Below are 144,179 nucleotides of genomic sequence, written 5' to 3'. Positions count from 1 at the left end.
CGGGGGAAACCATTAGACTATCAGAACACCGTAAGGCCGTCTGAGTCGATTAGAAGGTGTCCACCCTGGGGATCCCAATAGGAAGAGAGAGTAGAGCCCTTGCTCCTTCCTAGTGCTCTATGTCAAAGGAAGGAAGCTTAAAAGATGCTGGATCAGGACCCCTGTGTCCTCATTCACACTCGTGTTCCAATTCATTGCAAGACTCTTGGCGAGTCACTTTTTGTGAGGCTTCATTTCCTCATCTGGACAGATGCTAGGAGCTGTTCACGCTGTGGGGTCCTGTGCCATAATGTTACTGATAGCGCCAGACCTAGCATCTGATCACCCAACTTCAAAACCCTGCTCCCAACACTTGTTGGAAAGGTTAAGTTGGACAAAAGATCTAACTTCTCTGTGTTTCATTGTTCTTATAAATACAGTGGGGATCCTAATAACATCACCATCCTTAGACTTATTGTGAGGATTAAATGACATGATGCCCTTGATAAATGTTATTATTGTAGCCGATTAGTGATTCTCAAAGTGTACTCCCTGAACCAGCAACATCGGCCTCATCTGGGAACTTGTTAGAAATGCACATTTTCAGTCCCATCCCAGACCTTGTGAACCAGAAACTCGGGGGAGGGGGGAGCTGGGGCACAGCAATCTGTGTTTGAAGAAACACTCCAGAGGATTCTAACGCTCCATGTCAAAGCTTGAGAACCACTGGTGCAGATGGTTCTAAGATCCCTTCCAATTCTGGAATTCTATTTTTTCCTGCCAATGTATGCATTTCTCCACGGCCCCAGGAAATCATTAGTATTTACCCACATCATTCCACAAACCCTTCTTAACTTCTTTTCATATTGGAATCTAGGGATGAAAAACAAAACAAGAAATAGCCTATGGGCTCAAGAAGTTGACAGTTCAGTTTAATTTGCAGCTTCAAAAATATGATTTGGTAAATGTTTCTGCATTCGTTCATGATCCCTTTCATATGAGTTTCACTATATGAAAACGGTATCTTTAAAAAAAAAACAAAGATTTTCTTTAGATCACAGTTAGAGCAAGATATTGGCTAGGTGACCTTGAGTCTCCGTGTCTTCATTTTCAGAACAGGATTAATAATACCTGTCTTGCTAATTTGTTGTGAAGATTAACATCATTAAATGTGATGACATGTATGAAATGACAGTTTGTTCTAGATGTCCAGTACTGCTTAGTCAGATCTCAGCTTAAAACCAGTTCATAATTAACTATTGTTGACTAGTATTGATTTGGCTTTATAGTATATCATACTGATAGGCAAAAATTTTTTAAAAATAGATCAATCCATCACATGCAGAAATCAGGAATGCTATAAGGTGTGTTCATCACTTTCACATTCTCTTTTCTAGAGTTCAAGCAATGAAGACCCACAACAGGCTCTTTGTACTTTCGGGGTAAATCTGGTGTTTATCCAAAGGCAACCCTGAATGCCAGGAGTCAAAGCAAAATCTTTGATATCACCTCAGAAATTTCCCTTTTAATTCTACCTCAGAAGATTCTATCTGATTAACCAGGCAGTCCACAGATTCCAGAAGAGTTTTACTCCTCTTTGTGTAAAAGCCAGTACCTTCCCAGAGCTTAGACTGGAAATGGAGCTTTTTGTGGTTCTCCAAATTTAATTCAACAAATATTGAATTGCTGAAAAACCACAGGGGGCTGCTTTCGAAGTTTGTGATTTCTTCAAGCAAAAGGGCTTACTCGGGGCTCAAAAACCTTCCACACATGGAGAGAAGGAGAGCAGCAATCCAATCTGGTGATGTGAAGTATTTTCTGCTATTTCTTTATTCACTAGGGCTAAGGAGAGAGTGTTTTCCTTGAAACCCTTTGGGCTGAGATTTGAAATGCAAACCAAGATTTTAGGGCTCTGACAAGTCCCAAACAGGAAAGAAGGCCAACCGGTCACTGTGAGCCTTATCAACAGATAGGGATGTTCCTTCTATTTAGTGACTCATCACTCCTGAGGCCCTCACCCTTCTCTACTGCTCCTCACCCTTCTCTACTCTCCTTTTGACCAAGTCTAAGTGGGCTTCTCACTTGACAATGAATTCACGTAGGCCTTGGAGGTCTAACAGCAATGACAGCTCTGGGTCCTGCAACGTGAGATAAATCAAAGTGAGAGGTGTCATGAGTCTTCTATGTTGAAAGTATAGCTCTTGATAAGTGCAGTAAGGGACAGTCTAAGAATGTCTTTTATTTATTTGGGGAGATGTTTTGTCCACAGAGCTAATCTTCAGGGGCTTGGGATTCAGCATATTCAAACCCTACACCACCCACAGCACGGTACTCCAATGAGTGACCGCCATGTGTGTGGCAGACACTACTAGAGGCACATTTCTCACTTGACTTCAGTTCAACCCTCACGACTCTGCAAGCTTCATTTCATCATTCCCATTTTCTAGGAGGAGACATCAACAAACCTCAGTATGGCCACATAACAGCTGGGATTTCATGATCATTCAGTAAAAGAGAGACTCCCCCGGGGCACCGGGTGGCTCAGTCGGTTAAGCATCTGACTTTGGCTCAGGTCATGATCTCATGGTTTGTGAATTCATGCACTGCATCAAGTTCTGTGTGGACAGCTCAGAGCCTGGAGCCTTCTTCGGATTCTGTCTCTGTCTCTCTTGCCCCTCTCCCACTTGTGGTCTGTCTCTCTGTCTCTCTCAAAAATAGATAAACATTAAAAAAATTTATTTTAAAAAGGGAGATGCTCCCCTTCCTGGGTTCAACGGACTCCAAAGCCCATGCTTCCCCTATTTCGGTTAGTGGCATAAATAGAAATCCAAGTGTTCATATTAGAACACTGAGTATTAACTCCTCATTCTCCTTCACTCTCACACTTCCCATCTGAAGGGCTATCAGATCTTACAAGGCCTCCTTAATTTATTTTATATCTGCTCCCTCCTTCATCTGCATTCTTCACTGCTAAATTACTACAAGTTCCTTTTCTTTTCCTGACTCCAGTTTTCTACATCCCTCTTAGAGTCATCTTTCTTTTTTATTTTTCTTTATTTAAAAAACATCTTTTTAAGTTTATTTATTTATTTTGAGAGAAAGAGAGCATAAATTGTGGAGGAACAGAGAGAGAGGAAGAGAAAGAGAATCCCAAGCAGGCTCCACACTGTCAGCGCAGGGTTCCATGTGGGGCTCAAACTCACAAACCTTAAGATCATGACCTGAGCCAAAAGCAAGAGTCAGATGCTCAACCAACTGAGCTATCCAGGCGCCTCCCTCTTTTAATGTTTATTTATTTTTATCGAGAGAGAGAGAGAGCATTAGCAGGAGGAGGGGCAGAGAGAGAGGGAGAGAGAATCCCAAGCAGGCTCCACACTCAGTGCAGAGCCCAACACAGGGCTCGATCTCACCACCATGGGATCATGACCTGAGCCAAAATCAATGGACAGGCACTCAACCAACTGAGCCACCCAGGAGCCCCTAAAAGTCATCTTTCTATGACTCAAACCTGACCATGTTTCCTCTCTCATTTGGGTTCTTCAGTGATCCTTTCATAACTAATAACAATCATTTTGTAGAAGTTACCATGTGCTAAACATTATTTTAGGCACTTTACGTACAGTAAGTGGTATGAGATAAATCTATAATTACTGATATTATCCCCATGTTAAAGGTAAAACTCAAATCTAAAAAATTCTGTTCCTTACCCAATACCATCTACGTAGCTTAAGTAGGATGTCAACTCTGTAAATATGGTCCTAGAATCTGTACTTTTAACCTCATCTTGTTTGTAAAGTCTGGGTATTTAATACAACTTATAAAACTCTTCATGGTTCAACACTGCCTTATGCTCTAGACATTGATAACTACTTAGAAGAGTTTTCTGAATACAGTGAGGCCACAAACCTTAGTGTCTTCCAATCTCATAACCTGTTCCCTCTGCCCAAATCCTACCCTCCGTGCCTATTCAGTTGATTCCTGTTTGTTCTCTGAACCTGAATGTGAGCCTCACCATTCTGGTAGGACTTCCATGATCACAGTCATTCTCTGAGATTTATGCCAGAGGCACCATCGATAGTGTAGTGTTCAGTCTGCCCGTGTGTCTCTACCTTCTAAAATAGTCTATGGGCTCCTTGAGAGAGGCCTGGGTCTTTATCATTTTGTATTCCCAGTGACTGGCACGTAGCAAGTGCTCAGTAATTTTCTTGGAATGAAGAAGAGTGAAGGTGGTATATGACAAAGGTGTTAAAACCACAGGCGCAAAATGGTGTCACTAAGGCCAAGTAACCAGATTAGGGCGCAATATCTAACCTAACTGCAGTTTCAGCCATACCCAGAAATGTAATCGTAACTGGTCAACATTGTTTTAAGCACTTTACGTACAGTAAGTGGTATGAGATAAATCTATAATTACTGATATTATCCCCCTGTTAAAGGTAAAACTTAAATCTAGAAAATTCTGTTCCTTACCCAATGGGCCCTCTCCATCTCCCAAAGAAAGAAAGATGAGATAATCCACCTAATCAGACCCCTTATTTTCCCCCTAAAGGAAGGTAACCTTGCTTGGAACATCCTTTCATTATTTTTTCATTTTCGTTTTTATTTTTGGCTAATAACTTCTTTGCCCCACCTTTCTACCTATAAAAACCTTCCATTCTGTACAACTCGTAGGCACTTCCTCTACTTGCTGCCTGACTCACAAATCACTTAATAAAGCCAATTAGATCTTCAAGTTTTCTTTGTTGGATTTTTGTGCTTTAATAAGGGACAAATAAGTTGTTCAGAAGACAGGATAGAAAGAGTCACTAAAAAGTTTGAAAGGAGGAGGACATGATAGAGGGCTGGAGCACCCAGCATTTTCACTTTATGTAAGAGAAAACTGAGGCACAGAAATGGTAAGTGAGGTATCCAAGGTCACACAGCTAGGAGATAAGATTTAACTCAAGTTGTCAGGTGCTGGATCCCATGCTCTACCTGTATAAACATTTTGTATTTTAAGTTCTATATTTAATTTACAGCATATAAAAATGTGAGTATGAACTAGTGATTTCACAGATATCACTTTTTAGAATGAGGATAAGAAAACAATGAGTCCTTTTAAAGAAAAATAATAGGAGGATGGCTCTCCAAGAACAAAAATCAGGAAGGTGGAATGCTAATGACCCAACAATCATCTTTATGAAACATGTAATTAACTATGTTAAAAGTTAACAGACTCATTTTTTACATACCTGGGCAGATAGCTGATGAGATGCACTATGATGTCAGGTTGACTTGACTCAATGGAAATATGACTGGTTAAACCTTGCTACTCTAACCTTGGGAACGCTCATTCCATTGTCAATAAATTCCTTTACACTTGGGACCTTTGCCCTCAACGCTTTCATCTTTTCCTCCTTCTTCCACTTCCTTCCATTACAGAAAAACTTTCTCTTTAATCTGGCTTTTCAACCTCTCAAGTGGAATTTACTTTCTTCCTCATTTCTCCTTTATCTCAAAGTCAAGAAGAGGCACATTCTCACTGCCCTCTATCCTCCTGTTGCCTCTGGATCATCTTTGCTTTTCACATTCTAAACTCAACTATCTCTCCTTTCTTGAAATCCATATCAGATTATCACCTTCTCTCCATCATTGTTCTGCTATCTGTCAACTTTCAAGTTATTTTCTACATTCTGAAGATTCTGATCGCAACCATATTTGAGTGTGACTACCTTCTACTTTTTGAAAAACTCATCCTTTGTTCTTTGCTGGCTTTCTATCCCTTCACCAAAAAGGTGGGATTTCTTCAAGGTCCCACCCACAGCCCTTAATGCTTTTCCTTTTGTCCTCTCTCTCTGGGGAACTTCACAGCTTCAACCTTTTCAATCTTTTCAAATGTCTCTCCAATCCAGATCTCTTGTTCAAACCGTCTCTGAGCTACAGGCTGGAATTTCCAAACATCTCTGCACTATCTCCTTAACATACTGCCGGGTTCAACAAACTATATCAAAAAATGAACGCACTCTTCTTTCTTCTAGCTCTCCTTCTGCATGCCTTCTCTCAGTGAAAAGTACTCACGTAGAAGAGAATGCTCAGACCGACTTCCAATGCCTTTCTCTCTTTCATCATCCCAATATATCTTTGGCCACCATGCCTCATCAATAAATCACTATCTTTCTGTTCTTACAGTTGCTCAACCAGATTCTCCTGTATGCCTCACCTTGTGGGTCACACTACACCAGCAAACAAAACAGACTACTAGGCTAATGCTAGAACATGTCATTTGCAGGCTCCAGGCCCTTGTAAATGTCAATTTCACCGATAGAATGGAGTTAAAACGTTTTTGTTTGAAGTCCAGGATTCTCTCCCAACCTATTTTTTCCTCATCTCTTCCTATACACACCCTATTTTAACCAACCCAGATTTCTTGATGGCCCCTGAGTAAACCATTTATTCACTCAATAAGTATTTACTAAGCACTTGGTATTAGCCCAATACTGTCCTAAGTGTTGGAAATACAACAGGGGACATGACTTCTGTGTTCAGACTTAGATGATGCAATCAATAGAAACACAATGTTGTAAGTACTGATCTAGGATGACAGCTCAGTACTATGAGCCATCATTTGGAGGTTCCTAACTGTATCGAGGCAAGATCTAGAGAATGGAGAAATAAGAAAGGTATTTTCTGAGATAGGTAATAACTGAGTTGAGAACTGAAGCTAAATAAGAATTATTCAGATATAATGTGGGGGGAGGGTTGTTATTAATACAGAAGGCAATGTATGCACAGGGACTTGGGGCAAGAAAGGATGGCCAGAGAAAAGAGAAATGAGAATAGGGATCAGAGGAAAAAGAAGAAAAACCAAGCATTGTAGATGCCAAGGGATGGGTGAGAAAGCAAGAGTGGACTACAGGGCCTATGCTTCCAAGAGGTCAAATAAGATGAAGACTAGAGTGTCCATTGGCTCTAGAATAGAAAAATCACTAATGACTTTAGTGACCAGGAGCCCTTCAAGCAACTGATGCAGGCAAGGTTAGATTACAGGAGAGAGAAATGTATGGAAGGTAAGACACTGATGACTAGAATTCTAGAAAATCTTTATGGAAATTCAAAACTCTATATCTTTATGCCATTTGCTCATTCTGTACCAGTTTCCTCCTGTCCCACTTCTTTCCCTCCTTAGCCTACACTGTTATTCCCAACTTTCTTTCACTAAAATGCTGGCTATTTTTCTTTTTTTTCTTTTTTTTTTTTTTTAGCCTTGTCATTTTTTCTTTTATTGTTTTTAACTATGTTTTAGGTCCCTTCCATGCTTTGCTTTTCTTTTCTTTCTTTTTTTTTTTTTTTTACAAATAGTTTATTGTCAAATTAGTTTCCACATAACACTCAGTGCTCATCACCAAAGTGCCCTCCTCCATGCCCACCCCCCCTCCCCCCCACATCATCAGTCCTCAGTTTTTGTCAGCATTCAAGAGTCTCTCATGGTTTGCCTCTCTCCCTTTCCCCCACCATTTCTGCCCTTCTTCTCCCCCTTGTTCCTCCGTCAAGTTCCTCCTAATCCTCCTATACGTGCAAACATATATTTGTCCTTCTCTGCCTGACTTATTTCGCTCAGCATAACACCCTCAAGGTCCATCCATGTTGCTACACATGAATGCTAGCTATTTTTCAAGACCCAAATCAAATACCATCATATCTTGAGCTTCCCTGCACTCCTGGCAGTTAGAACGGATTACTCAGTATTTGCCACATCAATCTTTGCTGAATTAGCAAAGTGTGTTCACTGATCACATGGAATTTCCCTTGTACATCGGTCATAGCACTTGTTTCGTCCTAACTCTGTGGTTTGTTTAGTTGCACACACTTGTTTCCCTGACTCCATAATTTGATGATGAGCTAGCTGTGTGTTAGTCATCTTTGAACTTCTCAGAGTTCCCAACTAAGTGCATTCGGGCACTGCTGTCATTCATATTAACTCAACTGCCTGTTCTCTCTCACTTGCATTGAGGTAAACACATGCTATGTATGATATGATCACTTAGCGACAGTGATTTTTAATAGTATCTATAAGAAAAATGGAAAACCTTAGGATTTGCTAGGGTCATCTTTAATCTTTCAAAATATTTCCACTATTACTCATATGTTTTGCATATTCCAAATGCTATAAATCACTATCAGATTGGCTTTCTATATGAATGAATACAAAACAACTTTCTAATTCAAGTGAAATAAGCCCAAGCCACTCAAGCTTTTAAGCTCATGGTACTTATTAATGAGGTTGGGTTAATATTCACATGCATCTCTCTTTTCAAAGAACAATCTAGGAAATTGTTAAACCAAGCCCAAGTGAAGAAGTGACATTGAACTTCTGGGTTTCCAAGAACTGAAACCAAATGAATAAGTCATATTCTTAAATTCCAAGTGCCTGATGATCACTCAGACATGCTAATTTGAAGAAGGCAAAGGACAATAGCTAGAATGATAGATGAATTTATTTATTATGCTGTAGATAGAAAGATTTTCAAAGTCTTTCAAACATTTTAGTGATTAGGGAAATTAAGATCCACTTAAACTCTGTTTAATGAATACAATTGACAAACCACATTGAAAATTATTTTAGAATTTCTATTAAGCACACTTTATAATTCTTCTGCAACAGAATCTGGAACTTTAGTCCCCTCTCCCCTCTCAAAGCCCAACCTTCCACTGCATTTTTAAAACAAAGCACAGAGACAACCAACCTATTCCTAGGTCACATCATAGAATCAGGATTAAGCACAAAACTCCATTTCTTTGAAAAGCAACGATGGCAAAATGTTAATACCTAACAGAATGGGATAGTGGCTATCCAGGTTATTGCAGGGTTACTCTCCATTCTTTTTTCTTGGTGTGAAATGTTCCATACCTTTAAGATAAGAGAAAAAATATCTATGTAGCCCAAAATTACTGGAGAATTCAATAATGAAAGAATTTCTTGTACTGATTTGTAAATATCCCAGTTTTCTACTGCCCCATGAATACTTAGGTCAGAGATATTTCTTCAGTTTCTAGAGGAAGAAACATATTTAGTTAAAAGAAACCAAGTGATTCTGAAGCAAGGACAAGTCCAAGTTCAAGTCAGAGTTAGAAGTTCTGAGATATCAAAGGACAGAAGGCTGCCTCCAGATAGTGACTGGCATAATAGACATTCAATTAGTACTTATTAGATTAATTGATTGCTTGTTTAACAGGAGAAAGAGCTCAGCTCCTTGAGAAGGATGGCATATGTCACCCTCCATTCATCACTGACCATGGCAGTGCTGGCCCAAACTCAGGAGATCCTTGCATGACTTCAGTAGCAGTGACAGTTTATTGTAGAAACAATCATACTCTCAAGGGTCACTGCATGTTTAAGGTGGTTGGCCCAGGGTTATGGGTACTGGTGATAGCCTTGGTGTGAAGTCCAAATCCGAGACTAGGAAGAACTACGGAACCTAATGACAAGAAAGAGCAAAGCTCCCTCCAAAGACATTGGCTTCCAAACTGCTCCCTCATTTTGCCTGCATTTCTGTTGCCATGGGCATGACTGCATGGTGCTGACTTGGTGGGTGAAAGAGTCCACCGAACAGGAGTGGGAATGTATGGTGATCCCAGTACAGATCGCTAATTCTGGTGTTTTCTTGAGTTCAACATGGTGGCATTTATTAAGCACTAACCTTTACTGAGTATCAACAGTAAGACACTACATTGTCTTTTCTCTCCTCCCTTCCTAACCTCAACGTGCTATCTCTCTATACCCCCCACCTCTCTCTCTCTCTCTCTCTCTCTCACATATACACACATGCACACACACAAGATATTGCTAGCAATTTGTCCTGCACATAGGAAACTCATTTTCAAGTCTATGAGGCATCACTTTAAGCAACTGTAGGGAGTGGAATGAACAAAGGAAGGCCAGTCTCACTCCAAGGAAACACATTGGCTGCAAAAGCAAACTGCCTTCTTATTAATGTTCATTGCCTCAAAGCTGTCTTCGAATTTCGTAGCAGCACTAACTCATAACCAAGTCTTTATGATCTACCTACTATCCCATGAGAACCTTAATGGGTACACACTCACCTTTCTCATTGTAGGCTGGCTGTTTAGCCCATCCCATGTCCTTGATATAAGCCCCTTCTCTCCCCAACATCATCTCTCACTACCCATGAAACTACCCTAAATAGCAAGTCCAGGCTTGTCATGGAGCTCCTCTTTCTTTTTAAAAAAACTTTTATAGTTTATTTATTTTTGAGACAGAGAGAGACAAAGCATGAGTGGCAGAGGGGCAGAGAGAGAGGGAAACACAGAATCTGAAACAGGCTCCAGGCTCTTAGTTGTCTGCACAGAACTTGATGCGGGGCTTGAACCCACAAACTGTGAGATCATGACCTGAGCCGAAGTCGGACACTTAACCGACTGAGCCACCCAAGCGCCCCTCTGTTTTAAAAAAATTTTTTAAATGTTTCTTCATTTTTGAGAGACAGAGAGAGACAGAGTGTTAGTGGGGAGGAGCAGAGAGAGTGGGAGACACAGAATCTGAAGCAGGCTCCAGGCTCTGAATTGTCAACACAGAGCCTGATGCACAGCTTGAACCCCCAGACCACAAGATCATGACCTGAGCTGAAGCCAGACACTTAACCAACTGAGCCTCCCAGGTGCCCCCAGAGCTCCTCTTTCTGACATGAGCCCTGGCTCACGTTCTTCTGGGAAATCTGGTGAATACTTCACTTACTAAATCTTCCCAACCCGTCATATCTTCACTGCAGTTGCATCCTCTGGAAACCTTCCCTGTGCCTATCAGTTCCTCAACTGAAAGGAGGACTCTTATGCCCTCTCTCCTTCCTGGGGATTCACCACATAAACCTCTCTGCACAGTTGAGGGTTGGTACCCATCTCCCTGAACGAGACTTTAATCTTCCTTCCAGCTGAAAACCTGGCCTGCACACATCCAAGGCAGCATGTGGGTATTCATCTCCTGTTGACTAATGCTGCTGTGGGGTAAGATCAACAGAGAAGCGAGTCTGACAATTCAAGGGAACAGGGCAGAGCAGTGGGACCAGGCGGTGGTGTGACTTAGGGAGCACCCAGCCATACTCAGCCTAGAATTGTCCTTCGCTCTGTCTCAACCAAGGGTCTTAACACACTCAGGAGGATTAGTGACAAAGGCCAGGTAGTTTGTTCACTAAAGCTTCTTGGGGAAAATATAATTCAAACTCATCCTTCCTGGAGAGAGGGGAGTCAGAGTCACAGGAGCAAAGTTTGTATGTGCGTCTGTGAGTGTGAGCACCTATATGACTGTTGCGTGTAGGAGAGGTTTCTACATTGTGGTCACTTTTATGTACCCACACTGGGCAGCCCCAGCCCCAGGGGAACCCCGACTTTACAGGGCCAACATGCTGAGAATGGGAAGATGCTCAGTGAATCCTGCTGGGGATCCTGAAGCCCCCGCCCCCCCTCACCCCATTGTACCAGTGGAGAAGTGGGACCTGGAGATGGTGCCGAGCTTGGACCAGGCTAAGGCAGAGCAAGAGGTGTAACTCAGGCCCACTCCCGACCTGCCTAGGGGTGGGGCACAATTGCCGGCGGGAGCCTTCTCTGTCGCCCATAAAACACTGCCAGCTGGGAGAATAGGAGTAGTGAGACTCACCTCTCATTAAGCCCCCATCCTAGGCTTGGCAGTACACAGTGTCTTCCCAAACCTTGCCGCTGGAGCTGGCATCGGAATTTCTCCTCCGAGTCTCCGCTCCAAGAAGCCAGAGGGGTTAGAGAAGGTTTCAACCAGTGCAATGAGTGAACAGGTGGGAGAAGGGGCCACACAAGAGACGACGGGGATGAGAGGTGAGCCAAAGAGAAGCCCAGGTCAGCTGTGGATGCATGGTTACAAAGGCCCCTGGTCAAGTGGGGCAATGTGTTCTCTCCTCTCTGCAGGGAGTAACGCCAGACCAGGCACGTTTGGGGAGAAACTTCAAAAACCCCAGCGTGCTGAGTCCTTGGCTTGGCATTAGCTAGAAATGTAAGGTGAGAGGATAGCAGGGAAGCAAGCTGGTGGTGGGAGGTCCACTAGATAATTGAAGCCTTTGTATGAAGATTATGATTACAACTGGGAGACCCGAGTGGGGCCAAATCTCAGAAGATGGCTGTTCCTTCGGGCCTTCTTATCAACCCTTGGTCTGAACCTGTGTTAAGACCAAGTCATCTTCTGCCTCGGCCAGCCTAATCCTCCCAAAAATGCTTTCATCTGACCCCTCCCTGGATCAGAGCACTCCCTTGGCTCCCTACTGCATCCGGCTTCAAGTCTAGACTGCTCTCCCCCAGCCCAGCTCTGCCTCCCCCAGCAACCCTTTCACCTGCACACCCACTTTCGTTAGAAGGCCCTTTATTCCGCCCTGTGCTCTCTGTACTCACTTCTTTCTCGCCTTTTCTCATCGTCTCTTAGCTGGGAAATCCTGTCTTCACCGCTGTCTAAAACTGATCTGCCTATCCATCAAAATGTGGCTTGGGCTCACTTCTTCCATGAATGCTTCTCTAGCAATCCACATTGATCTCTCCCTTCTCTATATGTCATCGTAAAGTCCATTGTACCCTAGGGAATGTCGAATCTGTGCTTTGTAGAAAGTTCAGACTTATTCCAGGGGGGAGATCAAGACTCAAAGGTCCGAATCCCAGGTCGGCGGGGCCCGAGTTCACACAGGCCCACACTAAGCTGCATGGCCCCTGTGTGCCCATGAGAAAGATCTGCACAAAGGTACCCAGCAGCCCTGGTACAAATCCCTCCTCTGCTGCCCGCTAGCTGCTTGGCCCGAGGCAAGTCCTTAACTTCTGTCAGTTTCAGTCCCTCATCTATAAAATGGAGCCCATTGTGCCTATCCTACTGGGTTGTTCTAAGAGCTAAGCAGGAAGCTAACACAAAGTGCTGGGCATTAGAATCCACTGAGTGGTCACTAAATGTTTGCTGCTACTATCATTAGCCTTTGCTACCTCTTCATTGAGCTGTCTCTAGGAAGAGGAAAGGAGTGTCAGTAATTTCTTAAGACAGCACCTGGCATCTCCTTCCTTCTCCTCTTTGTCCTTGGCCATCATAGCACCCTATCTCATAACTGGCAGTTTCAAAGGCCCCAGTACCAAAAATAATTTAGACATGTTGAAAAATTGTATCTGAGAGTTAGTGTAGGCATATTTAGCCTAAGGTAATCTAGGGATCAGGTGAGAGAGAGAGGGAGAGAAAAAGAGGGAAAGCTATCCTTCAAAACGGGGGAAAGGGAGTGAGAAAGTTTTCCCTAAGGCCAGTATTCGAGAGTGGGAAGGTATGAGACCACATGAAGTGGATATGGAAACCAGTGCATATAAGCCAACTTGGGCATTTCTTAGTGATTAAGTGAATTGGCCTTGGGGTCTGAGACCCTAAAGTTCCAATCCTCTATCTGTCCCTTACTTTCTGTGTGACATTGAACAAGTTACTTAACCTCTCTCTGCCTTAGTTTCCTTATCTAAGAATAGTGGATGAAGGAAACCACATGAGAGATAGAGCAGGGCTAGGGCTAAGTCTCCCCATATTTTGTGGATATTTACCATGTAGGAGGCCCTCAGTGTCATCCAACGACAAAAGAAAGCTATGCCCATTACTCAGTCATGAGGCCATCGATAACCCTCACCATCTGAACTGAGGGTCCAGGAAAACCAGGAGGATTCAGGTTGAGGAGGGGGTAGGGAACATAGGTTTATTTGCATGTATCACAGTAAATATCTTATACCTCATCGAGGATCTTGATAAGAGATACACATTTCATGTGTGCATTAAATTTTGTTGAAGGCGTGTATAAACATCCAATCAGTATTTCATTTAGCCTGGTAAATTATTCAATGAGGGCAGACATCCTGGTTCCTGAGGAGAATCTGTTTTGTATCTTTTATTATGATTAATTTACACGAAAGTAGAAAAGCTTAACAGGTCCCAGTGTACCCATCTTCCAGCTTCAAGAATAGTCCACTCATAGCCAGGCATGTTTCTTATATCCCACTCTCTCCCTGCCCAAACCCAAATTAATTTGAAGGCAATCCCAAACACTTGATCACTTAATAATAATAAGATTTTTAAAAGAAAGGAAAGGGAGAAGGGACACATAATTTTTACATATATTTTACATTTCCGGGACATCCAGTTGCCAGGATGGGCAGTGACTAATTCTACACCATGTTAATTGCTTCTCCACGATGTATTTATTCCATCTGTGCTTTCTCATTGTAGTTATATATGTTTCCCTGTAATTTGTAATTTAATAGTCTTACATGGCTTTGCCTCACCAGCTGCAATTGAATTGGAAACACCTGGTTAGCAAGAGCCACATTTTCTTCGCAATGAATTTAATGTTCTATGTTCTAGTGCTCATGACATCTGGCCTGCCTTCCTCCTTTTCTTCTTAATGTTCTCTCTTCCTCCCTAACCAATCTCCTAACCTTCTGATGGCTCTGAAACTTCCTTTTATAAATTCCATCAACATGGACGCGGCGCGGCTCCTGCCATACAGCTGACAAAACAAAGCTGGGAACACTTAGCAGACGACCGGGGGCTGAGAGGTAGCGGGAAGTTGGTGAGTGCAGCTGAGGCTTGTGGGCTGAGGATGCGTTAGCAACAGAGGAGGAGGTGGGAGGGCGCCCGCGTGGCTCAGTGGGTTGAGGGTCCTACTCTTGATTTCAGCTCAGCTCGTGATCTCACCGGAACCCCTGTGGGGCTTCCCGCTAGGCGTGGAATCTGCCTGGGATTGCCTCTCTCTTCCTGTCCCTATGCCTCTGCCTCTTCACGCTCTTTCTCTCTCAAAAAAAGAAAAGAGGGGCGCCTGGGTGGCTTAGTCGGTTAAGCGTCCGACTTTCGCTTAGGTCATGATCTCGCTGTTCGTGGGTTCGGGCCCCGCGTCGGGCTCTGTGCTGACTGCCAGCTCAGAGCCTGGAGCCTGTTTCAGTCTGTTGACTCCCTCTCTCTCTGACCCTCCCCTGCTCACGCTGTCTTTCTCTCTCTCTCTCCTAGAAATAAATAAAAATATTAAAAAAAAAAAAGAAATTTTCAACGTAAATTAAAAAAAGAGGTGGGACTCTGTTGCGTGTTCAGGAAGGACATTCAAGGCAGAGGAAGCAGCCCTGACAAGGATCNCTTTTGGGGGGGGGGGGGGAGGAACTGCAAAATATATCATTTGGCTGGACCAGAGAATTTGAGTGGATAGGTGGGGAGAATAATGAGAGTTGAAAATGTAGAGTTAAGCACTGTCTAGTCGTTGGAGGACAGTGCTGATTGGATTGGAATGGGAGCTGGTTGGTGGAGGGCTGGAAGGAGGGAGGAGTCCTGAGTGATGGAGACACAGCTAGGAAGCATCCTAAGCCCAGGGATTCAGCAAGGCACTTTTCACCTCCTGCAGTGTTTCCTGTGAGAACATGACCTTGTCAGGGGCGCCTGGGTGGCTCAGTTGGTTAAGCGTCTGACTCTTGATTTTGGCTCAGGTCATGGTCTCATGGTTCCTGGAATCTAGTCCCCTATCAGGCTCTGCACTAACAGCACAGAGCCTGCTTGCGATTCTCTCTCTCCCTCTCTCTCTCTGCTCCTTCCCACTCTCTTGTGGGCACATATGTGCTCTCTCTCAAACAAACATTAAAAAAAAACAACTTCAAAGAACATGCCATCCTGGGACTAGCATACCTCTTGAATAGTTTACTAAAGTCTGATGCCTCCCTCCAAGAGGTTTCCTTGATATAGAACCTACCTGCCAGACTAGGCATATTATTCAAGCATGTGGGTTTATTTAGTGTGCAAATATTTGTTTTCTCTAAAAATGTTTTCAAAACGGAAAGCAGACCAGACTTTATTATTTTTCTATATTTGTTTCACTTGGTGCAATGAAACAAATGCTAATTGGAGTGAAAGGGAGGTAATGTCCATAAATTGTTTTATTGTGCTTGTTATCAGGTTGACGATATCTGCAATTGCACCTGTGCAAATATATTTGGAAATATATTTGGAAATATGCACTTCGTAGTGCAAGAGCCGCTTAATCACGGAGCTGAGACTTTGAGCTGGAGTTGCAGAACTCAAAATGCAATCCAGAGTCGCCATTTGGCAGCTGAATTGGAGGGTGTGGACAATCACTGGCGTGGAACTATCTACCCTGGCTATCGCCACTGCCCCAATTTGCTTGGCAGTTGAAAGTCCCACACTTTGCACTTGAGCTGTTGCACTTGACTGGTTTCAGAGCTCAAAGACTGGGGGGGATGTTGGTAGGTTCTAGGGGTCATGCATTTGAATTGCAATGAAGTATGCAATGAAGAGTTTGGGAGTGAGAAGTGTGATTAAGTGACCTCTAATGTTCCTTCCATTTACATAACTCCCCTGTCCTTGGGCCACAGATATCTGGAGCTACTACACTGATAAGCATTTTATTGTAAAATAAAGTTAACCAAACTTTGGAAGGATGAATCAGTGACCAGTTTGAATGGTGAAGGGGAGAGTATGACCATGCTGAGATCTAGTTTCCTACTTTATGAGATTTAGAGCCTCATTCCAGGCAATGCCAGGTCCCCTGCGTCCAGACAGGACTTCACTTCCACTCATTTGTTCCCCACGTGAGTCAAGGGCTCACTCACCTATTTTCCTCATTTCTGGCCCATGGTTTTCTATGCCCTGACTAGATTGTCTTGCTTGGCTTCCGTTCACCTACCTCTCACCCTCATCTGCTAGCTCAATTGTGCCTCCAACCCCCAGGGATAGATCTAGTCTTAGGGGAGAAGGGCTATTTGGGGGGTACTTGGAGACTAAAATCCTCCTGAATCACCACTAGACCACCAGACCATCACTAGCTGTGGATTTTAGCCCTATTTCCAATCTTTGGAGGGCTGCTGACTTGACCCATGTTACTAGCCTTCTAGAAGCTGACGTCCTGCTCTCTGAACCTTGGCTGATCTCCCACTCTACTCCTGCTTGAAGCCACCACTGGATTTTAAACCATGAGGCCTTGAAAATTGTCCTTGTGACCTACAATTTCTAGATTCCTAGGACACATCCTACCTAGAACCATGCCCCCATCCGTCTCGCAACTGGGCTCCCATGTGGACCTTCAGGCCGGACCTGACATTTCAGCATAGGCTCATAACCCTGCATAATTCCCGTGTCTGTCCCAGCCCCTGCCAGGCCAGAGGCCCCATGTATGATCCCAGACTTGGCTTCTGACCAAAAAGAAAGTGAAATAAAATCTCTGACTCTACCAAACCTTTTCTTCGGTTATCGGCACCACATTATCACTTTCTAATTGCCTTTGCCTGGTATCAATTTTCTTGCTTACATGTCGAAATGCTGGTCTTGGACCCAGAGCTTGACCTGACCATGGTCACAGTGACTGTTTTATGCCCCTTGCTTCTCTAGAATTCTCGGGGCCTCTTCAGCCATGGGGTTATTACCTGACTCCAACAGCTGGCTCAGGTGTGCTCAGATCTTCCCAGCTTTAACCAACAGCAGCAATGAGCACAGATCTTCTGTTGCTAAACCCATGTTCTTTCCAGGATGCCACAATGTTATGATCTATCTCAGGATTTTCTACACTGTGCAGAAAATTACTACTCCACAAGACAATAAGCATTTGTAAAACAAGCAAACAAATTCACTAAATAAGTCTACATATGTATATCTCATAATCGTGTGAATTTGGAAAATGCCGTGTTAAACAACGCTAAATGTGTTACTTCATTACAAGAATTTTCAGGCCTTTCAATATGCTACTAATGGCCATTGTAACATCAGGGATTGGGGGAGTGGGGGAGAAAAACAGACCATGTAGCTTTTTCAAGTGTATTGACCTATAGAGGTTTTTTCTTTTTTTCTGTGGAACACTCTAAGCATGTCACCAGAAGTTCCTCAGAACTTCGTGTGGGAAATGCTAAGTCATTTAAGCTCCATTCTTTGACCTGGAGCCACCTGAACAAAATTCTCTCTGACAGATTGTAAATGGAGCAAGGAAGTCAAGACTTGCCTCAAAATTAGACTAAAACTTGATTCTTATCATATACCATTCACAAAACCCAATTCAAAATGGAGTTAAGACTTATATACATGACCTGAAACTATGAAACTCCCAGGGAACAGCCTGACGTTGGTCTTGACAATGATTCCCTGGGTATGACAACAAAATCACAGATAACAAAAGCAAAAGATAGACAAGTGGAACTGTATCAAACTAAAAACCTGCACAGCAAAGGAAACAGTCAGTGGAGTTAAAAGGCAACCAATGGGATGGGAGAAAATATTTGCAAACCATGTTTCCAAAATATATAAAGAGTTCCTACGCCCCAATAGCAAAACGAACAAAAACAACAACACCAAAAAAAAAAACAAACCCAAAACAAAACCACACACACGCAAAACAAAAAACACCCTAAAATGGGCTAAAGACATGAATAAACATTTCTCCTGAGAAGGTATACAAATGGCCAAGAGGTGCATAAAAAGATAATCAATGTCGCTATTCATCAGGGAAATGCAAACCAAAATCACGGTGACCTAACACCTCATACCTGTTAAGATGGTTATTATCAAGAAGTCAAAAGAGATGAATGTTAACTAGACTTATTGTGGTGATCTGTTTGCAATATATACACAAATATCAAATCATTATGTTGTATACCTGAAATTAACATAATGTTGTATGTCAATTATACCTCAATAAAAAACAGTCAAGAGATAACATGTTGGTGGAGAAAAAGTAATTCTGGTACAGTATTACAGAGAATGTAAATTGGTTACAGCCCTTATGGAAAACAGTACAGATATTTCTCAAAAATTAAAAAATAGAATGACTACATGATCCAGCAGTCCCACCTCTAGGAATTTATCCAAAATAATTGAAATCAGGATCTCGAAAAGATATTAGCACCTTAATGCTTATTACAGCCCTATTCACAATAGCCAAAATAGGGAAATGGACTAAATTTCTATTGGGACATGAACGGATAAGGAAAATCTGGTATATATATACAATGGAATATTATTAAGACTTTTAAAAAGAAGGAAATTCTGCAATGCATGATAACATGGATGAACCTTGAAGACATGACGCTAACTTAAATAAGCCAGTCTCAGAAAGACAAATATTGTATCATTTCACTTATGTGAGGTATCTGAAATACTCGAATTCATAGAATCAAAGAGTGGAATAGTGGCTGCCAGGGGCTGGGAGTAAAGAGAAAATTAGGAGTTACTAATCGAGAGGCATACATTTTTTTTACTGTTTATTTATTTTTGAAAGAGACACAGAGATACAGCATGAGTGGGGGAGGGGTGGAGAGAAAGAGAGACACAGAATCCGAAGCAGGCTCCAGGCTCTGAGCTGTCACCACAGAGCCCGATGTGGAGTTCAAACCCATGAACTGGGAAATCCTGACCTGAGCTGAAGTCGGATGCTTAACCAACTGAGACACCCAGGTGCCCCAAAGGGCATAGATTTTGATTAAGCAAAATGAATAAATTCTAAAGATCTACTGTATACATTGCACCTGTAGTCAATTATACTGTGCTATACACTTAAAAATGTGTCATGAGAGTCAATCTCATATTAAATAGTCTTACCCCAATAAATGAAATTATAAAAAGAATGAAATATGGCAATTAAATAGAAGTGAGCATCAGAGTAGTAGCACTTTTCACTTTTAAATTCTTACTCATTTGTGTGTTTCCATGATTTTATAAATTCAGGTTTGTACTACTGCATACATGCTAGCATAACTGAGATGAAAATACTGACAATGTTGAGGACCAGCAAGGATGCAGAGCACCTTGGTCTCTTATGCATCATTCTGGGAATTTACAATGGTCCCACCGCTGTGAAAACAGTTGGTCAGTTTACTATAAAGTTGCAAAAGCACTTAGCATATTATCTAACAATCCTATACCTGAGTATTTACCCTAAAGAAATGAAATTTATTTCCACATAAATATCTGTGCACAAATGGTCATAGAAGCTTTACTTGTAATAGCCAAAAACTAGAAATAGCCCAAATGTATTCCAATGCATGAATAGTTAACGAACTGTGGTACATCCCTACCATGGACTACTCAGCAGTGAAAAAGAACAATGCATTTGTATATGCAACGATTTGGTTAGATTGCAATGGAATTATGCTGAATGAAAAGCCAATCTCAGGTTACATCCTGCATAGTGCCATTTATATAACACTTTCTAAATGACTTTCCAGACTAGTGATGGGAGACAGTTGTCAGGGTTTAGGGCAGAGGGGATGGTGTCACTGTAAAGAGGACACAGGAAAGAGTTTCTTTGTGGCGATAAAGCACTTCTGTATTCTGATTATGGTAGTGGGTTCATGAGTCTACATATGTGATAAAATTTCATACTACTACTACATACACACACACACACACACCAAAAAGCAGGGGCATCTGGGTCTGGGTGGCTCAGTCGGTTCAGTGTCTGACTCTTGATTTTGGCTCAGGTTATGGTCTCATGGTACATGGGATCAAACCCTGAGTCAGGCTCTGTGCTGACAGCACAGAATCTGGTTGGAATTCTCTCTCCCTCTCTCTCTACCCCTCCCCTGCTCTCTCTCTCAAAATAAATAAGTAAACATTGTCTAAAGAAGTGCATGTAAACACTGGTGTGAACTGAGTAAGGTCTATAGCTTAGTAATATTGTATGAATGTCCATTTCCTGGTTTTGGTAATACTATGGCAATGTAAGGTGTTATCCTGGGGAAACTGGGCAAAGGGTGGATAGGAACTCTCTATACTACTTTTGAAACTTCTTGTGTATCTTAAATTATTTTAAAGTAAAAAAAAAGTTAACAATGTGAAANTAAAAAAAAACATTAGAAATGTGAAAAAAAAAAAAAAAAAAAAAAACAACAGTTCAACTTTGGTCGATTCCAGATGAGATGCTCTAGAAGGGCAGGAATCCAGTCCACCTAATTTGTCATTTAGGACCATGCCTGGCTCACCCAATTCTACAATAGTTTTCTGGTTCCACCACTTACTAGCGGTGTGAGGAGTTGGGGGAAGTCACTATCTGTGCACCAGTTTCCTCATCAGCAGAAGGGAAATTCTAACAGTTCCTGCATCATAAGAACCTGGTTAAGATTAGAGTGAAAAATACTACATGGTTTGGATACTTTATAGGAGGAGAAGTTCCATGAAGTGACATACACATTCTGTCCTCTGAGTACATGACATATGCAAAGCAGTCACATGACTGGGCCTCCTGTCTCATCATGATGGTCAGCTAATATATAAAACAATATGAACTCCTTGCTTGCATAGTAATGTCTACGGTACTTATGTTTTCCTTTGGGATTGCTTCCCCTTTTCAAACTATCTCACTCCCCAAAGATTTGAAATGCATGGAACTGCATGCAACTATCTGCTTTTTGTTTTTAGTGCAATTTTCCTTGAAATTAGAAGGAAGACTTCCCCTAAAGGATTTTGTGATATTTCTTCCTCGGTTCATATTTCATTTCTAACTCTTCATATTTCATTTCTAACTCTAATACCCTCTTTGTATTTCTATCATTTCATGTAGATACATTTGATTTATAATTGGATTTGATTATAATGTCCACGTGTGTTTCCTTTCCGAGATGTGAGCTTGAGGTCAGGGCCTCCGTGCTTTCATTTAATTAACATATAGTAACCGAGCTCCTACCATGTTCCAGGTATTGTTCTAGATGCTGAGGATATAGCGGTGAACAGACAAACGCCCTGATGTCGATGGTAGTTACTGTCTTATATGGAATTCTTTGTATTCTTAGCTCCTAGCATAGTGCCTGACCCATGGCAGGAGCTCAAATGTTTCATGGATGGATGAGTGAAGTGATAAAATGAGCACTTCTGTTGATGGGTACCCTGTGTTTAAACAAAAGGGGCCAAAACCTAGTGTGAAATTGTTCTAATTTCTAAGAAGAATGAGACACGGTTGTCATAGGACTTTGGGAAATGAGCTGTTGGGCTCTTCTGCCCCTCTCATGAGATTTCTAGTATGGCATCTTGCTATGGACGAAGAGATAGACGAGTGAAAAAAAGACAATGCCAGCACAGAACAGAAGCATCTCCTTTGGAGAGATGAGGAACTACCAAAAGACTCCTAAGAAATCCTTGCCCTTTTTTCTCCTGAAGACCTTACTTACGAGTGACTCCTGTATTGAGAAATATAAAAAAGTGGGCCAGAAAATAGCTGCTATGTTCCACCTCTCTTAATTTCTAGGTTTGAAGGCTCTCCATCTAAATTTTGCATTAATTACGTTTGTTGGGATCCAAGTCCAGGAAAAGAATCTAAAATCACAGAGGTCAGGGGTGGGCGGTGAGCAGAGCAAGACACTGTCTCCCTTTTGTAGATTTTATAAAAATACTCCTCACAGAACTGTTACTAAGAGTTTAAGCCCGGTTCGTGTGACTCTTACCTTGGTCTTCACGGGTGTACATTCCCTGGATGCCTTAGAAATATTCTAAAAATAGTTTTTAGTTATAATTTTTAGAATTCCACATACAGCAATGTACATGGTGCAAAACTCAAAAGCCTCTGAAGAGCAAAGCATGAGAGAATGTGTCCTTCCTTTCTTCTTCCTGTCTCCTGGACAGCCCGTCCCTCTCCCTAGAAGTATCCGCTGCCATGCTTTTTTAGATCCTTGTAAGGTATTTTGTGAATATCCATATTTTGGAAATAGTATGACTCTGGCATCCAACGTGCTTCACAAATTCAGCTGCTTGAAGTCAAATAGGGTAAAAACTGTTTTAGATTTCTAATGCAATTGACTCTTGGTCAAATCGCTAACTTCATTTTCTACCTACTTGCAAGAAAAGAGGCCAAAGTGTCTTGGAATAGTGAATGAGTCCTGGCAGGGACTATGGTAACTGGGCTCAGCCATTAAGTAACAGAAACGACCCCCAACTTCCCACCTGAAAACCGCAAGATTTCTAGATAATGTCCAGGTCTCCTTACAAAGGTAGGGGCCACAATTCTGCTAGACGAGAGACTGATCACACTTTTCTCAAAGTGTAAGATAGGTCCCTGATACATCCACAGGACCGTACAATGAAACTGACGTTCCCATAGCCCAAATGCTACCACAGTCTGATATTCTATGACATAGTCAGGGCAGTTATGACTCATCAGATCTTACTTTATTTTTTGAAAATTGGCAAACCTTCAATCAAATATATAGAGAGACATAAAGCAGAATAACATTACATCCCAAATATTCTTGATTAATCATACCTTATACATTAGGCTCAAAGTCATGAAGAATTGGTCAGTTGCATCAGTTAGCTGTTCATCAATGCAATTAAGCTTTAAGATGTTGCCCACCCATGCTATGTAGTGTATCAATTCTTAACAGTTACATATAATTTTACAGTAAGGTTATGGGTTCTAAAGCAAGTCTGTGGAGTTGAGTGAGATGACATAGCAAACTCACAATTGCAGATTTCCAAGTTAGCTCCCTGTAAGATTTATGTCAGATCTGGGGTGAGGACTGAGAGGCACTCTCTTCACAGACTCTTTTATCAGTGGCTGTCCAAGCTGACTACACATTGGCATCTCCTGGGGAGTTTTAAAAATGCAGATTCCTGGGTCCCAGGCCCTTCGATTCTTACATCACCGGTATGGAGGTTACCCTGGGCACTGGATTTCCCCAAAGCTGCCCTGCTGATTTCGACATGCCGCCAGGATCAAGAGCCATTGCTGTAGATCTTGACCAGGACTGCCTGATTCTGGAAATCTCTTTGGATCATCGGAAATTGTTCACTTCTCTCATTTGGAATTGGTGTAATATCCCATATTTGCACTATTCTTTGCATGAAACTGAAACCCAGTTGCAGGCTATTCAATGTGATCTAGAGACCAGTAGAATCTGCATCACCTAGGTACCTACCCCCTCACCCACTGAAACAGAATCTGCATTTTAACAAGATCCCCAAGTGTTTCATGTGCTCATTAAAGTTTAAGGAGCACAGCAAAGTGGCCTCCCACGGTGCATTCTAACAGCCTCCTGGCTGTGGTGACAGTCCACAGTGGCAAGGATCTCAAGCGCTGAGTCCCACAAGATTTTCTGGGAAAATAAATGCGGGAGACGCTTGTTCTATACATCACGGTAAACCTTCTGAATCGCACACTCTGGGAAGCTGCGTTTAGAACAGACTGCTCATTCCCAGGTGATTATTTACATGAAAGGGTGAGAACCCAATGAGGCACGTCCAACTTTTCCCCAGAGTAGGAGTTAGTTGCTCCTTGGAAAAGCAGCCTGATCTAATTGTTTAAAAGCTCTCCTGCCTTTCACCTAAATTGGCCTAGAAGAAACAGTATTACTCTCTAAAGAAGAATAAATTGTCTCGTCCTTAGCCCTGCAAAAAGCTGAAGATAGTCTTTCCCTACCCAGATGAGCTTCCTAGTCAGGTTTAGATTTCTCAGCAATGGCTCCTGATTCTGTTTCCTACTCTTCTGGTTATCCCTCCAACCCCACATTGGAAACCTAGTTCAGCACAGCCCTCAAAGTAGGGTAATTCAATCCAGAGAAAACCTGCAGAGTGAGCAACATAATCTATAAATCGGATTGTCATCAACTCTGACCAGAACATTATATATATTTTTTAATAATGCAGCTTGGGGTTGCTTTCGGGGGGAGGGGGGCTATGTATTATGTTAATTCAATATTAAGCTTCTGTTTAACCATAACTTCTATGTCCCTTTCCCCTGCATCATCAAAAGATGCTACCCCATTCTTATACTTTCACAATTATTCATTGAATGTATGTATAAGGCTTTATTTATAAGCCAAATACATTTCATCACTGTGATCTCTGCATCCCCAGCCTCAGCCTGACAAAGCATTTCAGGCTATCAGTCCTGAATAAAGAGTTTGGATTCAGATTCAAGTCTGATCACTACAACTCTGTTGTAGAGCCTTAAGCAAGTTCCTTAGCCCTCATAAGCCTATTTTCATCTGTAAAATGGATAAAATAATAGTACCTATCTTTAAAGGTGGTTATGAGGTTTCAATGAGATACTGTAAAAATCTCTTTGTAAAATATAAAGCTGTAAAGGTTAAGAAAATAATAATCTCCAAGCTGTAAGTAATTTGCAAACTTAATAACCATAACACTGATTTGTTTTCAACCCCCCCCAACAAAAAAATAGCAGTCTCAAAATCCTCTGAAAAACCCACCTCTCTCCTGCCCTACCACCACTGACCTATCCTAGTTTGTTTTCCTTTTGTGAAGAGTTTCTGTCTTCTGTTCACAAAAGAGGAAGGGAAACCTGGCCTGAGAATCACAAAACCGAAGAACAGAATTGTTCTCTAGAAACCAGCCACATGGGACTGGATGAAAGCAGAACACCCCTTTAATGTCACCCACCTGGGTGTCGAGTGTTCAGATGGGGCATTGACTTCCGGTTTCTCACCAAAAGAGGAACTCAAAATTGCTGATGTCCTGGCCACTGGAATTCTATAGAGCCAGGGTTCCCAAGCTAAGGAGATGTGATAAAATATAACAAAAAATAAGATATATAATATGATATAATACATCCATCATCCTAAGACTTTACCTCGCCCTATTGCCAAGGAAGCCCCCTTGAAGTTACGCAGGGGCAATGAAGTTTCACATAGAAGCTGGTGAACTTGTATAGACCCCACCCCCACCCCACGAGGGGTAAACTTCCTAGATGGAAATGAGTAAGAATAGACTCCAGGGCCTACGTCATCATTTATACCTCTTTGCCTCAAATTCCTCTTTTCTTAAAATAGAGACAAAATAGTAGCCTAAGATTTACCCCCAAAAGACTAGGGACTGCTTGGTCATTCTTACACTTGGTTATCCTTCTCTATGCATCTCCAAATACTCTTCGAGACACAACGCTTTGCTAATTTGCATGATTTACGGATCAGAAATGCTGAGATTTTTAGAATACACACAATGTTTCCAAGAGGCTAATCAAAGAGTTCTAATTTGAGCACATGTACAAGGCCAGTAGTAAATACACTCGAACTGCTCAAGTAACAAACACCTAATATTTATTAATAAATTAGTACACTTGAAGGCATTTTTCTGCTATCCGTCCCTCCCCATGACCCACAAACCCCACCCACACAAAGGGAGTCCACGCCACCTTTGCATTAGAGTCTGGCAACTGAGCGTTATTAGAGAGCATGTTTATAAATGGGAGCAGAGTTCCAAATATATCAGACAAGAGCTCTTACAGCTGCAGCCACTTTTAATTAAAGTGATTGAATGACAAAGGACACCCACCAAGACCAAGGCCTTGAGGGCAGACTGGACTTACTGACTACGTGTATATAAAAAACAAGACATCTTTTAAAGCAAAGCTGGGTAAATTCCCTATGGAAAAAGGTGCCACGGGCACTCGGTTGTGACTTTCCAAAGTGCAGCAATACGTTCCAGAACAGCTCAATTCCTAAAAGATGAAGTTCAAGTTTTTTGGTGGCTCAGTTGTCAAGCCACTTAAATAGCAAGGTCTGATGGCTTGAGGGTTTCACGTCTCCAGCCCAGAGCATTGTTAGCATAAGAGGAGCACAAGTAATCAAGCATTCTACACGGTGCCCAAGTGAAAACCGTACAATCAGCAACAGTGTGGTCAAGTTTCGGCCATGAATATGAACTATACAACAAGGCATATTAAAACGATAACTCAAAATCTATTGCATTACAGTAACTCAACAGGGTATTACATTTCTTTCACCCTTAAGAAAATTTGTAAATTACAAATCATAATAAAAATAGTTACAATAAAAAAAAAAGCTGATGCAGATGTTGAGACACGAAGACTGCGTATAGAATTCACAAGATGCCATTACACTTTTAAGAAGTTAAGAGCCTCACAATCCAGTGTGCAGGAGAAGCCACACTGCATTTGTGGTACATTAAGTGAATTTAAAGTGCACAGAACAATTTTGAAAATACATTAAGAAGTCAAAACAGAAAATATGGAACCTAAAAAACTTTAGTGGTGGGTATTTTTCAACAGTTACACCTTGAGTAAGGCTTTAACTTTTAACTTCCTAGAAGGGTTAAAAAAAGAAAGGAAGAACTCAAAACACTGGCCATATGCTCTGCTACACACACACACACACATGCACGCGTGCGCACACACACAACTAGAAAAACAAAAATAAAACAAACAAAACAACCACCCTGCCACTAAATTGAGTAATTTCCAGAGTTCAGCGTCCCTCACGGTCTACAATAGATCGGGAAGATGGCTATACACAGAGTCCAAGAGGGTCTGGCTGGCTTCCTGACTCTTGACTCCAATAATCTCAAATAGCCGGTCCAGCTTGTCCTCAGCCTGAGGAATCTCTTCAATCACCCGCAGCTCCTCCGGATTCAGAATGTGGAGCATGTCGTCAAAAATAGGCTGCAAGTCACAGGGGTCTAGGCGTACCTGCCGCAGCACTGTGTCCTTCTTTTCTGCAGAAGGACAAGGAAAGTAAGGGGACAGCAGTCAAGGGACTGGACTGGGGAAACAGAGCAGGACTAGGAGGGATGGCTCCCCTCTCCCAGGCCATCCCCAACTCCACCCCTAGGCGTGTGAGAGAACCCCTGGCACATTCTAAACAATGCAGTAGTTTTTACTCACATTATCCTTAAGGTAACAAACAAGATCTGACTGAGAGCAGCAAAGAACCACTTGAATGGGTTGCTGACTGTCCTTAGCATGACTTTTGTCTAAACCTAAAAGACTTCTGGATTCTTCTAAGACTCAGGAGAATGCTGAAATACTTAAAGAAACTTAAGGAAATTAAAAAAAAAAAGCCCACCTTTCCATCTGTCACGTGTTTACTAAACAAAGATCTGTCTGCCCTTTCCCCCTCAAAGATTCCAAGTCCATGGAATCTGACAATTACATTGCCATATTTCAAAACTAAACTACAAAGAGCAAAAAGCACAGAAATAAGAAAGTACTGCTTCTTGGATCACACCTTACAATGAGGCAAGGGACTGTAATGTATCACTCTTCTAAAAAGTTTTCTCTAAAATATAATATGTGGCACAAATACAAACTAAAATATAAATCTTTCATATAAATATAAAACAGATCAAGGTGAATAGGTAAGGCATATATGAGGGAACGTATCTTATAAACATAAACTACAACATACCATAAAATATAACCCTTTCTTTAACATCTAACTGGAATTACCCAAACTGGGCAATTTTGAACAAAAAACCAGTATCGATATATTGTACATGCTAATTACCTAGCCTGCCCTGAAAATCTGAAGGTGGGACATTATTTACCAAACGTACCAATCCTCGGTGTTTAAAACCTTGTTCTTTGCAATGATTCCTAACAGAGTGAATTTTAATTTGAGGCACTGAGACTTACACTTCTGACCCTCAAGATAGGTTATGCTTTAAATCCTTGGATGCTGCTACCCTGGTCTGGTAAATAATTTTCAAAAAAACCCGCCAGACAACATTTTATCAGACCTTCCCCGAAACACCTTCGATAGCATCATGAGGATAAAGGGCGACCAATGCAGGCTCTTGGCCAGATCAAGAGAGCTGCAAAGACTTTCTGGGTGGGTCCCCACTGTCTGGGGTCAGCCTCATCTTGGGGTGTAGGGTAGGTTTTCCTGGGCGGGTCCCTCACATGAGGCAACTACCACTGGGCTGTGGAACAGGCCAAGGAGAAACCCTGGGGGCTTCTTTGGGAGAAGGTTAAAGAATGAATATGCCCTCTAGGCATTCTGCCACTGTCTGTACCTTTGGTAATAAAGGAGCCCGTCCTGCTCAGCGCCGAGGAGCCACTGGATGTGGAGTCACAGCGAAGAAGGGGTTCCGATTCATCCACGAAGAAGCCCTTGTTCTTGTCCAGCGGGGAAGGCTCCACTGTCAGCAGGGTGGAATTCTCAAGTTTCGTGTTGGGGCTGGGGATGGGGCTTGGGCTAAGTGGGCTGGGGCTCATTGGGAGAGCCAGTTTGTCAGTTTCCAGCTGTGAGGGGAAACAAACAAACAAAAGTGTTTTTAAGTATCTACTTCCAAAATTATAGAGAAAAAAATGAAATCGAAACACCCTCTCAGATGCTATTTTTGTTCCATTTAGTACTTTATAGATAAATTCTGCCATTTTGACAGTCTGTAACTTACATTATTGCTAGACACACACATAGACACACGCCTTTTAAACCCTTCAAGACTATACGTAGGGCTGGCTAAGTGTTAGCATTAATGTGCGCGAAGCTGTTACCTCACAGGAATGGAACTGGACAAGGGAGTGAACAGGAAGATCTCCAACTAAAAAAAAATGTTGATTGAGCTGGTAAAGGTTTTAGATGATATCTAGTACATTCCCCTCTGTATGGGCGGAATTATGTCCTCCCAAATTCATATGTTGAAGGTAAGGAAACCTCAGAATATGACTGTTTTGACCCATTTGGAGATGGGGCCAACTAAATAACTTTAAAAAGAAGTGATTAAAGTATAATTGGGTTCTAATCCAATATGACTGGTATCCTTAGAAGAAGCCTTTGGAAGAGATACACAGCAGACAGACCATGTAAAGACCCAGAGTGATGGCTTCCATCTTCTACAAGCCAAGGCGAGAAGCTTGGGGACACCTTTATCTCAAACTTCTAGCCTCCAGAACTGTGACAAAACAAGTGTGTACTGTTTAAGCTTCCCATGTGTGGTACTTTATTATGGTAGCCCTAGCAAACTAATATACCCTCTCTTTACAAGGAAGGAAACTGAGGTCTAGAGAAATGATATGGATTTTAGTGAGGGGCAAGAAACAAAAGAGAAAGCCCAGTTAGGATGCTGCCACAGTAGCTGGGTGAGGTGGGACTTGTACCTCGGTGTGCAGTGGGGAAATGATAGGTAATATCACCCCATTTTATGGGTGAAATGACTAAGGTCCAGAGAGGGTGCATAGCCACTGGGAGAAGGCCAGGGCTCAACTCAGGTCTGCCTGATACCTCTACTTAGCTTGTCAGTTGACACTTTGCTTTAGAACTCTGGCAGGCATTTGTGGCATCTCTTAGTCCATTGCCTTTAATCTTTTTATTGGCTCTCCCGCCATGGATGAAAATCTGGGGGCCGGGTGGCTAGATCACATAGGGCAGGGTTCAGGGAGTGCTAATCACCACTCATTAGAACCCTCATGACTTCACTCACACGTGACAAGTTCCTCAGTCAGGAAGACATTGACCCTCACTTCGACATATTATATTGAAGAGTTGTAAAAAGCACAAAGCAAACCCAACGGCCTCTTTCACAGCCTGGAGGGCCTGAAAAATTCTTGCAACTGACCGGAGATTCCGAAGACCACCGATTACTGCACCTGCCCACTGTCCCAAAAGCATCCTTCCTCTGCACAACCACCCTGCTTCCGCTTCCCGGTACAAACTGAAGACTCGGATAACACATTCCCAGCTGCCCCCTTTCTGATCCAGAGACACATTTTATGTTTATGCTTTTACAATTTTAATTCAATAAGCCCTGGCATGTGCCCCTCCTCTCTGAAATGCACATGGCCATTCATGCCAATACACATTTTTTATTCACTCAATTAGACAAAGAGCACTTGTCTACACTCTGGTTCTCAGGGACCACATTACATTGGACGACATGGGCAGTCAATATAGTGCACTGTTCTTGCTTAAAAAAAGAAATTCCTGCCCACAAATCACATGCCAACAGACTAAGGAGTCCACCCACCTATTTCCTGAACTTAGCTCAAAACTTTAAATATTTAATTTTTTCCCCACTTTTGCCAAAGGATCCTGTCAGTGGAAATTAAGTACACGATTTCCAACACAATTCAGTGAGGCAGAATGCTAGTGATGCTCTCCTATAATCAACGACGAATCCAGTAAATACGAAAATGTCCCTAAGAATGGTTTTAGTGTCATCACAGTAGGGCAAACAACCACAGTTGAAACCAGAGCTCATGTGACAATCATCTTTCTAGAAAATCTATTCCGCTACTAAGTATAGGTATCTATCCCTTTATGCAGGATACACAGCAGCTGGTTGATTTCCAGATTTCTTTAAAATTATTTGCATTTTTCCTATGAGAAAAATAACCGTGCTCATAGAAAGTTAACCTCTTTTCTCCCTTTACTTACTATTTACAATATCCATCAACATTGGATTGGAACGAAGCAACTCAAGCCTTGTATTATCTACCATAGTTCTAATCAGAAATTAAGTCATCGGGGGGCACCTGGGTGGCTTAGTCAGTTAAGCATTTGATTTTGGCTCAGATAATAATCCAGTGGTTCATGAGTTTGAGCCCTGCATCAGGCTATGTGCCAACAGCTCAGAGCCTGGAGCCTGCTTCAGAATTCTCTCTTTCTCTCTCTCTCTCTCTCTCTCTCTCTTCCCCTCCCCTGCTTACACTCTGTCTGTCTGTCTCTCTCACTCTCAAAAATAAATAAAACCCTTAAAAATTTTTTAAAAAGAAAAATTAAGTCATCAGGATATGTGGAATAGATTAATTCTTTATTAATTCAGAAACTTCATGTTCGTTGTTGAGTTGATAGCAAAAAAGAATACTTATTAACAAGATTTAGATACCAAAAGACAAACACTCTAAACAAGAACGCCAGAACAGGGTCTTATCCTCTTGCTAAATCTTTAAGCATACACTTATCCAAATATTCACAAAATAGATTAGGAGGGACTTAATTTTTTCCTTATGCATCTTTGGGCCTTCCAAATTCTCTACGGGGACATATTAACTTTTATAATTATAAAAACAATACACGTTATTTATAAAAGCAGTTACCACAATGGGGCCCCTGGGTGGCTCAGTCGGTTAAACGACCGACTTTGGCTCAGGTCATGATCTCACGGTTCATGAATTTGAGCCCCATGTCGGGCTCTGTGCTGACAGCTCAGAGCCTGGAGCCTGCTTTGGATTCTGCGGTTCCCCCACTTTCTGCCCCTCTCCTGTACTCTCTCTCTCAAAAATAAATAAAACATTAAAAAAAGTTTTAATAAATAAAATAAAAGCAGTCACCACTGATAAGTATATTCTCCATTTGCTAACTTGGAAATGTTATGGCTGCAGCATCTCTTATTTATTTATATTGGTAGCCAAGGAAGAGGATAGTTGGAAGATCACCTACTTGGCTGAGGGCCTCGCTGTACTTCGGTTAAGTGTCCACAGGCAAAAAATGGTAACATTGCCCTCCAACCTATGGCAGGGAGGTAAATACTAGACTTAAAAGAAAGGCGTCTGGAGAAACTCAGCCAGTGAAGGCAATATATCCACCAGATATTTGAAGTCCCTTCGCAGAAACTTTAAAAACACAACTCTTTTTGCCTTACAGGTATGAGATAATCATGCAAACTTAGGAGACTCACTTGAGAAATGAGGTAGAGACGGAAAGACACACGGAAAGGGGAGGCAGCAGGGGTAATGAGGGAAGAGCTCCCCAGGTAGCCAAAACCAGACAGAGTCTATTGTGCGAGCCTCAAGAGCATGCAAGTTCCTTTGGCCAGATAAGCCCCAAATGTTCTCCTGATTAGTTTCCATGCAAGCACACTTAGCCTTTCCAGATAGTGTATTTATTAGTCCCAAGTGATAGGGGAAGGGAGAGAGATAAATAGTTCACCTACTCAACAGCTGAGTCACACCCAAAGTTCCACTGCTGACCTGACTATTTCCCTTTCTGATTAGCAGAACCACCGAGTACAAGGAACCATCCAAATGGATGAGGTAAACAAGGTATTGATTGAAATATGTGGGCCTGAACATTCCTGGGCTATAGAGGTTAGTAGCAGTGTTTGTGAGAACAGTGATTTAGCTTGTATTTGGGCTGCACTGGATTTTTTCCCAGCGGGGTCTTTGTAACCCTCCGCTTCTACAGCTTCCAAATGAAGCACCCTCTCTGGGTGCTCAGGTAAGTTACAACCTGAAACTGAAGCTCAAAAATAATTCTCTCTTAGTATCAAACCCCAAATCACTTTCCCTGTTGACTAGCCCTGGGGATGGCGCAGCCATGGGTGGTAAAGGTAAATTCTTCCAAGCCTTAGTCATGGCAAAAGTGGTTTATAAATGAGACAATGTTCCAAGACCACTCTTCTTTCCTCCTGTGACCTAGCAGCATTCCTAAGTGGAGTCTGCAAACAGGAATTGGCCAGAGAGCTCCGGCCTCAGAGGCTGTCTTTCCAGCATCCATTTTATGTTCCGCACAGTCAACTCCTCACCATCCAAATCATTAATATCCTGGAATTCCATTGCAAAGGAAGAAAGGAAGTAGACCTCCAACTAGCTGTGTGGCCTTAGAAAAATCACTTCCCTCCTTAGGCCTATTTTCTCATTTCTGAACAAAAAAGATTAGACTAAGTCACCTCTGTTCAACTTACGTCTTATTTATTGTTTGCCATACTATGTCTACTTCATTCTCTCCCCTCCACCCACCCACCCCAACTTCCTTTCTCCTTCCAAGTTACCCCTAACTGATTCACTCAGCTAAGGTTTACCACTGAGTTATTTTCAATTACTGCCCAATTACAATCTTCCTGTGGTTGCACAATCTGTTTTCATAAAACTAATGAACCACTTTGATGCATCAATGACCCCCTGAAATGAAGCATTAATTACCCAGCCTAGATACTCCTTGCCAATCTGCTAAAATGGCTCAACTTAACCCCTTGGCTCCTGGCACTACCCCGATGGGATTCTGCAAGACCCCGTTTTCCAATCCCAACAGACCAGATATGGCTGACAGCCTCAAGAAGAAAAGTCCTTACAGTCAAAGTTTATCCTTTCAGCTGACCATTGCCTCGAGGCCTCATCCAACACTTAGAAAGATGGAAGAATCTTATGTCGCATTTGTGACATTTTCTGTCACTGTAATAATGGTGTTTAAAAGCCCATTTGTGGGGCACCTGGGTGGCTCAGTCAGTTAAGCATCCAATTTCAGCTCAAGTCATGATCTCATGGTTCATGGGTTCAAGCCCCGTGTTGGGCTCTGTGCTGACAATCGGCTCAGAACCTGGAGCCTGTTTCAGATTCTGTGTCTCCCTCTCTCTCTGACCCTCCCCTGTTCACACTGTCTCTCTGTCTCAGAAATACATTTCTAAAAAAAATTTAAAAAATAAATAAAAGCCCATTTGTTAAATTCAATGAGAACTAATTGCTGTTCCATCTGAGTTGACCAGCTTGTTACTCAGATGCAGCAAACAATAGAGACTTTAAGAAATAAACCATTACCAGTACTGTGTTTAAATGATTCAGCATCAAATACACATAATCCACTTGCTGTGAAGGTAGCTCTTAGGGCCTTCATTTTACAGATGAAAAAAACCTGAGGCTCTAAGAGGTTTGAGTAGCCTGCCCAAGGCCATAGAGCCGGGATTCAAGATCAGGTCTGTCCAGTTTCAAAGGGAGCCTCTCTGCTGAGCCGTGTCGCTTCTCTGTCTGGACCCACTGCATTTACAGAAAACTTACAAACCCCGTAAACTCAATACAAACAACCACATGACCACAAGAAACTGCCCTTGGTTGCTGAGCCAGAAGGAAGGGGCAAAAGGCGGGGTCTGTGCGGATCTGTAACTCTATGGTAGAGCTGACTCTCCAGCTTCATGAACGACCCTGAGATAATGATGAGAGATTCTGTAAATATCAAGACACCTCAACGGTGGCCCAATGACTTGCTTTTGTATTCGAAAGTATTTCCGATCTCAACAGACCAGTGACGGTTAAAAAAAAAAAAAAAAAACACGTGCAGTTTCCGCTAAAGTTTTATCTCAAAGGAATTACAGTCACAAATAAATACGTAACTAAAATTATTTAAGGATTATGATATTATCTCGAGCTCGTTTCCCCTGCTCTCCCAGCTGCTCATGTAATCGAAATCAAATTAGATTTCATGACCTCCTATAGGCCTGGTAGATATGTAAGCCGGGGCTCTGATAAAAGCAAGTGCTATCTTCCTTCCCATAAGCATCTAGATAGCTGAATCTTATGTAGCCCCTTTGTTTAGAGAACAGGAATTCAGATAATAAGGAAAGCTTTGTTATCTAAACCTATGTGGTTCCAGGGTTTTATATAAATAAGGCTTCAGATAATGATGGTTACCAGCTGTCTCTCAAAAACATTATCTGAATCTGTTCAATTCCTAAGTTCAGATACTGAAGAAAACCTGAGAAATACAATGATGTCTCTCTTTAAAAATGAAATACAGCGGTGATCCCCGACAACAAAAAAGAGAAAGATGGGTGGAAGGCAATTGCTTTATTCTTTTGAGTGTGAGTTCTTAATAAATTAAACTCAGAGTAAAAGGTGTTGGCAAGATTTACATCCAGTAAAATTACAAAAGTTTTCTTTGCAAACAAAAGAAAAAACAAAAGGAAATGGGAAGATGCTTATTTCTCAGCCTTTAAAAAGAGTGTTATCAGTTGTAAGAAATTTGGAGGGAGGTCTCGGAAATGGGAATATGAGCTGGAAATAGGCATGCACATCTATAGACAAAGCAATGATGTTCAAATGTGAATTAACCGTTAAATCTAGGTGGTAAGAAGCTTAGCGGTGTGTTTATGGTGCTGGGTTTCCAACTCTTCTTTGTTTCATAAGCCTTATTTTTTTTTTTTTTTGATTAGGAAAATATATTTTAAATAAGGGCTGAGAGCCAAATAACTGTAAGACAAAAATTCCCCAAACTTTTCCTAGGCTTCTGATTCTTTAGTCTGTTGTCATTCCAACTCTCTTCTCTTGCCCTGCCTCTGTCACAGGAAAGGGGCTTATGCTTCCGTTGCATAAGCAGAGAACAGGGCTAACACTTAAATCTAAATCATCAGTTGGCAAGTGGACATTGCAGGCCTTATGCTGTCTAGATCCCCCGAGGGCCACTGGAGGCCACGGGATGGAAGCAGGAATAGGTGCACAATGCTAAGAAGCCCAGCTCATCTTCCCCGGAAAGCCCTGGGTCCGACCACAGCAGCAGCAGGGCTGAGTGGACCCTGAGGTGTGCACTGGCCCTGAGAGCTGGGAACCAGTAGCACAGCCTGCGATACTCATCCTCGGGAGGCTCGTAGGATTAACTTGGCCGAAGAATGGCCAAGCCACTGGGAAATTACTTTAAAAGACACCTCCCACCCACGCTAGATCTGTCCAAGCATAGCATAATTTAAGTAGTTTGTATCAATAGCAACCTTAGTTAAGACTATATTTAACGCCAAGCCCAAGTCAAGGTAGTCGCTACCGTCTTGTGTGTATATGTCATTTCTAAGAGTTAATTTCCAAACTGAATCTCAAAGGCTACAAATCCACCCACATTGAAGTGAAGGTGGCTAATCCTTGCCCTAAGCGAGAGAACTGTTCCTCTCCTGGAGCAAGGGGGAAAGCCACAGGAAGCCACAAGTAGTGCTAGAGAGAGCTGCCAGCGCTGGTAAGAACCAGCTGGCTCCGGAAGGAGAAGGAAGGGAGGGTGAGCCCCGCCCAGCTGCTGGCGCATGTGTCTGCAAGCTGTCCAGGCTGCTGACATCAACGGTAATATTGCAGCCCTGAGCTGACTCACCGACTAGCTTTCTCAAAAAAGGAAGTGATGATAGAGAGAATAAGCGGGCTCTCTTGGTTCAGAGCTGGAGCCCACTCACATTCAAACATACTGCTGAGCCTTACAAGACCTCAGCCCCGTGGACACATGAGGAGATCACGCTGTCGGAAGTGACGTGGGTGTCCCTCCATTTCACTCACTGAGAACCCCTTAGGAAGCCTTTCCCACAAAACAGTCTTTGAACAATTCTAACCATGAAAAGGAGTTGTATGAATTTCACAAAGCTTGCCTTAAGGCATTGTGGAAGACAGAAAGCAATTTCATAGGAAACTCATGACCCTGAGGGAAGAAGGCTCAAGCTCATCTCAGTGACTCAAGAGTTTTGAACTTGCTAAATCTGATTGAATTTGGGGCACCTGGGTGGCTCAGTAGGTTAAGCGTCCGACTTCGGCTCAGGTCATGATCTCACAGTTCATGGGTTCAAGCCCCTCATCAGGCTCTGTGCTGTCAGCTAGCTCAGAGCCTGGAGCCTGCTTCAGATCCTGTGTCTCCCTCTCTCTCTGACCCTCCCCTGCTCATGCTGTCTCTCTCTCTCTCTCAGGAATAAATAAAACATTAAAATTTTTTTAAAAATCTGATTGAATTAGTATTATTGAATAAAATCTTTAGTTGGACGCATGCCATTAGAATTAGAATACACCTGGTATGTAATTCCAAAAGTACAAAAGGAGCTACTGTGAAAAATACTTCTCCCTTATTAACCTCTGACTCACAGTTCTCTTCTACTCAGTGCCCCTGCTGATGGTGACTCTTACCAATTCCTCATGGGCTCTTCCTCCCAATTGATACTGATACCAATAAAGGAGTTACTATAGTCTTCACCCCTCCCCACCTCTTCTCCGGTTTTTACCATTTTTTTTCTCTTACTTTTTTCTAAATATACAATATGGTGGCAGAGTCCACCCACTGCTCTGCATCTTGCCTTTTTCTCATTTTAAAACAGTTCTTGATGTTAGCACACAAAAAGAGCTGACTCGCTCCTTCGACAAGGGCATGTTGTTCCACTGCCTGGATGTTCCCATGACTTCTACAGCCAGTTCTCTGTTGAAGGGCATTTATGCTGCTTCCACTCCTTTACTGCAGATGACGTTACAAGGAATACTTGTACTGGGAACATTCTACACACATGGCGGAGGCACGTGGGACTATACGCAGGAGATATTCCTGGAAGTGCAAGGTCAATAGTCAACAGCCGTATACTTTGGCAGATAATACCTGATGGTTCTCCATAAGGGTTGGGCTAATGTACACACACATCTGGCAACAGGTACTATCTCTCTTTCTCTACACTCTCACAACATAAAAATGGCGTCATACCTTCTCCTCCTTACCAATCTAATAAGTTAAAATTGTATCTCCATGCAGGTTTCCAGTTTAATTTTTATTGTTCAGAGCCAGGCTAAAAAACCTAGATACCTTTAACAACCCTCACTATTTCCTTTTCTGTCTTGTTCAGAGGCTGCCCATTTTTCTTCTGGGTCCTTGGTCTCTTAATTAATTTGTAAAGGCTCTTCATTTTTTTTAAGTTTATTAACCCTATACTGCAAACAACTTCCTCCAGTTAATATTCTTTTAATTTACATATGATGTTTTCTGGCTTGTCCATTTATTGTTAAGTAGCTGAATCTTACTTGTATGACTTCAGTGTTTTCTATCCTTCTCAAAAGAGATTGACCTGCTGTTGGGATAATAAAAACAAAGGAAAATTTCCTCATGTTTTCTTCTAGTACTTCTTTGGTGACAAGTCATGTTAATGGTTGGTCACTGCAAACTGTCCCCTGACAAAGCCCAACTGTGGATAAATTCAAAGTTTCTCTGTGAAAAAAAATTTAATGGGAAAGTCGGGAGTAAAAGCTACCTCTCCCAAAGAGTAGGAAGAATTTAAGCATTGAAAATGTTGAATTGAAATTAGCTGGTGTACAATAAAACTGACTGCTGGCCATGATTCAATTCCTCACCAGCAAGAATACCTGCTGCTGGCACGTGTATTTTAACAGATCAAGAGACCGTCTCATAAACATAAAATGGAGAAACTGGGCCCAAATTGGAAGCTACTAAGCTTAATCAAGATATGAGTTTTGGCTTTAAAAATAAATTAAAAAAAATATATCCAGCAATGGTAATTGATGGAGAAAATAAGCTTCTTTTCACTGTATTGATTCTGATTTCATTTTTGTGGATCCTTTGAGAAAGCCAGTGAGGGTGTGGATTAAGGGGTAGAAAATGTCATCAACTAATGGACTCTGGCTTTTCTGAACATGGAGACACTGGGTCTCAGGAAAAAAGTAAAAGCGCACTTCACGTATGTATCTTACAACTATCATTGGCAGTGTTTTAATTGCTACCTTGGTGGTATATACAATAATGATCCATCTTACAATGGACATGGCCTTGAACAAAATACAAAACTATGTCTTAATTCTAATACCTACCTATACCTTGGAGGACCATGAAACTTACTAGATAATCACAGATGTGAAACACCCAGACAGTGTTTGGGACACAACGAACACTCAGCAAATGTTGGCTCCCTTTCTCCTTAATGTTCATTTATCGAAAGCAGAGTGGTATCATTTGCTTTTGAGTGAAAAAAGGAAGAATGTAGAATTTAATTTCAACATAGACGATAGTAGTAAAAAATGTATTGAGCTCCTCCTACTCAATGTCAAGTGCAGGGCTGGGCGTTTACACTCCTGATCTCTAGTATATATACTCTGTCTCTAATCTTCCCCAGATCCTTACAAGACAGCTATGAATTCATGAAGTTCAAAGTCAATTTGTTGGATCCCCCAGTTCTTTGTTCCTAGAGACTCAAAGTTCAAACTTCAGCCCTTCCATGAAGTGGGGCATTGGAAACTTATTTATGTACCTTTATATTGCACAACAGTGAAAGCTTTCTGAAAACCTTGCGACTGAGCAAAACAAAACAAAGTTCTCAGTAAAACAAGTGTTTCTTGCAGAGCCAACGGCTTGAGAAGTGCCTGATGTGATGGAGTAGGTAGGGCTCCCTCAGCAGAAACCAGACAAAAAAGTCTCAGGAAAGAGGGCTGAAACCCATTCTTGAAAGAAACTACAGTCTGTTTTTTTATTTAAGAGAGTCTTATCTGGAGAGTGCCTGGATGGTTCCGTTGGTTAAGCATCCGACTCCTGATATTGGCTCAGGTCATGATCTTGCGGTTCATGGGTTTGAGCCCCACGTCGGGCTCTGTGCTGGCCTCATGGAGCCTGCTTGAGATTTTGTCTCCCTCTCTCTCTGCCCCTCCCTCGCCCATTATCTCTCTCTCTCAAAATAAATAAACATTACCTTTTTTCCTTGTTTATTTAGAGAGAGAAAGAGAGAGCATGAGTGGGGGTGGGACAGAAAGAGAGAGAAAGAGAATCTCAAGCAGGCTTCACACTGTCAGTGCAAAGCCCGACATGGGGCTCAAACCCACGAACCACAAGAACATGACCTGAGCCAAAATCAAAAGTCAGATACTTAACTGACTAAGCCACCCAGGCACCCCTAAAAATGACTTTTTCAACTGGACAAATATATGTCTGCTATTGTTTTCTGTATTTTTTGGTGCGTCCGTACCCCTGCCTTCTGCTACAACCTTATATTATCCTATGTACCCTTCTGTTATAACAGGTGCTTATCACACTGAATTGCACGTTGTTTGCCCAGGAGTCTCCCTCTCAGTGACGGAGCACCCGAAAGGCCTGGAGACCACATTTCTTCTTTACAGAGTACCAGACACACAGCTGGTGCTCCACAAAAGGTTGTTGACTAACTGAATGACACCCTGGAATGTGATGATAAATAGAACGCCCTGAAATGACATTAAAAACCTAAAAGCTTATTCACAGAGTGTGCTGCTTTGTACACGTGGCCACCCTACACACCAGCACCACGAAATGTACCTAAGCCTCCTGTGTGGCAACAATCCCTTGATAAAGTCCCCTTGCCACCACACAGGGGAGTTCCTCAGAGCCCACAGGCACACCCCGAAAGTACCTGCAAATGAAGTAACTTGACCCTAAACGAGCCTCCACGCTGTTGATAACAGGGCCGAGGGATAATAATCCCTATTTTCTCAGAGATGACCAATTAAAGATGAAGACAAGTCTGAATGGCCCAAAAGCCAACCGTTAAACGTATAGCTGCTACTTGCCTCGACTTGCCATCACTGTGTCAAGTTTCTGAAAAGAGCTGGTCTCAGTCAGACGCTAGGTAAGGACAGCTGCATCCTGCAGCTGGTTAACAAAAAACAAAAAACAAACCAAAAAAATCAGCAACTGTGGTTCCCTCCGCCTCAGAAACAGTGAACCGTCCTTGCCAATTAGAAAGCCCAGTGCTGTCCCCACTGCGGAGGCCGACCCAGTTGCTTACACAGGGCAAAGCCGTCCAGTGTCCAAACAGCGCGGACTATAGTTGGGGGCTGCCCGTGGGAGTTGGGGGTGGGGGGAGGACTCTTTCTCTGGGAGGTAGGTCTCCTGCGTGGTTTCTGGAAGGGATGGAGGATGCCTAACAAAGAGTCATTCTACTGCACAGCAGTCCACAACAACAACACTGGCTTCAAGTCCACTAGTTACATTACAGAGTAGTTTTAATCTAGTTTATCTAATGCGAGGAGGGCGGGAGGGGTAAGGTACCCAATCCCCCTGCCTGATTAGCACCAATTCTTTCCATTTGAGGATCGCTGGTCAAAGCAGACAGCAGAAGTAATGCTTTACGTTATTTTCAATTGTTGCAGTTCTTTTTAATATTATCATCCTTTGAAATGTACATAAAATTCTTTTTTCCACCCTTTATCAAAATGAGATGATAAAGGAATACTGAAATTCCAATCACAATGACTGCTGAGCCTAGCCAGGAAGTAGTGCTCTCCTACCTCACTTTCTTATATCCTGCAGTTTGACTAAACAGTACCTCATTTAATTTTGATAGCCACTTGATTTCCCATTTTAAATAGAAAAATCTGAGGTCCTGGGTGGCTCAGTCAATTAAGCGTCTGACTTTGGCTCAGGTCATGACCTCATGGTTCATGGGTTTGAGCCCCGCATCAGGCTCTGTGCTGACAGCTCGGAGCCTGGACCCTGCTTCTGATTCTGTGTGTATGTGTGTGTATGTGTGTGTGTATGTGTATGTGTGTGCGCGTGTGTGCGCGCACGTGCACCTCTCTCTCTCTCTGCACCTCCCCACTCATGCTCTGTTTCTCAAAAACGAATAAATGTTTAAAAATAAAATCTGAGGAGAGGAGAGGAGGGGACAGGGGAGGGAAGGAGAAGGTAGGGGAGGGGTGGTGAGGGGAAGGGAAAGTAAATCTAGAAATTCAGTTGCTCAATTTTGTTTCCCTTTTTCTGACAGCCACTGAGAAAACAGACGGTTATCTTCACACATACCACCACCTTTGTTTCTTGTCTAGAGAAAGAGAAAACATCCCCAGCCTAGGAACATTCGCTCAGGCAGCAAGGAATAAATATTTACCATTAGTGGAATTTCCAGTTCTTGGGCACTGAACCCGAATGGCAGCCCCGATGCTAAAACCATCCACTTTAAGCAGTGTTGGAATTGGAAGTACCTCCCCAACCAACACTACATAACCCCTCGGTGTTCAGGATTTAAAGGATCCATTATGTGCATGAGTTGGAGCTACTTAGGAACATTTCTTCCATCTCTCTTGCCTCTAGAGCCCGGGGAATAATTGCAGCTATGAACACTAACCATTCACCCAGTGCTTACTGTGGGGGGCACACTCACCTAGTTCTCATAACACCTCATAGGCCAGGCACTAATGGTGCTCCCATGTCCTCAGGAGCAAACCGAGGCAGCAAGGCCAGTGTTCCCAGTGATGTGCTGCAGGGCAGGAAGTGCACCTGGCCCACATCTCCACACTGATGCTCCGATTAGGAGCCTTAACGACTGATTAGTTGTACATCTTGCACCCCCCTCCTCTCACCCTCATGGATTGATTCCCTTTAACTTTGTAAGTATATAGAAGTTTCTACCATTCAACCGTAAGCTTCCTTGACAGCCCTGACTCTGTCTTACACTAGTCTTTGCCTTTGGCCTAAATGTCTGGTATAATACTGTCCACCTAGTTTGTTAGGTAATAGAGATTTGAACGTAAAATCACATCATCCCCTTTGCTCTATAGCAGAGGCAACTTAAATACGGACATGAAAGCACTGAAAAGAAATAATGGTCCCACTACATTCTCTTTTCCAGCCATTTTTCAAAGACAAAGGGCAACTAATGCAATTTATTTATTGAATTGGCATTTTCCAGACCCAGAAAAACAGAAATTTATTGCCGGAAACCTACCCTAAGTATTCTTTGGGCCAAAGAAAAATGATCTCAGGTAGAAGCTGAAGCTGCAGAAAAGAATGAAGAATGACAGAAAAGATCAAGATGCAGGTATATCCATGGGAATCCTGGCTTTTGAAAAACCATAATAATTGTGACTTTTGGGGGCTAGGAAATGTGTGGTGTGAAAATTCATGACAACAAAAAACATAATGCAAGAGAAGGATAAATAGAATTAAAGTCTCCTACGGCTGTTGTGCTGTTTAGAAAGAGTAAGGAGTACACACTTATGAAATGTCTCTCATAATGTAAGTTGCGATCTCTATAGTAACCATTAAAAGTACAGTAAAACATGTGTAACTAACAAGCTAAAAGAGGAGGAGAAGTAGAACAATAAAAAATACTTGATTAACCCCAAAGAAGGCAAGAAAGAAGGGCGGGGAGAGAGAAGACAAATACAGAACAAATAATTAGATGGTAGATTTAAACCCAAATATAGGAGTTTACATTAGAAATGTAACCAGACTAAAATTCTCTAATTAAATGACAAAAACTGTCAGACTAAATTTTTTGAAGACTTAAATATATGCTACTTACAAAAGAATTGCTTTAAATAAAGCCACAGGGGGAAACATCAAAGTAAAAGGATGGACAAAAAGAGATAACATACAATTTGGAATGCTGTATTAAGGTTTTTAAATAGCTTTGGCAAAGCCCCAATAACTTCCAACTACGGCCCCACTGCTTTGCTGCTTCTACCGAATGCTGATGCCTGGAAGGGAAAAATAGATATGATTCTAGAAGGCTTTAAACGTTGAACTCAAAAGAAGAGAGGACTGAAAAACAACTCACACCTTAGATAAAGAGTCAGGTAGCCAAATGGACAAATCAACTGGCACAACTCAACAACAGGATATTATTCAGGGTTAAAAACTAAAAGAGCTATCAAGTCATGTAAAGACACGATGGACTCTTCGCTGCATGTTACTAAGCCAAAGAAGCCAATCTGAGAAGGTTACCATACTTCGTGATTCCAACTATATGACATTCTAGAGAAGACAAAACTATGGGGACAGTAAAAAACAAAACAGTGGTTGCAGGGTGGGGTGGGAGGGAGAGATAAACAGGCACAGCACAGAGGACTTTAGGGGTAGTCTAAATATTCCGCATGATGGTATAATGATGGATATGTATCATACACTTGTCCAAACCTGTAGAATACGCACTTAGTGAACTCTAAGGTAAACTATGGACTTTGGGTAACTGTTGTATGTCGATGTAGGTTCATCCTTGGTGAAAAATGGTGTCATTCCGGTAAGTGATCTTGACAATGGGAGAGGCTATATATACATTGGTGCAGAAGGTATATGAGAAATCTCTGTACCTCCCTCTCGATTTTGTTTTAAACCTAAAACTGCTTTTAAGAACTTAAGTCTTAAAAAAAAAAAAAAAAAGGGACAGTACACCAAAAAGTGAATTTTACCATGTAGTGTTTTTTTAGTACATAAAATTTTTTTTAAACAGTCAGACTCTGGATGTGTTTAATTAAAACATGGCTGATAGGCCACCATGGTTAATAATGGCCCAGCTGTTCTTGACAGAGAAAAATAAGAGGTACACCCGGCTAATCCTTTGAGTGGAACATAATGTGGGTGCTCTTAGGTTCATCAATAGGAAAAACTATTCACCATTTTTCAAGATACGCACACATAGTCATTTTTGCACATCAAGCTGCCATTAACTCCTAGGGCAAAATCTCAAGTCGCCAGCAATACCACAATACACCGAGAATACAAATCCACCATAAAGTGGGAAGACTAAGTCTCAATTATGTCCCCTGCACTCTGTGCCTTGTTTGACTCAACTAATCTCAGAGATAAGCTGCAGACAATTACACACTGTGTGATTAATAAAAGCTGGCAGCCAGAAATCCATGCTCATTGGCTATTAAAATTGGAGTCAGAGCTGGGTCCACAATGTTGCTAGACAATGATGGCCATTATGAAAACATGGAACGAGAAGCTTAATATTGGCTTCTCAGGCTCCATCATCACACATAGGCTACACCAGAATTACAGAGAAAGCTATAGAAAGCGTCGATGCCACTGTTCCTTAAAAAATAAATGACAAAATAGGTGCTGGAATCTTATTGGATACAGAGGAGATAAAAGGAAACTACCAAAGGGTACCAGAGTTTGGCACTTTGGGACTACGTATTTTGTTTTGTTTTCTGATTCACTGACTCCGTGATTTTTGTTACGAATCACTCTCCTTGAAATGCAGACACAGTCACCTCCACAGAGACGTTGGGCCTACCTCGCCCAATACCCATGACAGTGCCTGGAATAAAGCAGGTGCTCAAGAAACATTTACGGACCTCAACAGAATCATCAGAGAAACATACAAAGGTAATTTGTTCTAGTCAATACCCTACCACCATCACCACCACCCCCAAAAGAGAATTACCCTGAAGACTGGGACCCAATTCGAAGTGATTGCTGAGCAAACACAGAGAAATGAGATTGACTTGCAGAAACCAAAAGGAGACATAAGCCTCAGCAATTTTTTTGGCAAACCTGACCCAACAGCACGAACCTCAAGTCAGTGCTAACAAGGAAGAATGGGTTGTCCTACAGATATGGTCACAATGTCTAGTCTCCCTAAACTGAAACAGGATGGCCTCCCTCTTGCAATTCAGCACAGTCAAACGAAGCCCTACCTAACCTTTCTCTTGTGCCCTTTCAGCTCAGTCATTTAAAAAATACTTTACTGGGGAATGGGAGACCAGAGAGGTTTAGTAATTTGCCCCAGGTCACACAGTGGGTAAACTGAGGATCCAGAATTTGAACTCTAGACAGATTGATTCCAGAGCTTACTTTCTTAGAGTTCGTGCTATATCTTTGAATTGTATGATTGAGGGGTGGACTGTGGATATCACTTGATTTATGAAAATCTGTATGTTCTGATGACTTGAATATAAATAAGTCGATTTGGGGCTCCTGGGTGGCTCAGACAGTTGAGTGTTCGACTTTGGCTCAGATCATGATCTCACACTCATGAGTTTGAGCCCCGTGTCAGGCTCTGTGCTGACAGCTCAGAGCCTGGAGGCTGCTTCGGATTCTGTGTTTCCCTCTCTCTCTGCCTCTCCCCCACTTGCACTCTGTCTCTCTCTCAAAATAAATAAACATAATAAAAAAATTAAAATAAGTCATATTCTATTTGCCATTTAAATAAATACATAAACTTTAAATCACAAAAGTAATATGTTTTCATTACAGAAAAAAAATTTAAAAAGTCATGTTTAATAACATAACATTAATGCTTTTTCATTTCCCTAGGTTTTATATTTCCTATACTTGTATTTTTTTTTTTTCTAATGAGAAACCTTTTTATTTTTCCTTTAAAATTCATTGTGATCAGAGCACCTGGGTGGCTCAGTCAGGACTTTGGCTCAGGTCATGATCTCACGGTTCATGGGTTTGAGCCCCGCCTCGGGCTCTGTGCTGACAGCTCAGAGCCTGGAGCCTGCTTCAGATTCTGTGTCTCGCTCTCTCTCTTACCCTCCTCTGCTCGCGCTGTCTCTCTCTCAGAAATAAATAAAACATTAAAAAAAAATTCATCGTGATCATTTTTCTACTTTATCAAAGATTCTGCTTAGCCAAATCTTAACGTTGCATCGATCATATTTTACTTTTCTTGTGGGTATCACTGAAAAGACCTAGTGGCTTATTCTCCAACATCTAAATTCTCTTCAAGTCTTCTGCTTGCCCTACCAGCTCTTTCCCTGAAGTCAATATTCCATGGAAGCCCATTCATGTTTGCCTCAACTCCCTTTATTCAAACTGCAGTCATTTTGTTCAATTACAGATTAAACATCTTCCTCCTCTTTTCCCCAGATCCAGCTACCTGAAGCCTAGCTTTAGCTGTGAGCCATACTTTTGGTACCATTCTCAGGAAGCCACAAGACACGAATGTATGCCTTTGAATGTTTACAACGGCATCTATTCATATTTTTTTCTGAGGGCTCCTGGGTGGCTCAGTCAGTTAAGCGTCCGGTTTGATTTCAGCTCAGGTCATGATCTCAAAGTTGGTGGGTTCGAGCCCTGTATCGCCTCTGTGTTGACAGCATAGAGCCTGCTTGGGATTCTCTCACCCCCCTCCCCTTCTCTACCTCTCTTCTGCTTGCTCACTCTCTTTCTCTCAAAATAAATAAATAACAATAAATAAACATATTTTTTTTTCTGAAATTCCACATTTCGAAGAAGTTAAAAACATACCAGGAGTTTAAAGACCACCTTCAGTGCCAATTAGCACCCATAAATTTTTATCCAGTCACTTAGATAAAAGATCTACCTCTTGACTGTTTACTTCAATAGGGAAGAAAGACTCCACTGTTAGTACAAAAAAAATAAAAGCACTTAGACCTCTTAAATATATAAAATCGAGTCCCTTGATATACAAAGTTTGGTACAGAATAGTAGTGAATTAGAGTTGACGGGGAGGGGGGCGGGGGGGGAATATCTCTCTCCAGTTCTTTTGGTAATGAGTTTGGAGCATTGGAAAGTAACACCGACAGAATGGCCTTTTAAATTTTAAGTGGGTTTTATCAGGTTTCGGTGGCAACATTTTCCTTACTTTGGGAATACATTCAGAGACTTTAATCGAAGTTTGGGAGAAATAGAAGTCAATACTCAAATTTGTACTTAATTCATGGCCTTTCAGGGAAGCACATTATGATGAAGGAAAGGCTGAGTAAAATCAGGTTATGATCATAACTACCATTTGTAGAACATCTTCAACGCATCAGCCATTCCATATACTTTATTTCCAATCCTAATTAGCCCTATAAGGCTGGCTTACAAATGAGAAAATAGAAGCAGAGAAAGTTGAAGTAACTTGCCCTTGGTCACCCAGCTAATAGGTGTCAGAGCCAGGATTCAAAGCCAGTGCTGCCTGGCCCCAAAGCCAGAGCTCAGTGACCAGCAACTATAAGTAAGTCACTCCTGGGTCCTCTTAGTTCCCATCTGAGGTACAGACTGAACAAGCCCAAGAAAAAGGATCGGTCAATCCTGTTACCCACTGCTGTCAGCACCATGTGTATCCTCAGAGGGTAAGACTGAGTCCTCCTAAACTACAGCACAAAAAATATCCTGGGGGAGGGATGGGGAAGGGGAGAATGGGGGACAAAAAGTTTTCCTTCTTGGACTTGTTCAAAATGTGTCATGCACAATGAGACCGTAAATGGGATGACGAGGAGATCTGGCTGCATAGTCTGATGCTAAATCATTCCCCAAACACAATGATTCTCAACTTTGCAACTCCAAATTAACATCATTTTAAAATACTGATTTTTGGGGCACCTGGGTGGCTCAGTCGGTTAAGTATCAGACTTCGGCTCAGGTCATGATCTTGGGGCTCGTGGGTTTGAGCCCTGCGTTGGCTCTGTGCTGACAGCTCAGAGCCTGGAGCCTGCTTCGGATTCTGTGTCTCCCTCTATCTCTGCCCCTCCCCTGCTCACGCTCGTCGCTCTCTCTCAAAAATAAACATTAAAAAAAAATTTTTTTAACACTGATCTGTTGTGCTCCACCTATAGATTCTGATTTGACTGTCTACAATGGGGTCCGAGTATCAGAATTTTCTTTATTTCTGATACATCCTTCTCTAGATGATCCTAACGGACAACCACTGAGAGCCACACTGTCCCAGAAGGGGACACCTAATATCCGTATTTTTCCTTATTATGCACACCTGGTAAAAGCTGAACACGGGACCAAAAGGTTAGCTGGAAAGACCAACCACCCAGGGACATTACCTGGGCCGTATCTTCCATCAGTCCCCGAATCTTCTCCACAACATCGTTGCGCCGGTGCTGGCGCAGGGCACTGATGAGCTGGGCGAGGCTGGCCTCAGGCCCCCGGATGGTCCAGTGCTGCAGAGCTGCGTAGGCCCGCTCGTGGTCTGCTGTGTACCCGTTAGAGAAAGCAGCCACTTCCCTCTCACTGGCGTTGCACAGAAACTGATAGATGTCCTTCCACTGGCTTCCCACCTGGGCTGCTACGAGCTTCAGGATGTCGATCCCTAAACCAGAGAGAAAATAAAATGAAACACAGACACAGGCCCGCGAGGGAGGGTCTTTATGTATGGCTACTCTGTTTTAATGAACTAAAAGAAGCATGTTCTTCCCTTGTAAGACATCAAAGGAATGGAGTGTCTTCTGTAAGCGCTTAGCACACACAACCCCTCCTGGGGACTAGCTAGGCACCCTCCTTTCTACAAGTTTCACTTCCTAAATATGGAACCGGAAGAAGGCGCAATCCTGGACGTGCGATAAATAGCCCCCAAAATGATGCTTTGAAAGCCAAATCCAAGCAAAATAACGAGTGACTCCTTTGTGACTATGAAAAACAAGTGCGACCAGGATGCCTGGGTGGCTCAGCCAGTTAAGTGTCCGACTCTTGGTTTTGGCCTAGGGTTTAGGGGTTTGAGGCCCACACTGGGCTCCATGTTGAGAGTGCTGACCCAGCTTGAGATTCTCTCCCCCTCTGCCGCACACACTTTGTCTCTCAAAATAAGTAAATAAACTAAAAAAAAAAAAAGGGTAACCAAATAGAGGCCCCCAGACTAAAAAAGGGGTGAAATTAAGAAGTTAAGAACTTCATGAAATTAAGAAAAAGGTAAGCCCAGGATTAAAATTGCAGTGGAGTTTATCCAGCACCGTCCAGGTAGAGTGTTAAGATTCTGGAAATAATGTCCTTTACATCAATGTAAATGCCCTGGCATTCCAGCCGCATGGAGGCACCCCTTAAGAACCTCTGGCTCCTTGTGCTCTAATCTTATGCTCAACAAGCAATTTTCTCATCTACTATTCAGTCTCCGAAGTTGACTTGCACAGTTATAATGGAGACAACCACCAAAGTGACAGTATAATAACAATAGCTATTATCTTCCCGGATTTAAGTCTAAGGCACTAGCTCTTGGAACGTCTTCATAAAGCATTAACATCTCAATTGCACTGATAAGACAAGAGCACCTAGAAAAGTTAGACAATTTGCCCAACAGCACAAAGGCAGCTGGGTTGGAACTGAATCTAACTCACTGGATCATGTATTATATGGTCACAAAGGCAGACCGGTCACTTGTAAACTCCGTCAGCGTGGGTCTGCAGTACCCAGATTTGATGAACGCAGGCTGAAATGCGGAGTCAAATCCCAGAAGCGTCAAGCTCAAGGTGACTGCCTGACCCTGACCCTCTGTGAGGTGTGGCTTTCCCTTAGCAACACACTTTGGGGTCTTCCTCTACACAGCATCTTCTCTGGCATTTACACATTGGCTTTGCCCAAATTGATACACGGCATCATAAAGACCCTCGCACATAGGCATCTGGTAGTTTACCCAATGGGGAGGGGGGGGTCCTCTCAGCCAATACCATGTCTTTGAATGAGGCCATAATCCCACGCCCAGATACCGGAGTTATTATAGTTAACAGTTACGTCTTTAAAACACTAACTACTCAAAAAGAAAAAAAAAAGGAGTCAAGTTCTCACGTGAAGCTTAGGGGAAAGAAAAAAGACAAGCAGAGAATAGAGAGAAGATTCCTGTGATAGAGAATTGATTTTTTTTAATTAACGAGAGGTTAACCAGAGAAAAAAGTCTTTTTTTTTTTTTTTTTTTTGCTTCAGTCATTTCTTGGGGAAAATAATTGTAAAATTAGCTCTCAATTTTTGCCAAGACCAACACTGATTCCAGAAGTTCCTCTGAAAATGGAGAACTCTGTTGTTCCACAATGTCAATCCTTACCCTGCCATGCAATCTATAGACACAGATGATCTGCAAGATTGCATACATTTCCTGAATCAACCACCTACAGATGGCTTTTGAAAAGTAAGTTCCTAGTAGAAAGCTGCTTTCTTGTCAACTCCAGGCGCAGAATGCCACAAACTGAGGCATTACCGCCCTTTCCACACGATTTTCCCTGGCAGTGTGAAATACACTTGAACTAGTTCCTTTTCAGTTTTCATGGCAACGTTTAGCTAGATACAGACCTTTTGATTTCAAGCAACACACACCTCAACAACAACAAAAATCTATGTTCTACTTAAAACCCTGCAGGTAATTTTAAGGAGACAGCCAGCGCTTTGTGATTGATGTGGTGGGTTCTTCCGAATACCAAGAGGCGTGTTAGTCTCTGAATCTTAATTTAGGTTAATCTGACTAAGGCCCACAGTGTCTTACATGAAAACATGACTGCATTTTCTTGTACATGGGACCTTTGCTTAAATCTTCATAATGCTGGTGACAGTGTGGCCTTGGACAAATACTAACTGTCATGTCCACTTCCTCACGTGTACAATGGAGAGACTGACTAGGGTCCCTGGAGATGGGCTGATTAACATTTTCTATAGAGTTGATTTATTTTTGGAAGCACCCCGTCGTTATAAATGCTCCATATACTAAACACTAAAAGTTAAGACTAAATGCATTTCTGATACGAATACACAGCCTTTATAGAGTAATTACAGAGTTTAAAAGGCTCAAATTTAACAACAGTTCCCTCTTCCAAAACCCAGTATTTATACTTTTTCCGCCACAAAATAAAGAAAAATGAGGAAAACAAGAAAAATACAAAGAATGGTTACAACAAAACATTCTTTCAACTCATGTTGACTGGAAGCTAAATTTAGGGCCCAAAGATCAGGTCTCATCTTATTTTTTTAATGTTTGTTTATTTTTGACAGAGAGAGAGAGAGAGAGAGAGAGAGAGAAGGAGACATAGAATCCAAAGCAGGCTCCAGGCTCTGAGCTGTCAGCACAGAGGCCAACACAGGGTTCAAACTCACAAGTGGTGAGATCATGAAATGTGCCCAAGTCCAACGCCTACTACACTGAGCCATAGGGTTTAACACCAGGGATCATAGGTACTCAACAATGAGGGCAAGCACCGGCATCCTCGCTTCCTGTCCTTTTTGGAGCCTCACTAGTACATATCAGAAGAGGCACCATGACACAGAAGGGCAGCATCCACAGAAAGGCAAATATGAAAGAAAAATGTTTCCGCCCCTGCAATATGTGGGACTTCCCATCAGCGCTCACTGCTGACATTGCCCAGATCCGCCACCAGGGAACTCAAGCACAGAGACATGAATGAGGTCATCAACTGGGTATTGTGGAAGGAATGGCATTTTCTAGTGCATTCTAAAATCCTGAATTAGATATCATCTGGGTGACAACATTAATTTGAGGCTCATTTTGTCAAGCTCGATGTCAGCTCCAGTATGCAAAAAAGAAAAGAGTTCCACCTCTTTTCATAAAAACCTGAATTAACCTTTATAATCAGAGAAGGTATTAAAGCTCTTTCCTTTTCGAGATAAATATCTGAAATGAGTGCCACCATTAAGAGGCCACATAAAAGCCTCCCTGGACAAGGTATGAAGGACAGGGATGACAGAAACAAAGGCCATCTGTAACCCCCAACACAGCACCTAGTTTCAGGCTGTAGACCCGGCTTCAACAGAATGGGTGTGTGGAAAAGATGAGTGGGTTATAAGCTTTGTGATGGTGCCCAGTTCTCATCATTTAAAAGATTCGAGCATTCCCACTGCATCTCCCATACTTGTGAAATGTAATGTCTGTTTTCATTATCCTTAGAAAGAGAGGTAGAGGGATGAATAATGAGAAAATTCCCATAGAGGCAATTAATACCCAACCTCCTCCCTGGACAGACGACTCCATAATTATCTCTATGCTGGTTTCTCTACACAGAGCAGTCTCCTGCGGTATACACAAAAAACCCCAGGAGAAGTGGGCTCAAGATTATCTCCCCTCTACCATCACCCTAATTCTTGCCCCCCAGACATTACTCCTTATCAGTATGTGCTGTGACCTCAAGCTTACGGGGCAAAGATGGATACAGCATGTTTCAACATATGTACAGAGCAATGTATGTCAAGTTCGAAATCTAAATAAAAGCCTGGCTTTAGCATTCCTAGAATTGACGTTCTTCCCTATACACCGGTCATGTCCTCATTGGTGCCTTTTCTGACGACCTTCTGCCTAAGCCCCCCATTGGCTTTGTCTACTATTATATAACCCCAGTACTTGCCAGAACCTAGCACATAACAGGAATTACAACAAACGTCTTGAATGAATGAAAGAATGAATGGGAGCCTTTNATCTCATTAATCTCTCTAACAGCAGCCATTGATAACCTGAGGGGCCACATGCTGATACACCCTTGTCACGTAGCCGTGCCAGATCTCCTGGGGTCAACAATGGGTGGAACCCGGGCTTCCCGGCACAGGAACTCAGTTCCTGTGCAAGAGCCTCTCCCTCTGGCAGCGTCCTCTTCCCAGTGTGGGTGGTCCACCACATCCACGTCAGGCGCCAGGGGAAAAGGTCTCCTGGATTCTGCCTCCGCAGCCAAATCCTCCTGCAGAGAGAAGCTGTCTAGACCAAGGTCTGTCTGGCCGATGACACAGTAAGCGCTCCTAAAAGCAACGTACCCGGGGCACCTGGGTGGTTCACTCGGTAAAGCATCCAACCTTGGATCAGGTCATGATCTCACAGTTCACAAGTTCGAGCCCCACATCCGGCTCTGCACTGACAGCTCAGAGCCTGGAGCCTGCTTCAGATTCTGTGTGTCCCTCTCGCTCTCTCTTTCTGCCCCTCCCCCACTCATACTCTGTCTCAAAAATAAAACAAAAAATAAATATAATAAAAAAAGAAAAATAAAAGCAACACAACAAAAACATGTGCGTGTTTTGTAGTAACTAGTGTATTACAGGGTGGTTTAAAAAATGGGATAGCAACAGGAATCACTCTCAATGCACCACACAGGAAACTACTTTATCAGCAGCTGGGAGCTTAGTACTCCCCGAGTTAAACATACTCCTTCTCTAGTTGAAGTACAAAAGTTGAAGGAATTGCTTAAACTTCATTTTAACTCAAAAAGTGACTTCTGAAGCAGAATTAATCACTACGTTGTTGAAGGTTCAATGGACAATCACCATATGCTCAGATGAATCTCAAAAGCTACGAAAACACCACGGTGCAAAGGTCTCATAAAGCTAATGTCGGACTGTCTACCAATGACACGTTCCATCAAAACAGTAGACAATTGTCCAGATGGAAGAAATAAATGCCACGGATGCTGTAAGGAAAAGTAATGACCTTTTATTTCACTCCGTGGAGGAAAATAAAAAGCAGAAAGCTCAACACGCCTCCTTTCTCCTGGTCTTAGTCTGTGTTTGAAGCTGTTCATTTATTCATTCAACAAATATGTATTGAGCACTTACTCTGCACCTGACACCATCGTAGGCACGGGGAACACTGTGGTGTACAGGGCAGAACAAAAGCCTTTCCTGCATTCTACTGGGAGATATGGAAAGCAGTAAGATATTTAGTGTGATAGACAGTGAGGTGTGCTGGGGGAAAAAATGCAACAAAAAGTCATTGCAGACTTTTGAGCCGAGAAATGGCACCATGAGACTTCCATTTGAGCAGGGCCATTTTGGCTACTGTCAAGAACACACGGAAGGGATACATGTAGAATAGGAGCCACCAGTCAGAGGCCACAACGGTCTCCCAAAGGAGGGGACAGTCATTTGGGCCAAAGGGGCAAAATGATAGGAAATGGTCAATTTCCGAATATATTTTGAAAGGAAGGCTGATGGGATTTGCTACTGGGTTTGCTAAATACGGGGTGAGGTAGAAGGGAAGGAGTCACTCTGTAATGTTTTGGCCTGAACACTGGGAAGGCTAGAGGGGCCTCTTTCTGCAATAGGTAATTGATGTGGACGTGTGGTTTGGGATTCAGTTTAAATGTCTTAGGTGTCGAGCGTCTAGACATCAGGAAATGTAATGTACGTTACATTCAGATACAAGAAGCAGGATGGACCTACGCACTTGGGAATCACCAGCAGACAGTATGTAAAGGTCTGGGTCACCAAGGAAGGGAGTGTGAGGAAGGAGAGAAGAGTTACAAGTCCTGAGCTCTGGGGCTGTCCACTGTTGGTAGGTCAAGTTAAAGAGGAAGAGCCAGCCAAGGAGATGGAGAGGGAATGAATAACCAGAGAGGTGGGGCAAGAACCAGCAGACAACAGTGTCCTGGAGGCCAAGGTGAAGAAACATTTCAAGGAGAAGGGGACCAAGAGTGTTAAATGCTGTCAATAGGCCACACAGATTCAGAGGAAACTGAACTGAACAGTTAGAATCACTGGGTGTTATATGGAAACCAACTTGACAATAAACTATTTAAAAAAATTTTAAAAATTAAAAAAAAAGAATCATGTTGTCAGACTCTACAGAAAAGATGCAAGATTACAGCAAAAATATTGCCATATTTCACCGATTCTAGGACATCTGAATGTGTATTTCAATCAATGCCTTTTCATAGCTTGGTTATGGTGGGTTTTCTTCCCTAGTGGTAATTTTTTTAAATGTTTGTTTATTTTTGAAAGAGAAATAAAGAGAGAGAGAGAGAGAGAGACAGACAGACAGAGAATCTGAAGCAGGCTCCAGGCTCCGATGCGGGGCTCTAGCTCACAAACCATGAGATCATGACCTAGGCCAAAGTCGGCCACTTAACCAACTGAGCCACCCAGGCACCCACCTGAGTAGTATTTTAAAACATGTTATGTCACCATTAGTGGTGTCTTAGATTTAATAACATATTGAGTCATTATCTTTTTAACTTCTAAACTTGAACCCATCTATTTTTTTAAAATACAACATAGCATCAACACACTTAATACGTCAAATTCTGTGCATCCCCTGCAGTGTTAACAACCAATTACTCCTGAAGAATGACCAACGGAAATCTAGAAATTAATTCCTCCTCCTCTGTGAAATCTGCTTACATAACACCTGACCAGGTTGCTTCAAGGGCACTGATTTTTAAGGAAATTTTTAACTTTGGTTTCTATTTGTGTTTCAGCCCTATGGGGGAGAAAACACTAATTTGTTGTTTAATATCCCAAAGAGCTTAAATGCAAAAGCTGTTAGTTAGATAAATTGTAACATAAAATATAATGCCTTCCCAAAGCCCAGAGGAAGGATCACCAGCAGGTGGGCCTGGGGAAGACAGCAGTCTGCGATCCCCAAGGGCAAAAGCCCATCCCCGGCCACTCTGTGCACGAGATAATGCTTTTTAGGCTCCAGCGATAAGAGGCTTTTCTCCTACAACAGTTCTGTCTGCTGTATAATCGTCAGACATCCTCCGAGGTTAAACAGAAAGGTGGTGTCTTCAGGAAATGGCATTAGTGGAAGCAAAGGTGGGAAAGGCAGGGGGGTGAGGGGTGAGGTGGATACAAAGCCTCTTCCTGCCACTGTAAAATAACTGTGGTGGGGCAGCCCCCCAGGGAAGGACACAGCAGCCTCTAAAATGGAACAGTCTGCTCCCCTCAGCCCAGCTTCCCAGTGTTTATGTTTCAAGTTGACTTCCCATAGGAAATTTGGGCCGACCGAGAGGTGACCGTCTGGAATTTTGAGTCAAGGAGGCTTGAGGCAAAGAAGTAAGGTTTCCTTGGTGGCAGCTGTCTGCTGTCTGGGGCTGAGAAAACCACCAATTTCAACAGATGTGACTTCCGATTAGCAGGGCTCCATCACCTCTGACTTATCTGGAACAGCCCTTAATTATTTATTTATTTATTTTTTACCACAGCCCTCCCAGCCTTCAGCCTGTTGGGTATCTGGCTTTAGAATTTTTCCCTTTGGAGCAAGCTTCAGAAAAAAGTGAAAACTAGGAAGCCAGTGTAACTTCTAAAGAGGAGAACTCATTACTGATGACAATTTTGTAGTGTTTTATTTCAGACGAGTTGGGTTTTGCTAAGGGAAATAAAATTTTCTTTATTAATAGAGCATGATTAAAAAAAAATCAGTCATAGAAACGTTAAGAAATTTCCAGCCTCAGGTGATTCATGGGAAATCTCAAAAAATAAAAATTAACATATTTATAAAATTCATAGAACAGGATACGGCACTCAGTAAGCATGAGATAAGTCTTCATTGAAGAAAAGTAAATAATGAAAACTTAATGGTAGCAGAAGGCTTTCTTATAAGGCTAGAAAAAATATATTTACTGGTCACAGCTTATGTCATGGTTGTACCCCAGGATCTTGATGATCTTCACGATCTTGCTGATGTCAGCACTAACAAACATCCCATAATATCACTTTAGGGAAAAAAAAGCGGGGGGGGAATAGAGTCCTTATTGTCAAATTCCTAACACACTTCACTCTCCTTCATTTCTGAATGCCGCATATGGTAGTTTTCATAATTCGACTGGAATCTTTCCAGTCATCCCCAAAACCTGACTGAAGAGTATATTGATATTGTTCAAATATATCCAGGGCACGGCTTCCCAGTTACTCAGCTTCTGTCCCCTACCAACCACTGCAACCTCGGGGAAAGATTTACACCAGAAACCCAATCCCAATTGGACTGCATCTTGCTGCTTCCCTGCAAAGAGGATAAAGGCTATAAGTGCTGGGAATCCAAGAAACAGGTTTCCTTCACAACCTCCATAAAGATGCATTCTCCCATACGTGGCCCATCCTGAAGGAGGACCTCCAATTTGGGAAGAAAGCAAACACATTTCATAGAATTCATTAAGGACCTAGAACCAAGAAAGTCATTCACGAGTAAAACTCAAAGACAGCCCAGATGAGAAGGGACAGGGTTTGCTTGTTTGCTAGGGAGAGCTTTGCTTGAACAGCAGGATGCCGATAGGGGACAGGATGGAAGAAACCAAAAACACATTAGCAGAGACGCAACCCCTAACGCAGAGCTTGGTTCAAGGGCAGTGTCTGAACTTTTTGAGTAAGTACACAAGCAAACTCTGTGCTGGTTCTCAGGCAGCACTGTTTCCCCCAAAGAGCAGTCTTCACAGACAGATTGGGATATCAGTCTTAGACAAATAAAGTTATGCAATCAAGTTATGCAAATAAGAGGCTTAACCGCCAAGCCAGCTGGTCTGTACTTGAACTCTATCTTCGGGTTTGAAGCCTGAGATATGGAAGATGTTTGGTGGTGGGTTGTTCTTAACTTCACCAGTCACGTTTTTGTAGCACTGAAGCATAGGATTTTAGAATGGGAGATGTTAGAGACACTTGGAGCCAAGGGCTTCATCCTACCAGGGAGCAAAACCGGGCCCCACGAGGTCACAAGGTCCCTCCCTCTGCAGAGTCTCCCTCCAAGCCAAAGCTTCCTACTGCACGTGCCCCTGTGCGCGGTGTGTTCCCAACCCCTCACCGCCCCAGGCTGCACTGTCGCCTCCACAGTGCTCCTCACACCACGGGAGCAGGCTGGGTGAGCAAAATTCCTTCCTCTCGCCCTCGAGAATGTGGAGAGTCACACTCCAAGTGCCACACTGCCAGCTCCTTTCCAGCTCTTTTTGTTTGGGTCAGTTACGCTTTGAGGCATGTTATGGCCAATGTTGCCAATGTTCTTGGTATAGATGCTTTCCCTGCAGCCATTTCTCCTGGCCCTTAGGACTCATTAAATCTCACCCTTAATGGAGTTCTACTTGTGTTGAAAATCAGATACAACTGTCCCTCCACCCTGACCTCAGCTCTCCATGAATACAGCTCAACCGCCTGACCTTCCTGTGAGGAAAGAAAGAAAGAAAAGGAAGCCAAGCTGGCAGCTTTATCGATATTTACATACGATCTCACTTAGTTCTTAACAACCCCATGAGATAGGAGCTATGTCCACATTACAGATGAGAACACTAAGGAGACGTTCGGTAGCTTGGCATAGTTGCATCATCAGGGCTGGGAGTCAAACCGCAGGTGAATCCACCCGTGGCCCTCATCTCTCACTGCACCACGATGCCTCCCAGGACCAAACAAAGTGTTACCAACCCTGTCCTTCTTGCATCTTGGTTGCTTCCTTGAACATAAGTCTTTTGACTATGTCTTCCACCAACCCCGACTCCCCCTCATGGGGTCAGAGAAAAGGAGACAAGTGGAAATAAAGGAGAAATCTGTTACAATGATACATTTAAGATAGCCTAGGTTTCAACCTTCTGTCCACACCCCACTCTTCCTCCTCCAAACAATGAAGAGACACGAGTGAGAGGCAGTGTCATACGCTAGCTACCAGCTCAGAATCCAAGGCCAGGTGCATGAGTGCCAGTCCTGGCTCACCACTGGCTTGAAGTGTGGATCTTCGTCAAGCCATATAATCCTTCTGTGCCTCTGTTCTTAATATGATGTGAAATGGGCACGGTCCTGACATTATAAGGTTGTTCTGAAGATTAAATGAGGAAGTACATATAAATGCCACAGAATAGTACCTGGCATACAGTAAGCATATAACCCTGATATATTATTTCTCTCCCTTCCCCCAAACCAGTGTGTCAATGCCAAGGCCTTACACAGAGTCCCTTGGAGCAATCTGCTTATGGAATAATCCTAGACAAGGACACTTTTGAGTAACACTGAGTTAAAGTCAGAGATCGTCAAGAGCAGCCAGAAAGACGCTCAAGTGCCTGAGAAGCAGGCCATGAGGGTGTAAGGAAAGGATAAATGAAAGGAGAATGCCTTTGCCTCTTTAAGGTCAAGGTATATATTGCAAGAGCTTTAAGAACTTCTTTCACCTGCAGCCAAGATCTAATTCATCTCCAGCCATCATCTTCACCTCTCCTAGTCTGAAACCATCCAATTAAGATACTTGGCAAAGACAGCGGGACACCACCACCACCTCCAGCCCCCCAACTGAATGAGCGAGCACCTAGGGACCATCACCATCCCCATGAAGGCAATCCAGCGAGATGTCCCCCCTCTGAAACATGCCTTCGTCTCTGCCTCCCTCATCCACTACTGAGTCCCTGCGGCCAAAGGGCTAAGTTCTTTTGCTCCCCCAACCTCAGCCTTCAGTACCCTCACAGGCAAACAGCCTCTCCGTTTTGTCATTTAAGAAATGGGAGTAATTGCTTTCAAACCACAATAGCCTCTGAACTGAACAGGACTCTGCAGTCCTTTGACCAGAGAAGCAACACGTGATATATAAAAAGCTCTGTCCCAGGAGCCAAGAGACTCAGCCCCAGTCTCTTCTTTAAACCTACTGGCCACGTAACGTTGGGCAAGTCACCGTTCTCTTCTGGGACTCAGTTTCAGCTTCTGTAAAATGGTAGGTTAGACAAATACACAAACCACACACACACACACACACACACACACACACACACACACACTTCTCCACGATCTCCAACTTGAAGCTCTCCCCAAATAAAACTAAAGCAAAATACCTTTTATGTTACTCAAGCCTAGTCCTAGGACAATACCTTAAACTTGGTGTTCACACACATATAATTAAATGAAAAAATAACAGAAGTTAAGCAGTTTAATAATGAGTCATGTTTGAAATTTCCTCATTATTTCCCCCTTGGGATTCCTCAAAGGTGCACCTGGTTACAAACAGGAAAAGTTTCCTTCAGACACTTCAGCCCCTACTTCAGCCGAAGTGCAGCTAATTCAGAATCAGGCAGAATTACCACTGGGTTTCTCTTTAGGCAAATAATTCAACATCTGGACAACGCCTCTGAAACAGGAGATAATACAGCAGAAGACAGAACGAAGAGAGGGAAATGTGTAACTGACATGGAGAATAGCTCCTCTCCGATCTAATGTCTCTCAAAGCACTTTACCCTGAAGAAATTCCCAACTGTCAAGGCTAAAGGCAAAACCTGTAGACAAAAGCTTTGCCCTGGCCTCTGGAGTCTCCGGAAGGGCCCCTCCCGTGCCCACCAGGTGAAACCACACTTGGACATTGCCTTTCTGGAAGCGAGATACATTCTTTCTATAACCCCAGCCTTCCACTCTCCTATGAGTGGCATTTCCCCCTCATCCTCAAGGATTATTTTTGGATTATCTTGTAACATTTTAAGCACAAAGTCCCAACAAATTACAAAGCTACAGGGATCTGTGCTAAACCTGTAATTTAAGAACCCCTTGGCAGGGAGAGTAATGCTCCCTGAGAACTAATCAGAGTGAATAAAAAAATATGAAAGTGCAAGAGAGTTTCAGCAGAAGTCTGAACTTATTTATTGATACTCAGTTAGACGGGGAGGAGGTACTGTCCCAGCACGTGTATTCTGGAAGCTGCCCGCTCTTGACAGGTAGATATGAGCTGCTGGCCGCCCGCCAGCCAGGACAAGAGTCAAGTAACTTTTCCAAGGCACAAAAGCATTTACCAGGTATGCTGTCTGTGTCACCGGGGTAGAGCTCTTCTCGGGAGTTCTGTTGGGACTCGAGCTCCCTGGCCTGTACGAGGGGATCAAGGTCTCCCTCAGCATAATAATTCAGAAACGGATGAGAGCCTGGGACACAGCTTCCCCTTGGCAATCAAGGTGACACATTTGGAGGGACAGAAAGTCTCAAAAGTAGGTCTCCCCCCAGGCTCAACCACACTACCAAAAGCATGCATGGCTGTTGCACGTCCTCCCCAGCCACGTGTCTGGACGGAGATGGAAATTTTCACTGCCCTGACCTTACTCTGTTGTAAGCACAGGGGAAAGCTTTCCCGTGTGGCAATGAGCAAGGGGTCCTTCTTTTGGCATCAGTTTGGGGTTAAGCCTGGCCTCTTATCTCTGCCCCCGTACTCCACTCTACAGCAGGCTGCAAGATCAGTGAGGGCAGTATTTCCCAGGACAGATGTCGGTGTGACCATAGTATCCTCGGTTACAGCAAAATGATCACGCAGATCAAAATCTGATGACCTCACTGTGCTGGGTTCAAGTTTCCTCATTCTACAAAGCCGAGATTCAAAGAGAGCACGTCTTCTTCCCAGGACCATGCAGCCTTTTAGTAGAAGACCCAGATCTGGACTTCAGGTGTCACAGTCCAGTGTCATCTCTGTTGCCGTGGCACCTTCTGGGTACTGCAATCCAGCCTCTGAAGAATAAGCCCATGGCTCTACTCAACCGGCTCATACTTGTTACAAGGACTGCATTTCAGATACGCTTGCCCGGCGTGGCAATCCGGCACGCCTCCTCCTTCCAACTGTCCTCAACAGCACTGATCAGACATCGAACTAAGAAAATAGATGATGCAAACATGCACTCTCTCAGCTTCTGAGGAAAGCAGGGGTGCACTGCAACCTCTAGCTGGTTGTGTGTGTCTACTGGCTTGCTTGGTCCCTCTCTCCACTCAGTGCATTGGTTCCCTGAGCAAACAACCAAAGGCAGGTGAGGAGACTGCACCCCAAACTACTGCCTCCTCCTCTATGGCTCCCGTTTGCCTCAGAGCCAAGTTAGGGCGGGTGCCTGGCAGCGACCCCTGTGCAGTGACCCGCGAGGTAAGACAGAGGCCTCCTGGCAAAAACTACCAATCGGGAGGAGATGGAGGAACTCTGGAGCAATTTTTAGGCAAAATGCAGGGTAACTGCCACCTTTTCCTCACTCCCACACATATCTGATGGCCCTGTTTTATAACTCATCCCTTCTGCAGTCAGACTGGGAAACAGTTACTGCTAAATATAAGGTGGAACGCTAGTGGCTAGAATTCAAGAAGCTGTCCAAGAACCAGACTGCTTCTCCAAGNTGTGCTGACAGCTCAGAGCCCGGAGCCTGTTTCAGATTCTGTGTCTCCCTCTCTCTCTGACCCTCCCCCTCTCACGCTCTGCGTATCTGTCTCAAAAATAAATAAACTTAAAAAAAATTTTTTTAAGCTGCTAAGAGACAATGCTACGGTATACATCAGGGCCTGGAGAACTAGAAGCTACAGGACAAGCCGCCTATTTCTGCAAATAAAGTTTTCCTGGAACACAGCCACGTCCGTCATTTCCATGTTGCCTATGGCTGTTTTCATACCATAAAAGCAGAGCCGAGTATAGCCACATAGACTGTATAACCTTCAAAGTCTAAAATACTTCCCAGCCCGCCGACCCCGGTGGAGTATAGAGAAAATATTACTATGGAAAGTATAAATCCACATCTAAATATAAAGCCACTGAGTCTTGTTTGATTGCCTGTAAGGCTTTCTGCCATTTGAGAGCGCACTGCCGACCGCAGCAGATGAAGCAAACCAGGAAGAAAACCATAACCCACATGGAGGGAAAGCCATGTTTCCAGTAAGCTCTTTCACGGTGGCGGTGACATGATGTAAGTACAGCTGCATGCATTATAAAGGAGACTATTTCTGCCTTTTCTCACGGTCATGATTCCTGCGAGTGAATCAGGAAACAAACCGAGAGATTACCAGTGAGGACAGAGGTGATGACGAGACCACTCACCTCCACCACCCTCATCACCGGCCTGAACATTGCCAGCACTTACAGACCACTGACCACCTGGCCAGCAACGTCCTGGGCACACACTCAGTTCACTCCCATGACAAACTATTATTATGATTCCGATTCTATACACCTGGAAAATGAGGCACAGGCTGATTAAATAACTGGATCTTGATCTTGATCACACAGCCGGTAAAGTGGAACCAGACTCCATAGGTTTTGCTCTGAAGCGCATATTAGAACAATTTCTTTCTAACCTTATAAACAGAGGCCCAGAGAAATAAAAGGTCTTAGCTGAAATGAACAGGGGATGGCAAATCTAGAATTTTCAAACTCAGCTTTATTGCTGTCATTTCTAGTTTATGGTGCTGCTTTCCTCCCCAAGCCCCTGACCTCCACTGCCTCTGCTGCTCTCACCTTTGACCCAACCGTGGGACGCCCTCTGGCCTCCCTGCTTAAGGGCACCCACAAGACGAAGCCATTTCCAAAATAAAATTTTTTTTTAAAAGTGGGGGGGAGGGGTGCCTGGGTGTCTCGGTCAGTTAAGCATCCGACTTCGGCTCAGGTCATGATCTTGTAGTTTGTGAGTCCGGGCCCCGCGTCGGGCTCTTGTGCTGACAGCACACATCTGTGTTTCAGATTCTGTGTCTTCCCCTCTCTCTGCTCCTCCCCTGCTCATGCTTTGTCTGTGTCTCTCAATAATAAGTAAACGTTTAAAAAAATAAAAAAGACGAAGCCATTACCATTCTGTTTAAACACAAGCACCAAAGTTTTCGTCAATTAAGAGAATTTCTCTCTCTCTTCATGTCACCCAGCTCTCCAGTATCCAAGAGCCAAAGTGTCCCACCTTGAAGACGCATATCAGATGGAGAAATATCAGCAAATTTTGTAGCTGTTTTTTGCGTATTTTAATGCACTACTGTTGTGGAGCCTCCTTGACCTCTGAATAAGAATTCTTGGTATCTATGGCAATTTCATGTAAAGAACCTACATTAAGATCTCTGTGTGAAATCCCTACCACCAAATATTATTGGAAGTCAAAAGGGAAAAACTCCAATAGTTGAATGGGCTGAAAACAGTCCAACCTTGAAAAAGATTAAGTAGATTAATTAGTTCATGGTTGCTCTAGACCAGCACTATCCAATAGAACTTTCTGTGATGGAAATATTTTAGATCTGTCCTCTCCAACCTGGTAAGTACTAGCCACATGTGGGGCTACTGAGCCCCTGAACTGTGGCTGGTACAACTGAGGTACTGAATTTTTTCATTTTAGTTACTGTTGCCTTTATATGAAATAGCTCAGGTGGCTACCATATGGACCAGCTGGGCTCCAGACCCCCCCTCCAAGGGCCCTGTGCCATTGACCAGGCCTGGGGACACACAATAAAACCCAGTGTCTGCTCTCTAAGAGCTTAGAAGTAATGTGCGGAGACAAACCACACAGACACAAACAATTAAACAGTAACAGACAATAAGAGCGAAAGGAATTAAGAAATAGCATCTTAGAATCTAGTTCTACAGAATGTGTCCTTTACCCTTTTGCTCTAAGAGTCTGCTTGAGAAAGAGTGCACCAGCTGCTCACACTTATTGCTTTTGCAATTTCTAGGAGGTGCCGCTGTCCTTATCGGTCATGGGCTTGAAGTAGCCACCCCAGAAGGAATAGCTGTCCCTGGCAAATGCTTACCATCTCCCCAAGACACAGAACTCAGAACGTGCTAATCAGGAACTCAGTTCAGTTTAAACAAAATAAATCCACTTCCTTTGTCTCTCACCCTTTTATTCCTCATTTTTCTTCATATCCTGAAGTCTGAGAGAAAAAAGAAATACATTCGAGGAGAAATACTGTCCATTATTTTATTCCTTTTATCACCTTGCAGAGTCTCCTGTCTGTATTTTCCCCTCTTATCTGTACCAGCATTTTTCCGGGTGATTTCCACTCCTCGCCCTGCCTCTCAAACTTCCTCTTCCACTTCCCCTTCCAAATCCATAGGACAATAGGTTGCCTCTTTGCAAATAGCTGAAGAGAAGAGGGAATAAAGGAAGGAAGAAGACAGAGAAGTGGGGATGGAGAGAGAAGAGGAAGAAAGGAAGGAACGGTAAATAGAAATGGCCCATAAAGGGACAGCAATGAGAGCGGTGACAGATTTCCGTCGTCAGCCATCCCCTCAGTGACAGTTCTCTATCTTCCATGGTTACCAGGATGGGAATGGAGAGACTATTTTGAGATCATTTGAGCCTCTCCCATTGCAATGCATGGCCAGTGGGGCACAGGCTGAGCTTCACTATCTTTCCTTTCGTGCTTTTTGTGACAAAGCAGCTCAAACAAAAACTACTGGTTCCCGTGTAACCGCCCAATGAATGTGAACCCACCCCTCTCTTAATTTTAAACTAAATGGAACATTTTGGAATCTACCACTGGACCCATCATGTTGAGGTTATGCTACAGAAAGGACGAAAAGTTTTTAAAAGTGACAAAATGACGATGAATGGGACATTAACAACAGACATCCATCTTGAGGACACTCATGACCCAGTAATAAATAGTGACATAGATTTTTATGTATAAAAATTCCGAGGGCATCTGAGGCACAGTCAGTTAAGCGGCCTACTCTTGATTTTGGCTTGGGTCATGATCTCATGGTTCATGAGACTGCTGATAATGTAGAGCCTGTTTGGGATTCTCTCTCTCTCTCTCTCTCTCTCTCTCTTTCTCTGTCCCTCCCCCACTTACGCTCATGCTCACATGCACATGCTCTCTCTCTCTCTCTCTCTCTAATAAGTAAATTTTAAAAATTCTGAAAGGACTTCTAATTCTGTTGCTGCAGCAGATGTATTACAGGAAACCACAGTCCAGTTCCAATCTACCAGACATAAAATTGCTACAACTTCAAAAAAAAAGTATACATTTACCACAGCACCTTTGGTCTTTGACCATCCTGGCCACAGAATGTCTCATTTGGTGGTTCGAACACTAGGATTCCACGCAAGTAGGATTGCAGTTTGGTGGAATTCAACTTTATGACCCCTAACCTAAGTCCACAATAGGTAAAGAGGGGTAAGTGGGGGCAAATAAAAGAAAAGGCTCCTGTTGTGAAAAAAGATGGCAGCCAACAGCCCAGCTTCAGAGTGCTAATGGTCTATAAGGCACTCAGGGTCAGAGCAAAGTCTGCTAAGGTAGGGAGAGATAAGTGAGGACATACATGGGCACGATCTCTTTATACAGCACACCCCAGGCCTAGGTGATTTTATCCCCACTCTCATCCTCATGAACAATTCAGTGTGAAATGGGTGAGGATCACAAAAAGATCTTATTATACAGAAGTATCTGCTGCCCAGAACTCACTGCAATCAGATCAACAAGGTATTGTTTCTAGAGGCCTCTCTGAGCCCCTGGGATGGTTATTAAACAGAACCTCTCTTTGTAATGGGATTTTACCTGGTTGGACCTTTGAGAATCACAATTTGAAAAGAAGACACTTTCCTCAGAAAAGAAAAAAAAAAAGAACCTTAAATATAAACATTGCAAAGCAAAAACCTAAGGGAAAAGGTTAAGTACGGGAAGAGATCATCGTACCTGAATGAGACTACTGTGATTTAGCTGGAAAAGCATAATCCCAAAGTACTGCTTTTGAATGCAGAAGGTTTGGTTGGGATTTATTTGATTTGGCACTTCCATTCTTCTTACGAAACAGGATATTGTTTCAAAGACACGGGCACGGGAGTTTACAAGGCAGTCATAAGAATGTCTAAGGTCATTGAATTAAGCTGCTTTCTACTGCTGGACCAGTTTTACTTCTACAGCTTATGGTGTTCCCAAGAATTCTGACGGCTACGCTGCAAAAAAAAAGCATCTAGAAATACAGATGACCGTGATCTAATCCGTAAGTGCAGCTACTAGAAGAATGGAATCACTTTTTTTAATAAAGTGGGAGAGAGTTCCGGACATTTACGGAATCCAGCAGGATGTTCTTTGCTAATTTCTCCTAATTAGATATATCAGAACAAGTGTCCCGACTGGCCACTTGAAGGGCAATTCAATGAAATATCTGATCCTTGGCCGATCCTGGACCAGAGGAAAAAGGTATGCTATCAGTCAAGGGCTTGACTGGGTAAACGGACAACACTGGAAATACAGGCAGTTGAATTAAAATATTGTATCCATGTTAAATGTATTGAGGTTGAAAATGACTATGTCTTTTAAAAAGAGTATCTTTGGGGCTCCTGGGTGGCTCAGTCAGTTAAGCATCTGACTTCGGCTCAGGTAATGATCTCACCTTTTGTGCATTCCAGCCCCACGTTGGGCCCTGTGCTGACAGCTCAGATCCTGGAGCCTGCTTCAGATTCTGTGTGTGTGTGTGTGTGTCTCTCTCTCTCTGCCCCTCCCCTGCTTGCACTCTGTCTCTGTCTCTCTCAAAAATAAATAAACATTTAAAAAATTAATTTAAAAAAGGAAAAAAATAAAAAGGCGACCCTTACTGTTAAGAAATAAATACTAATGTATCTAGGCTTAAAGGGCCATGAAATGATTCAGAAAAATTATTGTATGTATGTATATATGTATACAGATCTTCTTTAACTTATGATAGGGTAACATCCTGATAAACCCATCAGAGGTTGAAAGTATCATTTAATACAGTAGGTTGAAAATGCATTTAATACACCTAACCCATTATTCACAATTAAAAGAAAAATACACCGAACTTATCAAACATCATAGCTCAGCCTAGCCTACCTTAAACATACTCAGAACACTTCATTAGCCTACGGGCAAAATCATCTAACACAAAGCCTACTTTATAATAAAGTGTTGAGTATCTCATGTAATTTACTGCATACTGTACTGAAAGAGAAAAGCAGAATGGTTATTTGGGTACATCGTGGTTCTCATGTACTGGTCATTCACCCCCGCGATTGCGTGCCTGACTGGAAGATGCTGCTGCCCAGCATCATAAGAGAGTATCATTCTGCATATCACTGGCCCAGAGAGATCAAAATTCACAATCTGAAGTACAATTTCTACTGAAGGTACATGGCCTTAGCAACATCATAATGTCAAAAAATCTTAAGTTGAATCATCACTAAGTCAGGAACAGTCTGTATGTGTACACTATGCATTATATAACATTATAGTATATATATTATATAACATTATGCTATATGTAATAAACTAGTCTATATTATACATATGTCACAACACAAAGTCTGTATGTATTTTTATATAAAAAGAGCAAATAATAAAGCAAAAGGACAAAAGTTAACAACTGGTCGATCTGGGCACAGGTATATTGGTATTCTTTGTACTACTGCAAATATTTCCATTAGGTCTGAAATTATGTCCAAATAAAACTACGTCTTGTGAAAAAGGAGGGGAGAATTAATTGAAGCCTTCCTTCCCCAGCTGGGCTGCCTGCAAAGAGACGTCGTATTCAAATCTATGCAGGCTCTATCCCAAGCAGGATGTTCCCCGTCTGATTTTCATGCAGACTAGCAAAAGGAAGCAAAATGAATTTTGGGTTTTTTTTTTTTTTAACTTTCCCTAAATTTCTGATGATAAAAATTGCATGTGCTTATTATAGAAAATTGGGGGAAAAGAACAGAAAACTAATAACGAAGGGGAAAACAGCACTCATAAATTCCACCATACCCCACCAAACTGGAAGGAACATTATTTTTATTCTGGCTTATTTCTTTTCAGCCTTTTTCCCAACATTTTAAGAGAACCGGGATTATATCGTATAAAGTGTGTAGCCTGGTTTGGCTTTGTTGTTCTTTTAAGCTAGTAGAAACATTTCCCTATGTCGTGGGTAAAAAGAACAACACCTCATTAAATCTTCAATGTCAACACAGTATTCCATTGCATGCATATGCCATAATTTACTCATTCATTTCTTTAAAGCTAGGCCTTCAATTCTTTTTAATTTTTATTTGTTATATAACATGCTGACTTAAAAAGTTTAATAAGGTCTTTGGGCTCAAATTTTTAAGGCTCAATACAGGGGCGCCCGGGTGGCTCAGTCAGTTGAGCGTCTGNTACAAAATAAAAAAAAAAAAAAAAAAAAGACAATGCAAAAAAGGCCCAATGGCTTTTTTAGAAAGTTAGGTTTATGCCTCTATCTTTGAGGAAAAAGAAGACACCTGAAGGGGATTATTGAAACTTTGGGCTGAAATCTTGTTGAGAATTTAAAAAAGGGAAGTAACTGCCACAAGTTAAAAACTGCACTCTTCAAACAAAACTTAGTTGCTGGGACAAGTTCTGTTAGCTATTTTTAGCCTTCACAAAAAGGAAAAACTGAAATATTCCAGCCTGTAACAGCACACACTGACCACTAGGTAGAAGACATAGGTCCAGCCTCCGTTAAGAACCAGTAGAGTAAGCTTTTGGAGTCGTTAATCTAAAAGACTTTCCTATCCTCCTGACAGAAATGGGTTCCTAAAGACACAAGGAGGGGAAAGTGCATGAGAAAGTGATAGGAATCTAAGAGCGAGGTTCAGATTCAAAAAGGCAAACTTAATTAAGACAAGTTGGGATTTCTTGCCCTCTGTTTTTCCGGCAGCCTAGTATTGTAGAAGCAAGGGACCCAACAGTCAGGAGACACGGAGTCAATCCCATCTGTGCTGAACAAGCAACCAGCCTGGGTCAAGGACACAGCCATACTTTCCTGAACTCTATCTCCTCGCCTGTTAAATGACACGGTTGAACAAAGTCCCTGAGGGTCATTCTCAGGTCTCTGAGTTGTCAACATTCTCCTTTAAATGTGCCAGGGGAGAAAAGGGCAGAGTGGTTATTCTCTCTGAATGGATTACGTCAAATGCTGACCACCTCATTTTTCATAACACAACTAGATCAAATAGCACTTGGTATACAGTAGCTTCCAGAAACTTCGCATTTCCCACTCCTTCAGGCAGCAAGGGCTAAGAAAGGAAAGGCAGGGGAACCTGTGAGCAAGGAGGAAAGAAGGCTCACCGTGGCCATTGCAGTAGTAGATCCACTTCTCCCGGTTCTGGGTTGGGGTCATGGATTTCTTCAGCCCTGCCTTTTCCACAATGGCACTCGGATCCTGCCGGGGCCCCTTTTTCAGAGTCCTTGAGCTTTTCCGGATACTGCACACCACTATCACCACAAGCACCAGCAGCAGGAAAAGCACAATCATCCAGGGCAAATGTTCATTGATGTCAAAATGCTTGTGTAAGTTCTGTCTGGGGTGACCCCTCTTGAGGCCTTTGATGGGCGTGCTGGACTTCTCACCCCCAGTGGCCTCCATGGATGGCAGCAGCTTCAGGATGTGTCTGTGGTGGGGGCCTTGCTGGTGGTTGACTACCTGGAGGTTTGGGAGGGTCTGGTTCACGCCTTCCTCACCCCTCGCTGAGCTTGTGTTGTCAGGGACTGTCCCTTCCTGGATGCCACTCGGTACCTTTGGTCTAACAGAGGCAGAAGAGTTGGATTCTGTTGAGTTCATGCCTAGAAAAAAGGAGGGGGGAAGAGCTTTTCTATATTTGGGGATCTGTATATTCCTCCTCTTCCTGCGCATTTCCAAACCAGGCCAGATAATGAAAGAAGAGATGAACCGTGGAGCTTAAGAGTAAATTATACTGCACATTTTGGTAAGGACTCTAATGGCACTTTTATGTGGAAGGTAAAAACTACACCTAACAACTAAACTCACTTTCTCATGGCAAAAAAGGGACCCAACATCTGAGCTTCATGGCAGCTTCTCCTTTGCTTCCCATTCAGAGCAGACACATATATATTCAGGGTTCTAATCAACTCTTAATTGTCTTGATTATTCACAAAAAGAATCTAAATCCTTTACTCCTCCTCTCCTGCCTTTTGGCCATTTCAGGACACAATGGCAAATTTGAGAATGTAACTAAGGTAGGGAAAAGAGCTCAGACTCAGTTCCAAATCTGATCAGAGAAAGCTTTGGTGAGACAAGTCAATGAATAAAACAAAGCAGGACTTAGCATCTGCTATTAATAGATAATAAGTAAGTTTAGGGCTGGCAGCTTAGGGGACTTTTTTCAGAGAAGCTTCCACATACTTGTGGTGTGAGAGCCAGGGATTTGGAGTCCCAAAAGACAGGACCTGGACTGCGCCATTCACTGAGAAAACCTGGACAGGTCATTTGAGCTCTCTGAGCCTGTTTCTTCATTTCAAAATGGCGGTTGTAAGAAGGCCTTCCTTACAGAGTTATCATGAAGGTCCAATGTAATCACTCCTGAAGAGTATGCTAGAAAGCACAACTCGAGTTGGCTATCACCTCATGAAAATTAATCAAAAAGGACTTGAAAATAAAAAATAAATTTTATATTCTGCCTGACATCCAAATCCTAACAACTAGGATACTTGATGAAAGGCATAAAGTTAAAATAATTTGAAAATATTAAACTTATGGGGGTGCCTGGGTGGCTCGGTCGGTTGAGCGTCTAACTTTGGCTTAGATCATGATCTCATAATTCGTGGGTTCAAGCCCCATGTCGGGCTTTTTGCTAATGGTGTGGAGCCTGCTTCAGATTCTCTGTCTCCCTCTCTCTCTGCACCTCCCCCACTTTCTCTCTGTCTCAAAAATAAACATTAAAAAAATTTTTTAAGAAAAAAAGTAAACTTACTATCTTCCAAATGTGAATGCCAGTTATGTTCAACGTGCTACAAATTTGCTTGTTTCCTGAAACTTCTCGATTCCCCTTTTATGCCCCAACTTGTTTCTAATATTCATCCATCCCTTCCAGGCATCATGGTATTTTCTCTCCTTCGGGCTGTGTCTGTCTCGGATTGATTCCACGTTGGAAAACTTTTAGTCTGGAAAGAACCTTGCACATCATGTATTTAACAAGTTTGAAACCAAGGCCTGAAGATGTGACTTACATAAGGCCACACACTAACCTTAGTTTTCTCGTTCTTATTTTTAAGCTTGATATGACCTAGTTTTTAGATATCTGATCCCCCGTAACAGAAAACCTGAGTCTAAATGCTTCTAATACACCCAAAGAAGCCAGGTTAAATCAGCCACAAAATGGAGGCCCCTTCTTCAATGGGTGACTTTGGAATATACAAAATGGAGAAAACCTCCTCCGTACAAGCCCATTGTTGGCAGTTTCACTGGGCTCAAAGCCTTTTTCAGATAAATAACTCACGAGGTGAAGTTACCTTTGGGAACATAGGTGGAGGAAGGGACTTCATGGGATTCCGTGTGCTCCGGGTATGAAAAGATGGCTGTGCCAGGGGAAGGTGAGGTCGTGCTGGAGGGGGACGGAAGTATGCCACAGACGTTGTCTGCTTCCTTGGTCCCCGGCTTGATCACCACCAGGTTCTGACTCAGACAGTCTGTGTATGCTTTGCATTTCATCACACTAGAAGGCACATCAGAGAAGGTACCCCGAGCACACTGCTTACACCGCACGTCCTCGGTCTCTGTCCCTTTCTTCCGCACACCCCAACCCACGGGACACACCGTATGGGGGGCGCAGGTAGCATTAAACTGGAACATGCCAGGTGGGCAAGTGCATTCTCGGTCAGTCAAGGCAGCACAGGGTAATTTCTCAACCATCGGCCATGGGCATGGCTGGCTACAGTCATGGCATTTCTCTATGCCATTCTCATGCCTGGTAAAGGTCCCCGCGGGGCAGCTGCTACAGACGCGCAGGCTTGTGTTGGTACAGTGCTCGGACACATAAGTTCCTGCCGGACATTTGTCACAGGTTAGCACCTGGCCAGTGGCACGGTCCACATGGTGGTATTTGCCAATGAGATTCGGGGCCTTCTGTTCCGGCTGAGCTGTGGTGGTTCTAAGGAATCCAAGCTGAGAGAGAGAAAAGGGGAGAGAAAAGGGACAAAAACCAAGAAGATGTTAGACAGGAACAGAGGAGAAGAAAGGGTGAAACACCACCACCATCATTCCCATTAAAGAACCGACCCATCCCGTATCCCGTCACACTATGACAGCAACACGGTAGAAAGAGACAAAGACTCTGATTCCATTCTGGGGCTTGATTTGGTTTTGTTGCATGACCTTTGCCTCAACTTCCTTCTTTTTCTGTCTACAATGAAGTGAAGCTGATGATACCGCTCAAATGGATTATAAAAATCCAATTGAGAATATGAACATGAAAGCACTTTGTAGTTCATATTAAAACATACCATCCCAGGGCACCTGGCTGGCTAAGTTGGCGGAGCATGCAACCCTTGATCCCAAGGTGGTGAGTTCAAGCCCCCTTGAACAGATGGGGCACAGAGCTTACCTAAAATAAATTTTTTGGACTTAAAAAAATTGTTTGAAATGCTGTATAGAAATGAAAAATCCTAATGCAAGAAGATGACTTCCTGACTAGTCGTCTTCCTTCCCACGGCCCAAAGGTTAAGCTGCCATTTCTTGGTACCCGGACAAAGCAACTGAAAAGTATGATGACATATATTCAAGCTACTTCTGCTTGAATATGTAGGTCCAGATTACCTACATGGAGTTAACCGATAATGCACGATTTTTTCAAAGCTTTTCTCTATGAAACACCAAACAGCTTTTGGTTTGGTTTGATGTGCAAAATGGAGGCAGGCCCTTGGCATTCTTAATTTGCTTTAAACAACAAAGTTGATGCTTTTAGATGTATATCCTGTTCTGCTCAGCCTCTGAAGGGCATGGTTGCTGGAGCATGGATCTACAGACACCCAGGGGGTCCAAACACAAAGATGGACCCAGCAAGGACTCAACAGATGTAAATTTAAGTCATAGGATGGAAACTTCATCCAGCTAGGTTTTACACTAGCTTCTAGACTGAAAACTTGGGGAAAAAGGAAATTATAATTGTCGTACTAAATCCTTGGGGTGCCTGGGTGGCTCAGTCGGTTAAGTGTCCTACTTCGGCTCAGGTCATGATCTCAGGATTCATGGGATCGAGCCCTGCATCTGACAGCTAGCTCAGAGCCTGGAGCCTGCTTCAGATTCTGTGTCTCCCTCTCTCCCTGACCCTCCCCTGCTCACACTGTCTCTCTCTCTGAAATAAATTTAAAAAAAAAAAAAAACATTAAAAAAAATTAAATCCTGAGGTCCTTCTGGGGGAAGGGGAGGGAGAATGTTTCCAAATAAATATTAAGAGAGAGCTTTTCTGCATCAATGAAGATTAAGAGGTTCCAACAAGAAAGTTTCCACTACCCTCTACACAATGGAGAAAGATCAAGTGTCAGGAAAATAATGGCTGCCTCAAACTACCAGATATCCATCAGGGCAAATTCCTTCTAAATTAGTACCAGTAACGAGAAGAATAAAAGCAGAATTTTTTTCCAAAAATTGATTGGAGTTCCTGTCTCCTTAGAACCTTGAAACATACCCCAAGATCCACTTCCCCTCCACCACAAAATTTAACTATTTGGATCAAAAGTATCTCTCTCCCTTGAAGTCCCGTACTCTCCCCCAGGACCGCCTCCAGTTAAACAATGCTCAACACAAATTTTTAGCTTGTGAGAATCTATTCATCGTTTCTTTCATCTGAGACCCACAAAAAAAGAGCTAGTATGGGAGCACCTGATTGGCTCAGTCGGTTGAGCATCTGACTTCGGCTGAGGTCAAGATCTTGCGGTTTGTGAGTTCGAGCGCCACATCAGGCTCTGTGCTGACAGCTCGGAGCCTGGAGCCTGCTTCAGATTCTGTGTCTCCCCCTCTTTCTGCCCCTCCCCTGCTTACACTCTGTCTCTCTCTCAAAAATAAACATTAGGAAAAACAAGAGCTAGCAGGTTGATTTTTCTTGGTAAGACCCTTAACTGCAGGTTGGACTGTGAAGAAAAAGAATCGCCTGCTTTAATAATGATAAATTCCCGACTATCTACCCCCGTTTGCTTCTGGCTTTCTTTCCTCTTCTCTTGGTATTTCTGTTTGCAAAATCAGCCCAGCCACACTCTTCTGAGCATTGCAGATGTATTAGATTGAGGGAAGAAAGCCCATCACCGTCGTGTGGAACCCAAGTTCCAGTTGTCAAGCACATGGGGACAAATCTTGTTCCCATCTCCTTGACACTAAGGACTGACTCAAGAGGTCGCAAAAGTGGCTCTGCGCTATATTTCTCCACGTTCCATTATACCTAGTTTCTCAGTGCAAAAGCACTTCTAGATGGAATGGATACAGTGTTCTGGAAGTTTGAAAGATGCATAAGTAACCTAAATGGCAGGTTATTACACTTTGGTAAAGGAGAGAAATCAGAGAACATAAGAGGAGATCTGGCCAGAGAGTGGTGCTGGGGACACTCACTACCATGCTGTGCTATGTATGGGCTCTGAGTCTGGTCCCTACCTGTGCAGGGAGGGCAGGCATTTGGCCAGGCATCCAGCTCAGGGTGACTTTGCAGGACAAGCACAGTCAGCGGTGAATAGTGGTGTGTGTGTGTGTGTGTGTGTGTGTGTGTGTGTGTGTGTGTGTGCGTGCACGCGAGCACATGCACATGTGTGTGGGTCCAAGCATGCAGCTTGTCTTCTATAGCTTCACTTCTCTCCCCAGGATGAATACCTCTCGGGGACACATCAGTCCCTGACTACTGAATTACCAGAGGTCCCCCAAGAGGCACACAAAACTCACTTCCAAATCCCACTGTACCCACACTCTTCACCACTCATTAAGTAGACTTTCCAGTTCTCTGTTTCTTTGGAATAACTGGTCAAATTTCTAACTGAAGCAAAGCTCAGGGCTCTTTAACTGCATCATACTAAGTAACCCACTTTAGACAATGGGGCTCTAAAAATGGACCTTTTGATTACCTCATGTTACAGGGGGCAATTCTGGCTCCTACACACGGAGTTACCAAACAATGGTGTCTCAGCACCTCCCCTGGGCTGAACACTAGAAATGAGATTTGTGCAGAATGAGGCGTTATGAATGCACTGGACAAATATTTTGTGGAGACCTACTATGTGTATGAGGTACCACACCACTGGCTGAAAACAGAGCCTTGTGAACTCCATTCCAGCCCCATGGAGTCCACCTTCTAAAGGAAGATGGACAGAACAACTAATTACATCAGGAATTACTTGATTCCAATGGAGATTTCTGCTAAGGAGAAACAGAGTCCTGTGAGGGGGAGGTTAGCATGTGCTTCCTAGCTCAGGGATGTGAGAGAAGTGTTTGGAGTTGTTCCGAAGGACAGAAAAGCAGAATTTAATTCTGGGCAGTGGGAAGGGAAGGCGGGTTAGGCAGAGGGAGCCTCACAGCAAAGTTCTGAAGCCTGGGTGGCTCAGTCAGTTAAGCGTCCGACTCTTGGTTTTGGCTCAGGTCATGATCTCATGGTTTGTGGGAACGAGCCCTCTATCAGGCTCCAAGTAAGAATTCATTTGAAGGCAGGATTACTCCTAAAACAAGTTTGAAAACCACCGCACTTGAGGGACCTCTAACATCTCCTCCAATTCCAAAGTTAAGAGCAAAACCCATCTGAGCTATGAAGCTGGAGAACCTGTCCCGTGGACTCCTCATCATCACAACAAAACCTTCCTGAGGGGAAGAAGTGGCAATATCCCTTTCTCCTCAGGGACACAGGTGGCACCCGAGAAGTTATTTTCCTGAAGACTTGTAGTTGCCTGAAGGCTGGTGATGTAAAACTAGAGCTTTTCCCACGAGGCCGGTGGCAGGCAGCCCTCTGGTTTTTAAGAAAATTAAAATGATGTGAAAATCCTCCCCAAAGATAAGTCTGGGGGTGAGGTGATAGGCATTGTGGAAGGATGCGGATTAATAAAAAAAGCTTCCCAGGTAATTCTGATGCTGTGCTGGGCGACTGGGTAGCTCAGTCAGCTGGGTGACTCTTGATTGGAGCTCAGGTCATGATCCCAGGGTCATGGGATCGAACCCGAAGCCAGGCTCCATGCTGAGTGTGGAGCCTGCTTGAGATTCTCTCTCTCTCTCTCTCTCTCTCTCTCTCTCTCCCTCTCCCTCTCTCTCCCCTCTCTCTGCCTCTCCCTTGCCCCCTCCCTATTAAAATGAATCTACTATATAGGTATTCTCAGCCTGTTGGAGGACAAGGCCTGAATAAGAAAGAATATGTGCGCCAAGATTTAGAAAACAGAAGACATGCTTCTGTCCAGGTTCTGCCTTATGATCAGTTGGACCCTGCCTTATGTGAGTGTCAAATTAGGTATGTCGTACTAGATCCTATTCAACTCTAACCTTCAAAGTGTCTGTGACTATGGGTCAAGTTCCACCTCCTCCACAAAGGCTTTACAATTACTCCTATGTCTAGGATTCCAAGCAGATGAGCAAACTCTTCATCACATTTCCTGTTTCTATTCTTCATGTCAGTGCCTAATTACATCTTGCTGGTAATGTTTGTTGATGGCCTCATAAGTGCATGTATTTATCTTTCCATAATGATTACAAGCAGCTCAAGGCCAGGGACAACCACACAGATTGCATTTCCTTCCTTGCTCAACCACTTCAATAATGACGACCATGGAAATCATAAACAAAGCAACCTCTGAGCCGGGGGTCAGTGAGCTGAATCCCACATGCTACTTATTCTTGTAAATAGGATTTATTGGGATGCAGCCATTCATTTATGTATTGCCTATAGCAGCTTTCACAGGACAACAGCAGAGCCAGAGGGTTGCAAAAGAGACCAGATGGCCCACAAACTTAAAAATATTTACTATCTGGCCCTTTACCGGAAAAAAAGCCAACTAATACCTGCTCTGTGAAGTCAAAAGAAATGTCAAAAAATGGAGGGACCAGGAACCCATTCATAGAAACCCCCAGACCTCCTCTAGAGTCTAGTCTAGTCTCAATCAGGATTGAGTTCTTGGCTTCCTTTATTGACATACACTAAATCTGATCCTTTTATCCCCTGATTAAAACTCAATAGCTTCGAGGGGCGCCCGGTGGCTCTGTCAGTTAAGCATCCAACTCTTGGTTTCCACTCAGATCATGATCATACAGTTCGTGAGATTGAGCCCCACATCAGGCTCCCCACTGATAGTGCAGGGCCTATTTGGGACTCTCCCTCTCTCTCTCTGCCCCTTCTCTCCTCATGCTTGCTCTCTCTCTCTCAGAAATATATAAACTTTAAAAAAAAACCTCAATGGCTGAGGATGAAATGCAAAATCTTTCACAGAGATAGGACTTCCTCTGCAATATCATTCCTGCCCTCCTCTTCCTAGCTTAAATCGGGTTTCACATCGTCCCCTCCCCTTTTTTCCTATAGGATGACCATAATTTTGTAGTGGCACATTCATCAAGTTTAGTGCGCCTTCCCATCTGGACCATAGGCTCCATGAAGACAAGGTTAGAGTCTGTTTTACTTACTGATGCTCATCCAAGCCCTCAAGGCCAGTACCCGATTCATGACATACCCGACACGTGTCTATGGACTCAGTGAGTGGATGTGCGGACCATATATGTTAAGAAGCAACAAATCACAGTGTGATGGTAGAAGCAGTTGCTGGAGCACAGGTATGAGAGCAAGTGTGAGAAAACCAAACGGCCCCCCCAATGTAACCATCAAAATCCAAAGCGGTCTGGCAGCCTTCAGTGGAGGGACAGTCTGTTGCACCTCCAAAGACACGAAGGGCCCATCGCCATTTTAACAGAACCATACCGGGTTTACAGGAATTATGCTCGGCATGGCGCTTATGATGACAACCAGATGTAATAAAGGATTTAAAACATCCCTCCCCATTTTATTAAAAAAAAAAAAGGCACTAATTTGAGTCTTAGACTTGTCGGAAGTATAATGAGATGATTCTCCAGAAGTTGTTTATGTTCCATCCTGGTTTAAACTTCAGTTCTTTGGAAATTTTTATTTACCCGGGAGGCTGATTTCACCGGCAAAAATGGATAAATAACCAAATGTCAGTGTACCAACCCTCACTGTACAGGACACGGGATGCTGTAAATGCTTATGGAGCAGCCCAGGACAAAGCAAATTGCAAACAAGGGAAGAGGCAGCTCCAACGTGACCGGCTGTAAAGGCCCCCAGGTTGCCACGCTCACCTTGGTGGCCCTTGGTGGCCCACATCACAGTGGCCCTACTGTCACTTCTTCTCTAGGGCACTGGGATGGGACTGAGGACCAGAAGCACCCAGATGTGCAAACATGCGTCGGATCGCTGATGCCTACTGATCCTCAACGATTCTCATCCCGTGACCTCATCCTTCAAACAAATGGGAAAGAAAATCCCCTGCGGTTTACCGGGACAATGCCTTTATGCCATTCTTGCTCTGTATCAAATTCCAAAAACTTTTCATGGAAAGCGAGTAAGCCCAAGGCGGTGAGAAACTTCTGTCTGTTCGTAATGGGCAAGCAGAAAGACTGCTTCTGAGTTTACTACAGAAAATGTCTAATGGCTCACAAAACGATTACTTTACGAGGGATCTCAGTGACTGTGATATTCTAACAAAGATCAGGCAAGCAAGTTATTCCTGAGATGGTGACCATAAAACACGCCGACTGGCATCACAAGGCAAAAGCCAGGCAGAGCTAGGCAGGCCCCGAATTTCTGACCATTTTATTATGAGGGTCACATTAAATTTACAGGAACGAGACGCCGCTGGGAGTCCTCCAGATTTGAAGGGGAAAATGAACGGTATGAAGAGGAAAACTCCAAGGATAAAGCTTCCCCGAAACACTGCACTGTTCCCAGGTAGGTTACATAAATCTGGTCAGCTCTTGCATTTCCTATTATCTCCCCTGCCTTAAAAAGGCCTTCTGTTGCTAGGGCAAAAGCAGGGACGACTGTTAAGGCCGGTGAATATAAAGAACCCCAAGGCTAGAATGTGCTGACTCCGGGGTTGGAAGAAGGCGAGCTCAGGGCACACTGGGAAAAGGAAAAACACAGGCACGACTTAACCCAGATGCCGTCTTGCCTGAAACCTGCAATGCAGAGGCGTGCCCGCACCCGGCCCCGAGTCCTTGGACCACACACTTCATCTCCTTCCAGTCCAGGCCAGTGGCTGTTCCCCGGGGGGCCAAGACCCCCGCCCACGTGGGGAAGCCGCAGTTTGAACAAGGCGGTGGTAAAGGTTCAGGGGGAAACACGCTTCCCTGCTCCCTAAGTGTTTACAGAATCCTCCTATAAACCAAGGCAGCACGAACACCACCAGCCAGGGCAGCAGCTCCAGCAAGAGAGCATAAACAACACCTATTTTCACCTGGCAGGTGCTCAGCAGGCTCCGCTCCACCAGGTCCTAGCTGTAGGATACTGGCGAGGGACCCAACCTGTGTCTCCATGTCCTCATCAGCATAATGGAGAGAACAGTTAATACCTACTCTCCTAAGGCTGTTTGCAGAACTCATGGTTAATACAGACAAAGCAGATGGAATATTGAGACACAAGCCCCCCATATATTTTCGTTATTTTCATGAACACTCCCTTCTACATATCATATTACTATAGTGTAGCTTCATTCCCTTGGGATTAGAGGGTCTCCTAAAACATCCCAATTAAAATGCAAATGTCCAAGTCCTGAGAAGTGTATCAAAGATGCCAGATTACAGGGGCGCCTGGGTGGCTCAGTCGGTGAAGCATCCAGACTCTGGATTTCGGCTCAAGTCACGATCTCAAGGTTCATGAGTTTGAGACCCACCTTGGACTCCACACTGACAGCACGGAGCCTGCTTGGGATTCTCTCTCTCCCTCTCTCTGACCCTGCCCTGCTCATGCTCTCTCTTTATCGCTCTCTCAAAATAAATAAATAAAACTTAACAAAAAATTTTTTTTAATTTTTAAAAAGATGCCAAATTTTTAAAAGCTGTAATCCTAAAACATCCCCTACTAGCCTTGGAACATTCTAGAAAACAAAAACAAAAACAAAGAAAAACAAAATACAGACAGCTTGGTGATGAGTTAAAAGACAACAAGGGCCAATACTTCGGACACTTCAAAAAAGGTTTAACAGGTAAACAATATACCTGTTTGTGAGAAATGAGAAATGAGAAAACACAAGAGAGGAGAAAGGATTTACTCTCAATAAAATGCACTTTTAGACAAATGGAGCAGCAGAATTTCAGTAAGCACGTTCCAGAGTGAGTTTCCCTGACGAGGTCCCATAGGATGCTAATGATCTTGGGTCTGAAACTTGGGTAAACAATGTCCCCCCACTCCCCCGTTGCCTGCTTTTTTTTTTTTATAGCCCACAAGCTAAAAACGATTTTTACATTTTAAATAGTTGCAAGGGTGGGGGTGGAGGATGAGAATCAACAGAAGAATAAAATTTTGTGACACATGAAAATTTGAAATTCAAATTTCAGTGTTCACAAATCAAGTTTTATTGGAACACAGCCACGCCCTTTGTTTTAGGTACTGCCCAGAGCTGCTTTCAAAGCACAAAAGCAGACTTGACCACGTGCCCCTCAAAGCCAAAAAACACTATCTAGCTCTTTACAGATAAAGTGTACCAGCCCCTGGACTAAAAGTTTAGGAAATACTCCTGATGGCAGCTCTCCCAGAGGCACAATTAATATTAGCTGTTACGGCTCTGGGAGCCTCAGTAAGAAGGGCTGGAGAAAATCGTGACTTTGCTGAATCTGGCATTTCCTAAACTTATCTGGCCACACAATCCTATACTCGTTCGTGCAAGATGTACAAACACGCCGCAGAACACACAGATGAGGTGTCCACCACCCCGAAGCGCTGCTTAAGACCAGAAAAGCCAGCAAACCCGACGTTAGAAAGAGCAAGTATAAAATTCAAAGTGATCGGAACAGTTGATTGAGCCTTGTCTGTAATGAGATCCATTTGTGACCATTACAACAAAACCAATGACAAAAAAAAAAGATACTCTCAGACACACAAAAGACAAAGCAGAGGGAAGATTCACCTAAGTTTTCATTATTAAATTTAATATTAAAAGTAGAACATAAAAATGTGTGCCATACACAGCTAACCAAAGTTTATAAACAAAAACATAAAGAATTAACGCACATGAGGTTAGCATAAATTCCGCTCAATCCTTGCAACAGAAAATGACAAGAGTAATTACAAAGGTAATTATCACATGGATAAACTTATGACATCCTAGCAATTACCGAAATGTTAAGTGTGGGCAACCAAGAACCCTTACACATCTATACTAAAGTGGCATAAATAAATTAAAATGATAAACTCCAATGTTGGCAGCCTTGTGGCATAGAAAGCACATTTATAGTTCCTGGTGGCAATTTAAATTAATTCGGTCTTTCTAAAGGCAATCTGGCAGTATGCAGCTAGAGCCACAAAACTGTTCATTCATTTCCCTTGACCCAGCAATCCACTTTGGGGAAGACGCCCCAAATATACTTCACTTTTGGGACCAACCCAAAAGGAAAAAAAGAGCAGTTGGTCTGTACAGAGACAACTTCATTAGTGCTGCTCGCTTGCGGGATAATGCCAATAACCCAAGTGTCCAAACGCAGCAGGGTGGCTCAATGCATCGCCAACCGGAGGAGAGGCGGCTATTCAAAAATGGCAGGAGGGAAGGCTTGAACTGTATGAATCACGGGCACCTCAAACTTATTAACACACATCCAAACTTTGGGTTCCCCACGCCTACCCCACCCCTCCCCCAGCTTTCCTCTTCAAAGTGATCAGACCACCAAAGACTCCATTCAGGAACCCGGGAATCCACCCTGACGCCTGAGTGAAAGCTGCCATGCTTTCCTTCAGCTCCTGCCCCCTCACATCTCACAGTCGGTAAACACCTCCAAAATCTTTAAAATGTATCAAGTAATCCTCATCTTCACTGCCACCACCCCCGAACCATTGTCTTTCCCCGGAACTAACTGCAAAAGAAACCAACTGGCCCTCCTGTATTATCTCCATGTCCCCTTTCTAAGCCTCACTCCACAGAACAGCCAGAATGATCTTTAAAAGAAATCTCTTCAAGGGTCGGTTGGGTGGCTCAGTTGGTCAAGCAACTGACTTCGGCTCAGGGCATGATCTCGTGGTTCATGAGCTGGAACCTGGTGTCGGGCTCCGTGCTCTCAGCTCAGAGCCTAGAGCCTGCTTTGGCTGCTGGGTCTCCCTCTCTCTCTGCCCCTCCCCCGCTCATGTTCTGTCCCTGTCTCTCTCTCTCAAAAATAAACATTAAAAATATTTTTGAAGAAATCTCATTAAAACCACATTATAATCTTGCTTACAACTGTATGTCCAGTGACATCCTGGCACGTTCACATCTTTAAAGGACTTATCTAATCCGGCCCCTGCCTGCCTCTTCAACCTCAGTCCACACTCCCTTCGCCCTTACTCGCTGGGCACCAACCACAATGGCCTTCTGCCTACTCTGAGCATGCAGACTCCTTCCTACCCCTGGACCTTTCTACACGCTCTTCCTTCTCACTAGCATCCTCTTCCTTGGGCTCTTTCAGAATACCTCCCTTCCTGTCTTCCCCGATATACTATGAAGTCTAAAAGGGAAGGACCATGAAAGGCCTTTTACTGTCATACCCAAAGTATAGCAATGCCTGACATTTTGCAGTGCAATTTAGCAGCGCACATAAATATTTATTAAATGAAGGAAAATATATCTCTGTAAGACGAAATAGCTACATAAGGGAGGGCAGAATACAAGCAAGTACGTACACATTAATTTTAACTATACGTAAATGTGTGTATAATGTCAAAGAATAAAAACAAATTGGGAAGAGAAATCCATATCCACTAGGTTCTTCAAATCTGCCAATTTGCTTAAGGTTAAAATGTTCTTTGTTAATAACTCAAATACCCATCAGTTGTAGCTCAAAGGGTTGAGATGTAGCTCGAGTCCCAGCTATCCTCTAACCTGTCGAATGAATGAACAGTCAGTTTAGGGCGAGATCCTTCTGGAGTTCATTCAACAATCATTTATTCCTTAACTACTATGTCTCAGGGCACTCCGCCAAAAACACAAAGATGAATAGTACACTCTATGTTGTCTTTGAGAAGCTAAAATGGAGCAATGGCATTGGCCCTGAGCATTCCAAATGAGAGAAGCACACCCAAACCTTGTCCCATTTGGCATTTTTCTTGGACCAGAAACACAAGGTTTAAACTGAAGAGGAGAGAGGGGCATGGACTCCTAGAAGTAAAAGAAGAGCAAGAAGTGAATGATAACCAATTAAATTATTCTGCAAACCTGTTACCATTTTGGCCTTTGAGTCTTTTTCTCCTTCCCCCGACCCGTCTCTCTTAATCCTGGTGAGGCTGACCTGGCCACACCTAGGATGAAATCAAATAATGGTCTTCTCTCAAGAGTTCTTTGGGAAACCAAAATTGTTCAACCTCTTTCCCAAAAGCAATGATTAAACCTCTTCTCATCTTTAGCCTTTCTTTAGTCTACGCAGCATCTACAATCTAGGAAGAGACACGATCAAAAGCCCGCTTAGGAGAATGCTAAAAGTGAGTGTGATAAACCACACACAAACACATGACTTATGGGACTATGCAGATCACGGAGTTCAACCAGTTTCTAAGAGATCTGAAAAGCTAACCGAAGTAAATACTACCAGCAGATGATGCAAGCCCGTGCACTAATCCTACACAAATAACCGGGCCAGCAGCAAAGAAAACCCTACTGGCTCCTCAAGTTCTCCGGATAAGTGAGTGAAAACTACTTGCTAAGCAGAACCCATGTCATACCGTTACTCACTAAGCAAATATTTTTCAAAAGGACCCAAGGAGCAGGAAGGCAAAGCAACCATTCCCTATTTATAACATTTCAATTTGCAAGAGTATCTTTCCATCCTGACCATGGCACCATTGCCCGTCAGAGTCACCCCATAGAAAAAGGCTTGCCAGGGACTCCACGCCCTCTGCTTTCAGTCCCCCACCCCCCCTCCGCACACACACAGGTTGGTCTCACTGTATAATCGGCTGTTCTGGCTAACCTTCCAAGCGCCATCACAGGGCAGAACGGCTTGCCAGGGAGAAAGGGAATGTTCGACTCTCTGGTAAAATCACTCCCTTAACAAGAAACAAAATGCCAATAAATGAAGGTTACTTGTTCCCTCCCCACAACTTGGCCGAGAAAGCAGTGTGTACAAAGCCACAATGACCTAGATCTGAATCCTCTCTCTGCCACTTGGCAATTGCTTGACGCTAAGTTCACGCACACCTCAGTCCCCTTATCTATAAAATGGGGCTAATGCTACTACATCACGGACTTGTAAGATATACTGAGATCATTTGTAGAAGGTATTCAACACAATGTCAATGGCAATGTCAATAAATAGGAGCTTAGTAATATCAACATCAATGATTAATAGGAACAACATTAATATTCCTCCCCTCTGGGCTCTCAGCACATTTGATTCCAGGACTCCTGGAACTCACCCGTCTCCTGCCTCCTAAATCCATTACACTCAGGTTCCTTCTCCCAGCACAGATCTGCATTCAGCTCCAAGCAGATGACCCACCAAGCTGTTCTGGTAGCAAGTGGGCAAATGGAAAATGATATAAAGATTAGGGAATGAGCCTTGGCTGTGATGTAGCTTATGAAGCCCCCTTCTCTGTTTCTGTTTTGTTCTTTACTTTGCAACAAAGCCTTAGACATAATTCCCAAATCTTCTAAATTTTGTTTAGAAGAGAGAGACAGAGTATGAACAGGGGAGACACAGAATCCAAAGCAGGCTCCAGGCTCTGAGCTGTCAGCACAGAGCCCAACGTGGGGCTCGGACTCACAAACCGTGAGACCATGAACTGAGCCGAAGTTGGATGCTTAGAGCTGACTGAGCCACCCAGACGCTCCCGTAATTGCCAAATCTTCTAAGGAAGAGTTGGGGCCCTGACTACCCACCTACACCCGGCCCACTCTCACCCTGCCTGAGCTCCCTTGGAGCAGACTTGCCCTCCACTGCAAACATCGGCCTCTACAAAGGCCAGGCTGCTGACATGTGAAAAAGAAAAAAAATCCAGATAGCCAGAATCCAGGGAGAATGGACCATTCCTGGAGGACTCTCCACCCCTCAAGAAGAGTGAGGTCAACAGCCTAAATATCCGTGAAACCACAGTTTTGAATCAACGCCAGAGTATCAAGGAGCCCCACCTCTCTGTGGCCCCAAAGTCAGCGCGCATTCACGGACATCTGCTATGTTCCTCCCCAGTTATAACCTCTGCCTGCTCCTCTCCCCTGGACTCAGGCTGGAAATGGGAGGGGGTAGGAAAGCCAGGGGTCAGCAGAGAAGCCAATTTAGGATCCCTGTTTATTTTTTGGTATTTGACAAANGTTCCTAAAGAATCAAAGCTCAACAGCTGCTACCCCAGTAGCAACAAAGCTCAGTGTCCTGGGCCAAACAGGGATCAGATTTGGAGGAACAAGTCGGCTCCCATTAAGGCTTCTGTTTTCATTCCATCAAACACACATATACGTGCCCGACGGTCCAGACTGAATCTGCTTCATATGGTCATCAGGCACATGCCCAACGGTGATGACATATCTTGGGATCCTCCTGTCACAGAGCAGAAGCATCTGAGTTTTCCAGGAAGCTGCAAGTGACCTGGCCTCAGCAGAATTTGCCAGGCCTGTTTGGGGGGGAAGAAGGCCAATGGCGTTTAGTGCTTACTGGAAAACAGACATTGCCATTTATGCGGTGATAAGTCACTCAGTTCACACTGGCTCCCAAATAGTCTTGTGATCGCTCTGATCATTTCCTAGCATCTATCAATCAATCAGGTTTACCCAAGCTTTATACTTTATAAAAGGCCAGTGGAGTACAAAACCAAACTACCTCTTGTCAAAGGAGTCACCAAAGACACTTTACCCCTCATTCCCACAGATGGACTCAAAGGTACAGCTGAAGTGTAAGAGGTCCCCACGTTCTGATCTACAACGCAGACAGGAGACAGACCACCTGTTAGAGAGCCCTTAGGCCACACGTACCTGCCTCAACCCAGTAAGGCATACCTGGAGAAAGGCACCTTCCTCAACCTGTCGTGGGAAACAGAGCATTAACAGTTTGGACCACATCCAGCTTGGTTAGCCTTTGTGCAAACTTGGCCACGCTAAAACCCGTGATTGGGCCAGTTGGTGATCTCTGCCTATTTGGTCTCAGGTTTTTCCCTCCACTTAAGGTAGCATACATTCCACGACAAGGAATTGTTTTCCGGCTGATCTGGTTTGCCTGTGTATTTTATTTGCACTGGGTTTTTGTCTGCTTGTTTTGCACTGGACCTGAGGCCGATTCAGCCATATGCCTTTGGAAACAGTTCAGATTGAGAAAGCTTGATCCTATACATATACTGTACATTTTGACCAGAGGGATGGGAGACTCATGAGGTAAGTCAGAGATCCTGCATTCCAGCACAAGTCTGCCCTCCTTATTCTTCCCATTAGAGGTCACTTTCCCTAGCAATGCTAATGTGGGGCTATTCTGAGACCTGGGAAGGTTTTTCTTCTGCTGGCTTTCAAACTAAACAAGCCAACATCACCGTAAGTAGTCTCAAGATTTTAACATCAACCACATGCTGTGTATTACTTTGAGTACATTCATCCATGGATTTCATATCAGCATGTGAAATGCCACCAGCACTACTGACAGCTATGTACATTTTACATACCACCGAAACTGTGCCTGCGGGGCCAAGATCCAAATCCTAATTCATCTCTGGGTTCCCACTGCCTCGTACAGTGCCCCTCTCAGAGCTGGTGCTCAGTGTAGGTTTGCTCACATGGGAAGGACATCAACTTCCCTAACCTAGGCTCTTCCCTCCAGCTTTCCCTCCCCACTTTCCTACTCTGTGATCTGGAAGTTATATTACAGAAAGGAGAACATCTTTCGGACACAACATCAGCTCTGATTCAGAGTTCTACTTGAACTTGCCATCAAGTGCATCAGGACGTCAGCCCCCACCAGACCATGCCAGGCATGCCTAGCCAAATAGCCAAAGTCAAGTGCCAAGAAGCTAGATAATTAACTTCAATAAGCGGAGGGCAGGAGGTGACCCAAAGCTAGACATCCAGTCTCAATGATCCTGACACGAATACTTGGTACTTTCTAGGCTGGCACACGGCCAAACAGAATGGACGCCCCTCTATCTGGAATTGTCATACATACAGAAGAGCAGTCTCCAAAACTTCAGACCTCATTTCCTTATACGTTACGGTTCCCTTCTCTTCTGACTGCCTTCCTGCCAACATTCTATCTGTTCAGTCAAAGCAAGCTCCCTGCGGGCAGAAGACACCTGTGAGTGTGTCCGTACTGGGTGAGCCCTTGTAGGGCATTCCTTAACACTGGCACAAACTTCAAGGCCTCACTTCTCTCCAGACTTTTGGCCTGGAGCACAGAACATTTCAGCTTTCAGTCTGTGGTTTACTTGCCAGTATCATGCAGACACCTCGACCCATCAGAAACAGACATGCAAGGAACAGGAACACTTTCTTCCACAAGCGCTCCTGTAATTCTCATTAATATTCTGCAACAAACCAAACCAGCAGTATCAACTCTCCTCCACTGAGCTTTCTCTGTTGCTACATTTCGCTGAGCCTTCTCTGTTTCATCGTCTGGCAATTTGGAGTTGTAAAATGGGTAATGTGGCACAGGAGTGAGCGAGCACTTGCCAAGGAATGAGGCGCTCCCGGGTCCCGGCCCGAGGGCCATCACTACAGAGCTGTGTGGCCCAGGACAAACCAATGAAGTTTTTGCAGCCTACGTTTTCTCATCTGTAAAACGAGGATAACACCATCTGCTTCACAGAGATGCTGGGAGCAAATGAGATATGGTACATAAAGCACCGGACATAGTCATTTTTATATATATGATACTATATGTTCTGTGGGTATCATAAGTTTTTTAAAAGCTTATTAAGGCCATATGAAAATTTGCATACAGTTAGCAGGTCACTGCAAGGAAAACAGTGTCAAAAATGATGACAATCATAATTACTGTCATAAAAAGGAAGATATTGGAAAAACGAGGGTAACTGAAAGCTGTAATAAACAGAATATTTTATTGAGTTTACTCTTTTTTAATCTAACGGCACTATGTGGGTAGGGCACTAATTTCCCCACCTCCCCCAGATCTGAGCACCTGCCATGGTTAGCTGGGCTCCAGTGCCTGGTGTCTACCATTTTCACATGGCTAAGAACCCCAAAGGGATAAATAATCCTTATACCAAGATCATGACATCATTATTTTATACATTAGCAATGCCTATCCCAAGGATTGGGGCTGGCAGAGTGGGGAAGGGCAAAAAATAAAAAACCTCACCTGGTTGGGTGTTAGAGCAAAATCCCCAGTGACCCCGGTACATCCTCCTGGTCACCCTCAGAACAACGGGGTCAACCCCAAGCCATTTCATGGACTGAAATTAGCTGCCGGGAAAATAAGGACTCTTGTTTGAGTTAACGACCTGAGCTAGCCTCTAAGGCCCACTATAAATCTCATTTTTTTAAAAAAAGACAGCTACTTTTAAATTCTCAGGTCTTTCACTGCAAATCCAGTGCAGTGGATTTTTTAGAGAAACGGAGTTTAATGATTTCAGAAAAGACACTTGGTTCTTTCTCAGTTGCTTAAAGCAATGGAGACACTTTTATTACATGGAGACCCTCCTTTAAACACATATCTCATGCTCAAATGTACAATGAATGAAATATCACACAGACTTAAGATTTAACCTAGGTGTGGGCTGTGTGGGGCATGTAATAATCAGATACTGTGTGGGGCATGTAATAATCAGATATGTCTGAGAGACGGACAGGCATGTGGAGGGTAGAGCAGTATGGAAGGAGGAAATTCAAGGATTGATCTAACTCCACTGATGTTAGGGTCAGCGTTCCCATGGACCCAGATGGGTTTCTCTCCACCCCAACACTGTCAACCCAGGTCCATTGCTGGAAGAGACCTACCCCCCCATTATGCTCAGCATCTCTCCCACTTGTTTCAAGGATACAGATCTTGACTTTGCCATTACTATAAATGGGCAGGAAAGACTTTTGAAAGGACACTGGGACTTGCCTCATTATAAATGCTAACGGCACCAAACTTTTCTTTAGCCTCTCTTTTCCCCTTAAAACCCACGCTCACACAGGGAACCAGAGCGTCTGTAGGATGAATTCCCAGGCCATAGCAACTGCAATGCCCGGGGATCTAAGAGATCTTGGCTAACCAGCCATTAAGCCCTTTTGGGGAAGGAGACAGCAAGCCTGCCTTTTCCTTACACAGCCCTGCCATGAAAATAGGCTCTTGTCTTTTGTTTTTGTTTGGGTTTCAGCTAAGAATCTCTGTTCTCCCTGCAGAGACAAAAAAGGCATGGGAAGCTTATGATGGCTCAAGGGTTTGATCTCAAATTTTCTTCCCCCTAATCGGCCCCTCCCTTGTAACATTTGGAAAGGGAAGGGGACCTGGGGGAAGTTGAGGATAAGTTTTGGGTCAAGGGTGGGTTTCAGGCTTTGACCAAATAGGTGAGGGAGGGTTAGGTACAGGGCACGCCCTGGAGCTTTATGCAGCTCGGCTGAAGAACGAACCTGTTCCAGTATGCAGGGTCACCTGCCTGACCACAGGTAAGCGAGGCGGAGGAAGAGATGGGAGAAATTGTCTTCCTTTCTGTAGATCTTTCCCCCTCCCCCCACTCAAGCGCCAGCGCGCTGGCTGGCTGGGNGTCGCCGCGAGCCCCCGGCGCCCCGCACCGCAGCCCCGGGCCCACGCCACGCGGAGGGCGCAGCGGCCGGTGCCCGTGCGGGTGTGTGGACCGGGTGGGGTCCCGAGGGGCCCGAGGACTGGGGAAAGCCCTGAAATGCGCAGGAAGCCGGGTGGCCACCTCTAGCGCCTCCTCCAGCGCAGCCAGACTGCGAGCAAAACAGTTCGCCGTCATGCCGGAGTCCCGGCTGAACCCGGTGGCTCCCCGAGAAGACCCGGGTACCTCGCTNAACTGGGCCAACCCCGCGCCCCCAGCAGTTCCCGGCCCGGGGACCCGCCCGGCTCCCAGAGCGCGGCGCCCTCGGCTCTGGCGCGGCCGCCGCCCCCGGCCCCCCAGCGCGCTCACCAAGAGAAGGGAGCCTGCGATCATTGTAGCTCTAGCAACGCGGCTGCAGGAGGCGAGGGCGGTGCTGCTGTTCGCGGAGGTCCCCATGGCTGAGCCCGGGGCTCCCAGAGGCGCCCGGGGCGCGTGGCCCCCTGGCAGCTGGAGTCGGCGGCTGCTTCTGCCCAGCGCCGCATCCACCGCCGCCTCCCGGGCCGGGAGCCCATCTACCTCCAACACCCCATGTGCACTGCGGCAGCCGGGCAGCCGGACAGAGGAGGGAGGCGGCGACGGAGGCTCCGGGGACGCTCAGCACCTGCCCAGCCGCGCGGCCGCCCGGGCGTGGAGAGGCAGCGGCGGCTGCAGCCCGCGCCTCCCCGTGCTCTCCTCCGACANTGCAGCAGAGAACCAGGGAGGAGGGCTGGGCGCGAGAGAGCAAAGGAACAACTTCCCATAGCGAAGCCTCCGGCCACTGCCAACCACCCTCCACCGCTGCCTAGACCGGCCGGTGAGGGACTGAGTTGGGCGACCGCCGGGCGCGGGGACACACGTGGTGGCGCCGAAGGGGCGGGGGATCGGCCCTTTGTGATGTCACCCGGGAGGAGGCCGGGCTCTTTGTGCGATCCGGCATGGAAAGGCGTTCCAGGTCGAGCGGAGAGAGAGAGGGTGCCCCTTGGCGTTGGCTGAAGAAATTGCAGCTGCTTATTGACCCAAGGAAACCGCAGGGAAGGTGTGCCCCCCCTGACCCGTATTTACTTATTTTTTCTACGACGATTCTAAGTAAATTATTTCTGCGACAAGCGCCGATCTGTTGTTTCTGACGCAGTGATTAAAGACAACCAAGCACCCTAGAACATTTAGATCAACTGCGTGCCAAAAAATGTACCGGTGAGCTGGTTCTCGCACCTGGCTTGCGTTTTCGAATCACCTAGAAAACACATGTATGCATGGCTGATCCCACCCCAGAGATTCTGATTTAATCGAAAATGGGGTGTGGCCCGAGCATCGGGATTTTTAAAGGTTCTCCAGGTGATTTTACTATGGAGCGAACTCTGAAAACCTCGGGGCTGATGAATACAGTTAAGAAAATCCGGACTAAGGGTTCCAAACTCAGAGTCTACAGCGTTGGGTCCGTAGGTGGTCATTGTGAGGCCTTGGAAATCCTTGAAATGTGTGGGCAGGTGCATCCTCCTAAATAAAGGATCCAGTGTTTTGAATCGGATTATCACAGAGATGAAAAACATTTCTTCCCCCCCCAAAAAAGTGTTAACATTTTTTAGTTGAGTTTCAAATGCCATTGTGGGCGGGTAGAAAGGAAGTTAGCACACTGCTTCAGAAGTGGGAACAACCGGAACATTATCTTGGATAGTTAACATCTACATTTCTGAATGTGAGATAGGACCTGCCATCCCTTTCTTTGTTTCACCGGGAGCCGTCTATCTCTGGACTGTGACCACCATGTCTGGTACAGTGGTGTTCGTTATCTAGGTACTGATTGCTCTTAGGATACTGTATTGAACCTGCCACTTTCACTGTGTGGTCCTCACTCATTTGTGAGCCCTGTAGTGCCGTGCTTATTCCAGCTTTCCTTGACCCCCTTCTAGTTCAAGGTAAACACCCTTTCTCAGTCAGCTGCTTCAAGGCTCACTACCCAGGACTCCTGAAGATAACCTACTAAGACAGAGGTGTGAGCTTTTCATTTTTTGATTGACATATTTGTGCTTTTGGCCATTGTTCTGTGCACACTTGGAAGATGATAAAAATATATATATATGAGGATTCTTTCCAGTCTCTTATTTGACACATCTGTCAGTAAAAAGGATTATCCAGGGGTGCCTGGGTGGCTCAGTCCATTGGGAGTTCAATCCCTGCATGGGGCTCTGAGCTGACAGCCCAGAGCCCAGAGCCTGCTTCAGATTCTGTGTCTCCCTCTCTCTGCCCCTCCCCTGCTCATGTTCTGTCTTTCTCTCAAAAATAAATAAACATAAAAAAAATTTTAAGGAAAGGATTATCCATAAATATTACAGGGGGAAAAAAGCCATAATATATAACCTCTGGTGAAATTCAAAGAAGTTGTAGAAAATATTACCACTAAACATGTAGTTTGAAGGAGAGGGTAATGTTTGGACTTAAATGTCTCTAGCGCTTTCCAGAAGTTCAAAAGAGTGAGGGTTATTTATTGTGTCTCCATATATAACAGTTTCCTATTTCTTTAAAAATTCAAAGGACTGGTCAATATCATGTTTTTTAAAAAAAGAAGTTACATAGGTGTGAAAAAAATGGGGGTGGGTGGGCGGAGAGTGAAAGCCCTTGTTTGTTAGCTAGTTCATTTAACTCCTCCCACCAAACCTATCTTTCTCAAAGTCGGATCTGATTGATTTTCTCCATGAACTTGGGCACATTTCAGGTCTAGATTTTCTGTGACTATGCAGGTGTAAGGAGTCTTGTCTTAACTATCTCTCTTCTTAAAAGAAGTTTGAATTGTGCTTCCATCACTTCCAAATTTTATCATTTCCTGGTGTGGTATTGATCACATCAAGTTGAAATCAAATATCCACTTTGAGGGATGAAAAGTTCACTCAATCCTGTTTACTACTAACATTTAAATAAATGTCCCTCTATATGAGTCATAAATGGATTATGGATAATTTGAATCTAAATGGGGTGTGAAACTTTATCACTTTGAATTAAAATACATAAGTGATCTTATTTCGCTTCGTAAGACAACTATTGATTAACTGATTGCCACATTGTCAGTATGGCTACTTAGACGTGTTTATTTTCTGGGAAAGGATGGAAGTATTAGCTTTGTCATATCTTTGCCACAATATCACTCTCCAACTCCCACCTCCTTATATACATCCCAGCTTTGGGCTTTTGAAAAATTTCTGCCAGTGCTACACATTTCTCCTAGGCGTCCAGTTTCAAAATCATTGTTGATTCCTTTCCCTCCATTAGTGCATTTCCAGCCAATCTGCTTTTTCTATCCTCCTATTTTTTCCATTTTCTTTGTCTTTCTAGTTAAATCCTGAGTATATATTTGGACATTGGAGAAATCACCAAAATTACCATCTTGCCTGGAGTTTTGCCTTATCCTGCGCCCTTGGGGCAGTTCTAATAAAATTTCAACTTTCAAAAACGTGAGCTGCCCAACAATGCAAGCACCCAATTTTTATAAAGAAAATAGAAGTGGTCCACATCCTGAGTAGTGACAGCTTTATGGCCAATATCCTGAGCTGATCCTTGTAAAGGAATGGCAGGAATTGACGGGAATAGGTGTGAGCACACGGAAAGTACAAGAGTCCACTAAAGTCAAGCTCGAAGGGAAGAAGAGCAAGAAACTTGTGAAGCAACAGCAAGATTGTTTCATTGCAGCATGTATAGAGTATCTATTAGGTGTCCTGGGTACCACAAAACAATACTAAGTGATCCTGCCTTCGAGGAGTCTCGGGGAGAGGAAATAATAGTATAGCTGGTGTGGGTGGTAAAAAATTGCTCTTGTAACCCCACTACAGATGCACACCTATTTCGGGTGTCATGCGGCTGCTCAGGATAAAAGTCGACCTTTGCCAGCCTCCAGTGCTTCTAGGCATGCACGTGTCTCACATTTCAGCCCAGCAGAATTGTCACGTGTGTCTTCTGAAAAACATTCCCATTGGCTAGCACGTAGTTATCCACCACCCATCCCCATTCAAACTTTACTAAAACCTGCTATTTCTATCTCAGTCAATTCAGATCTGATTCTGTATCAAAATTTTCCCCCTTGCTCCTCCTCTATCCCTTCTGCCTCTTGCCTAGATGATTACGCAAACCCCATGATTGCCTCTCTGCCTCTAGTTTTGCCTGGACCTCTTCTTCGGCAATAAATCTTCTCTTCACACCCTAAGGAAAATGAGCTTTTTAGAACCCAAATCCGATCAGGCCCTTCTCTCACCAAAAGCCCCACAAAGAACCCCCGTTATGCTCAATTTGAAGTTCAAAGTCCTAATAAAGCCATTCATATTCTGCTTATGATTCAACCACCACCACTGCTACCGGATTGAGTAAACAAGCACAAATATAGCACATAGAGCCTTTACATCCTGTATTTCCCATGTGCAATGCTACCAGTCCCTACAAATCCCAAGGTCTGTGTACTAATCCCTTTAGACCACTGTGTTTCTGACTACCTTGTGCTTTGTTAGGTGGTGTTTTCTTTTCATTCCCCTGCCTCTGCTTTTGAATTCCAGTGAATCTACCCTTTAAGACCAACCTCAAGCAGTACTTCATCTAAGAAGCCTTCTGTAATGTCCTCTCTTCACCTTCTCTGCCTTCTTTTGAAAGATTTAGTTATTCCTTTCTCCCGTTTTTTCCCAGGCGGCTCTGGTATAGAACGTATGACATTATACTATAGTTAGCTTACCTCTCTGTGTCCCCAGCCAGATTTTGAGCTCTTTGGGGCCAAAGTCTATATCTTAATCATCTTCACATCTCTAAAGTCAAGATTCAAGTTATTTACCTGCCTCAGTAAATATGTGTTGAGTGACACACACTTGGAGAAATTTGACAAGCAGCAGAATAGTTAACATACCAGATTGTACATTCTTTTTTTCCAAGCCTTAATTTAAACATCCTGAGTCATATTATGCAACAACAGGTTTAATCTTGCATATTACTCAAGTGCCATATCCCACACATGGGTTAAACATTTTGTCCACAGGTCTGTTTCCTACAAAAATTCATTTACGAACTAGCTGTGCTTTGGCCTAAGAAGAAATATCAGCCATTCAGCAACAGATTGCCAGATTAAGTGCATGAGCATGAGTTTGATCAAGTCTCCATGGTGACATTCTACAAAGAAGGCACTCTTGGATAAGATCGAATGGGAATAGAATTGCAAAGCAGGCACAGTTCCAGAAGCTTCCTTCTCTCTCAGAAAACAGGAGAGAGATGATTTGAAAAATAAAATAGACAGTCCTTTGAAGGGACGACACCTTTGTCTCACTCCCAAGAGCAGGGAGGTGACTAAATTAGTTCCTTTCCTCAAAGGAGAGAATCTGTAGCATAGGGGATAGTGGGGTTCGCCTTGAATTGCCCATCATCGATGCACATTAGGGTTTTACCCTGGTAATGTTTTCATTTTGCCATAAGCTTTTTCACTCAGGGCCCTAAATAATTTTTCACTTCATGTGAGAGTTGATGAGAAAGCTTAATAATTTTATATTTAAGACTTAATTGTCATACAGATGTGTTTATAAATACATCATTGTATAATTTTATATACTAATATCATGTATGATATGTTTCTAAAATACACTTATATTTGTATGTCTCACATTTAATAGTTTAATCTAAAGAGTTGGTTTGAGGAGTGACCAGATATGGGATACAATCTCTGTTATACCACTTACTAATTGGGTGGGTATGAGAAAGTCCCTTAATCTTTTTGAGCTTCTCCATTTGGAAGACATGAGAACCATCTCACAGTGGTGATACGAGGAATAAACGGAATAAATTATGTAAAATTCCCAGCACAGTGCCTATCCTTTCGTTTGTACTCAATAAATCAACTCCCCTTCTCCAGTTCCCTTTTGAGAGGATAATCTTTTTAAACTACTCTAATCACAGAAAGGCTGGACAGTGTAATATTTCTTCCTAGACACATTAGAATTTGGGGCTGGGACAAATAGAAAAATTGCTTACTCTGTTGGGATGCGAAGTGGTGTCAGGAAAGGTGTAACAGGCAATCTGGTTTCCGGTCTTAGCTCTGGCGTTAGCCGGCCGTGTGAATTTGGACAAGTCACTGCACTCCTCTGTATCTGTCTGAGTCTGTTTAAGCTTCCTGGTATGCGACATGATAAATATGAACTAAGTAATCGTGTATGGTTCTTTCTACTGCTGGGATTCTAGTAGTAGGCTCATGTTGTATACTTTCTCTTGGCCAAGCGGGGGTTCAAGTTCTTTAAAATCAGAAGGCAGAGAAGACAGAAGTATTGGGGGAGGAGGAAGTCGAAGCGGATGCTAGGAGGGGTGGGAGATGCGCGGAGGCCAGTTAGCTTCTAGTCAGGAGTTGCTCTTCCCTTTTGGCATTTATCAAGTCGTTGGCTTCTCCCCTTTCCTCACTTGCTTTCGCTGATGGATCTTTCATCCGCTCAGGGACTAAGTTGTTACGGTGGGCATACTCTGGCCTGGTCCTCACTGCTCGGTGGCTCTCAGGCTTTCTTTTACGTCTATGTGCCTCAAATCTTCTCTTTCCCACCTTGACCCCTTTGCCCTCATCAGATCTCCCTGATGATCACAGTTTTTGTGTTTTTTTTTAAATTTTTTAATTTTTTAATTTATTTCTGAGAGAGAGAGACAGCATGAGCAAGGGAGGGTCAGAGAGAGAGGGAGACACAGAATCCGAAACAGGCTCCAGACTGCAGCACAGAGCCCGACACGGGGCTCGAACCCATGAACCCTGAGATCATGACCTGAGCCGAAGTCGGACACCTAACCGACTGAGCCACCCAGGCGCCCCGCTGATGATCACAGTTTTGGAATGTGAGCTTCCTCTGCTCCCTTGTTCACAAGCCTGAGTCATTCTCTAACCTCCCCTTCTTTTCTTTCTTTACTTCCACTTCAGTGCTTGAAGCGCCTGTCCTCGGCTAGGCGGATGCTTCCTTTTATGATCTTGACTTCACTGCTTCTGTCTCTAAAATCACAACCCCTTCTCCGCCTGCCTCTCAAAAATCTCTCTTTTCTGGTTTACCCATCCCTATAATATCCAGGGACCTTCATCCTTAAATATGTAAATAAATAAGTAAATAAACATATAAACAAAATAAAGAAAACTCTTACACTTCTCCACTTGTTTCCTAAATAAACCAACACCTCTTTTTGCGATTGCTGTCTTTTTCATTTTGTTTTTGTTTTCTTAATGGCATCCACAGCCCTGGGTTCCCAAAGTATCTCTGAGTCCTCTTTTTCTTTGCCTTCTCTCTCCCACCTCCTACCCCTTGCATCTACTTTGCTGCTAAGACGTGTACTTTAGCAAAGTCTCTTGTGTCTTTGTATGTCTTTCCATTTCTCTTTACAAACAATCTAATTGAAGTTGTTAATATCTTTGCTTAGCTGAATTAATTAGTTTGATGACTGGGCTACTGATCTTAAGCTCACCCCCCCCAACACTCTTACACACCGGGGCCAAATTCGGCTTCCTAAATCACAGGTTTGATTATTCCTCATATCTGCTGAAGAACACTCAATGGCTCCCCAGTGATTGAAAAATTAAGTATACAATTTTTGTTTTGACCTTCAAGGTCTCTACAGTATGCCTTCCTCCTCCTTTTCCACACCATCCTCTAGCTATAGAGAGTAAAACTTTTCATCGTTCCTAGCAGACACCGTGCATTTTCCTAAGTGATTTTGTGTCGTCCATTTTCTCTGCCAGCAGCCTCTACCGATTGAAACCATCAGTCAAGACTCATCTTAACATTTCACCTCTCTTATTTAATTCCATTCAATTCAGCGAACATTTACTGGGGACTGTGTTCAATGCATTAGGCTAGGCAATGGTAAGTCATACAATGCTGAATAAAGGAATAAAGGTGACTTCTGCCTTCAGGGGCTGGCAATATTATTGAGAGACAAGATAGTGGAAACATACAAATGGCCTTCAGATTTTCACACTCTGCCCTAAATGCCTAGCTTAGAGCCTGGCACCCAGATTATGTGATGCATGGTTGCTGAATGACTAAATAATTAAGTGTTCTATGAGATGCGAACAGAGTGCAGTAGTAGAGCATAGGAAGCAAAGATTCATTTCAACCGGGAGCGCATCTGGGAAGACCTAAAGAAAGAGTTAGATTTACAGGAGAGGGAGGCCCTGCAGTGTAGAGGTGAAGATCATTGGCCCCACACTAAGTTAGACTCGATGCCGGTGTTCTGAAGTCCACTTGCTTGTCAAAGGGAGCCAAGGGAGTCAAAGGGAAACAAAATTCCCACCTTGTCTCTGGGCCAGCCCTCTCTCCAGAGTCCTTTCCAGCATCTGTTCTCTTCTTGGCTTCCCTGCCCTTCCCCAAACCTTCCTAAGGTCTGTCCCACTAGAACGCCAAATTATTTCGCATGGACAAACTTACACATCGTAGGGAAGAAACATTTTACTCTTCACGTCCAGCCTTTTGGCTTCCTGTGTCTTGGACATGGAGAACCTTGCCTCACAATTAGGCACTTTGCAGAGCAAACAGCAGTGTTCTCCTTTTGCCAGCTTCAAGTGAAGAAATCTGATTCCATTTATGATGAGAGTAAGGAGAGGGTGGGGGGCACTGTAATCAGAGTAACACTAACCGTCAGCAACACCTTTTGAACATTCACCATACACCGGGCACCATATAAGCCGTTCACATACATTATTTTATTTGATCCCTGCAACAAACCTCTGGGGTATGTGTTATTGGAGTCATCATCTCCCTTGTACAGATGGGCAAACTGAGTTTTCTAGAGGTTCTGTCATTTGACTGTGGTCACATACCCAGCCATTGGTGGAGACAGGATTTGAACCCAAGTCTTGTGAGCTCATAGCTCACCTGCTCAGCCAATATACAGATCCTCTCACAACGGTAGGTTGTTGGTTGTAGAAGATCCCTTGGAAAAGAGCTACTGCAGCACCTCCCTTGAGCCATTCTCTCAGCTTTTGTAAATGGCAGCATTAAAAGCCTCTGACAAATGGATGAACAGCTTCATCAGCAAGAGAAAACTGGATCCAGAGTCATTGAAGCAATGGAAATTTAGGTAATATGATCTCATATTCCAATTCTCCACTCCACACACCCTGCCTCACCCCTTCAAAGGCCTTTGGGGGTTTCTGGAAGATTGGTCTTTCTTACCCTGCGTGAAGCAACTGATCTGAGGGAAAAGGGATTTTTTTTTTTTTCTGGAGAGGAAATTTTCCCCTTCTGATTAAATCTTTTGCACTTTTGTTCCTCATAGCACTTACGATGTAGAAGGTTCTAGAGGGAACGCCCTACAGGCCTCAGTGCAGTTTCAAACTTCAATACTTGCAGAAGTCTGTGTCGCAAACTTACCAAAAGACCTTTGAAAATTTCATTTTTAACCTGTGTACCGTGACTACATGTTTTAGTCTTTGGAATAATACACATTTCATTCGAATTTTGGACCTAACCAAAAGTGGCATACATTGACCAGAACACAAAAGAAAATTAAAACAGTGATTGTTCAAAATTCACCAAGTTGCGTACAAGTAAAATACTTGAAACAACAACCCTTTCAAACGATTCGTTATTGCTGGTAACACATATGCTTTTCCAGTAATTAAAGCTTAAACCCGCAGTAAAACTTTGGGACATCCTTACATATTATGCCTTAGGCTCAGTTGAAGTCATTTGCTTGAATCTGAAGTCATTTCCCAAGTAGCATGGACAACCAGAATGTGCTTGGAAAATAATCATTTCACTGAAGTATCTAAAGTACTTAAAAGGCTTAGTTTATCCAAAAATGTTGTCGCTGTGCGGTTTTCAGCTGTCCGTCTTCACAGCACTAAAACTAATGCTACATAAAGAATTCATAACGATGAGCACAATGGATGTTTGTATTTTAAAGTAGTTGTTTCTAGAAATTATTTATGAACAGTGTTATTTGAAAATCCATCCTACTTACATGTTTACTCCACAAATCAGTTAAACTCTGTCTTTAACACAGAGCTGTTTACTATTTTAAAAAGTGAGGGTTGTAGGGAGCACCGGGGTGGCTCAATTGGTGAAGTGTCCAAATTCAGTTCAGGTCAGGATCTCACAGTTTGTGAGTTGGAGCCCCACCTTGGGCTCTGTGCTGACAGCTCAGAGCCTGAAGCCTGCTTTGGATTCCATGTGTCTCTCTGCCTCTTCCCCACTCATGCTCTGTCTCTTTCTCTCTCAAAAATAAACAAACATTAAGAAAAAAGAAAGGAAGGGTTGGAAATGACTGTATCATTTGCTAGACAGCTATCTTATACAATTTTTCTATTTGAGGTAATTGTAAAAGTGAGTTTCATGTTAAGGCATTAAGTTATTATTTTCCTAAAAAATAATTTATCTGTTTACAAGTTATGAAAAAAATAAGCACACCCTCATTTCTATTGCTTCTTTTTCAAATTCTTCTGTCAGTGGGCTGAGACAGAGGATACGGAAGGCAGAGAACAGAACTGAAGGATGGGGAGGCAGAGTTAAGGGATGGAATGTTATCTCTGCATACCTCTGAGAAGGATATAACTTGAAATGTCATGGGTCAGAAACTAGCTTGAGTGAATACTATATGCCAGACATTTTCACAAAGAGCATCTCGTATTAATCCTATGAAGTGAAAATCCTTAACCATATTTTACAGATGAAGAAACAAACTATCAGAGAGCCAAGCAACTGGTCCAAGCTTACACAGCCAAGTGATGATGCTAGAGTCCTTCCCAGCCTCTTGGGAAGGGTCCTTCCCAGACCTGTTTGTGGCAGGGACAAAGATACAGTTTGAGAAATGCAGCTCTATCCCCCTAAGGATCAGCTAAGATCAGAGAAGAATCTGGGCTCCGTCTCCCCCTGACCAGTTGACCACTTGCTGAAGACAGCTCTCCAAATTCACAGTGTACATTGGCCCCAGCCATTATGTATCCAAACTATTGAAAGATTTATATTTTACTTTCTTGTCGATTCCTTTGCTATCTATTCATTTCAAATATTGATTAATCATCCGCTATGGGCCAGCCATTTTTCTAAGTTCTGGGTAACCGACAACAAACCAAACAATTACCCTGACATCTTGGAACTTACCAAGAAGCAGATAAAAATAGATACTTAAGTTATTTTTATGGGCTGAATTGTGTCCTTCCTGCCCCCTCCCCAGACATATATGGTAAAGTCTTAATCCCCAGTACCTCAGAACATGATTATATTTGCAGGTGAGGTACTTAAAGAGGCATTTAAGGTAAAATGAGGGCATTGGAGTGAGCCATACTCCCATTTGACTAATGTCTTCGTAAGAAAAGGAGATGAGGACACAGACACGTACAGACGGAAGACTCTGTGTAGACACAGGGAGACGGCAGCCATTTAAAGCCAAAGAGAGAGAGCTCAGAATCAACATGATCCCAGGGACACCTTGACCTCTTAACTTCTGGCCTCCAGAACTGTGAGAAAATAAATTTCTGTTGTTAGGCCACCCAGTCTGTGGGGCTTTGTTAAGATAGCTCCACAAACCGATACAGTTACACACAGTACTATACTGACAAGGCAAAGCAGAAAAAGATCACAGTCTCTGAACAAGGAAGACCATTTGCATAAAGATAGGACGAAAGGCAAGGAGGGAGCCAAGCAGGTGTCTGGGAGAAGCAACATCACAGAAGCCATGGCAGGATTGCCCCCATAGTTCTGGAGGAATCCCAAGAAAGCCCAGTGCTATAGGGCGGAGGGAGAGAGCTCAGAGAGACAACAGAAAACGGGATCCTGGAGGGCCTCATGGACAATGGTAAAATGTTGGCTTTTTCCCAGTGAATCAAGAAGCCACTGAGCAGAGTTTCGTGAGCTGATGTGTGTTTGTCCAGATCGGTTTGGCTGTTGTGTTGAGGACAGACCGTGAGGAAGCTGGGGTACCAGTTAGGAGGTCACTGAAATAACCCAGACTAGAAAGGGCGGTGGCTTGGGCCCGGGCTGGCATCAAAAGTGTCAACTGTGCCCTACATCCTCATATCCTCTGTAGATATAAAAACCTCAAGCACAGGTAGAGTAGAGAGTTGGGTTATTTGGTTCTGACTCAGCCTCTTTGTATACGTGGATATCTGCACTGCATCATAGTTATTGTATTTCCATAAGATTCTAAGTGAATATAGCTAGAGTTTAAGGCACTTAAAAGTAGAGACTTCTCTTGTTCTTGTTCATCTCACAGAACCTGCTACAATGCTTTCCATACAGAGGCTTGAAAAGCTTTTGCTCACTTAACCAATTCAAGATTAGCAGTATATCTAATCTTTTTTCTGACTTGATATAAAAATATGTTTGAAAAACTTGATGTAAAAATATGTTGAAAAAACATATCACAATATGTTTTAAAATATGTTTGAAAATATAAATTGCTTGTCCTCCAGGAATTTATATTCTGAAAGGGGGAGAGGGGAAGAGAGAGAAAGAAAGTGGTGGGGAAGGAGAGAGATAAAATTAAGCAGGCTTTTCCTTCCTCCCTTCCTCCCTTCCTCCCTTCCTTCCGTCCTTCCTTCCTTCCTTCCTTCCTTCCTTCCTTCTTTCCTTCTTTCCTTCCTTTGTTTTCTTCTCCTCCTCCCTCTCCTTGTTATTCCTTTGAGTTTGGTATGACACCTTGTATAAACACTGACACGCTTCCTTAGAAAAATGTCAGCATTTTTATTAAATTCTTTTGGTACGTTTATACATTCTAAGTATCTTTGGAATGCCATACACCTCCTTAAAAACTCAGAAAGAAGAGGGGGAGAGAGGAAGGGAGGAAGGAAAGCTAAGAGAGTGGGCCTTAACGACAGGTTAGGCAACTTAGTAGATAAATGCTGTTAGTAAATCCACGCATTTGCAAGCCACATGTTCTTATCCACATTTACGCACAAGGAAAACCCCCGTAACTATGTACCTAAAGTTACACAGTTGTTAAGTTTCAGAATTAAGACTTGAACCCAGGCCTGCAAGCCTACTCTTTGAACTCTTTTTTTTTTTCTTAATGTTTTATTTATTTCTAGGCGTGAGAGAGAGACAGCATGAGCAGGGAAGGGTCAGAGAGAGAGGGAGACACAGACTCCGAAACAGGCTCCAGGCCCTGAGCTGGCAGTTAGCACAGAGCCCGATGCGGGGTCAAACCCACGAACCGTGAGATCATGACCTAAGCAAAAGTGGGACGGTCAACCAACTAAGCCACCCAGGCACCCCTCTTTGAACTCTTTTTAAAAGTATATCAGAGTTGGGGCACCTAGGTGGCTCAGTCAGTTAAGCCTCCGACTTCAGCTCAGGTTGTGATCTTACCATTCAGAGTTTGAGCCCGAAGTCAGGCTGTGTGCTAACAGCTCAGAGCCTGGCGCCTATTTGAGATTCTGTGTTTCCCTGTCTCTCTCTGTCCCTCCCTTTCTCTCTTTCTCTCTCAAAAATAAATAAATTTAAAATCATGAGATCTGTCAAAAACAAAAAAGTTACCTTTGGTTTTTGTTACAATTGTTATTATTAATATTGGTTTTTACCTTTTCAATCTTCAATTTTGACCAGTGTAATTTTAAGTTACAATTTTAAAATCCGGGGCACAAATATATACAGACCTCTATTGCATTTCTATAACAAACTATCAGAAAGAGAAATTAAGAAGAAAAGTTCCATTTAGAATTGTATCATAAAGAATAAGATACTTAGAAATACTGGAAACTGTAAGACTTTGATAAAAGAAACTGAAGATGCAAATGAATAGGAAGCTATTCATGCTCATGGATTAGAAGAATTCATGTTGTTAAAATGTCTACACTACCCAAAGCAATCTACATATTCAGTGCAATTCCTATCAAAATTGCAACAATATTTTCACAAAAATAAAACAATCCTAAAATTTATACGGAACCACGAAAGACCCTGAATAGTCAAAGCAATCTTGGGAGACAGGAACAAAGCTAGAAGCATCACACTCCCTGATTTCAAACTCTATTACAAAACTGCAGTAACTGAAACAAAAACATATCATAAATAAGCATAAAGAAACAGATACATCGATCAATGGAACAGAATAGAGGGTCAGAAATAAACCCACGCATAGATGGTCAACTAATTTACAATAGAGAAGGCAAGAACGTACAATGAGGAAAGGACAGTCTCTTCAATAAATGGTTTCGGAAAACTAAATAGCCACATGGAAAAAGGTGAAACTGGACCCCTATCTTACACATATGCAAAATTTAGCTCCATAGAAACGGATTAAAGACTTGAATGCAAGACGTGAAACCATAAAACGTCTCGAACAAAACAGGCAGGAAGCTCCTTGACATTGGTTTCGGTGATGATTTTTTGGATTTGACACCAACAGCAAAGGCAGCAAAAACAAAACTAAGCAAGTGGAACTACATCAAACCGAAAAACTTCTCCACAGCAAAGAACACCATCAACAAAATGAAAGGCAAACCTACCACATGGAAAATATTTGCAAATGATATATCTGATAAGAGGCTAATATTCCAAAATATATAAAGAACTCATACAACTCAATAGCAAAAACAAAGAAACAATCCAATTAAAAAATGGGCAGAGAGTGGTGCCTGGGTGGCTCAGTTGGTTAAACGTCCGACTTCGACTCAAGTCATTATCTCGCAGTTCATGGATTCGAGCCCCGTGTCAGGCTCTGTCTGACAGCTCAGAGCCTGGAGCCTGCTTCACATTCTGTGTGTATGTCTCTCTCTCTGCCCCTCCTCCACCCGCAGTCTCTGTCTCTCTCAAAAATAAGTTAACATTAAAAAATTATTATTAAAAGGGGCGCCTGGGTGGCTTAGTCGGTTAAGCGTCCGACTTTCGCTTAGGTCATGATCTCGCGGTTCGTGGGTTCGAGCCCCGCGTCGGGCTCTGTGCTGACTGCCAGCTCAGAGCCTGGAGCCTGCTTCAGTCTGTGACTCCCTCTCTCTCTGACCCTCCCCTGCTCACGCTGTCTCTCCCTCTCTCTCCTAGAAATAAATAAAACATTAAAAAATTTAGAAAAAAAATTATTATTAAAAAAAGACAAGAGAGAACAAATGTTGGTGAGGATGTGGAGAAAAGGGAACCCTCATGCACTGTTGGTGGGAATGAAAGTTGATGTGGCCACTGCCGAAAAGCCAGCATGGAGGTTCCTCAAAAACTAAAACATAGACTTATGTCAAAGGTACCAAAAGTGTCGAGAAAACATAAGGGACAAGGTCACAAACACTCTTTGCCCCCTCATCATTTGAGGATTATTTTAACATTGGAAGAGACTTGAGATTCAATCAAGAGTTTAAAATGAATGTTCCTTTGGCTGTTTTCTTTTTTTAAAATTTCTTATAGAAACATTATTCAGAATGTCTGTCTTTACATAGTTCTGGTCCTGGTTCCTATGATAACCTATGGAAGGACATAAAATCAATAAAACCTTGGCAATTCATCAAGCAAACAAACAAAAAGCAAATCCCTAATGCCCATTTTTCCTCCTCTACATCCTCAAAGGTGAGCTCCGGAGCCCTCAGACATTTCAGCTGCAGGAGGCAGACAGGGCTGAGCCACCCCTGATGGGGACGGTCAAGGACGTCCACTCTAGCCTCTGGATCAACAAGAAAGCTTAGCAGCAATGGTGTAGAAGTTGATTTCTCAGGGGTGGTCAGACTCTTCCTGCCCTTGCCTCAGTCATATGCTCTCATCTTTCCCTTTTAAGTTCCCACTTCCTCTCTGACCTCCACCTGGCACCTTCTATGCTTTTGATTCCCTCTTCATCCCCTAGGCCAAAAGTGCAAATCACGTAATAAAGGAAATCATAGGAGAGGTCAACAAAACTAGACAATGGAGGTGAAAGCAAAATTTCTTTTCAAATATAGCAGAAAGAAGCAAATCCTCTAAAAAATCCTGACATGTGGTGGTGACTCATAAATTGGCGTTTGGGAAGAGATGTGTCATTTCGACTCTCCCAGAAAGGTAGAGCTGGTCCAACGCAGAGGCTGAGATCTTGAGAAGCAATGGCTTGCCCGAGAGGAGGTACTCCAGAGTCCTGGGAGAATGCTGGAGGCTGTGATTGGGTATGCCTCCGGGACACTCAAGAGGGCTTCCCAGCAGAAGCGACAGAGAACAGGGCTCTGCAGACGGCACCATGGCTCTCCGGTTGGGAGGAGGAGAGGGGCATCTGTCTCCTTGATGAGAGGAGCAGCCAAAGCCAAAAAATCCTCCAAGAACACCCCTCCAGCTTCATCTACCACTCCTGCCCATGCCACACTCACTTCCATGCTGTTCCTCAAACTCCCCAAGCGAGTCCTACCCCAAGGGTTTTACACTGGCTGTTCCCCTTGCCTGCCAATCTCTTCGTGAACTCCCTGGCTGCATCCTGGGCTCGCAGTCCACCTCCTCTGAGAAGTTCTCTCTAATTCCTGTTTCTAAAATAGCAATCCTTTGGGACGCAGGGCAGCTCAATTGGTTGAGCATCTGACTTTTGATTTGGGCTCAGGTCAAGACCCCAGGGTCATGGGGTCAAGCCCCACATCAGACTCCATGCTGAGCATTGAGCTTGCTTGGGATTCTCTCTCTCTACCTCTGCTCCTCCCCTGTTCATGCTCTCTCTCTCTCTGTGTCTCTCTCTTCTTGCTAAAATAATAATTTAAAATAGCTATCCCTGTTATTCCCCCCATCCTCTTCCCTGTTTTATTTTTATCAGCATTTTTCTCCAACTGGCATTATTTTTTATCTTTATGTGTTTATCTCATTTCCTGTCTCCCCCATAAAGAATGTAAGCCCTGTACTTACATGACCTCTTCCCCAAGCTTCTTAGCAGATCTGGGAAGATTCCCTCTTTTCAAGTTGGCCACACAGCGTTCGCCCTGCTGTAGAATTCCATCACCGAGAGGGCGAATACAAACTCTTCACAGTCAGGACAAATGTTCCTCACAATTCACTTTTTAATCCAGTTGGATTGTCTTATCCCTATTTAACCTCATCTACCTTTTTTTCCCCCCTTCTACTTCACTAATTATCTCAAAGTGAATCATTCTACCTCTCCCCTGTCTGTCTGTGCCCTGGTCTATGTCAAGAGCTCGGCCACAATGCTGAGGGCCCACTTCAGAGCTGGGGTAAAAAATCTAAAGCAGGACCTGCTGGCAAAATTGCATTTTTCTCCAGACTCACTTTGCTGCTTGGATGTAGGCACATCAGTGGGGGGTTGGGTTGACCAGGGACGAGGTTTACAACATAAATGAGAGCAAGGGTGTTGTGAGTGTACACACTGGAGGTCTCACAGACGGTTCTGGAATCTACACTGGGGAAATGTGGGAAATGGAGACAGATGATGGATGTCTGTGGTAGGCTGAATAATCTCTCCCCAAAATATCCACATCCTAACTCCCAGAACCTGTGAATATTGCCTTATATTGCAAAAGAGGCTACAGATAGAACTTAAGCTACTTGAGATGGGGACATTATCCCACATTATCCAATGGGTCATAAATGCAGCTGCCAACATTCTTGCAAGAGGGAAGCAAGAGGCCAAAGGGACAAGAAGGCAATGTGATGACAGAAGCAGAGATTGGACTTCAGCACTCTGACGATGGAGCAAGGCCATGAGCCCAGGAACGAAGATTGCTTCTAGAAGCTGAAAAAGCCAAGGAAACAGATTGCCCCCACCCCACCACAGCCTCCAAGAGGAACCAGTCCTGCTGACATTTGATTTCAAAACTCTGACTTCAGAATTGTCAGAATAAATTTGTGGTGTTTGAACCCCACCTCCCACCAAAAGAAAGAAAAAGACAACAAAAGAAAAATTTCTGCCTTAAGGCTGCTTGAGTGCTGTTAACTCCCAGGGTATTCCCTGAGTTCAACCAGGAAACTAGTCTTCTTGAATCATCATCTTCATCATCATGTCCTTATTATTAGCATCTTTAGGCTCACTATTGTTGTACCACATGGTGACAGTGCTCAGGTTTACTGAGCACTTACCTTATACCAGATTCCTTGATAAGTATTTTACATGAGTTATCTAATGCTATGTTTATAATAGCCCTGTATGGAAGGTACCCTTATCTTAAAGATGAAGAAAATTAGATTGAAAGTTAACTTTCCAGGGGTGCCTGGGTGGCTCAGTGGGTTAAGCATCCAACTTCGGCTCAAGTCATGATCTCACAGTTCATGATTTCAAGCCCCACATGGGGCTCTGTGCTGACAGCTCAAAGCCTGCAGCCTGCTTCGGACTCTGTGTCTCCCTCTCTCTCTGCCCCTTGCCTGCTTATGCTCTGTCTCTCTGTCGCAAAAATAAGTAAAACATTAAAAAAATTTAGAAAGGTAACTTCCTGCACTGAAGTTTCATAGGCTTTCTACCAGGTAGATAAATACACATGTTTCCTATTCCACGGTTTGCCAAGTTGTGCTAAACAGGGTTTGAGATTAGGAGTATGTAGGGGGTGGGTGGGGAAATGGATTTTGTCCCTTAGCTTAACTCTTTCTTATAACTGCCTTCCTTTTTGAGATTGGGGGTGGGAAGCAGACACTCCATTTATCAGAACCAACCTTGGGCAGAACCCCGGTCCCTGCTCCGCGGCTCTGGCAATGACTCCCTAACTGAGACCACAGTAAAAATAATAATTGCCATTTTGCAAGCCTACTATGTTCCAGGCACACTAAACAGAACTTCTGACATCCACAACTATCCTACATTGTAGTAGTAGTTATTACTGCCATTTTATAGGTGAGAAAACTAAATCTCAGCTAGGTTAAAGGACTTGTTCAAGGCTACTAGGTCATTAGTAAATAGCTAAAGTCAGATTCAGATCAGAGTCTAATGTCACAGTCCATGTTGTTTCAATTACACTAGGCCACTTTCTAATATTCAGCTCCACAAAGAGAAGCACATCATCAGGTCTGTTGAGGTTTACACTCAGCTTTGAGTTCAGTATCTGGTCTTGTCTTAATTTTATTTGGGCTTCATCGGATGCTGTGACTACTGCCATTCAGATTTCTGCTGAGCTGGGAACTTAATGAATAGAATTCTGGCCTTGAACCTCAATCACAGCTACCCCAACCTTGGGAAGGTTTTGTTGGCCATTTGGCCAAGCAAACCTTAGTATTTCATTCTGAGACACTCAATTTCCAGAGCTGAAGACATGCAGTGTTTGGGGGGCCATTATTCAACCACCGCATCAGGAAATGGAGATCAACCCAACCTCAGACCTATAGCCCGAGTCCCTCTCTCCCTTCAAAATCTGGCTTTTGATTTCACTTGATTTCTTGTCTCACTGCACACTCTGTACCACCGCTGCAATTGGCCAAATTCATCAGAAATTCAACAATAAATAATTATGCAATGCTCTAACACATTCCAGTCACCACACTAAGCTCCAGGGATTCTAGATCACATGTGCTATGCCCAGAACCTGCTGGGAGAGCAGAGGAAAAAAACAAGTAACAGCAATAGAGCAATAAGTAAAAAAAAAAAAAATTGCAAGTTTTAGTAAGTTCTAAAAAGTAGCAACATTTTGAATGACATGGCCAGGTAAGAAATCTCTGAGGAGGAACGTTTAAAACTGATCCTGAAGGAAAAGAAAGAGCTGGGTCACGCAAAGAGTGTGGAGAAGTGGCATCTGGGTGGCCCAGTCAGTTAAGCATCTGATTCCTGATTGCATCTCAGGTTATGATCGCACAGGTTCGTGAGTTGAGCCCTGAGTCAGGCTCTGCCCTCTCAGAGCCCAGGATGCTTCAGATTCTCTCTCTCCCTCTCTGTCTCTGCCCCTTCCCTGCATGATTTCTTACTACCCCCCTCTCCCTCTCAAAAAATAAGTAAACATCAAAAACAAAACAAACGAAAAAGAGTGTGGAGAAGAATTTTCCAGGTTGAGAGAAAATGCTGAATTAAGGCTTTTTAGAGAGCCTGGCACGTTTGAGCCACAGAAGGACATTAAGGAAGGGAAGTCTCACAAGATGGCTGCAAAGGCAGCCTGGGGCCAGATGGTATGGATGACATGGGCCCTGGTTGCTATTCTAAGAGTTGTCAGAAGTCCATTGTGGGCTACTTGGGTGGCTCAGTTGGTTAAGCACCTGACTTTGGCTCAGGTCATGATCTTGAGGTTCATGGGTTTGAGGCCCACGTTGGGCTCTGTGCTGATCCCTCAGAGCCTGGAGCCTGCTTCAGATTCTGTGTCTCCCTCTCTGCCCCTCCACCACTCATGCTCTGTCTCTCTCAAAAATAAATAAAAGATTAAAAAAATTAAAATAAAAAAGAGGTCCATTGAAAGGAAAATATGGGGGGCTCCTCAGTCAGTTGAGCGGTTGAGCATCTGACTTCGTCTCAGGTCATGATCTCACGGTTTGTGGGTTCAAGCCCTGTATCGGGCTCTGTGTGACAGCTAGCTCAGAGCCTTGAGCCTGCTTTGGATTCTGTGTCTCCCTCTCTCTCTGACCCTTCCCTGCTCATGCTGTCTCTCTCTCTCTCTCAGGAATAAATAAAACTTTAAAACATTTTTTAAAAAAAGGAAAATAAGGCTTAAGCAGAGAATGAGAAGTGGTCAATGAGATTAAAGGACTGACCTGTCCTCTTAACTTTGGTTACACATTTGTCCAACAAAAAGATAGACAAAATGGAAGACACCCCTCAAGTGGGCTCCATTCCCATGAAAGAGGAAGCTGAATGTGGACTCACGGAGTTTCCCCCCGACTTGGGAAGAGGGTCCTGGCATGGCTCCCAGGTCTGCCCTGCATCTTCTTTACAACTCCGTCTCAAAGATCACTTTTTCTCTTGGCTGGAAAAATCATCAGACTCTTTGCCTCACTGTTTCTAGATCTGGGAATCTACCTTAGGGAATAATAATTGGTGCAAACAAGGATTTATGTAAACGGTTATTTACAGCATCATTGCCATTGTGAAAACTTGAAAGCAACTTAAATATCCACCGAGAGGGAAATACTTAATTTATACACTATATTGAAGTGGTAGAATACTATGTAGCTTCTTAGGATAACATCTTTTGAGAATAATATCTTTCCACGTGTTCAGTTATGTAAAAATTCCTATCATATAACATGAAATTAAGATAAATAGAATATTAATACATACATATGCATATAGATACATACACATATTCCCAATTTTATTTGAAACATGAACAAAATAAATGTAAAAATAAAATATTCACAGTGGATATCTTCTCCTTGGGGGCTCCCTCCTCAGTTGTGGGAACTAACTGGCACTTCTTAAATATTGCCCAGTCCATAGTAGGCATTAGAATAATATTGTTGATTAATAACTCTCCAGGAATCCAAGTCAACTTATTCCAGGTCTGTGAATGACAGTGCACCTCTGCCTTGCAGGAGAGTGCATGCGTAGCAGAATGTTTGAGAAATTTTTAAATTAGAAACATTTTCTCTTATAAAGGGATTTTCCATCCTTCCTCCTGTATAGCATGTGCTGTTTTGGGAGCTTAAGAAGTGATTATATGTGCCAGTCTCAACATCCCCAATCTGGGTTGTGCCTAGAAAATGTATTAACTTCTTAATCTTCATCAGTGAAATAAAGGTGGTGGTGACAGAGGACACGATGGATGTAGAAGAGGCTGGAAGCTCTGTTTATTGCCATACAGAATAAGTTGCTGTTTATACGGTCGCTGGAGCCATGCTGGAAAACTTGCTCCTTCCCAGATTCTTCTTTCCTTCTTGAGCAGGAATTGCCACATTAGAGGGTCATTCGCTCAGCTTAAGGCATCGTTAAAATGTAAATACCCACGGAAATAGACTAAGCCATCCTTACTTACAATTACTTTATCAGGTCCTTTTCAATAATGCCAGGATCTGAGCGTGGACCTTGCTCTATGGGAGAATGAAGGCAACAGGATGGCATACTCAGCATGAGAAGCTAAGGGGCAGGTAGGAGGTGAGGAAGAAATAGGCAGAACGATCGAGAACCCAGCGAGTTTGGTATAATAGAAAGGGCACTGAACTAGGAGTCTGAACCTGGATTTAAGCTCTATCTTAGTCAATAATATTTATGGAGGGTTTGCTTGGAGAGGAAGTTCAACACTGCCACCTGCACGATCCCATCTTACGAAAGCAAACTCCTGCCACCCTGGCCACAAGCGAAGGGCCCACGGACAGATGATCCACAGGCCAGGTGGTGGTCTCCAAGAAGGGCTGACCCTAGAATTTTGTCCACAAAGAATAACTGTGAGACTAAATGAACCAGTCAGTCCCTTTCCTTTCTCTTAGGGAGATTGAAGGCCAGACGGAAGGAGAGAGAGTTAGCAACAGGGAAGCTGAAGGATCCTCAGAGAGAACCAACAAGCAGAAATGACAGTCAGGAAAGGCCAAGCGTCAGCATAACCCCTAAAGGCGACAGATGAGGTTTTTACAAGTTATTAACCGGAGGTAGTAGAGGCAGCTGAAATTGTTGAAACAGAGATCAAGAAGAATGGGGATATCACAAGTCATAACCCTTAAGTAGGAGCTTAGAGTTCCTGATGCTGAAGGCATGGCCCCCTGGCCTGGATTCAGTGCTGATTCAACTCCTGCAGAATCGAAAGAATGTTCCAGCATCCATAAAGCCTGCCTGTGTGGCTGTTGGGATTGCTTCTTACCTTTTCCCCTTTCCCACCTCATAGCCCCTGGGCTTCTTACCACAGGCTTCTCTTCAACACACACACATACACACACACACACACACGCACACTCTCTCTCCCACACTAACACACACTCTCTCTCACACTCACACACACACACACACACACACACACACACACACACACACATCCACCATTGATTAAGGAACCAGAAAGTGCTCATGGTGTTTTGAACTGCAGAGCCTTGTCAATTTTAGATAAATTTCTCTAGACTTTCTTTTTCTAAAATGAAGGAGGCGGATTTCATTACACAGTCTCTAAGATCCTGTCCAGATCTTGCCTTTACAATTTCATGAATCTAATAAAGATGTGAAGAGATTAGGATCAGACCACGTTTTTATTATAGTACCTTCCCCTACATTAAGGGAAACAGGTTCTAAGAATTTATCCCTTCCTTGTTAGGGTGATCTAATGAATATTATGGCTCGCCCTAACAATAAATCAAGACCAAGACAACAGGAAACAGACCCAGTTATACCAAGCGCGCGCGTGCACGCGCGCACGTGTGTGTGTGTGTGTGTGTGTGTGTGTAGCAAGGGAAAAAGGATGGGGGTGGGGAGATAGGGAAGGAGAAATTCACTAGGGAGACAGGCTGAGAAGCAGAGTAAGCTGAGCCAACCAGGACTGAATTAGGAAGGCCTGAGACTTGCTGCTCTCAAACTAGTCTTAATTATGTTATCTGAGTGTGTGTAATGGGTCTGGTGCCTTTTCTCCAAATGATGTTGACACATGTCTGCTCAAATAAATTAATGTTCCCATCTCCGCGGACTCATTTGGTGGGACTGACATGCATGCACGCTGACTGGAATAGACAGGAGGAGAGGGCACAGCAGCAGGGAAAGGAAGGCAGAGACATTACACGATTAATCAAACCTTCCCCTCACCACAGGAGAACACCCAAGCTCCCAGCCGTGTGCCTGCCTGGCCCTACCTCATCCCCCTCCATCTTCACCATCCCACCGTGCAACCTGTGAGCTAACTATATTACACTTTTTTAGTGCTTTAATTATATTACATGCTATTTCTTGCCTTTGTGCCTTTGTGTGTCCTATTCTCTTTACTGGAAAAGTCTTGACTCCCTTACCTGCCCAGTGGACTTCTATCCTTCCTGCAAGATATGAATCAAAATTCATATCCCCCTCCTGGGATATAACCCCAGTAGGGCACTGCCCTTGCTGTCTTGTTCGTGACTGTATGTCCAATGGCTAGAGCAACGTCTGGCACAGTGCTGGCTCTCAGTCAATGTTGGATGGATGGATGGATGGATGGGTGGGTGGGTGGTTGGGTGTATGGATGGATGACTACTTATAAGCTTTCCCTTAATCCCCACAAGTCCCTTTGGGTGCAAGTCTCTCCTTTCCCGATACCCTCCCAGCACTTGGCACATATCTTTTTTAAGCCTATTCCTGACAGACTACAATCTCCTAAAGGGAAGATATCATGTAACAGTAAAAGAAGAGAGTGAGGGGACTGGAGAGGGAGAAGGAGATCTGTTTTTTACAACCACAAGTTCCCATCTAAAAAGGCTGGATTCTGGGAGCACCTGGGGGGCTCAGTCAGTGAAGCATCCAATTCTAGGTTTCTGCTCAGGTCATGATCTGATGGTTCGCGAGTTCGAATTCTGCTTTGGACTCCATGCTGATAGCACAAGGCCTGCTTGGGATTCTCTCTCTCCCTCTCTTTCTGCCTCTCCCCAGCTCATGCTCTCTAAGTAAATAAATAAACTTAAAAAAAAATGAGGCTGAATTGTGCTCGGTATAGACCCCTACAGTGTGGTTGAACTCTTAAACGTCCAATGGGTGTAGAGTCAGGGGGTGGAGGGTGCTATTGGGACCTTTTCTCAGAAAGCAAAGAGAAGGGGGTGCCTGGGTGGTTCAGTCAGTTGAGCATCCAACCCTTTACAGTCTATTTTGTTTTAAGTTTACTTTTATTTATTTTGAAAGAAAGAGAGAGAGAAAGTGAAGGAAGGGAACAGAGAGAAGAAGAGAGATTGAATCTCAAGCAGGCTCCACACTATCAGTACAGCACCCAATACGGGGCTCAAACTCCCGAACCATGAGATCATAACCTGAGCCGAAGTGAAGAGTTGGCCGCTTAACTGACTGAGTCACCCAGGCACCCCTAGCAACCAATTATTCATCTGAGCTCTGCTCAGGTCATTATCTCAGGGTTCATCAGATCAACCTGAAGTCAGGCTCTATGCTGATAGTGTGGAACCTGCTTGGGATTCTCTCTCTCCCTCTCTCTCTCTCTCCCTCAATCACTCACATGCTTGTTCTCTCTCTCTCTCTGTCTTTCAAAATAAATAAACTTTAAAAAAAAAAAAAAGCAAAGAGAAGGATTTTAAGGGACACTAGGAATCAGTGCTGGGAAAGTGGAAAGTTACTGTCAGTGATAAGGCTGAATGACTTTGTAGATTTGAATATATTTGCCTTTCTGAAATATAAACCCTCCCTCAGAAGCCCTAGGTCTTTAGTGAGTCCTATATTGCATGCCTGGAGTGAAGCGTTGAGCAAGAAGGAAAGGCACCTAGAATTTTGCTAGGTGATTCATCAACCTGTGGACTCAGAGAAAACCAGGAGCTTGCATCAGAATACATTGTACACCTCCTGGGAATAAAGGTGTCTTCAAATGGGCTTTGAACTCCTGTCAGGCATGGAGTGGGGTTCAAGATAATCAAGTCTAGATATTCAGGGCCAGGGAAGATCTAGCTCATGGCTAACTCATAGAAGCCTCTTAACTCATTTGTTGGGTGAGAAAAGGGGAAGGTGCTGAGTATAGAGGAAAAGATGTAAAATATTTGTATCTTATTTTAAGAACGGATTCCTTTTTTAAATATATAGTCAGAGCTTTATTTAAAAATCTGATCTGCCAGTTTGGTGTTTTCCACTAACTCGAGGAGCAGAAACCTTCCCAAGCTTCACAATCTTTGGCTTAGGTGCTGCCTTTGCAGGAGTCTTGCAGCAGCCATTGCTGTCTTTTTCAGGTGGTTTCTTAGCCTCTTTTGCTTCCTTGGCAGCCCCGTTGCTTTTCTTGGTGAGTTTTTACGATTCCTCTTGACCATTATAACAGTGAGAGATGCACCCAGATGGCCCTCTGGAATCTGAGAGAACCGTGGGTTCTTTTCTTGTGAATTTTTTCAGGCTGTCCCTTTCTGTGTTTTTTGTTGTTTGTTGATGTTTCTTTTTTTAGTTTTTGTTTTGTTTCATGTAGAGGGTAGTCCAGTTTGTCTCCCAAAGTTTCCTCTTGGAAAGGATTTCCAACTTGCATTTTTCATTAAGAAATTGGAAAACCTTCTGGTCAATTCTGGTGGACCCTCCCGTGATCTTATACCCACCAAAACTGGAGAGCCCAACCTTCATGGCTGTGGCTGGTAATGAAGAGGAAAGATGGCAAAGAGAATAACTGAATCCCGATTACTTAGTGCCACATGGAAATGAAAGTAGTATACTTGTAATAATAAGAACTGCTCAAGGTTAGGTTTTTAAATTTTTTTTTAATTTTTAATTTTTTTTTTTTTTTGAGAGAGATAGACAGAGTGCGAGCTGGGGAGGGGCAGAGAGAGCGAGGGAGACAGAAAATCAGAAGCAGACTCCAGGCTCCAAGCTGTCAGCAAACAGCCCAATGTGGGACAAAATCACAAATCGTGAGATCATGACCTGAACCAAAGTTGGATGCTTAACCAACTGAGCCACCCAGGTGCCCCCTCAAAGTTAGAATTTTTACTCACAAACTATCAGCAGAGGGTTTAGCAAAATTGAAAATTTGGGAAAATTTGTCTTGACCTCTCCTTGACTTCCTCCTAGATGTCAGCCATTCATCCAAAAGCATGGCCAAAGGACAACTTTCTAACACTAGAAGACCTCAAAATGAAGGGATCTTCTCTACCTCTTCTCTGAGTTCATGAAGCTGCACTGGATTAGGAGTAATTAGAGCAGTTCAACCTCACACCTCCTGCCCTTTGCCTCCTGCCCAGTAGAGAGCACATAGAAGGACTTAGTAACTAATTTCATGTTCAAGGTGCACATATTCTCTACTGTCTCTCCCCACCTTCCCTTCCCCACACTTATGGCCCTCATTTAGGACCCAGGGTCTCCCATCTTACTCCCAAGCTGCTACAATAACTTCCTGACTGGACTAACAATTTATCTGCTCTTGATCGATTTCTATCCTACCATCAATGAATCTTAAAATGCCATTTTGATTCTGCCCTCATTTGTGCCCCATTACCTGAAGAATTAAGAGTAGACTGTGTACTCGGCGTGCCTCCTGGGCTTGTTCTTCAAGTCTCTACTACCTTGGGCAGAGTTTAGTTCTTTCTCTTCTCTAGACAGAGTGCTTGTGACGCTTCCTTACTGTTAGAATTCATTGTGTACATGTCTACTTCCACACAAGACTGTGATCACCCCAGGACACAACTATGCCTCAGTTCTCTGCAGCTCTGTGGCTCTGGCCCACTGCACTACTCCATGACTACCTGTTGAGTGAAGGATGGACATGAAATAAATATTTTTTAAGTAATTAGGAAGCTACAGTGGTCAAAGCTCCCTGCAATTTGGAGTGAGGCCTTTGTGATGTAGTGGAAAAATGAAGATGTGGGGCTAGACGAACTCAAGTTTCAATCTGATCTTTGTGCCTAAATAGCTATGTTGGATGAGTGCCAAACACTCCCCACGCCTAAGGTACTTGGATTTGGTTATGACGGGACACAAGCTGGCTGTTTTCAAATCCTGCCTTCACCTCTTCCCTGCTATGAGATCTTACACAAGTTATTTCGCTTCTTTGAGCTTCAGCTTCTTCATCTGAAAATGAGAAAATAATGGTGCCTATCTCACAAAGTGATATTTGTGAACATTAAATAAGATGATATGCGTGATATGCTTACAAAAAGTGCCTGGAAATGCAAAATTATATTAGCTATTATTACTAAAATACCCAAGTATACCCCATACGTTTAAGCTTCTTACCCTTGTTTATGCTATTCCCTCCTTACTATTTTTATTGAAATCCTACACATTTTTTTTTAATGTTTATTTATTTATTTTGAAAGAGAGAGAGGGAGAGAGCATGCATGTGTGCAGGGGATGGGCAGAGAGAGAGGGAGAGAGAATCCCAAGCAGGTAAAGAGCCTGCTCATGAACCAATGAGGTCATGACCTCAGTCAAAATCAAGAGTTGACCCTTCACCAACTAAGCCACCCAGGCACCCCAAAATCTTACACATTTTCCTAATTTTCAAAACCAGAATTTTTAGCTCACTAATTTTTGTATCAAACATCTATTGAGTATTTATGAGAAGAGCCATAACAATAATCCCCAAACTCGACTGATCGTAGGAATCACTTAAGGCATTTGTAGAAAATACAGAGGCACAATCCCATCCCACAATGTAGATGTGCATTNCTGTGTGATGTATGGGCGCGAGTGCAAGTACGGAGCTCCTTACTTCTCCGCCATCTTGCCCCCTCTAGATGTGCATTTTTAAAAAAAACTTTTTATGTCTTTATTTTGTTTTGAGAGACAGAGACAGAGAGCGAGCAGGGGAGTGGCAGAGAGAGAGAGGGAGACAGAATCTGAAGGAGGCTCCAAGCTCTGAGCCATCAGCACAGAGCCTGATGCGGGGCTCATACCCATGGACTGTGAGATAATGACCTGAGCTGAAGTCAGACACTTAACTGGCTGAGCCACCCAGGTGCCCCAAGGTGAGCATTCTTTTAAGTAGGCCCCATGCCCAGCATGGAGCCCAACAAAGCCTTGAGCTGAGATCAAGAGTTGGGTGGTCAACCGACTGAGCCACCCAGATGCCCGTTAGGATATGCACTTTTAAGGTACCAGGTGGCTCTTCTGAAGGGCTGGTTTAAGAAGCATGGTCATCTAGCATAGCTCACAATTACTCTGGCTTTCAAGTCAGACCCATCTGCTTCTCGAACCTCCCTCATTACCACACCCCAAGACCATGGTAAGTTCATCAATATGGACTCTAAGTCTCAGCTTAGAGACTTATCCTTATCTATTAACGGGATGATCATTATACCTGATTAATAAGATCATAGTGAGGATGAAATGCAATATTATGGAATGCATTTACCACGATACCTTGCAGAGTAAATTCCTAATTAACATAAGGTTATATCAAGTGCCTACTGTGTGCTCATTCTTGGCCCACTACCTCTACTGTCCCTCCCAAGGCATCACTATCTTCATTTTGCAGATAATACTAAGCTATATATATACTATATATAAGGTTTCCAATGGCTTCAGATCTTTTCTGTGTGATGTATGGGCGCGAGTGCAAGTACGGAGCTCCTTACTTCTCCGCCATCTTGTCTCCTCTAGATGTGCATTTTTAAAAAAACTTTTTATGTCTTTATTTTGTTTTGAGAGACAGAGACAGAGAGCGAGCAGGGGAGTGGCAGAGAGAGAGAGGGAGCTCTGAGAAATGGTTGCTATGAGAAAATAGGTTCATAAAATTTGGCTACCTTTTTCAAGATCATAAAGCTAGCCACTGGCAGAGCCAGGATGATCAGTTGAAAGTTTGTTGCTTCAAAGCCTACCATCTTGACACTGTACCACACTGAGACACACGCACACAAGATCTTTTCTTCTTTAAAGAGCTACAGCACTTTTTCGTATCTCTCATGGTATTACTATGTTTCTGTCAAGTTTTCAACCTATTTGTAGTCATGTTTTGTTGCCTCTGTAGACCAGTGGTTCCCAACTGGGGGCAGTTTCCCTGCCGAGGACATTTGGCAATGTCCGGAGATATTTGAGGGAGTAGGGGGAGACAGTGCTACTGGCATCTAACACATGGAGGCCAAGGATGCTGCCTAACACCCTACAGAGGCACTTGGGTGGCTCAGTCAGTTGAGCAACGACTCTTGACTTTCGCTCAGGTCATGATCTCTCAGTTCGTGAGATCGAGCCCTGTGTCGGGCTCTGAGTTGACAGCCCAGAGCCTGCTTGGGATTCTCTTTCTTCCTCTCCGTCTTCCCCTCCTCTGCACCTCCTCTCTTTCTCTCAAAATAAATAAACTTAAAAAAAAATCCCCTACAGTGCACAAGGCAGCGCTTCACAAGAAATAATTATCCGGCTCAAAACATCAGTAGTGCCCCAGTTGGGACAGCTGTAAACCGTGAGTTCCCTACCAGCAGGTACGAGGAACCACTTGTGTTTATATTCTCCCCAAGAATCCTTCTCAACATGCTGCATCTCACAACCACTTGGGAAGCTGCTTAAATCACCTCAAAAAGTGACTCCCTGGGTTTGGGTGGTGTGGGCATCCATATTTTTTTAAAGCTCCTCACATGATGGAAACGTTCCAAATGTGAATTGCCACAATGTTCACACAATTCTGCTACTGTACTAGAAATCATTGAATCCTACACTTAAAATGGGTTAATTTTAGGAGTCTATAAATTAAACCTCAACAAACCTGTTTTGAAAAAGGAAAAGAAAAGCACCCCAGGTCGTCTTCTAGTCCCTCCATGAGTGAGAACTGCTATTCATAAGCGTTTATATAATGCTTTGTTGATAGCAGCCACTCAGCAAATATTAATGGTATAAACGGAAATGTAAGGAGATGATGTAAATGTGTGAAACAAATGTCCTCTGTGTTAAACCCAAAATATAATTACTTTAAGTTCCTTTGAGGGCTATAAGCTCTTCATAGAAATTTGTAGTACATGGAGAGGAGTAAAGACCTTTGATCAGAGAGCCTTGGCAATTGGACAACCTGGAGCTGGCTGAGCGATTGGCTTCCTGGGAACCACTGTGACGTGAAAACCAAGATGGCAGCCTGTGTGCATTCCCTCCAAGCAGGGCACCTGGCCTTTTGCACCCAGGAAAATGGGGAGAGCCTCTCTTTCCCTAGTGAATCTTGAGGAAATGAGCTGGTTGTATAGTCATGAAATCATCCATATGGCTTAAAAATTTTATAAGTTTAGCTGTCACTCCCCGCCCTTACCAGTTAAACTGTATTTTTTTTCTGATTAGGAGCAGTAGAATGACAGTGAAGTGACCCATTTTTGTACTTTGGTCTATCATAGGCCCTTGGGAAATTATGAGTTTAAATGAACTAGAAAAAGAGAATCCTTTTGACTGTGAGCATTGCCTTATTATCTGGGGAAAAGAATGATTATCTACTTTAAGTTGATCATAGAAAAAATAAATTGTCCACCTTCCTTTGTGGCAGCAGAAAAGGAGAAGTTGAGTCGCCACTATGTTTGTGGAGGGTGAAAGAGAGACGTGGCTTCGCCTTGCCAGGGCATCCTTTGGAAACATACAGACAAATAAGTGTGGTCTGTTTGTGGCTGAAATTATTTCATTCGATTTTGTTTTACCTAAAGCACCTTTTTCTGCTGAGGGTTTTCACTTTTTTCTCTTAAGTTATTTGTTATTTTAGGGAGAGAGAGAAAGCACACAAGGGGGAGAGGGGAAGAGGGAAAAAGAATCTCACGCAGGCTCCACGTTCAGTGCAGAGACTGATACGGAGCTCGATCCCACGGTCCTGGAATCATGACCTGAGCCGAAATCAAGAGTCAGACACTCAACCAACTGAGCCACCCGGTATCCCCCTCTTTTTTTATTCTGATGATTGCCAGTGAGGTACGTTAAGTCAAATATAAAACCCCCTCACTTTGTATCTGTTCCTGGTAATATGCAGCCAGACCTCTGTTCTAACGAGCCTTTTCTATTCTCCCCCTAGCAGTGTACACAGGCTAGATTCATGGTACCTCCTCCTCTATCCCTCTTCCTTCTGACAAGGTAGGTTTTTCTTTTTCTTTTTTAGTGTTTACTTATTTTTGAGCAAGAGAGAAGAGAGAAAGAGGGAGTGGCCGAGCATGAGTGGGGGAGGGGCAGAGAGACAGGAAGACACAGAATCCAAAGCGGGCCCCAGGCTCTGCGCTCACAGCTCAGAGCGGGGCTTGAACCCATGAACTGCAAGATCATGATCTGAGCTGAAGTCGGATGCTTAACTGACTGAGCCACCCAGGCATTCCTGAAGATAGGTTGATTAGTACCTGTTGCAGTTATGTGATCCTGCCTTCACAGGCTGGTGGTATCCAGTTCACCTGATTAGGAAACTCCCAGAGAAGTGCTCTGATGGAAATGCCCATCTCCTGCCCTAAGATTCCCAGGGCTTTCTTCTGACCATGTGAGGCCAGGGGAATCTTGCAGGAGTGTCCTTGCCAGCCAAGCCCTGGCCCATTAAATCCAGTTTAGAGGATTGGATGGAGAATGAGACTCCATCTTACCCATTTAGTTACTGGGAAGTCTGAGTGAAGGAAGCTTCTAAGGGAAGCATTCCTATGCATTCAGACTCATGAGATAAGATTTTCCTTTCCTTATTTAACTAGGGGTGCTGGTGGAGCAGTGGCTTAGATTAGGCGGTAGATATAGACCTTACGCAAGTTATGCAAGCTCTCTGTGCCCTCAGTTTCCTCAGTTGTAAAATGTAGGTAATAACAGTTTATACCTCATGGGCTTAAGCATAATGGTCCGTAAATGGAAGGTATTTTTGCTACAAGGCAATATAGAAATAGAGGCTTGGCCAGCAAAGTGAGGCAATAAAGTTATTTCCCGAGCAGGATTTTACACTGACAAAAAAGAAATGTTTGTTAATGGGTCTGAAGTGCCCCCTTCTGAAGAATCTGAAGGACTTAAAGCCTCTTTCAGCCACACCCAGGGAAGGTCTACAGACACTCTGGATGGAGCCACTAGTGATTCCCAGGGCACAGAGACCCAGAAAGTGCTTCTCTGGGAGTCCAGCAGAGTGCGAAGGAAGGGAAGGTTGGGAGGGGTCATCAGGGAGAAGAAAAGAGTAACGAGTTGGAAAAGGGCTCCGGTTGCCTGAGGCTGGCGTTATAAGGACTAACTCTGGAAGCACACAGAAATACTTGGCACCACCCTCTGCCCTGAGATTGTTTCCTTTGCTTCACTTTCTGATAATAAACTTTTCCTGCACGCCCGTCAGGCATTTTGCCCCTGAGATGTTTTCCTGGAGGCCTCTGGGAAGGCTGAGGGCATCCCCATCATGCCCACAACTTCCATGCCCTGGAACCTTATTACGTTCCAGGTCTGCTAGGCACAGGAGGGGGGAAACAGGGAGAAGAGGAACGGGGTAAGGTGAGAAGAAGGAAAAGAAAGTTCATGTCAAGCTCTTCCTGGTGAGATAAGACTTGCAGCATGTAATGAGATTACAATCAAGACAGGAAGCTGTTGAACTGCACCTATGTGTGTTGGGGGAACTTGAAGAAGAGAGAGATAGATAGGGACAAAGTAGTCAAGGCATGTGAAGGGGAAATAATGTGTAAATATTGATTTGAGCATCGTCCCTGATTTTTTCATTGCCACAACTTGAAAGTTAGGTATTCCCCACACATCCGCCATTTTACTCAGGGAATTACCCACCGTGAAATGTAAAGCTATGCCCAAATTCATGCAGCCGATAAGAAGCTGAATCCAGATTTGAACCCAGATATGTCTGCATCCAATGCCCTTGCTCGTTCCACTCCCTCTTGGACTTGAGATGAGATTTGAAGAGTGATTATGAATTGGATGGGTGGTGGTAATCAAGGAGGGGCACTCCCGGATTTAGTTCAGTGAAAGTAAGTTTAGTTCGGCCCAATGTTTTATGAGGGAAAAATCCTCATTTTCTCTACTTTGGGAATTACTGTGCAGAAACAAGAGACGAAGAGTGAAAGTATCCTAGTGGCTTTTTCCCCTCAGAAATTCTCCTGATGGCCTGGTGCCACAGAATTTTGTGGAGACAGTTCAACCCAGTGCTGGAAAGTTCCAATAGTCTCTCCATGATTTTATGAGCAGAAGACACCATTTGGACCATATTTCAAGATGTAACAGATTTTGTCCAGGAATTTTTTATTTTCATTTTCTGTGTATAATTCGTAGGCACCTTGCCAGCTTGCCTTGCTGAACTATTTTCTTTTTTTAAACTCCACCCTCCCAGGGCCACGTGGGTAGCTCAGTCAGTTGAGTGTCCAACCTTGGCTCAGATCATGATCTCACAGCTTATGAGTTCGAGCCTCACATTGGGCTCACTGCTGTCAGCCTGTCAGAGCAGAGCCCACTTCAATATCCTCTGTCCCCATCTCTCTGCTCCTCCCCTGCTTGCACTCTCACAAAAATAATACACATTAAATAAATAAATAAATAAATAAATAAATAAATAAATAAATAAAACTAAAAAAATAAACTCTGCCCTCCCAGTTGGTCTCTACCTGACTAAGTCACAGGCCAGTTGACATGAATGACTAGTAATTTTTATAATAGTAATTCAGGTCTAATTTTTGTGGGAATCTTCAAAGTCTATCTTTTTTAAAAAAATTTTTTAATGTTTACTTATTCTTGAGAGAGAAACAGAGCATGAGTGAGGAAGGAGCAGAGAGACACAGAATCTGAAGCAGGCTCCAGGCTCCAAGCCGTCAGCACAGAGCCTAACGCAGGGCTCCAATTCACAAGCTGTGAGATTGTGACCTGAGCCAAAGTTAAATGCCCATCTGAATGAGCCACCAAGGCAGCTCTTCAAAGTCTATCTTGAATGTTTATCTCCTTAATTCTGCTGCCATACTTGTGAGGCAGTCAGAAAGGCAAGGAAAGCTAGCAAAGGTGGTAGCCCTGAATCACTTCTACATACGTTATCTCATTTTATTGTCATCAAAAATATTATGGGACTCACGGCACACAGAATTGCATTAATAGGGGGCACCTGAGTGGCTCAGTCAGTGAAGCACCAACTTTTGATTTCAGCTCAGATCATGGTCTCAGAGTCATGAGGTCAAGCCCCACATCACACTCAGCTCAGAGCCTGCTTAAGATCCTCTCTCCCTCTCTCTCTGCCCCTCCCCCAACAAAATGCAAGAAACCTGAAATTAAGAAAAAATAGGACCAACCATATTATTGAAAGCACTACCAGCACAGTCGTTTTTTTCCCCTCTGTGCCTTTGCATAATCCATTTTTAATTTAATTTTAGTGAATTCTTTTTTGGTCATCTTCACTTCCCCTTACCCACTGCCATCCTCCATCTGATCTCCCACCATGCATACCCTCATGGATATTATTTCACCCTCCATATCTTTATTCACAAATCCATGTAACAATGAACAACATAAAGTATTATTTTATGTTCTACATCAAATATATTATGCTGAACATTTCCTTTTGCTTTTCACTTTTTATACTCAATATCACCTCTGATAAGAACTATCCTTACTGATACATCTAATTCCTTCTTTTTGATTGATAAGCTATATTTGATAATATGCATATACCACATGGGTTCATCCATTCTCTGTTGATGCCCTTTTGGCGGATTTCAAACCTTCACTTTGACAAACATTAATAACAATGCTGCCATGAATCACCTTCCTCTAGTTTCTTTGTGAAGATTTTCTCAGGTATTTACCCAGGCATGAAATTTCCTGGGTCATAAGCTAAGTGTATAATTAATTGTACTAAATACCACCAAATTGCTCTCCAAAAGCTTAACCTCACCAGGAATATGTGAGGCTCTCGTTCCCCATTTTTCATCAGTATTTGATAGCAAATAACTTAATTTGCCCTATTATTTGGAGTCAAGTAAAATATTTTAATTGCATTTTTATGACTCCTAACAAGGCTGTCTCTCCCCGTGAACTTACTAGCTGCAAGAGTTTCCTCCTTCTCTGAACTGCTTATTCTCATCCATTGCCCATCTTTCTATAAGGTTCCCCATCATTTTCTTGCAGATTTACAGGAATTCCTATATATTCTACATATTGCATTAAAATACACAATATTTTATTATCAATGTCTTCTGAAAGTTTTTTATCATAATCTGCCATCTGGTAGTCCCCAGTTAATTACTTACATGCCATCCATTCCTGAGCAAAAACCTTTTATCCTAATGTAGTAAACACCAATGAATTTCCCCCTTTATGGTTTTAGTTTTGCTTAAAAAATGAGTGATGGGCATGAAGGAGGGCGCTGGTTGGGATGAGCACTGGGTGTTATATAGAAACCAACTATGGGGCGCCTGGGTGGCTCTGTGGGTTGAGTGTCCCACTTCAGCTCAGGTCATGATCTCATGTTAGTGGGTTTGAGCTCCGCATTGCGCTCTGTGCTGACAGCTCAGAGCCTGGATCCTGCTTCAGATTCTGTGTCTCCCTCTCTCTCTCACCCTCCCCTGCTCACACTGTCTCTCTCTCTCTCTCCCAGAAATAAATAAACGTTAAAAAAAGTTAAAAAACCCCAACTTGACAATAAACTATATTTTTAAAAATAATAAATAAATAAATAAATAAATAAAATCATTGCTACTTACACTTCCAGAATGGCAGCATGAGGAGCTCTGAGGACTCAATAGGAAACAACTAGAATTTGGTGAAAATTATATAAAAACAGCCATTTAGAGTTTCTGAAAATTGTCCTAATGGCATACAACAAACGAAGAAACATTTGTTCAAGAAAATCGACTAAGTAATCTCAGTAGTAACACCAAGGATCTGTGCCTTTGAACCAACACTGCTCCTTTTCCACCCTCAGCTGGATTTCCAAGCAAAGACAGAGGCTCGGGGCCTATGGGCGTGGCCAAGAAAACAAAGCTCTTTCCTCTCCCTTCCCCTCAAGGAACATAGAACCTTACCAGAGGGAGCAAAACATCAGTGTTTCTCATTCCCTCCAGCTCCGACTTGCTGAAGTTAAATTCTTGGTAAGCCTGAGCAAAAGATAGGGGACTCCCTTCCTCCATCCATCTCACACTCACAGGTGTGGTTCTGTGACCACAGACTTGGTCCAAGATGTGCCCTGTGGATAAGACTGAGGCCCCGACCACCCTTGCCCCAGCTCACGTGAGATCCCATGCTGGTAGAAGCAAATTGAGAAGATCAGAAGCTACTACCGCCATCCAGTGCCCTGCTTGTTAAGCAGCAGTAACGCTACAAGAGAAATGAGCCACTGTTTCTACATCAAAAGCAGGATCTCCGAGATTTTGCCCAGAGGGAGAGGCAGTTCATAGGAACAGAAAGTTCCAAAGCTACTCCCAGAGGAACTGACTTTTTTTAAAGCAGAATAGGGGCAAGCTCAAGCCTAAGGTCACTCTTAAAAACATTGGAGACTCTGGGGGCATCAAGTAAGAGGGAAGAGCTTGTAATTCCATTGGAGTAACAAGTTAAACCACAGATCAGCTAGTTCATCAAAGAGAACGAGGAAAACATAAAGCTAAGGAGAGACTTCCAAGGGTCAAAACAAACCTCAAAGAGTTGCCTCAAAAACTGCCTCCGTAAAGGATTCAAATTTAGCTGGATCTGAAAGAGAGCAAGTTAAAACAGTGTATGTGGCGGGGGTGGGGGGGGGTGTCATCTAAGCAATAGAGCCATCAACCAGCAATCAGAGGAGGAGGAAACCTGGGTGTGACACCCCCAAAGGCAGACAGCTTAACAGGGAGATCCGGGGAAGGGGTCAAAGTGAGTCCCAGTGAAATCACTACCATCCCAGGTGTGACAATTTCATTTACAATAGTATCAATAAAATAAAACAAAGTTCTTAGAAAAAGTTTTTTTTTTTTTAATGTTTTTTTTTTTTATTTATTTCTAGGAGAGAGAGAGACAGCGTGAGCAGGGGAGGGTCAGAGAGAGAGGGAGTCACAGACTGAAACAGGCTCCAGGCTCTGAGCTGGCAGTCAGCACAGAGCCCGACGCGGGGCTCGAACCCACGAACCGCGAGATCATGACCCAAGCGAAAGTCGGACGCTTAACCGACTAAGCCACCCAGGCGCCCCTAGAAAAAGTTTTAACCAAATTTTTGTGTACAGTGAAAGCTACAAAACATTGCAGAATGAAATTAAAGAAGACCTAAATAAATCCTCATGGATTGGAAGGCTTGCTATTGGTAAGATAGCAATATTGCCCAATATTCTGATCTGTAGATTCCATGCAAACCTTATCGTTTCAGCTGTCTTTATTTCAGAAATGGACAAGCTGATCTTAAAATTCACATGGAGGGGTGCCTGGCTGGTTCAGTCGGAAGAGCATGCAACTCTTGATCTTGGGGTCGTGAGTTTGAGCCCCACGTGGGTGTAGAGGTTACATAAAAAAAATAAAATCTTAAAAAAAAAACAAACCTCACATGGAAATGCAAAGGACCCAAAATAGCCAAAACAATCTTGAAAAGGAGACTATGGGTTGCCTGGATGTCTCAGTTGGTTAAGTGTCGGACTTTGGCTCAGGTCATGATCTCATGGTTCCTGAGTTCGAGCCTGGTGCATTGGGCTCTGTGCTGACAGCTCGGCGTGAAGCCTGCTTCGGATTCAGTGTCTCCCTCTCTCTCTCTCCCTCTGCCCCACTCCGCTCTGTCTCCCTCTCTCTCTCAAAAATAAATAAACATGAAAAAAAAATTTTTTAACAAAAGGAGAGTACTGAAAAAACTGCAAATGCACAGAGAAAATATTTTCAAATCATTGGATCTGATAAGAGCCTATATCCAGAAAAATAAACACTTATAATTTAACAACAAAAAAAGACAAACAGCCGAATTTAAACATGGACAAACAATTTGAATAGACATTTCTCCAAAGATATACAAATGGTCAAGAGACACTCTGTCTCTCAAAAATAAATAAACATTAAAAAAAATTTAATACATGAGCACAGATGTAATTTTAAATTTCTTAGCAGTAGCATTAAAAAAGCTAAAAAGAAAGTGAAATGAGTCAGTCAGAGAAAGACAAATATCATATGATTTCGCTCATATCTGGAACTTAAGAAAGAAAACAGATGAACGTAGGGGAAGGAAAAATAAAAACAGACAGGGAGGCAAACCATAATAGACTCTTNTGGGGGGGGGGGGTATGGGCTAAATGGGAGATGGGCATTAAGGACGGCACTTGGGAAGAGCCCTGGGTGTGTAAGGGATGAATCACTAAATTGTATTCCGGAAACCATTTTTGCACTTTATGTTAACTAACTTGGATTTAAATTAAAATTACTAATAATAAATAAAAAGAAACTATTGAGGTTAATTTTAATAATATGTTTCGTTTAACTCAATATGTCCAAAATATTAATATTTTGACATGTAATTAGTAAAATAAAATTATTTATGAGTTAGACTACTGGTTTTCTTTTTTTTTTTTTTTTTACTATGTCTTCAAAATTGGGTGTGGGTTACATTTATAGCACATCTCAATTTGGATAACCACAGTTCAAATACTCAGTAGCCACATGTGGCTAGTGGCTGCTACATTAGACCACAGATTTCTAGAGCAACCCATGTTCACCCTCTTCATAACCCTTATCACACAGGATTGCTCTTCTGCTCTACTAGCCTATCTCCTCTTGGACTATAAGCCCCCTGAAGGCAGAGACCATCTTCACCTCTGTTATATCCTAGGCACTTGGTATAGAGCCTATATGTTTGTTGAGTGTATTTGTTACGTACGCCAACCTTATTCTATTTGAGATTTTCACCTTTGTGGTTTTCTACTGCCTCGGGATACTCAGAAAACTGGGACTTGGGAGCCCTTACCTGGAATAAATGCCATTAGCACCTTCTCTGGCTAACAATATTAATCATCATGATTCTCAGCCACTTTCAGTTTTTCATTATGTTATGTGACACAAAGTCCCTGTGAGATCTCAGGGTAAAATGTGTTTATGCTCCCTCCCCTAAAGGTGAAGAAACTGAGGCTCAAAGAAGTCAATTTCCCTGATCAATACCCAGTGGTGTGCTAATAAATATTTAGCAACAAACTTTCTAGGCAGAGAAATAGATAAGAAAGCCCTGACTGAGAGCATTTGCCGATTTCCATGGTGTAAATAATCCCACCATAGCAAATTTCAAGCCACCAACAGTATGTCCCTCAACATAGAGTGGGGAAGAGATGCATGCATTTGACCGTAGCTCCAGTGTGAGCTGACTCCACCACATCACCATACGAGAAAGGATTTATGGAAAGGATGTGGCAGCCATATTCTTTAGTACCTGCTAACTACTGGGTAACGTAAAAGGTATTTCACCAACATTATCTTGCTTAATCATGGCAATAAACATTTGAGGTCGATACTCATTATCCCCCAGGTCAAAACTGTGGAAAATAAGACTTTGGTTAGGTAACATGCCCAAGGTTGCTTGCTAAAGTACAGGATGATATCCTAGCTAAGCCAATGGCAAAAAAAAAAAAACCCAAAAAACAAAAAACAAAAAACCCTCCTTCTCCTTTACTTCTCAATTCTCTCTTTACATATTTTCGATTCTCTATTCCTGGCCTTTGTAAGAGTCTTATTTTTCCCTGGACTTCATTTCTATGCCAGCCTCAGGACCAGCTTGTCTCACAGAAGATTTTGATAGCCACAGTTCTTGCTCCAAGGAACTTTAGATGCCCTTCTAACATAGTCTAGGGATTCCACAGACCGGAAGTCTCAGGGAGGCTGGGGTGAGGCGCTCTCAAGGCTGGCAAATAAAAGCATCCTGCCTCTAGAACATCCTTCTGTAGGCTTGAGTCCATAATCAATGTCCATGTGAGCATGAGGTGTGTGGAATAAGACAATATCACCAATGCATGTAGGATGAGAAGAGAAGCCCCTCAGGATGACACGAGTGTTTGCATTTCACATTTAATGCATTTCCAGTAAGCTCAGCTGTAACCAAGGATGAGTTTACAAGAAAGATGTTTCCGGAGAAAAGCAAAACCAAACAAAACTGATAGGCAAGGGACTATTTTTTAAAGCAAAATGTCATCTTCAAAATGTATTTACCAGTTTAAGTGGTGGGTGATAGTTTCTCCTAGCATGTAAGAGAAAAAGTTGGCTGCTTTCTTCCATGTGAACACACAATGGGAGTTATCACACTTTACCTTCTCTCTTCCCGGAGTGTCAGAAACAATATCAGCTAGTCGTTATTGAGTGGTATGATGGAGTTTTGGTTTACATACAGGTTTCTAATTCTAATTCTAGAATGTTTGCATGATGACCTCCATATTACTCTTGGAAATGAGGCTCAGTCAGACAATTAAGTAACTTACAGAAAGGCCTTCACCCAGGATTTCAATCCGAGCCTGCCTAATCTCCAAACACGTGATGTTTCAATCACACCCTCCAGAAACACAGGACCCCAGAAACTCAGCAACCTCTCTTGGGGTCCTTTTCTGCTTTTTGTCTCCATCGTTCCATGCTTCTTTGCTAGGCTGGTCTCTTTGATACCAATCTCAGTTTGAAAACTGGATGAGTGGCACCAGGCATGTGAGCAGACAGATCATTAAAAAACACTTTCCACCCCTCCTATGTTCTCTTCGGTTAGGCAAACAGCAGCTTAATGAAGCTTGCTGACGTCAAAGGTATAGTCCTTTGGGAAGGTGTGGTGGTCACACACCCATTTCATATGTCAGGCAAACAAAGGACTAGAGAAAGAATCAGACACACTCTAAACAAATAGGTGGGGAAAAGCCTAACACTTTTTCCCACTGCCTCATCAGTAGTACCTGTCCACATAGATTACCTTTGAGATAATGTCAGTAGTCTAAAATTTGATATCTAGAGGTACATTTTAGAACTTTTCCAGAGGACGAATTATCTAGGCTAGATGAATGCTTTCTGCCCGGACTGTCCAAGACCTAGCTGACGTGATTTGACACTCCCTGTCTTTTTTTTTTTTTTCCAAAGTTTATTTTTATTTATTTTGAGAGAGAGAGATAGAGAGAGCAAGAGGGGAGGGACAGAGAGAGAGGAAGACAGGGTTTCCAGGTAGGCTCCACACTGTCAGCACAGAGCCTGATGAGGGACTCAAACTCACAAACTGTGAGGTCATGACCTGAGCTGAAATCAAGAGTTGGATACTCAACCCACTGAGCCACCCAGGTGCCCCTGGAATGTGTAGATTATTATCTTTCACAGCAAAAGATGTGATTAAGTTAAGGACCTGAAGAGGGGAGTTTATCTTGCATTTTCCAAGTGCACCCTAAATTCAGTCACATGCACACCACATGAGAGAGAAACACAGAGCAGTAGACATCAGAAAAGGAGGAGGCAACAAGTGACAAGAAATGCCAACAGATACCCGAAACTGGAAGAGGCCAAGAAGGAATTCTCTCCTGGAGCCACTGGAGGGAGTGTGGCCTTGCTGACATCTTGATTTTGGATTTTTGCCTATAGAATTGTAGGAAAATAAATTTCCATAGTTAAGCTACCTCACTTGTGGTGATTTGTTACAGCAGCCATAGGAAACTAATACATGCATCAGAGTCTCTTCTTAAAAAATAATTAAGGGGCACCTGGGTGGCTCAGTCTTTTGAGCATCTGAGTTCAGCTCACTTGATCTCATTCATGGCTCATGAGTTTGAGTCCAGGGTCAGGCTCTGTGCTGACAGCTCGGAGTCTGGAGGCTGCTTTGGATTCTGTGTCTCCCTCTCTCTCTGCCCCTCCACCTCCCCCTCCTCTCAAAATATAAATAAACATTAAAAATTTTTTAAGTTAAAAATAAATTAAAATTAAAAATAATTGAGTTGCCATCAATTTTCCTAAGGGCCTTGCCTAATCCTTTGGCATTCCGATCAATCTCTTGACAGTTTAATCCTGTCATTCATCTTGATCTTTTCCTCTTCCACTGGAAACCAGTGGCCACCTGCCAGATGCTGTTCACCAAGGGCTTTTGCTTATGATGTAAGCAGTTTCCTATCAGTGAGGTGGGTGATTGGTGGAGATTAATTTTATATAACGATATATATTTATATAATGATTTACTCTTTAGTACATACTGCCAAATTATGACCACTCTTCTTCCCCGGCCCAGCGCATAAATGGAGACTCGGCATAGAGGACTTGCCTGAACTCAACATATGGGAAGATCAATTTAGGCTCCATAGAATTGTCAGAAATGTCCACAAAGAAATATTTGGCCTGTGTCCTGAATCATGGACCAGGGGTTGGATTAGGGAGAGAGGGCATTGAAAAAGGGCATCTTAGGCCTTATGCAGTTTAAGATCTGAGCCACTTCCCTTGCCAATGTTACTTGGTAGGTTGCCATAAAATGCCTGACTCGACCAAGCTATGTGGAAGGTTAGGAGGCTCGCTTGGGCTTTGGCGATGCAGACAGAATCAAAAGCAGAAGCAGCAGGTCTGGGAGGAGCTTCCAGTCCACATTTTCACTCTGTTTACCCATCTCTCTCTGAGCACGTGGAAAGTGGCAGATGGGCACCACCTAATTACCTTCCCAGAAAGGAAGTGACAAGGACAAGCCCAGTTTTGCTAAGTGGCATGTTCTGTTCCCTCCACCTACTGATGTCAGCTGTGCTCTGCTACCCGAAGCAGGCACCGGAATCCCGACCCAACATAACAAATTAATAGCATAGCCCTTTCATCTATGTTGTAGGTACATCTCTGGGATAGCCTGTCCATTAGCTGATGTAAATTGAACCTGATTTCCCCACATTTGGACACAGCATTGGATGCAAGAGTCAAAAACTGTGGGTGAAGTCCTTGTCAATTTGATTTTCTAGATATGTGACTCATAACTTTCTCGAGTCTTGATTTTTCACATCTAAAATGATTACTCTCCCTCTCTCACTTAGGATCAGGCTGATCGCCATTACATCTTGGAAACTGTGTGGTACATCCTCATGGGTCCATGAGTGTTTTCTGGATGTTTTTCTTTTTCCCCGGGAAGGGTTTCTCTCATCTGCCTTTAAAAGTTTTCCAAAGCCACTGCTATACTTCAGGTTTCTTTGCAAAAAATACATAACTGAAGTCCCCTTCATGAGTAAATAAGCCATGCCCTGTCATGAAAGGGAGCACCAGGGGCTCCTGAGCGGCTCAGTTGGTTGATTGTCTCTGACTCTTGGTTTCAACTCAGGTCATGATCTCATGATTCTCCCACAGTTCATGGATTTGAGCCCTGCATCAGGCTCCATGCTGACATTGAGGATCCTACTTGAGATTCTCTCTCTCTCTCTCTCTCTCTCTCAATGTTTTGCTCTCTCTCTGCCTCTCCCCCACTTGCTCTCTCTCTCTCTCTCTCAAAAAAAAAAAAACTTAAAAAAAATCTACAGATTCTAGGGATTAGGACACAGAAATGTATCTTGGGGTCCACCATTCAACCTCTTACGGTGATTATGTTACAAAACTTGATCACACAGCAAAGAATATTTTTATTGTTTTAGCACAGAATCTTGTGAGGAAAGAATTTCAAAAGCAACACTTGAAGAGTTCATCTCTGTTCTTAGTTGATGATTTATACTGATACCGAAGTTTTACTAAATATAGGATGAAATACATTAGTGACTCTAAGAACGTGATGATAGGACTCTGAAATATTCTGCTGATAACAGAAGTGTGAAAGAAAGGCATATGAGTAAGAAATACTACCAGTATTACTTTTCACAGTATCCTCCTTCCCCCTCCGCAATGGCAATATTCCTTCCTTCATTTGGTGATTCATTCAAAACATCTGTTGAACTGCATCTATATACTAGACACTATTCTAGGTCCTGAATACAGGTGAGCAAGAGAGACAAGATCTCTACCCTCATGGAGTTATAGTCTACAGTCTAATAACCAGTAATTATAGTATGATAACCAGTAACCACTGTTTTTCCCAGTACAGCATAAGTAATAAACAAATCAGGGAGTCCACGTTCCCATCATCTGCTGTAAATCCTCTTACAATATTCTACAATCTTGCCCATGTTCAACAGTCAATAGTTGCAAAGTTTACATAACGAATTAGCTGAGTCATGTTTAGAGGCGTTCAAAACCTAGCTTACCTCTGTGTAGCCAGATTTCTAACTCGTTCTTGAAGCCATGACAACACATTGTTTGAATGGAAATAATAAACGCTGATCAAATCTGCTTATTCATTATTAAAAGGAAATTCAGAAATAAAACAAAAAAATAGAAGGCAAAGCTCTTGCCTCTGGAGAAGGACATCATTCAAATTACAAAGAAAACATGCAGAAGGAACACATGAATAAGTATCAATGTGGAATTCTAGGATCTGGTAAATATAGATATAAATTAAGAAAGCGTGAGATTCGTTCAGTCAACAAATATTTACTGGGAGCTCACTATATGCCATTCTGTTCTAGGCATTGAAGGAGACAGCAATGAAGTAGGCAAGGTCCCTTCCCTTGTGGTCTTCCATTTCAGTGGGAGACAGGAGCAAGAAATAAATTATCAAATAGTTATGGAATATGATGTCAGGTTTTAAGATGAAAAATCAAGTAAGGTAAGGGGACACCATTGGTTGGGAGTGCTATTTTATATAAGGACATCAGAAAAGAAGGGTACACGATGTATAAAGTGGGAAGCATGAGAAAATATCTGGGAGAAGAGAGTTCCAAGGGGAGACACAGACAATGAACTGTGGTTGACAGTTCAAGAACCCGAACAAAGACACTGAGGACAGAGGGGAATGAGCGGAGAGCAGAAGCCAGGTGTTGTGGAGTTTTTTAGGTCATGGGAGGGTTTCCATTTGAAGACCTCTATCCACCAGGAGCTGCATTTTTCAGGTCTTGGGTCCTCTTGTCTTCCTTTGCCAATTCTTTAAAAAGATGTGGTTTTGATCCCCAGTCGGAGAGCAGGAGAATAGATATTGAAAACATAGGTCATGGTGTACCATTAGTGGAGTTAATTGTAAAAGCACCACTGGAAAGTTTGGTTTTGAAGTACAGGTTCTTATCCTCTCCCACTTTCTTGCTACAGAGAACTCTGCTTCCCACACCAGGAGTTCTAGATAGTTTCCAAGTATGAGCTGCATGAGCTGTGGTTGGATACGAGTACACATCACTCAGGAAGAGGCTGACAGTTGCAATTGCTTTAGGAAATGCTAATAAAATGCTACCAACTAGAAAATTCACTTAAAACATATGAGGAAAGGCGCACCTGGGTGGTTCAGTCAATTAAGCATCCAACTTCAGCTCAGGTCATGATCTCACGGTTCACGAATTCAAGTCCCACATCGGGCTCTGTGCTGACAGCTCAGAGCCTGGAGCCTGTTTCAGATTCTGTGTCTCTTTCTCTCTGTCCCTCCCCCACTCATTCTCTGTCTCTCTCTCTATTGAAAAATTAAATTAAAAAAATTTTTAAAAAAGATTTGAGAAAAATATCTTAGGGTTTTTTTTTTTCCCCTATCAGTTACTTTCCACCTCATCAGACCCAATAACCTCCTTTTATGATAAATATTTTGTAAGGTCCCTTTCACTACTCTGAAATAAAATTCGCAGATGATGTAGACTCCTGGTTGTTCATAAAATGGAGATATGTTCTAGCCCCAGATAATGATAAACGGGTTTTTCACGTACATCAATGTCCCAGGGGACATATGCAAGTTGGGTAGGATTTTGCAAAGTTGTGTATAGATCATGGGTCAGTCTTTTTTATTCAGGAGTTTCCCCACATAGGGCAAGGTGATGAGCATCCCGAACCCTTACCCACTGTACCAGCAGTATCTCCCGTTGTCCTAATTTCCAATTTCCTCAACTCCTCCCGGGTGACATTACATTTCACATCACTGTGATAAAGTTCTCAGCCTATTTGATGTATGTGAGAAGGCTGGAACATTTACCATTAACCATTTGTAAGGGGTTAATGGTGGCTCCCACTGGTGGATCCTGTGAAGGAGAGCTTATTTGGAAAAAGGATCTGGGCAGACGTATTTAAGTTAAGGAATTGGACCCGAGACCATTCTGGGTCATAAGAGTGGGGCCTAAATCCAATGACAAATTTCCTTATAGGAGAAGAGAAGACACAAATAAGAAGAGATGGCCATGTAACAAAAGGCAGAGATTGGAGTTCTGCTCCCATAAGCCAAGGAATGAGAAGAACCATCAGATGCTTCAACCTTAGGGCTTTGAAAGGAAACGTGGCCTTGCTGACACCTTGATTTTGGACTTCTGGCCTCCAGAACCATGAAGGCCCACAAAGAGCCCTCGGCTCTCAGCAGTCATTGATACCAGAGCTACCTTGGGGCACCAGGGTGGCTTGATCGGTTATGTGTCCAACTCTTAATTTTGGCTCAAGTCATGATCCCAGGGTCATGGTATTGAACCCCACATTGGGATCTGTGCTGAGCATGGAGCCTGCTTAGGACTCTCTCTCTCTCCCTCCCTCCCTCCCTCTTGTTCTCTTTCTAAAAAATAAAAAAAAATTTTTTTTTTTTTTAAAAGAGCTGCCTTAACCCAGCTCATGTCATTTCTACACCCAAGCACGGACTGGCATAAGAGATGGAGTCTGGCTTGTCCAGCTTGGGACAACTGTGAAGAGCCATCTCTGTTTCAGAGCCCCCTGTGAAGCTGGCTCTGGCCTTTCTTGAATCTGAATCACATCTGCTAACTTCTCCCTCTGCTTAATCCTACTTTCTTCCTTTCCCTCACAAGAGACCCCCAAAGAACTCCCTAATTTAAACACACACACACACACACACACACACACACACACCTGTGCAGTGTCTTCCTCAGAGCTGCATTTCAGAGAATGCAAGCTGCAACACGGACACAAAGGTCTTTTCACACGCAAAGCTTAGTGGGTAGCAGCAGAACTGAAAGAATATCAAATGAACTGATATCTTGGGTTCTTTGGGGTTTTTTGTTGTTTTGTTTGGTTTTTATTTTTTGTTTTTGCTGTAAAAGTAATGGATTTTTTAGTGAAATCTCCCTACTGCAACTAAGGAAACAATCATAATGCTGAACAAATAAACTTAGGTTTGCTGGATGTATATTTACAATATATTAGACCTTGTAGTGGTTCTCAGGCAAAGGTGGTACCATCCTTATGAGGAGCTTTGGAAAGTTGTAACAGCGTTTTTCTATATAATTTTTTAAATTATTTTGAGAGAGAGAGAGAGAGAGACTGAGAGCAAGAGCTGGGGAGGGGCAAAGAAAGAGGGAGAGAGAGAATCTCAAGCAGGCCCTGTGCTGTTAGCACAGAGCCCGATGAGGGGCTCCAACCCATGAACTGTGAGGTTCTGACTGAGCCGAAACCAAGAGTTGGACACTTAACTGACTGAGCTCTCCAGGCGTCCCTGTAACAGCATATTTGTGGTCACATTGTCTTACAGGTGCTACTACTAATATTTAGTGTTGAGGTTCGGGGATGCTAAACATCCAGGACTGATCAAGAGTCCCAACAGAGGAGAAATCTTCTTTGCTGAAGAGAACAGGAAGAGATATAAGACATATCTGATGGGGTTTAGTTTGTAATCCTGGAAAAAGGGAAGTACTAAATATGATAAGTGTACCAACCGTATGTATATTAGGTAATGATCAATTTTATGGTCAATTTCACTGGATCACAGGGAGCCCAGGTATTTCTGGGTACGTCTGTGAGGTATTTCCGGATCAAATTAGTATCTGAATGTGTGGACTCAGTAAGTGGGTCCCCTCCTCAACGTGGGAGGGCGTCACCCAATCAGTTGAGAACCTGAATAAAACAAAAAGGCAGAGGAAGGAAGAACCTGGCTTCTCCTGCCCCATTGCTTGTGCTGCATTATTAGTCTCGTTCTGCCCTTACTCCCCACGATTTTCAGGCCTTGGTGCTCAGACTGAATTTCACCACTGGCTTTCCTGGGTCTCTCACTTGCCAGCTGTGGCCTGTGGGACTTTTCAGCCAATTTCCTTATAAGAAGTCTTCCTGTATATATCTGGTTGGTTCTGTCTCTAGCAAATCCTCACTAATTTATAGTAGCCAAATGGTTTGTGTAGATGGTAAATACAAAAATGATTTAGAGGTTGAGAATATTATTACAATGGATTGGGGTGTGCTAGAAGAGCCACAAGATTTTAGAAATTGGCAGAAGAGTGAATTTTTAGGGATTTCACTCAGTGAGAACTGTGTGTTTTAAAACTTGGGTCTCATAATTTTTTAAATCTTTTTTAATGTTTTTATTTATTATTGAGAGACAGAGAGAGACAGAGCATGAGCATGGGAGGGGCAGAGAGAGGGGAAGACACAAAATCTGAAGCAGGCTCCAGGCTCCAAGCTGTCAGCATAGAGCACGACACGGAGCTCTAACTCACAAACTGCGAGATCATGGGCTGAGCCAAAGTCAGACACTTAGCCAACTGAGCCACCCAGGCGCCCCTCAGGTCTCATAATTTTGTGACAAATTATATATGACTCTGCCAGTAATTGAGGAATCCTAGGTTTAAGCTCAGGGCTGTCTGATTCCAAAGCCTGTTCATGCCCTCTCTACTCTGCTGCTTTTATTTATGATACTTTAGTCTTTTAAACTCCCATATTCACTTAACAGTGTACCTGTCCTCTCACCAAATTGGGAAGTAATTGCTCTTCAGAGTAGACATGACTCATATCTGTTGGTCACTACAGATGCTGCTAGAAGCCAGCTCTCCCTAGAAGGCACTGGCAGGAAGTGTCCAGCTGTCAGGGTGGATGCTCCCAGATCCTGCTCCCCGTGATCTCTACAGATGGCTTCTGTCCCCATAGATATCATGGTGCTGAAGGAATGGCCAGTTGGGCATTTTCTTCCTCACAGCTAGAAATCAGAGCCACTACAGATATTCCAGTCTCCAGCTTCTCACACTGCTATCCACCTGAACTGAAGAAAAAGAAGTTTCTGGAATAACAGGAAAAGCAAAGATGTCTGAGAGTGGGAGTGTAACATACCATTATGCCATATTTTTAGGTTGTTAACTTGGTGCCAGAAAGGTTATTTCCACTTGAGCTATGTTGCTTACTGAAAGTCTCTTGACACCCACAGTCATGGGTTTGGTTAAGCTCCTGGAGAAACAGGAATCTTTTGCCATGGACGTGGTTTGCTTGCGTTGAAAATTTTGGCATAAATAAAATAAAAACAGAACCGCGCATAAAAATAGCTAATGCCATCAAGTATTACTAAACTATACTAAGTCTGTCAACAAAGGATTAAGAATAGAAACAAATATTTTGTCTTTTCTTCACTCAGTCTTACTAAATTCTCATGATTCTAAATCATTTTGCTTTGGTCCACTTTCTTCCCTGTGTTCCAAAGAGAAACGGTTAACCCGTTGTTCTCACTCATTTGACTCGATTCTCAGAATCTTCTCAGTTCATCACTGAACTCTGTGGAAGTTTTGGGAGTAAAGACCCAAATTCTCCAGAGCCTTCACGACGAGCCAGCCCTCAGTCTCTCTCTCCCTTCCTGGCAGTAGACTAGCTTGGATGAAGACATTGCCTTTTCTCCTCTGCCTGACTCTTAGCCCTTTCTTAATTTTTCTTACATGACAGAAACTAGAAAGCTTCTCCCCTCCAACACAGTGGCACAGAAGGTATTAGATCTTTTTCCTTCTTCATGGGTTTCCAGACAGCCTGCCACTTTGGAAAGAATCAAATGACTCCTCTTGCTTTAGCTTTCTAGATGCCATTAAGAGGTTATTGGTCGTGTAAATACTGTATTTTTTCTCTGCTGACAGGATTAAGCCTGGCAACATGTTTTCACATATTTACAGCTACAGCTACTTTTCAGGTGGCCTGTTACTAGGAACAAAGTCAAGCAAACACCAGGACACACGGCCTTTGACAAGATTGTTGGAGTAAAGTTTAACAAAGTGTCTTTTAACAGACGTCTGGGGTTTCTCACACTTTGCTATATGTTAACTGACTTGGAGGTAAGTAAATAAATTAAATAAATACATAATAAAAAGGAAAAAAAAGAAGTAAACATCTTGGGGGAAAAAATGAAAAATAAATCCTAAATCCGTGTCCCTATGCAAGGACTACCTCATCATTCTGCAGATTCCCTGAGTTCATTCTCTCCACCACCTTCCACCCACATGTGTTGCCACGTTACAGAATGTCTAGTCCTTTAGAAGTTCCACCCAAATGTCATTCCCACCCAAGCCTTTTGTGACTCCAGGGACCACAGACAAGGTCGCATCATGAGCTGGCCAACTTCTTTAATGCATAGGCGATTCCCTTCTCCCCCCCCGCCACCATTTTCCATACTTCCTCTGCCTTGGAGTGAGAGGTGCACTTTCCTCTTGTTATCAGAAGAATAGTTCTTTATTCAGATTCTGGAGGCTCATCTTCTTTCAGGGAGTGGCTTCCAACAAGCATCTTCTCAACCATGGCAGATCCCAATCTGTATCTGCTGCCATAAAGCTGCTATAAAAATGAAGATCCTCCAACTCACCATAAAAAGTAGAGAACTTCCATGATGGGAGTGTCTGGGTATCCCTGTGTGAAGTTGAGCCATATGACTCCTTTGTGTAAGACCAGATTCCACAGGGGCGCCTGGGTGGTTCCGTCGGTTAAGAGTCTGACTCTTGATATCAAATCAGGTCATGATCTCATGGTCCATAAGATCGACCCCTGTGTCGGGCTCTGGGCTGACAGTGCATAGCCTGCTTGGGATTCTCTCAGTTCCCCTCTCTCTGCTCCTCCCCCACTTGAGCTCTCTCTCTCTCTCTCTCTCTCCCTCTCAAAATAAATACATAAACATTTAAAATTTTTTTTAAAAGCCTGGATTATACAAATGGAAGGTGTGTCCTCTTTGAGGTTGTAAAATATTTCTTCCACCAGTATGCCACAGTATCTGTGTGCCCCAACTTTATGAATGTATATTTATATTTATATCTACATTTACATTTATGTTAATATATATTATATGTGTTAATATTATTAACATTAATGATAAATATTATATATAAATATATATCTACTTAAAATATATATTCACATATGATTATCTATCTATCTATGTATACACACACACACACACACACACAATGGTACCTTGGTGGCTCAGTCAGTTGAGTGTCCAATTTTTATTTGGGCTCAGGTCATGATCCCAGGGTTGTGGGATCGAACTTGATGTCGGGCTCCTTGTTGAACATGGAGCCTGCTTAATATTCTCACTCTCTCTTTCTCTCTCTCCCTTTCTGCCTCTCCCCCTCTCACTCATGCTGTCTCTCTCTCTCTCAAATAAAACATAAATAAAATAAAAAATATAGAAACACATATAATAAATATATAAATATATGAAATAAATATGTATTTTGTAAAAATATATCTTTGTAATGCATTTAGTTTATATGTATTGTGTGTATATATATTATATATGTAGATTATATACATGTATTTAAACAGGTTATTGGAAAAGACCAAGCTGTGAAACATTGGTGTGGATGATTCTGGCTGCCCCTTTGGAAAAAGAGGGGAGAAGAGCATGAGAAAAGGCACCAGCAGAGACCAGGTGCGTTGCGGAGGGACTGAAAGAGAGTAATAGAGAACTAGGGGAAAACTGGACTCTTCACACAAAGGCCAGGCAGTGGTGGGGCAGCTCAGTAAGGGACAGCTCCACTAGCCAGGGCTTTTTAGGTCACAAAAGAGGAGAACTCAAAAGGAAAGGTGTTGGCTCACTTATCCGGGAGGGAAACTAGAGCTATTCGCGTGCCTGAAGAGCGAGCTGCAGAAACCAGGCCTCAGAGACAATTCCCCCAGACCAGGATCCACTCTCTCTTCCTCTGGCTCTCAACACCCATCCTGCTTGTTTCTCCGCACAGGCTCTCTCCACCTCGTAGACCAAGATGGCTTCCTGGAGCTGTAGCCTCAGGTCCACACTACACAGGCTCTCTCCACCTCGTAGACCAAGATGGCTTCCTGGAGTCGTAGCCTCAGGTCCACAAAACACAAAGACCTTTCCCCCCCACCTCCCTTAGGTGAAGTTCAGATAAGGTCCTGATTGGTCCTGTTTGGGTCACATGACTGCAGGGGTTGGGGGCGGGGGATCCTCACCACTGGGAGAGGAGACCCTCAGCAGGATCACAAAGAAAGAGAGAACAAGTACCAAATAAGATGAGTGCTGTAACCAGANCCACCCCCCCTCCCCCAAAGAGTTGAGATTAGACCTGAGATTAGGAGGCAGCCAGGAAGAGGGTGTGCTCAAAGAGAGTGGTGTGAGAAGCAACGGGCCAACATCTTTGAAGAAGCCACAGCTCTCCTTGGCCAGATGTATGAGGATGCCAGGAAATCTGAAGATGTGGCATGGCCTCTTTTGTGTTGCCCAAGTGGATGTGTCCGTGGAGTAGTTAACCGACTGCGTCCTGGAGAGTTGAAACTGGAGTGGAATTTTACAGCTGGAGACTCCATCTGGAAACCACTATTTTCCAGTGTTGAAGATCGGGGACTTGTACAATTCCCTCTACTCTTGCGTGGCCAGGAACCGCTATGCATTCAGAGGCAGATAGAGCATGCCTGACGTGATTATGCTGGGCATCCTTCATTCTGTATTCACATACACGTGTGCATACCTGAACCAGAGGCTCATAAATGAACTGAAGGTACTGGGGCGCCTAGGTGGCTCAGTCCGCTAAGCATCCAACTCTTGGTTTCAGCTCAGGTCATGATCACATGGTTTCATGGATTTGAGCCCGGAGTGGAGCCTATTTGAATTCTCTGTCTCCCTCTGTCTCTGGCCCTCCCCAATCACATTGTTTCTGTCTCTCTCAAAATAATTAAATAAACTTTAAAGAAATGGAACTCAAGGTATTGTCCTACCACTTGGAATTTTCATTCAGCACTCTGCGTTTGAGATCTACCCATGATGACCTAAATAGCTCCATCCCATTTCTTTTAATGGCTCTGCAGTATCCATCACACGAATATACCACCACTTACTATCCATTCCCTTATTGATGGTCACTTTGGTTAGTTGCAATTTATTTTTAAATGTTTCAATATTTTTACTACTGTAGTTTTAGGGAGGGGTTGAATGAGCATCTCTGAATGTTTTTCTCCTTTTCAGACAAGTATACAAGTTTCTCTCAAAGCATATTTAATAACTGCACCAGGAAATGAACATACTTAGTTTTACCAGATACTCCCAAATGGTTTCCAAAATGTTTGTACTTCATGTTCTTACGCTTAGTCCCTGAGAACTTGGGAGGAAACTGTTAAACATTTACAGTAGACTTTCTAAAGAGACTCTTGTTCAAGTAGCACTGGGTTGCAAACCCTTAGACTCTTTGAAGGTAGAAAATGAGGCTTAGATTTGCA

At 43.2% G+C, this 144,179-nt stretch overlaps 1 protein-coding gene and 1 long non-coding RNA gene across 2 annotated transcripts; one reads left to right on the top strand and one right to left on the bottom strand.

Moving 5' to 3' along the window:
- Positions 1-25,997: 25,997 nt before the first annotated feature.
- TNFRSF21 (TNF receptor superfamily member 21) lies at positions 25,998-91,443 on the bottom strand. Its single transcript, XM_077764828.1, has 6 exons — positions 90,945-91,443; positions 72,202-72,853; positions 70,021-70,515; positions 48,639-48,904; positions 28,733-28,961; positions 25,998-27,433 (listed from the first exon to the last, which is right to left on the bottom strand). Exons 1-6 carry the CDS (start codon positions 91,029-91,031, stop codon positions 27,204-27,206), a joined length of 1,959 nt encoding a protein of 652 aa, XP_077620954.1. The 5' UTR covers positions 91,032-91,443; the 3' UTR covers positions 25,998-27,203.
- A 49,278-nt stretch (positions 91,444-140,721) lies between these two features.
- Positions 140,722-142,984, top strand: LOC144232085 (uncharacterized). The gene is made up of 3 exons (XR_013335311.1): positions 140,722-140,791; positions 142,272-142,377; positions 142,688-142,984. It is a non-coding gene; the product is annotated as an uncharacterized LOC144232085 (long non-coding RNA).
- Positions 142,985-144,179: the final 1,195 nt, after the last annotated feature.

The sequence above is a fragment of the Crocuta crocuta genome, unplaced genomic scaffold (genome assembly GCF_008692635.1).
Source record: "Crocuta crocuta isolate KB4526 unplaced genomic scaffold, BGI_CrCroc_1.0 scaffold44, whole genome shotgun sequence".
NCBI classification, from domain to species: Eukaryota; Metazoa; Chordata; class Mammalia; order Carnivora; family Hyaenidae; genus Crocuta; species Crocuta crocuta.
The sequence above is the reverse complement of the archived record's forward strand: the minus strand, read 5'-3'. Positions and strand labels throughout refer to the sequence as shown.

Bases quoted from the DNA above. Each gene is read 5' to 3' on its own strand.
- TNFRSF21 (XM_077764828.1), bottom strand. From the start codon at position 91,031: ATGGGGACCTCCGCGAACAGCAGCACCGCCCTCGCCTCCTGCAGCCGC. The intron at 70,516-72,201 runs GTAACTTCACCT...CCTTTTTTCTAG, and splicing joins CTCCACCTATGTTCCCAAAG to GCATGAACTCAACAGAATCC. The intron at 48,905-70,020 runs GTGAGCCTTCTT...TCTCTGGTTTAG, and splicing joins CTACTACTGCAATGGCCACG to GGATCGACATCCTGAAGCTC.